This window comes from Acomys minous (genome assembly GCF_964271855.1).
Source record: "Acomys minous genome assembly, chromosome: 1".
NCBI lineage: Eukaryota > Metazoa > Chordata > Mammalia > Rodentia > Muridae > Acomys > Acomys minous.
Window position 1 is genome coordinate 122,106,121 of NC_140483.1, and position 144,179 is coordinate 122,250,299.

The following is a 144,179-nucleotide window of genomic DNA, read 5'->3' on the forward strand; positions in this document are numbered from 1 at the left end:
AGGTTCATAATTCACCAGACTATTTTCAGGCCCTGCGCTGAGGCACTGGTGGGTGGGACTGATACAATGAGAGGTGAGGTCATACCTTGATCTGGCTACTTAGTTATGTATACATCTTACCCATAACCCATTTTTTTCTTGTTTAAACCTGAAAGTTATATCCATAGCCTAAAGATGGTCTTGGACCCATTGGACCCACCTCTTAGATATTCTTCCCAAGTGTTTGCATTAGTTACATGTTATTCTTTGCTTTTCACCATTGCTTCTCTAATTGCTGTACTGGGGCAGATGATCTAATCTAGAATCTTGGTTTCGCCCTCAAACTCTGCTTACAAAGTTAGACCTCTTTCTTTGGTGTCACTGACCTATCATAGGATTTTCATCTTCTCTATGAAAAGACAGTTTGCACGTCTATTCTCCCTTCTCTTTGTAGTGAGGCATTTCTTCTAGAACTTTAAATAGTACTAATTTGTATTAATTTATTTTATAATAGTTTATTAGATTAATATTAATGTTCCTTCTGTCTATTTAAAAAATTTTCATGACATCATGGTATGTCATAAAGCTGTAAAAAGGGTTTTAATTGAATTGTTTTATGTTTTAAACTATGAAAAAAGTAAAAATTGAAGATATGTGGAACAAATTACTTCTTAAGTGTAAGTTCATTATAGCTGTGATGTCTTTAGCAATAAGGTCTTACTGATAAGTTTGAAGGTTAACCAAGAATAATAATAACAATGTACAATATTGGAGAGTCTCTGTAACCTTACTGGTCAGCAACCTCAATAAAGGTAGCTTATTCCTGACACTGGGCATTTTATTTGTTAGCATGTGGTGTCTATCTAGTCGAGGTATTTTTGCTCAATTATAGGGTAACTTCACTTAATTTTTTTTATGTATGTATATATTCATATTTATTTTAAAAAGCTTCTGCATGCTACCGGATGAAAAATGTCATCGTCAACTTCATCTAGCTGTGAATCTTATGTGCTACAATGTCTGTCTGAAAAAGTTCTGCTTACTATTATAATGGTAGCACTAGCATCATTGGAGTAGCCAACCCTTTCAGAGTGATTGGATGTAGAGTCAAATCCACAAAACAGAACCCATATCTAGCACAGTGATTAGGGCCTGGAGCCTGTACCTCAGCATATCAAAGGCTGTTTGGGAGAGGGCACTATATTACTCTGTTAATGGGATATAGTATAACACTCCTAGGAACTCTCATTACATCCGTAGGTTAGTGCACCTTTCAAACCTCATCAAAGAAGCTTCTTTTTGCAGTAGAAAGCAACTAACACAGAGACCCACAACCATTCAAGGTGCAGAGAATAAGTGACTGTGGATTTCTCAGCTAATAATGGGGCATCAGTATCAGCCCTCTTCTTTTCAGGCTTTGGGAGTGTTTTGAGAGAGGGAACAGAAGGAGCATAACAGCCAGAGGGAGTGAATGATTATAAAGAGAACATGCCTTATGGATACAATAGGCAAGTTATACAAATAAACTTATATGTTATGACTCCATGCCAAAGACATATACAAGCTCAGGGCAGACAAAATTTCAGCATGGAGAGAGGAGTTTGCCACAAATCTCCACCCATACTCAAGAAGCTACTGGTAATTGACTGCTGTTGGAAGAGTTAGTTTTCTTTTTGGTAGGTCTAGCACACTCCAATGCATGGCCAGATTACCAAAAGTATAAATAAAAGAATGAAAGCACAAAGTTCAGTGAGTATGGACTGGGAGCACGGGCCTAGGAGGAGATATGGAAGGGAGTTGGGTTGATCAAAATACAATGCACGAAATTCTCAAAAACATAGTAAGAATATTTTAAAATAATTCCTTGGAAAGGAGATATTCTTAAGTCTAAGTTGATAAAAATGATTTTTAAATCTCTTCTAAAGCCAAATACAGAAAGATATTATACAATCAGGCAGACAGCATTCAGGTATGATGAAGAGGGAAAGTGTTCACTTATGAATGCAGTAGCTTCTTATCTGTGAGCTCTGATTGTTCCTGGCAGACCTGTGAAGAAAAGAAAAAGGGACTCTGCTATCAAGACTAGTGTGCCCATTAGATACTGAAGCTTGTGAGCATCAGGGTGTATGACCATGTGAACAAATTCTCAGAAGGACCTATTTTTTTCTTTTTACAGGTTTCTATATGTTAAGACAATGGAGGAAAATTTTCTGTAGAAATTTCAGGATTATTCTACTTTGAGGCTTAGGACCAACTTCAAACTATTGGAATGTTAGTCAATAGCAGAAAGTGTCCCACTTGTGACTTTGCCAGCCCCTTGTTTTGTTTTCAGGCTTGATAGAAAGAGTACAAGTCCTCAATTCTAAAGGCAAGATTCAACATTTTCACTTTTACATGCTTAGATTTCTAAGCTGAAGATTTGCAATTTTAGTCTTATTAAAGCTTGCATTTAAATTATGAAAAAAATGCTTAAGATAGAAAATTTAAAAACCAGCATTTTGAAATTTTTTGAGGGCAATGCAGCTTTACTGTTCATAACCAGTTGAATTAAATGCATCTGGTCCTGTTGCTGGATGAAAACAGATGATGGGAAATGCTCACCACTTGCCTTTGTAAAGATAAAAATCATGTTGGGTGGATTTGTGGGCAGCTCCAACTCAGCATTGTCCCAGTACCTGTCAATTACTAACCAAAGGTCAAATATAATGTTAATCATAATATGGTAGACTTCAGAAGGAAAAGGATGCAGTCCCAAGGAGAGCGGGAGAGCCCAACACATGTGAAGCTTGTTTAGAAGCATCCTGTTGAATAGGTGTCTCTGGAAGGGTCCATTCTGGATTTAGAGTAAATAGAGTCACGAGCACTTTCTGATGCCTTCTGTGTACAGCCTTGTCTACAGGATGAACTAAATGAAAACTGAGTTTATCTTCCATACCCCTTCTTACCTCTTGATAAAATATTTCCTAATATTTAAAAGTAGTGTTATATATCTATATTTCTTAAACCACATTTGGGGAAATTGTGCTTCACTTTGGATTTCACCTCTTTCTGTGACTCGGCCTGCCAGGGTTTGACTAACGCTTGGGAGGAGAATTCTCCTGTATAGAAACAGAACACAAGACACAAAGAAAGAGAGCAAGTCCTTGATCAAGCTCTCACATTTTATTTTTCAGCTAGAAGGTTTTATAAGGCAGGGGGCAGGGAAGCATGTTGCTATGGCAACCCAGCTGCAGGCTATGTCAAGATACTAGGAATTCTAAGCAGGTCACGTTATTTTACTATCTTTATCTAATCTAACTGCTAAACTACAACAGGGTTGCTCCATCTAAATCTTATCTTTAGTCTAACTGTCAAACCATGACAGGGTCAGCTGGTTTCTGGTAAATGACAGACTGCTGGAGAAATAGGAGCCTAAAGATGTAGGCTCTGACAAGATGGCTGAACATTGGCCATATGGCCTACCATCCCCAACATCTTTGTCTTGTACATAGAACTCCACGAGATTTACTATTGGCATTGCTCCTCTGGGAAACCCTTCATATGTCATTCAATACAACTACACACGGAATTGTCAATGTTTCCTATGTCTATACAATCAGGGTGAAAAGAGTCGGTTCTGTGCAGATCTGTTTTTTCCTTATGCTGTTGTATTTGTAGCTGCCATTTGGATTGGGCTTATTATCCCAACATAGATGTCCTCTGAGAGACTCCACTCAGGGGGGATTGGGACAGATGCTGGAACTCACAGTTGGACTCCAGGTGAGACTGATATGGAAGAATAGGGGGATGGAAAGACCCAGAGGGTTCAGGAGTCCCACAAGGAGACATCAAGGCCAGTGGATCTGGACTCAGGGGAGCCTTCACAAACTATGTCACCAACCAATGACAATGATGCATGCAGTAAACCTAGACCCCCTGTTCAGATCTAGCCAATGACAGCTCATTCTTTATGGCTGTGGGGAGAGTGGGGAGTGCCTCTGACATGAAGTCTGGTGCCCAGGATTTGATCATTTCTTTTTGTTGGGGAGGCTGGGCAGCACACAGGGGAAAGAGAAGCAGGTTATCCAGATGAGACCTGATAGGCTGTGGTCATACAGTGGGAGAGGAGGTCCCCTTCTGCCAGAGGTCTAGGGGAGGGGGATAGGACATAAGAAAGAAGGAGGTTGGGAACTGGAAGACACAAGCAAGGCGATAACAATCTGGATGTAACCTGAACAAATTATATAATTTAAAACTTTAAAAATATATACAACTTAAACTTTTTTAAAAGAAAGAAAGAAACTATGAAGGTAGAGCTGATTCTTTGCTTTAGTCTTTATAATATACATGTACCGGAGAGAGATAGACCGTCGACTTGAGGATATTGTCACCTGTGCAGTTGAATTGGTTGGATTTAGTGCAGTAGAGATATGATGCATGGGGCTACTTGAAGGTGCTATAGAAGCTGTAGCATAGGCTCAATGCCAGAAGCTACCTCTGCTCTGCATATGTCCGTCGCATAGCTGTAGAAGGTAATTCACTGGATGCTAGGTGCATAGAGGTCAGTTAAACTCCAGCAGTTGTAGGTAAGGCCTAAAAATAATTTCCCAGACTTACTAATGTAACAGCTCAATCCTTAAACATTATATGAGTAACATCGATTATTTGATTAATGATTATGTATTTATGTTAATTTTGCTTAATGTTTATTATTTAAGTTGCTTTCCTAACGGCGAAGAATTTTATAAGTAGATTGCATGTGGCTTTTACCCAGCGTTACCATTAAATGTTATTTTGATTGCATTTATTAGGCATTACATGAAGCTACGTCCTCATTAAACTTCACTAAAATCAGGTTTAAAATGTATATAGATTAATGGGAAAATTATAATTTACATTAGCTGAATGAATTACAGTTGTTATGGCCAGTTCAGTATAATATAATATCATTTGAAAGAGGTAGGATAAGAGTTTCTATGTTTAAGTACATTACAGTGTAGGTGTTAAGGCAGAGGTGAAAACCCAGGTCTCCACTTTGAGATTTGTGCACTTCTAAGTCAATATTATTGGAAAATAACACCTTGGGGTCAGGAACTATGTTGAGTTCCCATCTCAGGCTGAGCCCTGAACCTACTGTATAGGGAAGTTATGTATACCAGACACTAGAAAGGGTTATCAAGGGAATATCAGGGCGTTTTCCTATTACGTGTGTGCAAACTCATCATTTTCGGTCATAGATGTAATCCCAGCATGATTTCCCATGGACTCTCTGGCTCATCTCTCTGTGCTCCCAAGTGATCAAGTGCTCAAACACCAAGTAATGAGAACAGCCAAATACAGTTAGGAAAAGAAATTTGCTGTGAAGAAATGTGCAAGCGTTGTGCCACAGAGGCCCTTACCAGAGGCATTACCTGGAGTCTCGGAACTGATCATACTGTTATTGGTGTTTGTGTTCCTAAAAAAGTTGACTGGTGATATAAAAAGCAGAATATCTTCTCTCTCTCTCTCTCTCTCTCTCTCTCTCTCTCTCTCTCTCTCTCTCTCTCTTTCATCACAGTAATTCAGATGTAAGTTAATGAACAGCTTCGGTGAGAAGGATGGCAACAAATGTAAGCTGCAGACAACTCTGCTTGCCTGTGACAGATGCTTTGGGTCTGAGGGACCTCAGAGTTAGACTGAGCAGAAAGACTCACAGAGTTACTCTCACCTTCCAGCAACACAACTCAAGAAACCTTCCCTTTCCTATGTTTGATTGGGGATAATATTCATAAGATGGGATAAAAATTAGTTTTCAAAATAGTAAATTTGGGCGTCATAAGTGATCAAATTTTATGAGAGCGTGTCAAGAAATTATTCTGAGCCATTGACAGATATAGATTTCTGGGCCTTACCAATGTCCTTTGCCTTTCGATGTTCAAACTTTTATACAGAGAAAGACTCTGTGTACCTAAGCATATTTGAGTTTTTATGATATGAAAAAGCAAGGCTTGTCATACAACCCATAAGACCTGAAGCCAATTATCCTATTGGAAAATGTGGGAACAACAAAGTGAAATAAGCTACAGGTATGTGTGCTCCTAAAGAAACAAGTCTATCACTGTAGTTCTTCCTAAAAAGGGAACTTTAGGAAGATTAAATACAGCAATTGTGAAAAGAAAGATTTATGGACAAATAAACTAAAATTTTTATAAGGTACAACAACCCATAAGTAAAATGTCAGTAACATGTGAATAAAATGTCATAAACAGTACTACAAAGAATAAGCCAATATTTAGTTGGCAATGATTCTGGAATTTGTTGGGCTAACTAGCTATACTGATTGTGCTGGGTGGGTTTTGTCAGCTTGACACAAACCTAGATATACTTGGAAAGAGAGAACCTTAGATGGAAAAATTCCTCCATGAGATTGGCCAGTGTCAAGAGTGTGGGTTATTTCCTTGAATAATGATTCATGGGGTCATGCCCAGCTCACCGAGAGCAGTGCCATCCATGTGCTGGTGGCCCTGAACAGTATAATAAAGCAGGCTGAACAAGCCATGGGAAGCAAGCCAGTGGACAGAGCTACTTCATGGATGCTGCATCAATTCTTGTTTCCAGGTCCCTACCTTGAATTCCTGCCCTGACTTCCTTGGATGATGAACTGTTTATAAACTATGAGATGAAATAAACTCTTTCTTCCCTAGGTTGCATTTGATAACAATGTTTTGTCCTGGTAGAAAATAAACCCCTAATTATGACTGTAGCCTGGTAGAACTTCCAATATAGGGAGGGGGCACCAGCCCACCCATAAAATCATCCAAGCAAAATGTGTCTTGCCTACAAGAAGTGCAAAGATAAGGATGGAGCAACGATTGAGGGAATGGCTGGCCAATGACTAAATGACTGGCCCAACTTGAGTCCTACCTCATAGGAGAGAGACAGCCTCTGACACTATTAATAATAATCTGATATGCTTGAAGACAGGAGCCTAGCGTAACTGCCTTCTAAGAGGTTTCATCCAGCAGCTTACGGAAACAGATGCAGAGACCCACAGCCAAACAATAGACAGAGCTCAGGGAGCCTTGTGGAAGATCAGGAGGAAAGATTGAGAGAGAGCTGGAGGGTTCAAGGACACCAAGAAAATACCTACAGAGTAAATGAACCTGGGCCCATCGGGGCTTACAGAGAAATCGTCAACCAGAGAGATTACATGAGCCAGTCCTAGACCCCCTACACATGTGTAGCAGATGTGCAGCATGGTCATCATGTGGGTCCCCTAAGAATGGGAGTTGCTTATCTCTGACCCTGTTGTCTAAAGTTGGGCCCTATTCCCCTAGCTGCACTGCCTTGTCTGGCCTCAGTGGGAGAAGGTGCACTTAGTCCTGCTGTGATTTGAGGTACCAGGGTGGGTTGTACCCCTTAGAGGCCTTCCCTTCCCTGAGAAGAAGGAGAGTGGGTCTGGGAGAAAGGGGGTGAGGTGTAAAGGCAGGACTGGGAAGAGAGGAGAGAGTAGCTGGGGTCAGGCTTTCAGTGATTAAATAAAATTTTTTCATTATATTTCTTTTTACATATACATTTATATTATTACACATAAATAGAATAAACTACATATAGTAATAATAACCATGAAACAACCAAAAATTATATAAATGTTACATTCATAGTGTTTTGGCTATTTGTATTTGGCAGTCTTGAAGAAAACATCTTTCCTATCTTGGTGAGTCTACAATTCTGAATATAAATCAGCATCTACCATATCTCATCTTTATCAACTTAAAAAATCTATCTAGACCTAAAAACATCTTAACCCCTAAACCACTAAGCCTGATTGTAAAACTAAGCTACCTGGTCTTCAAACCCAACAGAGACTTGAGAAGGAATAAAACTTAATTACCTGAGTAAACTGGAAGTGCAGGTTAGCAGTTTCCAAAATGAGAAAATGACAAAAACAGTTTGCTGTCTGACTAGTCACCCAAAACTCTCCATAACTTTGGAGCATCATCTGCAGCCTTCTGACCAAATATATCTGACAGACATATTTGTGAGGCAGAAACTATTGAGGACTTACTTACCTTGTCTTGGCAGAGTTTGGCTGTCAACTCTGCCTGCATCCAAGCTTGCCTATTTTTAGGCAGAATTCTGACTGTGGTAGAAAGTAGAACATTTTGCCCCGTGGCTGGTTTGCCACTTTTGAAGCTATCTCCATAAGGAGATTCTTTGATGCTCATCATCTTCTTTGAGGTAGGATGGGTGTTGCTAGGAGTTAATGTATCTTGTCAAGGAATCTTTAAAATAATAAAGATATCTTTAAAGGCCATATTTTGTAGCTCTCTGAGGCCTTTGAAGACCTTATCTAACTATTTTACCTTATGTATCTATAGTATCATATTTATCTGTTAAACCTAGGGTATATATTCTTGTGATGAAAATAGACTAGTAATTGACATGACCATGATTTGATCAACTAACAATTAGCTTGTATTACTTAATTATCCTAAACAGCCTACAATAGTACTTTCAAGGCATTCAAAATAAACCTGATATTATAATTGAGTTGTATGGGTACAATATCTCATATTAGAGTAGAAATAAATGTAATGTATATATAATAATCTCAAGTTTGAATTCTATATCAATGTATTAATATTAAACTTATTTTGCATCAATATACAAAATTCTATACCAATGTTTGTGAGTAACAATTAAGGCCTTAGGTTGAGGAGTAGATTCAATAGTCTACTTTTTGCTCTATCCCTATATATTTCTATAATCCTCCTTCTTTCTTTTGAACCCCTGTATCTGTACCTTCTAAAGAAAGATAGAGGGAAAGAGAGTCTTCCCTGAGTCCAGCCTCATTTTTTTCTCTGAATAAGATCAATAACAACTTATAACCAACTCCCAATGAAAATAAGCATTTGTAGCCCAAGTGAGTAAGCAAAAATCTACCCAACCCCCTTTGGGGGAAATGGGGTGTGTCATTCTCTTAAGGTTTCTTCCAGCTGACTTGGGGGCAAATAATACCTTTGTAGAGGCCCAAATAAAATTGGGGAAAATGGTTAAACAAGCCAGGAATAGAATTTGTGGTCCAGTTTCTAAATTTGAGAAGTTCCAGGCTCAATAGGAGTCCTGTGTGGGACAGTCTGAAATAGTGGAGCAATTGGCATCAGAAGCTTTCCTCAAAGCTGTCCTGGGAGCTGTCCTGTTCTGATGACTAACAGCAACTGAAGCACCTTGGGGATGGAACATGAAGGATGTAGGATGTTAGTGTCCAGCATGCTGAGAGGAATAAATTCTGTCAGGTCTGATCCAGCATCAGTGTCTGGTTCTTTTGTTCTGAAAACATAATTTCACACAAGCAGCATACTGTCCAAGAATTATAAATGTATAAAGCATGTGGGATTCACAGAACAATTAATGTTGGTTCTCTGCTCTTTGTATGAGTAGAAGAAAGACGTCCACACATCTTCATTCATGCCATACAAAGAATGGCATCAAATAAGCCACAGGGATTCTGTGACCAACAAGAAGCCTTGTCTATGCACAGACATTCATGTCTCAGCCAGTCTCAGAGATATTCTCATGTAGTAGGATTAGCAATATAATTACCTGCTTGTTCTGCAATTGTAATTCTTTACATCCTGATTATAGAACCCTCCCTCATCACCTTCTGATCTCACCTCCCTCCCTGATCTCTTTTCCCACCCTCCCCAAGACCTCAGAAAGGAGAACCCTCCTCCCCTAACATCTGACCTCACCCTATCAAGTCTCATCTGTACTACCTGTGTCCTCTTTCTCTGTGGCCTGGCAGGCCCAACATGCCAGGGAATAAGTCCATGGAGTCTAGAGTCTATATCAGAAGGAGATCCTACTCCCCATATTGTGGGACCCACAAGGAGACTGTGCTGAGAAGAGGGTCTAGGTCCACATCATACATGGTCCTTGGTTGGCACGTCAGTCTCTGTATTGTAATGTGGTTATCCTGTATTAAGTGGCTAATGTCCACTTATGAGTGAATATTTAACATGCATGTCTTTCTGGGTCTGGATTACCTCACTCAGGATGATTGTCTCTAGTTCCATCCATTTGCCTGCAATTTTAAGATTTCCTTGTTTTTTTATAGCTGAATAGTATTCCATTGTATAAATGTACCACAGTTTCTTTATCCATTCTTCAGCTGAGGGACATTTACGTTATTTCCAGATTCTGGTTATTATGAGTAAAGTTGCTATGAACATAGTTGAGCAAATGTCCTTGATGTATGGTAGAGCATCTTCAGGGTATATACCCAGGAATGATATAGTTGGGTCTTGAGGTAGAATTATTCCCAATTTCCTGAGATAGTGCCAGATTGATTTCCAAAGTGGTTGTACAAGTTTGAACTCCCACCAGCAATGAAGGAATGTTCCCCTTTCTCCACATCCTTGCCAGCATGCACTATCACTTGAGTTTTTTATCTTAGCCATTCTGATAGGTGTAAGAGGAATCTCAGAGTCCTTTTGATTTGCATTTCCCTGATGACTAAGGATGTTGAGCATTTCTTTAAGTATTTCTCAGCCATTTGATATTCCTCTGTTGAGAATTCTCTGTTTAGCTCTGTACCCCATTATTGATTGGGATATTTGGCTTGGTGGTGTTTAATTTCTTGATTCCTTTGTATATTTTGGATATTAGCCCTTTGTCAGATGTAGGGTTGTTGAATATCTCCCAGTCTTGGGGTTGTCATTTTGTTCTGTTGACTGTTTCTTTTGTCTTACAGGGGCTTTTCAGTTTCACGAAGTCCCCTTTATTAATTGTTGATCTTAGAGCCTGAACTGTTGGTATTCTGTTCAGAAAGTTGTCTCTTGTGCCAATGAGTTCAAGACTCTTCCCCATTTTTTCTTTTAACAGATTTAGAGAGTCCAGTTTTAATTTGAGGTCTTTAATCCACTTGGACTGTAGTTTCATGCAAGGTGATGAATATGGTTCTATTTTCATTTTTCTACATGTAACTATGCAGTTAGGTCAGCACCATTTGTTGAAGATGCTACCTTTTCCCCATTGTATGGATTTGGCTTCTTTGTCAAAAATCAAATGCCCATTGACGTATGGCATTTTCTTTCTGGGTCTTCTATTTGATTCCACTGATCTATCAGCCTATTTCCATGTCAGTACCATGTTGTTTTTTATTACTGCTGTTCTATACTATAGCTTGAGATCCAGGATTGAGATTCCTCCAGAAGATCTTTTATTGTACAGGAATGTTTTAGCTATTCTGGGTTTTTCGTTTTTCCACATGAAGGTGAGAATTGGTCTCTCGAGGGAATTTTGATGAGATTTGCATTGAATCTGTAAATTATTGCCTTTGATAAGATGGCCAGTTTTACTATGTTGAGTCTCCTGATACACAAACATGGGAGATCTTTCCATCTTCTGATGTCTTCTTCACTTTCTTTCTTTAGAAAAATGTTTCTTCACACAAGTCTTTCTCTTGCTTGGTTAGAGTTATACCAAGAAACTTTATATTATTTGTGGCTATTGTGAAGGGTTTAATTTCCCTAACTTCTTTCTCTTCCTGTGTGTTATTTGTATACAGTGGGGCTACTGATTTTTTTTAGTTAATTTTATATCCGTCAACTTTGCTAAAGGTGTTTGTCAGCTGTAGGAGTTCCTTGGTAGAATTTTAGGGTTACTTATGTATACTATCATGTTATCTGCTAATGGTGATGCTTTGACTTCTTCCTTAGCTGTTTGTATCCCCTTGATGTCCTTTAGTTGTCCTATTGCTCTATCTAGGACTTCAAGTACTATATTGAAGAGATATGGAGAGAGGGGACAGCCTTGTCTTTTTCTTGATTTCAGTAAAATTGATTTAATTTTCTCTCCATTTAATTTGGGGTTGGCTATAGGCTTATTGCATATTGCCTTTGTTATGTTTAGGTATGTCCCTTGTAATCCCTACTCTCTCCAAGACTTTAAACATGAATGAGTGTTGAATTTTGTCAAATGCTTTTTTGGCATCTAATGATATGATCATGTGGGTTTTTTTCTTTCAGTTTGCTTTTATGATGGATTACATTGTTAGATTTTCATATATTGTACCACTCTGCATGCCTGGGGTGAAGCCTACTTGGTTAGAATGAATGATGTTTTTGATGTGTTCTTAGATTCAATTTGTGAGTATTTTATTGAGTATTTTTGTGTCAATGTTCATAAGAGAAATTGGTCTGAAAGTCTCTTTCTTTGTAGAGTCTTTCTGTGGTTTAGGTATCAAGGTGACTGTGGCCTCATAAAATGAGTTTGGCAGTACTCCTTCTGCTTTTATTTTGTGGAATAGTTTAAAGAGAATTGGTATTAGCTCTTCTTTGAAGGTCTGGTAGAAGTCTGTGCTGAATCCATCAGGCCTTGGGTTTTTTTTTTGTTTTTTGTTTTAGTTGGGGGACTTTTGATTACTGCCTCAATTTCCTTAGGAGATATAGAACTATTTAGTTAGTTTGCCTGATCTTGATTCAATTTTGGTAGTTGTTATCTATAAAGAAAATTGTACCTTTGATTTAGACTTTTAAATTTTGTGGCATATAGACTTTTGAAGTACAACCTAATGATTCTTTAGATTTCCTCAATGTCTGTCATTATGTCTCCCTTTTCATTTCTGATTTTGTTGATTTGAGTACTCTCCCTTTGCCTTTTCGTTTGTTTGACCAAAGGTTTGTCTATCTTGTTGATTTTCTCAACAAACTAGCTTTTGGTTTTCTTGATTCTTTTGGTTGTTCTCTTTGTTTCTAATTTATTGATTTCAGCCCTGAGTTTGATGATTTCCATCCATCTACTCCTCTTCGATAAGTCTGGTTTTTTTGATCTAGAAATTTCAAGTGTGCTATTAAGTTGCTAGTATGGGACTCTCCAATTCCATTGTAAAGGTTTAGTGCTATGAACTTTCCTCTTAGCACTGTTTTCATTGTGTCCCATAAGTTTGTGTATGTTGTGCTTTCAGTTTCATTAAGTTCTAGGAAGTTTTTAATTTCTTATTTTATTTTGTTCCTTACCCAGATATCATTGAGTAGGGAGTTGTTCAGTTTACATGAGTTTGTAGGCTTACTGTTGTTATTGAGTTCCATCTTTAACCCATGGTGGTCTGATAAGATACAAAGTTTTATTTCAATATTTTTGTATCTGTTCAGGCTTGCATTGTGGCCAAGCATGTGATTGATTTTGGAGAAGGTTTCATGAGGTGCTGAGAAGAAGGTTAATTCTTTTGTGTTTGGGTGAAAAGTTCTGTATATATGAGTTAGGTCCATTTGTTTTATGACATCTATTAGTTTAGTTGTTTTTCCATTTATTTTCCTCTGCGATGATCTATCTATTGGTGAGAGTAGGTTGTTGAAGTGTCCCACTATTAATGTATGGGGTTCGATGTGTGATTTAAGCTTTAATAATGTTTCTTTTATCAATGTGAGTGTGCTTGCCTTTGGGGCACAGATGTTCAGAATTGGTTTGTTTTTCCTTTGATGAGTATGAAGTGTCCTTCCCCATCTCTTTTGATTAGTTTTGGTTGCAAGTCTATTTTATTAGATACTAGAATGACTACTCCGGCTTGTTTCTTTGGTCCATTTGCTTGGAATACCTTTTTCCAGCCCTTTACTCTAAGGAACTGTTTCTCTTTGTTGTTGATATGTGTTTCTTATATGTAGTAGATTGATGGGTACTGTTTTCATATCCAATCTGTTGGCTGGTGACTCTTCACTGGGGAGGTGAGGCCATTAACATACTAATATATGATAGTTATTGGTTCCTATTATTTTGATGTTCTTAGTGAGAGAGAGAGAGAGAGAGAGAGAGAGAGAGAGAGAGAGAGAGAGAGAGAGAGTTTCCTTTCTTTTGTTTTTGTGGATGTGAGGTTATTTGTTTCCTTTGTTTTGCTGTGTAAAGTTACCCTCCTTGGGTTGGAGTTTTCCTTCTGGTATCTTTTCTAGAGCTTGATTGTGGTTAGGTACTGTTTGAGCATGGTATTGCCATAGAATATCTTGTTTTCTCCATCTCTGGTGATTGAAAGTTTTGGTGGGTATAGTAGTCTGCGTTGGCATCTGTGGTCTCTTAGTGTCTGTATGACATCTGTCCAGGCCCTTCTGGTTTTCATAGTCTCCATTATGAAGTCTGGTGTAATTCGGATAGGTTTGCCTTTATATGTGAGTTGGTCTTTTTCCCTTGCAGCTTTTAATATTCTTTCTTAGTTTTGTATGTTTAGTGTTTTCATAATTATATGGTGGGAAGATTTTCTTTTCTGATTCAATCTATTTGGAATTCTGTACATTTCTTTCATATTTACAGGCATTTCTTTCTTTAGGTTAGGGAAGTTTTCTTCCATGATTTTGTTGAAAATATGTTCTGTGTCTTGCAGTTGGGAGTCTTCTTTTTCTTTTATCTCTATGATTCTTAGATTTGGTCTTTTCATAGTATTCTAGATTTCTTGGATATTCTGTGTCAAGAGCTTTTTAAATTTACCATTTTATTTGACTGCTGTATCCATTTCTTTAGTCTTCTATCCCTGAGATTCTTCCATCTCTTGATTTCTGTTGGTGATGCTTGTGTCTGTAATTCCTGTCCTCTTCTCTAGGTTTTTCCACTTCCAAGATAATCTCAGATTGTGTTTTCTTCATAACTTCGACTCCATTTTTAGGTCTTAAAACCCTTTATTCCTTTCCTTCTCCCCTTTTGATTGTAGTTTCTTTAAGTGATTTGTTCAATCCTTTCATCTCTTTCTTTGTGTATTCCTGTTCTATTCTGAGGGATTTATTTTCTTCTTTTAAGACTTCTATCATTTTAACAATTTCATATTTGAAATCCTTCTCTTGTGCGATCAGATGTGATAGTATCTCCAAGGCGTGTTGTGATGATAGGACTGCTGGTTTGTGGTGGTATTAAATGGTCCTGGAGACTGTTCTTGTGCTCTTTTGCTCTTCCCATTGTGATGTTTCTGGTTGGAGCATGTGCCCAATACCTGCTTGGTCCCTGGACCATTTTGTGTGTTTGCTGGGTAACCTGAGGTCAGATCCACTAATGTTCCTGACTGTGGTGTCTGCTAGAATGCACAGATGCTGGTTTTTTGCAGGCCCTGGCTCACTGTGCACCCCAGGGAGTTCAAGAGCTGCCCCTACAGCCAGGCATGTGGCACTAGCTCAGGCACCAGCTGACTGCTGGGACCCTCCAGAGCTTTTTGTGGCTTTTCTGGATGCCCTGAAATCAGATCCATTTTTATTGCTGACTGTGATACCTGCTCAGTGCTAGAACCAATAAATGCTGGTGTTTTGGGGAGCTAAGGGTCACTCTCCAGGCCTGGATATCAGAAGCTACCAGCCAGCCAGCCAGGCCTGTGGCGCTAGCCTCCAGAGGCTGTTTGCCCATTTCTGTGGGGACCTGGGACTTTTCTTTGTTTTTGCTTTGTGGCCAGAAGCTGGACCCAATTGTGTTCCACATGATTTGATCCCCTCTTACCAGTTGGTCACCAGTACTGGTGTTTTGTGGTTCTCAGATCAGTCCTCAGGTTGCTGAATAGTCACTGCTGTCCTGCTGATCAAATGAAGTATGTGTTAGGTGCCGCCATCTTGGATCCTCTCAAATAAAATTATTTTTAAAAAAATTCAGTGCTTCATATATTAGATTAAAAGGAATAGGTACAATATCAGAAAACATGGCTGTCTTTATTATTTTTTTCTGGTTGTAGCTGAATTATACTTTCTGGGATAATCATTAATTATGCTACCTCAGAGTAGTTACTAAATACTATTCTTTTTGGTTCATGTTCTTTAAGCCTCCCAAAAACAAGAAGTAAGAAAAATCCTGTCACTTGGAGTTTTTAGATGTAAGCAGCAGGAAGCAGAACTTAGGTTTTTGTTTTTATTTTTCTTAAGAATAAAGAATTTGTTCCAAGACTATGGGAAAGTTTTAAAGATCAAAGAAGAGTCTGGAAACCAGGCAGCCAGGGGCAGGAGCCAGGCAAGGGGCACAGACATGCAATGACTGGATAGCAGCTTGTCAGTGTTAGCAGGCCGTACTGAAGGACTGAGACACACAAGCATATTCCCTCCCTTCATCTGACACATGATTTATAATAAAAAAAAAAAAGAGAAGTTATTTCACGTGCCTGCCACATGGACAGGGAGAGGACAGAATTCCTTGACTGACAGTGCCACCAAGCTTAATTCAATGGTTCAGAGGGAATGCCTCCCAAAGGAAGCCTGGAATCTATTATCCCCAGAATCAAGAATTAGTAGTTCAGGGCTAAGCAATAACACACATTCCCTGAAAATTATGTGGCACTTTGACATGCAGATAAACAACAGGGACTCTCTCATGACTGTGCAGTCACTCTCTGTGACTTTGCTCTTTTTCCTGCAATTTCTGCTAGGCAGCTTCCATTTGCACAAAGGATGTCAGACTAGCTCTCAAGTGTCAATTTGCCTTTTAGAAGAAGGAAAACGTAGCAGATTCTGAGATGCTGAGATTGGGCTTGAGCCAAAAATACTAAGTGCTGGAAAATTAATATTTGGCAAGTGACCATGAATTCTCCTCTATGCAGCCGTATAGCATATCTTCTTAAAAGAGAGTGTCCTTTCTAATCAACTTGAAAAACAACCCCAACGCAGACACAGACACACACACACACACACACACACACACACACACACACACACGCACGCACGCACCTTCCATGGAGCTTCTGTAAACAACTTTTTATAGAATGTCCTCTTATCCTAATGGAAGCTCGTCCACTGAGTTCCTGAGGTATCACCACTGTCACTGAGATATCTCCAGGAAACTTCATATTAGCAACCCCAATCCACTTCATTCAAATTAAGTGAGAATTATATTTAAGGGAAAAATATATCTTATGGTAAATGATCACTTGCATTCATGACCTAAGACTAAAAGGTGGCTAAAATTTCTAGCTTGTAATAATGGCATTCAGCCTTTAGTAATGCTGAGCATTCTATAGGACTATCTGAACCAACATACTGGGTTCTCAACTGGCCAAAACATCTACCAACTGCTTTTTATGTAAATGCATTAATCACTCATTTATTTATACCATTTATTAGAAACTAATTATTATAGGACATTCAAAACTCACTTAGGGACCTATTCATTTAAAAATCAATTACACAGTTTGTATAATGTACTAATTAGTCTAAATGATTTTAGGCTTTTGGAAAGTATTTGTAATTTACAAAATATATCTCACTAAGTTAACAGAAATGATGTATAAATAATTCAGTAACTTGTATCTTTATTCACATAAGTTCTTGTAACAGCACTCAATATGAATATTAGATATGAGGGCACAGAGGAGGTTGTAACTTATCTTCCTACTTACTTCATTACGAAGTAGTTGGGGGCAATTGGCATACATAGCACATGCTACTGGCTCCAGTTTCTTCACTTAATCTAATCTAGAGGTGCAGAATCATAGCAACACACAGCAGGCCTTGCTCAGACAAACTCAACACAAACAACTGTGCAGACTCGCCTAGGTGCACACAGAATGTGACTACATGCAAACACACCCACAGGAAGCTTATTAAAGGAGGCAGAGTGGTGATGCCCAGACTACCTGAGTGAAGGCCGCTGTATCCATTCTGTGATGCAGCATTCTGTTCCAGTGCCATCTATGTATTCATCTCACCACTGTGCTTTCCCATGGTGAATATAATAGTTCATTCATAACACCATTAGGCTGTGTCTCCTTAAGTATGCAAATACTGAAGAAAAAAACCCAGAACTATATAATGTCAGTCTGCAGTAGTTTTTTGCTATGCCTAATACTTCCTTCTTAAAGACATGTCAAAAACTTAACTATTTCATTTATTTTGGGCACTGTCACTTAGTGTTTCTAGTGGAAGTGGAAGTGAGAAGTTTAAACTTCAGGGCAGGTACGTAGAAAAGTGAGAATGCAAAGTCTCTCACTGAGAAGAACCAACTGCAGACAACGGGGAGGACACTCTCTCCTCCATCCTGAAGACTCAAGAACCAGATAACATTGCAATGCTGCCACACACCCCACCCCAGCTTCTGGAATGAATGCTCATGAGATGTAAACTACAGCCTAATTGTAAGAGAAAATAATACTGGATTTTTTTCAGCATATGATAAAAAAAAACACACGGATATAAAAAACAAATTTCACATTCAGGTCCATGGCATTCCTCACAATTTCCAGATATTCCTGTGAAATTTCTAGAGTCTTGAATATTCTATGTTAGAACAAAGCTACTGTTAAACACTAATTATACCAAAGCTTTGGTGTGTTTTCAATGCTACAGTGAACTCCATTTAGAGAGATTACAGGTCATCAGGAAATAAAACTACCAACAAAATCATACCTAAAGAGCTTCCCAAACAACAAAGTTCATGTCAAAGTTAGTCCCTGCTCTCCACATTAACTGTGAAGAATGTTTTGTCCATTGGGTAGCTCCATATTTGACCACCTTCCCTTGGTGGGGAGGCCTGGTGGCACTCAAAGAAAGAATAAGCAGGCTACCAAGATGAGACTTGATAGCCTATGACCATATAGTGGGGGAGGAGGTCCCCCACGATCATAGACCTAGGAGAGAGGAATAGGGTGAAAGTGGGAGGGAGGGAGGAATGGAAGGATACAAGTGATGGGATGACAATGCAGTTGTAATCTGAATAAATTGATAAAATTAAAATAAAAAATCTTCTCAAGCAAGAACGAAGAATGTTTCCAAAGATGACGTCTTGTCAACCTTATAACTTAGCAGCAAAATTTCATTCTGAAACACTGAAATTATAGGAGGACAAAGCTAGTCTCAGCAGTCAATGCTTATATTCGCGTTTATTTGCTCAGCCTTCAAATCACTGCCATTCATCCCCAGCAGTCTGGGGAGCCGGTTCTGAAATTCAATCAACATTGTTTTGCTCCTTAAGTGGTATTTGTTTTCAGTTTCAATTTGTTTGTTTGTTCTTCCTAAATTTGTAAGACTGATTGTTTCTCTTTTGAGAAAGTGAGTGACCAAAAGGAATGGCAGCAGATTGGATTTGATCTCTCGGTGATATTGTTGGCATGGAAGGTTTGCTTCCTATTCTAGAGTGTGTCTTCTAAAACCTGACACCTCTTCATGAGAACTGCTTATTTCAGTGAGGTTCATTCAGATGAATAACACAGAAAACTTCCAAAGACCAGCGTTATGATTACGAAAATGAGCCAACATGAACGACTTAGTTTGCAAAATGGAGAACTTTAGGATGAAACCTTGCCCTCTGTAGATATAATACCAAGTAGATGGGGCCCGTTCACTCTATGAAACACCATTCTTACCATTTTCAGGCCAAAGGCTGAGAGTATTAGGTAGCGTGCTTGCCAGGCATGCACAAAGCCCTGGGTTTGACTACTAGCACTGCATAAACTGTGCATGGTGCTCGTGTGTGTTCTCAGCATAAAAGAGGAGGAGGCAGGAAGGTCAGAAGACTATCATCCTTGGCTACATAACAAGTTTAAGGCAAGCCTGGACTACATGAGACCCTGATTCAAAATACTACTAATACTACTAAAATTAATAATAATAATAATAGTAATAATAATAATAATAATAATAGTAATAGTAATAGTAATAAATATTTGTGAAAGAGTAGAAAGAAGACACTCTTTAGACAGCTAAATAAATATGGAGTGGGGCCATCAACTCTCTTCTCCATCTATAATGTTTCCATGTTGTATATATTTGAACTAGAATCTTTTTCTTAATGATGTGACTCTCAAAACAGAATTGCAGTGTCCTAGTCCAAAACACTGAAGGCTCAGTGAAGGAGATCCCTGGGAAAGAGATGAAGATAAGAGGCAATAAACACAGGAAAGGAGTGAGGTCAATTCCTCAGCCTGCAGAAAGCGTAGTTGGAGACAGAACAGTCTGACTGCTTTCACTTGTGAGAAGCACCTGTGCTCCTGGGTGCTGAGGTGCTGCCTGAATTTAGTAAAGAAAGCAACAGTTGACTTCTGACAAGTACTATCAATAGGAACTCAGACGCATGGTCTGGGAGCAGAGTGCAGACGGAGACATAGGTGTGATCATGGAGAGCAGCCTTCCCACAGGAGGGACACCAGCTTCACGGCTTTCCAAGTTGCTTCTTATTCAGAACCTTGGATGTTTCTGTTAAAGACTAAGGAAACACATATACAGGGGGAGGTAATCCCCCTCAGGAACAGTCATAGGGGAGGGGAATAAGGGGAAAAGAGGAGGGAGGGTAGAATGGGAGGATACAAGGGATGGGATAACCAGTGAGATGTAACAAGAATAAATTAATAAAGAAAAAAAAAGAAAATAAAGGAGACACATGATAAAAAAAAAAGACTAAGGAAACAGAAGACAATAGAATGATCACTGTGATTTGCAATATTTGCATACATGCTGTTAGCTTTTGTGTTTGTGGGACTACTAATTCCTAAGGGGTTATCTCTGACTTGTTTGCCTGTTCTTGTTTATGCCTGGTTTTATTACGTCTTGTTATGCCATGCTCAGTTGATAGCCATGGGAGCCCTGCTCTTTTCAGAAGGGGAGCAGAGCACCAGCAGATCTTGAGGAGAGGGCAGGTAGAGGAGGACTGCAAGGAAGAGAGGGAAGGTAAACTACAGTCGGGATGTAGTCTATGAAAGAAGAATAAACAAACAGAAGAAAACAAAAACAAATAAACTAACTCGTCAAAGCTTGTAGTAGTTTATTTTGAGGATCAGTCCTGAGTTGTAGAAAGATGTCTGAAATAGTCTTTACCTTCTCTCTCTCTCTCTCTCTCTCTCTCTCTCTCTCTCTCTCTCTCTCTCTTTTTACTATATTTCAGAACTATATTTCTTCACTATTCCACAAAAAATGTCCTCTTGTCAGACTTAACAAATATGAATACAGGATGACTAGTTAAAAGATTTCAGATTTGAAAAAGGAAGTCCTTTATTATATGCATTATTATGTACCTAGCATATACTTAAGTAAATAAATAAATAAATAAATAAATAAACTAATCTGAAGTTCAGAGTTAAACATGTGCCTATTTTTATCTGATCATGCTCTCTGGTCTCTGGTCTATGCTTCTGTGGGTGGTCTGTTTGACAGACATTTTCTGAATGATTTATGCTGGTGAGAATCTTGTGCTTTTTAGGCCCACAGACTTTCAGAGCTGCTGTGACCTCACAGTTCCAGACATGAAGGATTTTGTTTTGGTGACAAATCACAAGACCCAGGACAATAGAAGATTCTGGTGACAGCATGAGTCACTTGCACAGCCCATGGCGACAATGTCATCATTGTTTAGAGTTTAGGTGTCTGCTAACGAAACAGGAAGGAAACTAAAGTTCTATAGTGGGGAGGTGAAACTCTCAGACAAAAATTCTAATGCCGTCAAATACAAGCTATGTGTAGAAAGACAAGCTGTTGAGCCCTGGGTGTTTGCTGTACACACCTAAGTGTGCTTTGTGTGTAGGCTTGAAGTGAACATTGAGTGTCTTTCTTTACCACTCTCCATCTCGTTTTTGGAGACAGGGTCTCTCACCGAACTCATCATTTAAGCTAGACTGGCTCAATAAAAACATCCCGGGGTCCACCTGTCCTCCCCTCCCAGTGCTGGGATCGCAGATGCTTGCTAAGTGCCTGGCTTTTTCATGGGTGCCAGAATTCTTAACTCCAGACCTAATGCATGCACACCAAGCCCATTAGCCAGAGTTGCTCTCTCCAGCTCCAAGCTTTTTCAACTTCTCTGACTTTTTGTTTATTTGTTTCGTTTTTTGTCTTTTACTTTTAAATCGGAGATAATGATAATAATACTTACTATTGGAGGCAGTGGGGGGGGGGGCGGGACTTAAATGAAATAGAACGCCACGTCCTTAGCAAAGCAGAGTAGTTGCTGTTTCTATCGCCACATTTCCTGTTGCTACCTCTAGCCTGTTAACTACCCTGGCAGTGTGTGTATGGCACTGGGGCAGACATTATAAAGCAATTGTTAAAGGGCTCACAGGGTGTTTGGATACAGACCAGCTCTTCAGGAAATAAAGAACAATACAAGCCAGTGTGCCCTAAGTGCCAAGCGAGGGCCACAGATGGATAAGCTGCAGGAGGAGTGTGGGAGAAGGTACATTGGCCACATCCCCATGGGCACATGAGGGTAGAATGGGATGGCCTACCACCTCCCCTGGGAACTTTCCTCTTAATAGACACTTCCAAATGCAGATTACTGATTACTGTTATAACCACCCCAGCTGCTCCTGTTTCTTTCAACTCTACCAGCAGTTGCCTTCGGTCTCCTCGATAGCAAACTCAGTGTGCTCCCTGGAGTCTCCACTTGGCTCCTCCAGGTTGTATCAGAAAGTAAGTTGCTTCCTGTAGCTGCATCTGCGGCTCTGTTAATCATGCACAACTTCTTTTTTTTTTTTTTCAGTACGTATATGAGTTTACCTGTGTGGCTCTCTCCTCTCTGCTCTTGTGGATGCCAGTCCCGAGATTTCTCCTTCTGTTCCTTTTTCAAACTCATTTTTGTATTCACTCTTTAGATCGCTAGTATGAGTAGATTTTGTTTGTTCTTCGTAAATAGTTTGTCCCCTCTAAAGCAACTCCACCCCATGAAGAAACAAAGAACAACAACAAAAACAACAACAAACCAGGATGGTTCTTATTATCTCTCATCATCATAACTATATAGCACCAGGAGGTATAGCCTGTTAACGCTGTATATTGATGAAAATTTAGTAGCCTGTTGCTTCATACCACCAATGAGTTAATAACTTTGATCTGAAGTCACCCTTGCATTGCAACAAACCAGGGGAAGGTTAAACCAATGCAATGTTTTCAACTAATCTAGTTATTTGGTAAACCTCTTTGTCTGACATGTGATATAGCTGTCACTAGTCCCCTGCTTATACTATTTTAAGTAAGTTTTAAGGATTAAGTCACTTAAGGATTGGGAAGCTCTCTGCTTTCCTGTTTTCTTGGTTTTGTTATAATCATATCCATTGACCCGATCTTGGCATCTTGTGAAATAAATATACACAAGGGACCACACAGAAGAACAAAGGAGAGCAAGATGGCGCCTGAGATAGTGGAGATTTACGGTGGCATTTTATAATTTATTAACATAAGAATACAGGGACCTTTTAATATAATATTGATAACCTTAATGTAGGAATCAGGTGTTCAGTTAACAAAGGGGAAGCAAATGCTTCTTAAGCACAAAATATACTTCTCTTTTCTGGGTTTGGAAATGAGCAGAATGTAAACCATAGCCTCCACCCAAGTTTCACGTCATGACAGAGTCTTAACGATGTTACAGTAATAAACTAGTCTATCAAGGGAAGAAACTTGTTTTGTGAAACAAGTAAATCAATAGAACTTAGGGAGATAAATAACTTGGGTTTTAGAAAAAAAAAGTTTAAATCCAACTTGTGGGCTAGAGAGATGACTCAGTGGTAAGAGGACTTGTGCTGGTTGCCAGTTTCTCTTAGGGCAGTTCACAACTGACCGTAACTGCTGCTTTAGGGGACCTGATGTCTCCAGTCTCCAGCAGCATCTGTACTCACATGCACATTACCCCCCACACACAGACAGTCACATAAACATACACTTAAAAACAAGTCTTAAAGACACCCAACAGGCAAAAAAAAGTACAGTTGAGAGCTCTGCCTGCGAAGCAAGTATGACCTGAACATTATAAACAATAAAATAAAAGCCATGTTGATTGTCTGTGTTTTGGAATCAAGGTTAAAAGGTATCCCTCATAAACTGCATCCCTGGGATGCTTTCATTCCAGAAGGTTCTTTGCCAATAGGAATAAAATATACCACAACACACACAAGGCTTTCTCATCCCCAGAGCTTCTTATGATGCGACGAGTAGAGCAGGGTGCACAGTGGTAGGGTGACACAGAGGATTAAGCCCTGTCACTGTTAAGGTCATCAGTTCTTCCATGGAAAGCTAGAATCTTTTTGTTTAATGTTACTGTTGAGAGAATTCACTGGGTTTTGCCTAATACATTTTATAGAGATGGATAAAAAAATCTAATATTTAAATTATCTAACAAAAAATAGTTGGTATAAGTATGATAATGTATCCAGCTTTCAAACAAACAAACAAACAAACAAACAAACAAAAAAGAATTGTTTCCTCATCTGTTCCTATATGATCATCTTGATGTGACCAACAACTAGTACTTATTATCAGATTATAAAATGTCATTGATGAATATAGCTATCTCACCATTATAGCTTGAGTTTTTATGCGCATGAAATAAATAGCAAAATGAAATCTTGGCATTGTGTCTAGATCAGTGGTCCTCTGATTGGGTGGGGGTGTTTATATATGTAAGAAAGACTTAACTGTCTTTTAAGACCAGCATTTGTTAATACTGACTAATGTCTATGTCACAAGGATTAAATATTTTTAGGCTTATTTCTCCCTTTATTCTCAATGTCATTCCCCAAATCGTAAAATAATTAGTTGACATTTCTTCATCTCTTTTTTCCACACAGTGTCTTTGTGTTTGTTGTTGTCCTACCTTGGGCAGGCTCAGGCTGTGGACTATATGCCCTCTGCAAACAGAACGTGCAGCAAACTTGCAGAGGAGTAATGGGAATGCATGTCTCAGGGTGTGTTCTTCCTGACTGTGTCTGCCTGTTACTACTCATCTGTATTAAAACTAAAACCTATTAAACTGAAATTACTTAAAAGTGTGAAAATCTCTTTTACCACTGTTCATCAGTATCATTTGCATTCATATTTAAAATGAGTGTTCATTGCTTAGCAAATACCAATGTTAGCAAAAAAAAAAAAAAAAAAAAAAAAAAGAAGTCAGTTGTTCATCTTGGTGGAGGAAAACCACAGAACGCTCACCGTTTCTGTCCTTCTTTTGGTTTTCAAGTTCTCCAGCTGGCTCAGCACAGCGCTGTCCTTAATCCTGCACTATTTTTAATTTTGATATTTTTGGAAGATTTCATTACATTGACTTATGTTGTATGTAGTGGTGGGAAGTTAGACATACAGATGAGTGGAGTAGAATAGGGAAACGAGCAAATATAAATATGCTCAATATATTAGTAAGTGTGCCAATCTATTCACTGAAGGAAAGCTAATACTTCCATTTAATGGTGCCGGAGCAATCAAACATTATAGACACAAAGGCAACATGCACATATACGTTGTCATAGACATTCACACTCACACCTATGTGTGCCTACAAACACAGACACTCAGACACGGGAGCGCGCGCGCGCGCGCGCACACACACACACACACACACACACACACACACACCCCTAAGCCCAAATCTCATACCTTATAAGAAAGATAACTCAAGATAGAACTAAACATGAGATTAAAAAGATATTAGAAAAAATATAGGCAAGAATCTTGGGCTCTAAGACAAAGGCAAAGAATTACTAAATTTGACAACAAAGACACCTAAAAAAAACCCTGCAAGATTGCTAAATTGCATTTTATCATAATCTATAGCTGTCCACCTGACACAACCTAGAATTACCTGGGGAGCGTATCAGTCAGCGATTACTAAGCCTGGGTTGGGCCTGTAAGGCATGTCTGTGGAGGACTTTCTTAGTTACATTAGCCGACGTAGGCTAATCCAGCCTACGGTGGCAGCTCCACTTCCTGGGCAGTGGATCCAGAAATGTGCAAGAATGGAAAAATCAAGCTGAGTGGGAACAAGTAGGTGGTGTATATGTGCATTCATTTCTCTGTGACCTTGACTCCGGATGCAGAGTGAGCACTGCCTTAAGTTCACTCTCTGACTTCCCCTCAGTGACAGACGACAACCCAGAACTGTGAACTAGTTAAACACTTTGTCTCCTAAGCTTCTTTGTGTCATGACGTTTTATCGCAGCAATAGAGATGAACATTAGACAGATAAACTTTTGCTCTTTTAATGATATTGTGAACATGGAACTACAGAATGGTTAATGTATGTGTGTGTGTGCGCATTTCTGTATTAAGAACTCTTAAAACTCAATAGTAAATGAAAACATGATTAACATATAGTCAAAGATGTTTTTAAAGAGAACATTTGGCTGGTGGCACATGCCTGTTCTACAGAGCTAGTTCCAGGACAGCTAGGGCTCCACAGAGAAACCCTCTCTGGAGGGAAAAAAAACAAAACAAAAAACACAAAAACAGAAACAAACCAAAACACCAAAAACAAACAAACAAACAAACAAAAAAACCAAAAACCAAAACCAAAAAGACATGTGATGGCAGCTGAACACTTAAAAAGATGATAAGTGTCATCAGTGCCATTAGCCACTCAAGACACTTGAGTTAAGGTCACACTAAAACACGATTATAAGTCTATGAGGGAAGCTCAGGTACAGAAGGCCAAAGCGCATGGCCAGAGCGTAGACAGCTGCTACTCACACACCTCTTATGTCTCTGGTGGGATTTCAAGCTGTAAACCAATTTTGTTGTTTCATAAAGTAGAAATTGGGAGCCATCAGGATGGTTCAGTCAGCTCAGTGATTGCCTGAAAGAAGGACGACGGGAGGTGCATCCACGCCATCATGCCCAAAGCCAAATGTGCTCTCGTATCTCCACAAATCCAGCAGTCAAGAGGTGAAGAGAGAGGATGGTATTGCCAAGGCCAGCCTGGGCCATGCAGCCAAACCATGTCTCAAAAGAACAAACAAAACAGCGTAGAAAAGTTTTAGTTCCACCCTGTCCAGAAATTATGCACATGAGCATTTATCCTACAGAAAGGAAAACTGTATTATAAAATTCTGTTCCTGGATGTTTTATAGTTTTTCAGTAAACTGAAAACAACTAAGTCCTTTGATGAGTGAATTAATGAACAATGACAATTCATTCCTGTCACAGAATATTCATTTGCAGTGAAAAATCATTGACTCTTAATATATATGAACAACCTAGTTGCATTTCCAAAGAATTATGCCAAGTTTAAAAGAAAACCCTTAAAAAAAACACCTAAGCTATATACTGTATAATTCTATTTACATCTTTACATAATATTTCTCTCTCTCTCTCTCTCTCTCTCTCTCTCTCTCTGTGTGTGTGTGTGTGTGTGTGTGTGTGTGTGTGTGTTGTATACACAAGCTTGTTTGTGTCCATGTATATGTTTGGAGTCAGAGAAGGGGGCCTGTTCACTAAACCTAGAGCTAAACTGACTGCCAGAAGGCCCCTCTCACCTCTTTCGCCTACACAGTGCTAGGGTTACAGGCATACCTGACCACGTTTGGCTGCTGCAGAGTTGAATTCATATCTACGTGATTTGGCAACAAATACTCTTACCTACTGAGCCATCTCTCCAGACCCTATATAATATTCATAAAATGACTTTATTTAATCCTGGTTACAGAAAGCACTTGGATTAAAGGTGTGTGCTAGGGCTGAGCTAAACCACAAGTATTTATTTATCAAGAACAGGATCAAGCCATACCACAATTAGAAACAGGTTTTTAGGGTTCATAATCTCAGGGTTCAAAATGGGACCAAGTATCTGCAACAGCAGGGAGATTTTTCTTTATTATAACTTCCAACTGCATTTAAAATATGAGTATTTCAAACTTAAGCATTTCCAGAATCCACCAAGCTCTCCTGGACTGCCATAACCATCCTGATGACTAACTAAAAATGGGCTTGTCCTCTATGTACAGGAGGCAATCACCTTCCTAGTCGGTTGTCTCAAGGCCATCCTTGCTTTGGCACAGAATTCAAAAGGATTAGTGCTGTGTTCCCTGGATGCCTCTTCCTGCCAAAGAGGCAGAATTCTTTAAGATTCTCATGGAACTGAGACAGCAAAAGCAATGGCGGAGGATGGAAATCCCAAAACTTCAAGAAGAAATTGAGACTGAAAATGTGAGATTGTGAATTTCTTCTCAGCTTTGTGTGGAAGCTCAAATGCATGGACGTTAGACATCTAGAGGAGTAAAACAAAGCAAGATGTATGCTATTATCTTCTGCCACTCCTTCCCCAGGCTGTGACTCTGGTGAGGAGGAATCTTGAATGCTGACATCTCAGTGTCTGACTCGGCAGTGGTGACTGCACCACTGGCCCACTGAGTTCTGTCTCACCCCTTTGCAGCTCAGCCCTATGCTTGTCCTAGCTTCAAGGAGCTGGGTTCTGCGGCAACGAGGGCCACCTTCACCCACCAGATAATAAAACTCACTCATGCTGCTCAAAATAAAATAAGCAAGGAGCAGATGGCCAAAGGGCGGGCCACTGTGTGTTTAATCTGTCCATGTTTGTGAGGAAGCAATTGTCTTCTTAGCCCCTGAAAACAGAGTAAACACTGCAGCTGCTATTTCCAAGGCACATATGACACTGTTTACATAGGTGAAATGGGGGGTATTCTCACTGGATCCTCGTTGTAGTGAATTCTCTTTCTTTTAACAGGGAATGTACGCTGGTCTGCATCTCCTGTAAGGCACTCAACAAAAGGAGGCTGGCACCAGAGTATGTGAGAAAGTAATATCCCACTGTCCACTCTACTGTGGAGAGTGTTCTGTCCATTGGCTAGATCTGGGTAGGGGTTTAAGGTTTACCGCCTGTATTGTCCTTGGCTGGTGCCTTTGACCATGTCCCCTGGAGGGGGAGACCTGGTGGCACTCAGAGGAAGGACAGCAGGTTACCAAGAAGAGACTTGATACCCTATGAGTATATACAGGGGGAGGTAATCCCCCTCAGGAACAGTCATAGGGGAGGGGAATAAGGGGAAAATGGGAGGGAGGGAAGAATGGGAGGAGACAAGGGATGGGATAACCATTGAGATGTAACAAGAATAAATTAATAAAGGAGAAAAACAAAACAAAAAAAAACAAAACAAAAAAAAAACAAAAGGAGGCTGGATGGCCTGCTCGTTAAACAACTCTGAGCAAAATTATGAAACCAGCTTTGGACACAGTGAACTTCCTGAGGCCTGGGGTGGTCATCTATACTACAAGAGCTGCCAGAGCAAAAGAGCAAGGTCGACAGCTCAGGGTCAGTGCTAAGATGGCCACCACTATGAAAACACAAGGTGGTGAGAGCGTCACGGAGATTTTCCTCCAAGTTGGTTGCCAGGCTGCCGAAAGACCATTTAAAAAATGACTTTTCCTCCTCTGAAAGGGTGCTCTGCCACTGAAAGCTGGAGGGTTGGCTGGAGCCTTCTGCCCGGAATTTATTCTTATTCCAGTTCAGATGGTGGCTGAGTAGGTTTTAATGATGTGTCAATTACGGCCCATTGCTGACTGCCAGAATGGGAGAACAGAGGAGAAACCTTTCCCTGAGCATGCAGTGGAGCCGGGGAGTCAGAATGACGTTTTGAGGGATGAGATGCTAGAAAGCAACCGAAAGCAGCTCACTCTAGCATCCTTTCATTATATTTAATTGCGAGAGCAAGAAACAGACAGCCTACACATCTTGGAAAAGAGTGCACTTAAGTGAACACGCTTGGGAATCATCTAGAAGAAAACCAGCTCCATGTCCAATTCCTTTTCCAGGGTTGGAGGCATGAGTTCCAATGAGGGAAAGATGCCAGGAGGCCACCGGAACATGAAAGCCATTTCTTTTGTGCACCTAGCTGGGTTTCTCCAATGAATAAGGACTGTGGTGAAGGAGCGGGCTTCCTTTTGTCCTCTTCAAACATCTTAACCACTGTTAGTCCTGGCTCAGTGCAGCACATGTGTATGTTTATCCCACAGGAATCTGAGCACACCTCTGACAAATGTCCCACAGTTCTCTCCTGCTCCAATGCACACAAGCCTCTTTTAGTCATCTGTGTTTATTCTATGCCAGTGACACAAAACTTCCTATCAAGTAGAAGCATAAATCTGTGACAAGGGTTTGAAGGACAAGGACCCTCCCTCCATTCCATGATTCTGCAAAAAGCCATGGGACTACGTTTAGGTGACTTTGCTTGAGATTAAGTGGTCTTCAGAGTTCACTGAATTCTGCTGCCTCCTACAGAAGACTGTCGTCAATGAAGCCCTGCTAGTCCTTTTGAAATTTGAATTCTTTTCAAAGTATAGAGTGTTAGTTAGGCTCTTAAGAATGGGTTTATTGCAGATCATGTTACATCATGGTCATTGAAAATGAAATCACCTTCTTGGTAGCCTGCTATCCTTCCTCTGAGTGTCACCAGGTCTCCCCATCCAGAGGACATGGTCAAATATGGGGCACCAGAGTTCCTGTGAAAGTCAGTACCCACTCTCCACTCAACTGTGGAGAATGTCCTGTCTATTGGCTAGATCTGGGTAGGGCTTCGAAGTTTACTGCATGTATTGAGCATATACAGGGGGAGGAGTTCCCCCTCAGCCACAGTCATAGGGGAGGGGAGTAAGAGGAAAATGGGAGGGAGGGAGGAATGGGAGGATACAAGGGATGGGATAACAATTGAGATGTAATATGAATAAATTAATAAAATATATTATAAAAAATGAAATCGCCCCACACGCTAACAGAAGTAACGCTTGGGACTTATCACTCCTGTGGCTCTCACTAAGCTAAGCAAGGTGGGGTTGAAATGGAGGCATCTGGGTAGCACCCCAAGATTCCAAGGACACCATACTCTTATTGAAGTCCGTGCGGGTGCAGGGGTTGGGGTGGAGGTGGTGGCTGTCTTTCCTGGACCCTGTCTCCTCATCCTGTGAGGAGCTGCTCTTGCTCATACTTGTCCGATTAGAGTCTGTTGCTTCACTGATAATAAGCATCCTACCATAGGATTTTCCCCTTTATAAGAATCTTTGAGTCTCACAATGGATCTCTGAGAAAGTGTAGGTGACACCCCTCATTTCAATAGGAGAACGTGCATGCAAGGTTTCTGGCACATTTTTTTTTCCTATTTCAGATGGCTAAGGAGGGAATCATCAAAGCCAAGGGCTCTAACCCAGTCACTGGAGCTGTATGCTTCTAAGAAGGCTCTGGCCCAGTGTGCAGTGCTTATAGTGCCATGAATAAACGGATTGTGGACTTCATGGTACCCGTCAGACAGCCTTCATTTTAAAGAGGCCTACACCCTTTGCACACAATTCTGATACTTAATAAATGGTTTTTAGGCCCTGTTGTCCTCTGTTATCCAGTCTTGTCATATAAGTGTCACTGCATCAGGAAGTAGACAACAAAAGTAACCAGAACTCAGGGCTCTCATCCTTTGGGTTGTTGCAAGAATCTGTTTTAATCCTCAGGGCAGCTCTCTTACACAGGCTTTATTCTTCCTCCGCATAGGCAAAGAATTCGAAGTTTTGAGGTTATGAGGTGCGTTGTCCAAGATGGACTAGCTCTTGTGCAGTGGAGCCAAGAGTCAAATCTAGAGCTTGATTCCGAAGTCCATTTAACAAGATCAGTGGATTGGGAGAGTCACAGTGCTTGGGAAATACACTATTTTGTTTACAGAGAGAACAAAGGCGACTCTAGAGACAGAGGCAAGGCCACGTGGACGGCAGGTGATGCTGGATGCCAAGTCACTGCCCTATGTATACAGTTCTAGAGCTGCTGAATTAGAGTACGTACACACACACACACACACACACACACACACACACACACACACACACACAGAGCTCAAAGTTCATTTATAGCCGCTCTGGGATTTCCCCCTTCAGATGTGTGGCAACACCTCAGAGTGGGTGTTCTCAGAAGGGAATAAAATGTTTCCCGGATGGAAATCAGACAAGCCTGTTTGTATGTATGTTATTTCAAAATGGGTGTTTATTATAAAAGTCTAAATATTGAAAAGAACTTTAAACACATTGAAAATACAGATGAATAAAAGCCACTGTAAAAACTCAATCCAAAACACCTTCCCAAACCTGGCACAGCAAACATTTTGCTATTTGTGCTTCTTTGTTAAATACATATACAGACTTTTTTTTTTTTTAGAAAATAGTTTAAAAATGGTTTTTGTAGCCAATTATTTTCTTCTTAACAATACACTGAGAGTATCTATACATGTTATTAGGCAATAGCACAGAGAGTTAATCTCTATACAGATAGGTGACAGAAGTTTGTTGGGTCTTCTTCACCCGCCCCAGCCCCCAAATCCAGAGCCCTCCATGAGTAAAGCGGTCTGCCGTGAGCTGAAGTATTTAGTAAGCTAATGTGCACTGCCCACAGCAGGGGCCCTGCACAGCTCAGCTGATGAGAAACGAGCTGCCTGAAGCAATCTTTTAATGGCAACTAATTCCCCATGTTTGATTCTCAGCTTAGCCAACTCCTCTGTAGTTCAAGCGTGACAAGGCTTTCGTGGAACCTTCTGATAGCTTTCTGTCTGAGAAGCCAAAGACTGTGTTTAGGGCTCTGGTGACCCTCTGAGATCCTGTCTTGATGATTTCAGACCCATCTTCCTTTGGCTGGGGTCAGTGATCTTATTTATTTATTTATTTTTTTATGTTTAAGGATAAGTGCTGCCTTAACTGGGGCTCTGTCTCACTTTAATTCTGTTTTTGGATATGCTCGTGATGAGAATTATTGGACAACAAATTGTATAAATGTCAATGAAGACTCTTTACAGAAATTGTCTATCTTACTGTTAGTAGTTTCATTTTCTTTCTGTCCCCTCCGAAAGGCTTGGTATCCACTAGTCTTTGAAATTCTTAATGCATCTAAGGTATCTAATGTGTATTAAGCTCCTTCATCATCGGCGTTAAACAAATCCTATTACTCTGTGATTCTATCCTATTACACAGTGATTACTGAACAGAGCTCAACTTAATTGGATATGATCATGTCCTGGTATGAAGAATTATCTGGGAAAGTTGCTATTTTTCATTCCTGCCAGCAGCTCTATCTTATATGTAGTTTTAGAAGTATCTACAGATATTGTTGTTTTAATCATAAAATGTCCCTAACGTGTTCATAGCCACAATAGGTTCAGCAGAAAATATTTTCTAAGACCATTTGGCTGCAAGTTACATAGATAGAGAGACAAGTAAAGAGTGGCTTACTTAGTACTAGTGGCCTGGTCTTCTCTGTAAGTTTATGTGCAAAGTGTGTGTGTGTGTGTGTGTGTGTGTGTGTGTGTGTGTGTGTGTGTGTGTACAGGCTGAAGACTTCTGTGTTATCATAGGTAAACACCTCTTTCTACCTACACTCTCACCTCCCACCTGTTTTACGACCTGGTTTCTAGGAGGCAGAATTGGGGATCTGTTTACATTGTACTAGATTGCCATTTTTAAATTCTGAGACAATCCCACCGATTGGGTAAGAATGGAAATCTCACTACAGTTTGCAAGGGATTGGTCTGCTATTGGAATTATTGTAAGACTCAAGAAAAAAAAGTCAATAGATCATTGGGTGCACTACAGGCTCCCAAACCAAATAATGCATGAATATATTTGTAACTGTGATAGAAACTTGGACAGCTCATATCCAAGCATTTTCCTTCACACAAACATAGAGAGTGAGTCACTCCAGCTCCATAGAAAGACTAAATATCAATGTTTACTGAGAGAAAAATCAGGTCAGATGTGTCTCTGCCTTCATCGTCTCTAGTTATCCACAAAGCAGTTTCTGTGGTACTAGACTCACTGCTGGTGACTCTTTAGAAGATTTAGGTATCCAACCTGAAAACTTTTGCCCTTCCTTAAGAAATTCTATGAGTTTTTTTTCTTTTAAAGAATATACTGAATTCTACGAGCTGTGAAATCATATTCACTGTGTGAAGAGCACTGAAGTCCACCATGCCTTGTTTGGAACCTCACTTCTGTTGCATGTTTTTGTTACAAACTTGGGCAAGTGGGGTGAACTTTTGAAATCTAGTTTTGTAGCCAGTAAAAGTGAGATAATAGTAGCAAGCTTTATATAAAACTGTCACTATGAATGAATCACACAAAGCATTATCTTAGGTCAGTGCTTGAGACATAACACATTGATCATTGACTTTTCTAGTTACTGTATTATTTAGTTACTGTGCTGTTCTATGATTTTACCCACACTTTCACAGTTCAGTAAAATTAGGCATAATTTTTAGGATATAGGGTTTTAGAGATTGAATTAGGTTATTTGGCTTTCCTATCATTATTCTCAGTTAGACGGCAGTTTTCTATAATTGCCACCAGAAATCAGACTGCAGCCTTCCAAACTAGAACAGCTCTTCTATTCAGAAATGTCAGTGTTTCTTTGTTGTTTTTTGTTTTGTTTTCCATTTGATTCTAATAATAGTAAATTGATTCACTCTTGAATCCTGGTGTTTTTGTGGCTTATTAATGACAACAACACCAGGTAAGATAACGATTCAAAAAGTGTCAAAAACTGTTGTAGCAAGGGAAGGTTGGCATTACAAATACTTTAAAGGGCAGGAATAGATGACCCCCATAGTCCATGAAGTTGAAATGTTTCTTCAGAAGCTGTCCTCGGTTTTCCTAACTACACTGACTAACACCACAGTCGACCACATGTAAATTATGGAACCACCATGAGTATCCAACAACATAGGAATGGATTTAGAAACAGTGGTACAATTGAAAAATGTTCAGCCATAAAGAAGAATGAAATCATGTTGTATACAGAGAAGTGGATATAACAGAAGATAGTCACCGTAAGCAAATTAAGCCAGTATCAAACAAACCTAATACAAGCTTTGTCATGTATGGTGTTTTTTTTTTAAAGTAGAGATAGGCAAAATCATGGCTCTATATATAAGTCACGAAAGTAAAAGTGGAGCTATCTAGGGAAACAATGGGGATCAACACAAGGGAGAAAGGGTGAGAGAGGGGGAAGATATGGTGGTCTGCGGGAGGATACGCTCAGCGTAGGATGTATGTGTCTTGGTCACTGTTCTATGGCTATGAAGAGACCCATGACCAAGGCAATTTGTAAAAGAGGGTGTGTTAGGTGGGGGTTTATTTCAGTTTCAGAGGCTGACTCTAAGGCCATCCAAGCAGGAACTGGGTAAGCATGGTGCTTGAGAAGTAGTTGGTAGCTTTCATGTGATACACACCTCGCAGGTGGCTGGAGAGGACACTGGGCCTGGGACGAGATTTTCAATCCTCAAAGCCCACTCTTAAGAAATACCTCCTCCAACAAGGTCACACCTCCTAATCATTCCTAAATAATCCACCACAAATGTGAACCAAATTTCGACTCTATAGGCATGGGGATCATTCTCGTTCAAACCTCCGCAATATGCTTGTATGTAACATTACCATATACAATAAATACACACAGCAAAACCTTTGTAAACTAAAACAATTGAAGTAAAAAATGTTGTTCCTGAATTCCCATTAACTATATTTGAAATGCTCAGGAACCACATATGGCTGGTGACAGGCATGTTGGACAGTTCAGGCGATGGGATATTTCCACCGTCACAGGAAGTTCTACTATACAACATGACTTCATAGAGCGCAGGAGGAAATGATCAGCTTCCAGGTGGACTGTGAGCAATGGACAGATCTCCACCATGCAACAGTATTTTAGACTGCCCAGACTAAGCAACTTGACCACTTCTCACATTTGGAAACCTAAACTGAGTTTTGATCCAACTCAGTGGCTTTGCCAAGTCTAAAGCAAGCCATGGCATTTGGCTAAGATGACTTCAGCTAAGTTGGCTTACATTTCACCCAAAAGCAGAGTCTACATTATTTAAGTCTAAGCCCTACCTAGCATAGGAGTGGCTAAGGCTTGAACAGGTGCACACTAAAAGATGTCTGCCTGGGTTGACCTTGCCCTGTGAAGAACATCAGAAATCTTGATGTGGCAATCACACTTCTAATACAAGATATAATAGTTAGTAGATACATTCACTGTTCATGCAAACAAGATTGTTTCTTTCATTTTGAAGAACTATTTAGTATTGTTAAGTGAAGTATACAAGTCTGCAAATCTAAGAATGTAAGAGTAGCCACATAAGATTTCAGTACCTATATGCTTAGATGTGTTTTAGCTTTAATGGTAAATATAAATAAATAAGTCCTTTTGTTAGCTTCATCAGAGACTGTATTTTTCTCTTAAACTAATGACTGGTGGTATTTCATTAGTGCAAAAATGCAATTCACACATCAACCCACAATTCTAATAGGAATAGCACCAACATAATAGGACAATTATTTTAGTTTTCAAGCCAAGGTGCAATGGATACAAAGCAAATAGTGCATTTGTTTTGTTATCTCTCAGAAGCTCACCTGGCATATGCCAATCAGGTAATTGCTTGTGCAAACGGATCATTAGGTGCACAATTACCTCATTTGAAACCCAAATTCAGGGCTGAGTGGAAGCAGTCCCTGCATGTGCGATTTTGTGAGTGTACTAATCATTATACCCAATGTGGAAAAATTAGCCCTTGAAGTCTCTTCCCACCTATGGTTTTCTGTTGCCTTCACTGATGGTATCCATTAAAATCAAACAAACATGATGTGTTTTCTGGACATAAACAATTACTTACTTTCTGTCATGGAGACTGAGTAAACATATGCATAAAACCAAGTGGTGTATGCAAATGAAAACTTCACCTCATTTAATCCAGGCAGGGTGGTTCCCGTTACCTCAGGCTTTAGCCGACATTTAATTTCATAACTGTTTGCATGGAAATGATGAAGGCTTTCTGAATTTTATTTTATTTTTTTTCCTTTCCAAATACAGTTGACAAAATCTTCCAAGCTGTCTCCTTTATGGCAGAATATTGTCCCTGGCCCATTTATATGCAAATCACTGAAGTGTTACCTTTTACTGACAAGTATTTACATGTTAATTAACTTTGGAAGGATGGTTAGAAATACTAGTTTGCCCTGTTTAACGTGATAAAGAGGATGCTTTCTCCTTTCAAGAAGAGAACAAAGACAGTATCATAAAAGGAAATTATTTAATTACCTCCCCCTAAGAATGAGAAATATGTTTTTGCAACCTTTTCTCTCTGTAGAGAAATTCTCCAGATGTGACCTGAGGCACAAAAGGAGCAGAGAGTGAACAGTCTTCCTTTTAATCTGAATTCCAGGTGAACACATCTGGTGCAGGAATCTAGGTCAGTGATCGTGAAGGGGCTGGAGGTGGAGAAGGGAAGGAAAAACAAGCCGGGGAAATGTGTGTGTTAATTGAAAATATCTGAGAATGAACTGACTCTATGAAAATCTATATGAATGAGTTAGAAATCGTTTCCCGCCCTTTTATTTTATTATACTGAGGGGTGTCCCCAAATTTATTGAATGGGAAGGAACCTGAGATCTGTGATAATGTGATGAAAATATTGAAAGTTAAACAAACAAATAAACAAACAAAAGAGCTTAAGTTGGAATTAAGAAAACACAAGGCTACTTAAACTTAATGAGCAAAACAAATCTGTCTTTTTCTTTTTTTCTTTAAAAAAATTTTTTTTTTAATTTTTTTGGTTTTCTGAGACAGGGTTTCTCTGTGTATCCTTGACTGTCCTGGACTCCACATTGTAGACCAGGCTGGCCTTGAACTCACACTGATCCACTAGCCTCTACCTCCTTGAGGTAGGCATGAACCACTGTGCCTGGCTGCAAAAAGAATCTTTACTGTGACTTGAAGCCTATCAAGTGAGAAGAAGACACAGTAAAGTGTATCTCTTGTTAACCGCTTATAAAGATGCTCATAGAAACAGATGATGTAGTGATGGCCTGCTGTAATTGTACAGTATCACCAACAGCATAAGAATGGATCTCAGGGCTCCACTGAAGCCCATTAAAGGGAAGCTATTTCTTTCTGGACAAAAAAAAAATCTATTTCTAATTCTGATTCTAGGTAGAGACATGGCATTTTGATTTGCTTCAAAAATTAGAATATTATGTACTACTGTCTCATCTCTTAAGAGTTAATCTACCTGGGCCTCTCAAATACCTGGACAAGAGAAGACAGGAAAGCTGATTAACTTGATTCTATGCAAAGTAAATGAAAGGAATAATTATTCCTTTCATGAAATAAAGAACTACCTACACTATATGATATTAGACATAAAAAGACCTCCCAAATTATGCCTGAAATATAGAAAGAATCGACAATTTCAGCAAAGTGACAGGATACAAAAATCAACTTACAAAAATCAGTAGCCTTTCTCTATACCAACAACAAACACACTGAGAAAGAGATCATGGACATGCTCTCATTTACAATAGCCTCAAACACGATAAAATATTTTGGAATAAATGTAAGCAAGGAGGTGAAAGATTTCTACAATGAGTATTTCATATCACTGAAGAAAGGATTTGAGAAATACACTATAAAGTGGAAAGTCATCCTGTGTCATGGATTAGTAAAAATAATATTGTGAAAGTGACTATCTTACAAAAAGTAATTTATAGATTCAATGTAATCCCAGTCAAAATACCTACAACATGCTTAAGAGAAATAGAAAAAAATCTAAAACAATACTGAGCAAAAAGAATAATATTTGAGGAATTGCTCTTCCATATTTCAAGGTATAGTATACATATATACATATATGTGACACAAAAATAATAAAATAGAAGACATGTATGTCTAACTGCAGCCACTATCTTTAAAAATGACATTGGGAAGCTGGATGCCCATGTGCAGAGGAATAAAATTAGGCATACTTATTATCCTGCACAAAAGTTAATTCCAAGTAGACCACAGACCTCAATTTGAAATCTGAAATGCTAAAATTGCTATGAGAAGATATATTCCGTGCCCTACAAGATATAGGTGTAGCAAAGGGCTTTCTGAACAAGCTTCTATTAGCCAAAGAGTTAAAGCCAACAACTGACAAATGGAGCATCATAAAATGTTTCTGTACAACTAAGGAAACAGTCAATCTAATGAAGAGGAAACTCAATGAGTGGAAAAGAATCTTTGCCAGGTACTGATGACAAAAGATTAATACTTAGAAAGCACACACACACAAACAAACAGACAGAGGAGGGGTGGGAAAGAAGAAGAAGAAGAAGAAGAAGAAGAAGAAGAAGAAGAAGAAGAAGAAGAAGGAGAAAAAGAAGAAAAAGAAGAAGAAAAGAAGAAGAAGAAAGAAAGAAAGGAAGGAAGGAAGGAAGGAAGAAAACAAATGACCCAATTAAAAATGAATTGGGGATCTGAGCAGAGCACAGTAAAAATAGCTAAAAAAATATCTTAAAAAGTGTTGATCATCCTTAGCAATCATAGAAGTACAAATTAAAACAATTTTGAGATCTTGTCTCATCCCATTTAGAGTGGTGAAGATCAAAAGAACTGACAACAAATGTTGACAAGGGTATAGGGAAAGGAGGATCCGCATTCACTGTTTGTAGGAATGCATAGTGATGAAGCCAGTCTGGAAATCAGTACGGAGACTACTTAAAAGCTAAAGTTAACCTACCATATGACTCTGCTATACCACTACTTTGCAAATGCCCGTAAATGCTCAGGCATGTTCATCATTGCCCTATTCACAATAGCTAAGAAATGGAAATAACTTAAGTTGCCCTTCAAGGGATGAATGGATAATGTTAATCTGGTACATATGCATAATGACAGCCGTGAAGGAAATGAAATCATGAAATGTGCAGGTAAATGGGTGGATCTAGAAAAGGTTGTATTGGGTGAGGAAAACTCAACTTTGAAAGACAATTACCACATGTTCTCTCTCACCTGAGGTTCTTAGCTCCAAATCTTTAGCTGTGAGTATACGATATGGGGTAACCAAGAACCCAAAAAATGAACCTTGATTTCCCTGGTCATACTCACATTACATTTTATGAACTAATGCATGTACATTTGCCTCATTAATATCAGAATGTCTTGAAATTGTCAGCTGTAAGAAATACTAGTAGTCACTGTTTGGCTGGCCAGTCTACATTATCTTATGTTGATGAGAACAAGAGAAAGAAACAGGTCAGGCAGCTTAAAGATAAGATACACAATTTGTGTCCTTGGCTAGAAGCTAAAAATATTCGTATTTCTATGGGAAGTTTTGTCTTTGCCAGATACCAGAAATGCAGAAAAATGTTTGAGGACACTGACTTGTGATCTGTTGTTTTGTCATCTTCCCTCACTTCTTATACAGCTGCCTGGAAACTAGAGATGAGGGCATGACTAAAATGCCTCTCCTGTGGAGAGACTCTGACCCATGGTAGACCAGCTGGATTGGCTGCTTCTTCTGCCCATGCCTTAACCCGGTTTCTGCTGTAAGTCCTTACAACTCCATTAGACTGCAGCTCAACTGCCATCTTTTCCTGGGGTCTGTTTTTGCTTTCTAGAAACACTGTTGTTGCTTCTCTCCTCTTATGTTCTCCCCCATGAACCTATAATTAACTCCTTCTAAAAACTAACCCTCCCTACCAGCTATGAAAACCATTCTGTGAGTTTATGAGTCAAATGACCTAGGCCACTAGTCTTGGCTGGCTTTAGTGGCAGCTTATTTTCAGGAAACTTACCCCTCTGCTCTAGCTACTGCTCCCTTGAGACAAGATGACCTCCTTCATTCTTAAGGATTCCCACTTTCCCCTTAAAACAAGACAATAAACACTGCGGATCTTACTAGCTCCCCCTCTTTAAAAAAAAAAAGGTTTCAGCCTTGATCTCTAGTGCTACTGTTTCATTAAATCACAACCGCTTATGTCCTCAGTATTATGTAAATAATTTAGTGCAAAATCCCCAGCTACCTACTACGGAGCCAATAGTCTAGGCACTGCCATCAAGTGCCAACTAAAACAAGTAATGGTGAAAATCAGGAAGAAGACTTGTGGGGCTCTCCTTTTCAGAGGAGGAGAGCAGGGAAGTGGGGGAGAGGATGAGAGGGCGGGGTCTGAAGGAGAGAAGCGAGAGGGCATCAATGGGGATATAAAGTGAATAAATAAATAAATAAATAACCAAAACAAACAAACAAACAAATCACCCCCAAACTCAGACAAACAATCAAACAAAAGCCAACAAAAAGAAGACTCGCAATAACATACTAAGAGGAAGGAAAAACTAAAGAGGTCCATAGTGACTTTCACACCTCGTCTTTGGGATAGTGACATGAGCTTGTGTGTTTAGTTAGGAGAGGCAGAGTTGTAGCAGAGACCAACCGGAGTGTATACTTAAACAGTCCTGACCAAGCTGTAGTCTGGTTGATCAGTGTGTAAGTTCTGGTTCTGCAAGATGATCCAAACTTCACACTGACACTTGGCTTAAGAGGATGGACGAGGTGCCTCTAAGGTGATTACTTGTGCTCCAGGGTGCCTTCTAACCCTCACAGGCAGTTACCCTCATGTGAAACGGTGGGCTGTCCTGCAAGTCATTGTTTCTTCTAGAATCCAGGATGATTGCAGGTGTAAGATAAGTGCACATCTTTTTGCTTTCAGGTTTGAAAAGGGATAAGATAGGTCAATAGGCAGACCAACCCTCAGTAGATAGGGTGATTAACATGCTTTTTCAGAGTCAAGCAGAAGTTTGAACAAAGCAAAGAGACAGACACAAATTGAGAGCGGAGATGCCAGGCTTTTATCATGCTTTTAGATACCTTGTGGGCCAAGTGAAAAGCAACCTTTCTTAGCAAGAACAGTGTCAAGTACTCATCATATTGTTAAAAGTCTCCCATCTGGTCTCACCGGGTCTAGCTTGCCATTCTCCATTTCATCTTCCTAACACCAGTCAGATTATTCTACAGAGTCCTTACTTCACTGATAGATCCATTCAGCGTATATTTACAAGAAATGTTCTCTGTTCAGTGTGCGGTGGTGTGTGCTATGTGGTCATGTTCCCTGAAACATTTGATAAGCAAGAGAATTAGTGATCATTTTCATAAAGTAGAGCTGCATTTAAAAAAATGATGCTGCCATCTCTAAGGTTTGCTTCTGAGTCTTTTTAAGCATCTACTTCTACTGAGAATGCAGAAGTGTTAGCAAATTTCTACGTATGTCAGTAATTAAAGTGTACATCTTTCCTCACAGATAACACAGACTTGTGCAACTGACAGAAGAGTCTACAGTCGGCCACTAACAGAGAAGCAGAGGAGCTAAGACTTCCGTGCTACCTTTTCTAAGGTCAGCTTCCTCATCCTCAAACCTGGAAGTGTCGAATAGAGTGACACAGTTAGGTGGGTGTGCAAGAGCAGATGTGAATATTAATGTACAGAAGGAAAGGGGATAAAGACAAGAGATTTGAGAAATTGTGGGGGTGCATGGAGGAGGAGAGGACAAATGAGGAAAGCCCCAAACAGAGAAAAAAAATGATTTCAAAACAGAAATGGAGCCCCAATAGTGATCATGAAAAAATGAAAAATGAGGACTTTATCTCCCTTTCGCCATGTCTAAAGTCAAACTCTGGCGGTAGACATCTTTCTGTAAGCAAAGACAGACAGACAGACATGTCTGCATGGACAGCTGAGCCACCTCTCTACTCCTGATGTGTCAGCTTTGGGAGATTCCTTCTTGTTACAAAGAAACATGGTTGGCTCATATAATTTTACCTACGAATCTAAGCATTGTATGATATGTCTTGTAGAAAGGAAGCAATTTCTGATTGTGGTCCACTCAGCACACTGTTTCTGTCCTGTTGTCTCTTTCTTTCCTTCTCTCCCTGTATCCTCGCCCCTCCTTTCTTCATCCTCTTCCTGCCTCTTCTCCCTCTCCATCATCCTTCTTCTTCTCCTCCCTTCTTTTCCTCTTCCCCTTTGGCATTTTGTTTTGTCTTGAGACAAGAGAAGAACGATTTCAACTACCAGAGCTTGGAAGGATAAAATAGGGCCGTCCCTCTACTTTGTGCCTGTGAGCAGGCCACGAAGCCCATTTCCTAGGAAGTAGCAATCTGTAAGCAAAGGAAATCCAAATTGTTCTGTTGCTTTGCTTTTCATTTTCTTTTTACACCAATATAGCTGTGGCTCAACCCTGGTGGTCTTCCCCACCAGAGGCCATTGGTCAGGAAACGAAGTGCCCACAAGGAGATAGCAGAGCTGTCTTCTCAGGTCTTGGAGAAAGGCAGCATTGGGTAAGGCAGAGGCAGGTCATGAGTAAACAGCAATGGTCATAGCTAGGATTTACTGAGCTTGGATTATAATTTGTGAAAGTGTATTTATAGGTATTTTGACAACAAATACTTAATGTAATGACAGGTGCCAGACCATTTCATAGCTGACGGAAAGAATTCTGAAAACCATATGGCCCTATGGAGAGTACAGAGTGGTAGATACCTAGCTATCCCTGTTCTCTAAATAAACTCTTGCTTTATTAATATAAATAAGAAGCATGACTTGTTACGTTGGGTTGCAATCATTAGTTCCGGTTTTATGAGGCAAAGGCCGCCAATGGGAAGAACAGACTGTAATACTTTCCTTTTAAGCTGGATCCTAAGTACTAATTTAACCCTGTCTCTCACCCCTGGGTTTGTTTAAAGTGAATCTGAGTTTCAGACACCAAGGAGAATAATGTGCTTATCTTCTGCATAGGACCCCAAATCTAAGAGAAGAATGTGTGCGACTCTAGGGACTTGAGAAGGGAGGGATTTCATAATACCCGGTGCTTAGTGAAGTTGCTTTCATAATCCACCCACACATAAAACACACTGGAATCTCCAGCCTGCTCTTCATCTTTACCTGCAAAATTAGATGTGAAACAGAAGAAATTGCTTAACTTTTTTGGGGGGGGGGAGAGAGAATTTAGAGGGTTTTTCTATTATAAAAAAGAGGGGAGGATGCATCTCACTCTATGTCCAGTCAGGAGCTATGACAATTATACAGTGTGGTGGAGGTGCTGTGTGATATGAAATTAATGAACAAATGTCCTAATTTTCAGTAAACATTGTTATTTTGAGGTTTCTATCTCCCAAAGCCTTCTTTTGTTTAAATGTTATCTCCGTTCCTTCGAATACTAGAGTTAATGACTGAAGTGCTCACGTCAGAATTTCCCCTTTTACATAGTCCTTCAAACCCCACAGTTCACAGCCCCCCTTGAAACCCACATAATTACAATAGATGCAAGGCGGGTTATTATCTCCTCTCCACTCTGCTCCCTCCCAGGTGCCCAGCTACTTGAGGAGAGGGGGCTATTCACAGAGGAGCTTCGTTCCCAGCTCAGCTGCCTCATTTGATCCACACAAGACTCCCGTCCAACAAAAGTGGTCTGCTTAATGCAACTAATTTCCATTTTCCCCTCTTTAGTTCATACAGAACTGAGAGGGTGGCAAGACAAAAGAATAAAGTGGAGAATGCCAATTAAAATCATTTCCCCTGATTTTTCATTTTATTCTTCCCCCGTCTTTCTTTTTCCTTTCTTTCTTTGCTGAATTTCTTCTTTCTTCCATCAGATCTGCTGATGCTTTGTTTTGGGTTTTTTCTCTCTCTCTCTCTTTAGTGATCTCATCTCTGAAGGAGGATCAGGAGTTCCGTATTCTGAATGCCTTGGTGGTCAGATAGGCCTGCGAGTTTTCAGGTTTGCTGTTATTCAGAAGTATAAATACACCCCCCCCCCCCCGCCCCGCAAGAGAGTTCTCACCCATCTGAGAACTCCTGGAAGACATGTCTATAAAGAAAAAAGGACAATCAGGTCATGGCGAGGCTGTGTTTACATAATGCCCAGTTATGTAGTGATATATTTTTCATCCCACACAATAATTCTATTTCTGTGGGAATTTTAAAAGGCTGCTACTATGCTATCAAAATCTGTATCTAATAAAGATTCTGTTCACCTTTGCAGTTCACTTCCTGCTCTGTGAGACACCAAAGAAAGCTAGTAAGAAAATGCCTTTAGAAATATATTCGAATAACTTTTGGGGGAAGTTAGTCATTTTGTGTCAAAACCTATTTAGCTACAAGTATATAAAAAAATATAACCAACTGAATTTTTTCTGAAAGACAAGGAGTGGTGTCTCGAACAACTGAAAAGTACAGAGGTAGGTGAGATTACCCATCGGGCTGCGTGTCTCTCAAAAACCATGATCTTCTAGCTCCTCTCTCTTCTGCCCAGGGTCAGAAAATGGCTTTTTCTTAGTCATGTCTGGCAGGAAGGGACAGTGTATTTTGTACCATTTCTTTTGGAGACTTAAGAAATTAAAGAAAATTATTCCATAAGCCTCCAGTAAGTGTATCTGAGGTTTTGATTACTCAACTGATGATGTTCTTTGAAGCGATCACTCACTCAGGAGGATAGGTCCTAAATGCTGATTGGCTGAGCCAAATAAGGTGCACAAATGGATGAGGTGGGTGTCCTTAGAACCAGCACACTGACTGCGCATGTGGGAGACTCTTGAATTATGGGAAACTCTAAGACAAGAGTGAATATATGTTAGGAAGTCTAAAACTGAGCATACCCACTTTAGAACTAAAAAACCAAAAAGGGCAGATAATCCCCAAAACGACATTGTTACACCTTGAAGGAATTTTCCACTTACAGAATGATAACTAGTATATGTATATAAATGTATATATGCACATATAACATATATTGTTTATATAACATAGGTTATACATAGGTTGTTAACATATTTTAGAAAGTGTATAATGGAAAGTGTATAAAATCCTGAACATCTCCGTTCCAATGCACATAGAGAGGCATTTTTCAGTTCTTTGAGTTCGTGCTTGTTCCAGCCTCGAGGCTGTTCAGTGGATCTGGTCCTCTAGAGGAACGCATTCTTCCCAGTCTTCCCTGAGCATATCCCCACATCCTAACAGCCTCCCCTTACCTAACCCTGCCTGAATAATCCAGCACCAGCCATGCATTCCAGTGCAGTCTGCGGCAGTCCCTCTTATTTTCGTCGGCTTCTGCCTTTCCGTCCAGTGAAAGGATCAGCTAGAACCCCTGCCAGATGTTTCTCCTAGAACAGGGCCCTTGATAACTAACAGCCAAAAAGAAGTTAGTGTGCCATGCCCCCACGTCATTTCCATACATGAGACAGATGTGAAGGGAGGACGATGGGGGTGTCAGGATTCAGTAGTGGGCAAGCCCAAATGAGCTGTCTGCGGGTCTTACTGAACACACGCTTCACAGGTTCCCGTTAGCTATCGCTGTTGTCCTACAAAAGGTGAAGAGTTTTGATTACACTGCAGTTCAGCATGTGGGTGTGTGTGCACACGCATTATCACATGCCCCATTATGTTCCAAGAACTCTTTGGGGGCCATTAATAAATAGAAATTTAGGTATAAGTAAAAAACAAAAAGTGAGGGATGTGGAAACAAAAAAAAGATAGCAAATGATGACCATAGATTGAAAGATTATAAGCAGAATATCAATATGTTATACAATACTAGAAACTTTAACAACTTCAGAGACACTTTGGTATCTTTCAATAAAGAGAGCCCTGAAATAATATGCACATGAAATACAAGTGAGACAGTCTACCAATGTTCATCTGCTATATAAAACCTTTACTGTGTGTGTGAGTGTGTGTGTGTGTGGTGTGTGCACATATGTGTGTGTGCTTGTGTGTGTGGTATGTGTTTGTGTGAATATGTCTGTATATGTGTATGTCTCTGTGTTTGTGTGTGGTATGTGTGTTAGTGTGAGTGTATGTGCATGTGTGTGACTTTGTGTATGTGGTTTTATACATGTGTATGCACATGTGTATGTATGAGTGTGCTTGTGCTTGCATCTTTGTGTGTGGTATGTATGTATGAATTTGCCTGTGTGTCTGTCTGTGCGTATGTAGAATGTGTGTCTGTGTGTGTGATGTGTGTGTTTGTATATGTGTAGTTTATGTGGTATATCTAGTATGTGTGTCTGTGTCTCTGGTATGTGTATTTTGCATGTGTGTGTGTGGTATGTGCATGTGTGTGTGTGCCTGTGTGTGTCTGTGAGTATGACTTTATGTGTTTATGTGGTATATGCATGTGTGTATGTGTGTGTCTGTTTGGATGGTATGTGTATGTGAATGTGTCTGTGTGTGTTTATGTGTCAGTGTGTGTGTGTTTGTGTATGTGTGTGTATGTGTCTATGTATGTAGTGAGGGGTTGTATATGGTATGTGTGTATGTGTGTGTGTGTCTGCTTTCTTATACCATGTAGTCTTCTTTCCATCCCAATTTGCAATTTTGAAATGCTTAAGCCGGATGGACAGGTTTCTTATTAGCACAGAGTACCTTTGAGAAAGAAGACCCAATGCTACTGCTATTCATTGGGCAGTCCAGTGTGATAGTTATGGTATCGTCTGCTTTCTTTGCCCATGAACACACACACACACACACACACACACACACACACACACACACACACACACATTTGATCCTCTGCTTTGGTGTTACATCGGAGAAGAAGGTGGATCGCTTTTACCTCTAGTGTGCTGCAAAACAAACAAACAACAAACCTCTTATCCTTGTACAACACAATCCACTTAGAAGACTTAACAGTGGCAAAAGACACAAATGGCGATTTCTTTTCACCTACAAAAACAGATTCAGTTTTGTGGTAGACATCAGCTGGATAACTTAGATTTTAATGTCAATTCCAAGCCTGTCTATCTGATTACATCAGGGTCTGGACGTGGATGACTCAGTCTTCAAGCCTGACTTCTTCCTTCATATGCCATTCCAAAGCCCCAGATGCCTACTGATGCTGTTGACTGCCTGCACGTGAGTATCTACAACTCTCCTGTCAGGTTAGTTAATTTGACAGCATGGATTACCAAACCAATACAACTCACAGAGCTCAGGGAACTCCTTGCATTTATAGGTTTAGTATAAAGTGTATTACAAAGGATCCAACTAAGGATTTGCACAGGGTCTGGTTTAGGAGAAGGGGAGTTCCCATCCCATCTTCAGACTTAACAACCTCCAGTCCTCCAAGTCTTCAGCTGACTAGAAACTCTCTTTTTCCCATCTTAGGGTTTTTACATGATCATCATTGAGTAAAAGTGGTTAAACATGAATAACAATGTATATATGTTATTGGACCATGCTGAGCTAAAGCTTATAGATAAAGTGAGGCTGTGTAGATCTGTGATTGGCTAAATCAGCTGTAATGCTAATATAAGGCTCATGAAGAGGGAACCACCCTGTCCCTGGCCTGCTCCATCTCTTGTCATTTCTCTCTGTAATGCTCCCTTCTACCTGTCAGCTGTAGAACACCATCCTTTCTGAAGTTGAATCTTTCATACCACTCTACAAGGTAGGTCCCAGCATTTCTGTATGACCAGCTCCATACACAAGCTGGAGAGAAATTATAGGTCCTGTGATCTGCTTTGGGAGAGTGAAAGTGTAGGTTCTGTGCTCTGCCTTATGGAGGGTGTTATGAACCAGGTCCACCGACACAACTCAAGTGTGTATCTCATAATGCCGTGCCCAGCTATAAGCAAATCCTCAAACACTGACTGCCACCCGATCAAGTTGAACTAATTGAGTTCTTTCCACGAACGCTGCAGTGCCTACTGTGTGAACAGCAGTGAGTGCTGCTTTCCTAGGGCAGCTGTGACCAATTACCACCAACGTGGTGGCTAGAAACAGAGAAGCGAATTGTTCTATGCTTCTGAAGGCCAGAAACCTAAAATTAAGATGTTGGCAAGTTGTTTACTTCCAGAGGCATTTGAGGAGAAATCCCACCACAGTCAGGAATGTTGCTACAAGCCTGTATCCCAAGCTCCTGGGGAGACGGGGGCAAAGGATTGATTTTAAAGCCAGCATGAGCTGGGCTACACAGCCAGTTTCAGACCTTGCCTCAAACTTTAACCTAGCAACAGTAACAGTAACAAACAGAGTCTCTAGCTTCTTGCTAGTGGCCAGTGGCAACCCTCAGCCACCTCTCACTGCAGACTCCGCACTCTAAGCTCTGTCTCCAGCTGGCCATGTTTCCTTCTCTGTATCTTGTGTCTCCTTTCCTCTCCTTGGATTTAGGGACTACCATGACTTCCTACATTCTAGCCTCCCCCAAATTTAGCCTGAAACGATCTCTCATTTCCAGTAAGTTCACCATCTGAGGTTCTACAGTATGAGTTACTGAGAAAATCCTATACACCCACTACACAGATTAAAATGAGTCAGGGTTACATGGCCAGAGTTTAAGTAATCACAAATTTTCAGCTTGTTCAATACAAAGTTCAGATTGCATTTTAAGACCAGAAATCTGACAGTAAGGTGGACAAAGATCAAGGGGCACTAAGGTGGAGGAGGGTCCAGAGGCAGTAAGGTGAAAGTGGGTGGAGGATGGTAGAGGGGCACCAAGGTGGAGGAGGGTGGAGGAGCACTAAGGTGGAGGAAGATGGAGGAGCACTCAGGTGGAGAAGGGTGGAGGAACATTTAGGTGGAGGAGGGTGGAGGAGCACTGAGGTGGAGGAGAGCGGAGGAGCATTTAGGTGGAGGAGGTGGAGAAGCATTGAGGTGGAGGAGGGTGGAGGAGCACTGGAGTGGAGGAGGGTGGAGGAGCATTGAGGTGGAGGAGGTGGAGGAGCATTGAGGTGGAGGAGGTGGAGGAGCATTGAGGTGGAGGAGGGTGGAGGAGCATTGAGGTAGAGGAGGTGGAGGAGCATTGAGGTGGAGGAGGTGGAGGAGCACTGAGGTGGAGGAGCATTGAGGTGGAGGAGGGTGGAGGAGCATTGAGGTGGAGGAGGTGGAGGAGCACTGAGTTGGAGGAGCATTGAGGTGGAGGAGGGTGGAGGAGCATTGAGGTGGAGGAGCAGCTGGTAAATGAATTTCAACTGGAGCATCATGGCTTTTTCTCATGCTGTGTGTTGTAATTCTAGGTAATGCTTTATCTTAAAAGGAGAATCTGCTTCAGAAATGGGTGTCTAACTTGAGGCCCAGGAGCTCCTTTTGCCCTTACTGCTTATTACATTCATCAAAGGTATGGTTTTCAAGCAAAACAATATATTTTTATTTCAAAATGTAGCATGGAAATAATTTCTTCATTGTTTCCAGTGGTCTGTGCAGATGACTCTGAGAGTTGGTGGGAATCAAGAGGAGAGAAGGCTATGCGCGAATGTGAAAGTCCTGAAGTGCATCCTCCTGAAAAGATGCTTCTCTTTCCATTGCTGTCTCATAACCAGCAGCCTCTAACAGGGCTGACCTATAAGTCATCCCTGTATTGTGTGAATAGAGCAGAGCATTTCCTGAAAGGCTTCTCCTCCCAGAGACGCTTTCACGGGGAATGTTGCCAACTTAGAGCCATGCTCATTCATGGCCATGATGACTAACTAGCAGCCTTCACAGGGTCTTGATGCACTGAGTGCACAGGGAGCATGGGAGTTATTCAAGGAGCTGAAGCAAGTGTGTGTGTGTGTGTGTACGTGTTTGTGTGTGTGTTTGTGTGTATGTTTGTGTTTGTATGTGTGTGTATGTGTTTGTGTGTGTTTGTGCATGTGTATGTGTGCGTACGTGCACATACAGGTGCCCAAGGAGACCAGAGGGGATATTAGACTCTGACTTCCCCCCTTGAGATGGAGCACAGGCATTTTTGAGAAGCCTGATGAGGATGCTGGGACCCAATTTCAGCTCTCTATGTGCTGGAGAGAAGGTGTAGCTCCTCACATCCTGGTTTCTAAGTTCTTCAAATAACCCAAAGTAACCTGTTCAAAAGGCTCTCAAGCCCCAACCCTAAGCTAAGCCAATGCATTTAACTAATACACTTATACATATGAACTTTTACAATTCAAATGACTTCTTCATATGCAGGGAAAACCACCTTGTAAAATTTATTCAGAGCTCAACTGTTTCAGGAATGATAGATGGTTTTAAACAAAGTAGGGCAAACAATAAGAAAATATTCAATCTGTCCCATACTCAGCTTTTTAAAGTAAATATCCAAACCTCTGAAATAATTGTAAAGAAAAAAATAGGGCTGACCACTTGCTCATTAATTTTAGTTAATAAACTTCACCCCAGTCGGTTTGGTGTATTTATCATGAGGTCTTTCCACTGACATCATTCTGAATCAATCCTGACAGGCCGAAACCTTCATCCACGACACCAGCTCACCATCACCAGCAATTAAATAGCAAATCTAAATTCTACATTCTTCAACATTACTTCGATCTTGAGGGTATTCTTAGCAATGTTAGATTCCCATTCTATGATTTTTAATTCATTTTGTCTTCTTCACTTAAATTTGTCTTTTTTGGGAGATGGGATTGGAAAAGAGATTAAAGAGACTTCTTCCATCGAAGTGTGTCTGCACTCAGAATGAATTTAACCATGAGCACTGATGGCTGGTTAGGGGCCACATGATAGAGTGATAACACAGAGATGAAGGCTGCTTTGCTGAGGTGGGTGGGAGGGTTTTTTGTTCTCCGCATATGTAGTTTTGTCAAGTGGCAAAAGACACAGATTCTGGGTAAAATCTTACTCCTTTATGTAGTAGCAGGTGACCTGAGACAAATCATTGGCTCTCAGGTATGGGTATTACGCGGACCATGAGGAAGGCACGCAAACCTTGTAGATGCCAGCTGTGCACAAGTCAGATGAAGGTTCTGTCCTCTTCATCTTAGTTGCCACTCCATTGGTACCTTTCAGCCCTAGGATGACAGCTGTGAAGAACAGCAAAGAGGCACAGTTCCAGCTGGAGGAAAGAGGTTGATGTGAGGGAATCAATAATCATGGTGGGGTTAAGATGATGGGGCGGGGGCGTTGGAGAGTAGAAACAAGAGACAAGCTGAGGCCAGTCATTGAGGGCCTCCTCTGCCCCAGTAAGGACTCTGGATTAGATCTAAATTCCCTGCTTTGCCAAAAAAGTTACACAGTTTAATTTATGGGCCCATTAGCTGCTGCTGGTGGTTTCTCCCTGTAATCCTAGGACTTGGGATACAGAGCCAAGGAGATCAAGAGTTCATCTTCAGTTGCGTACTGAGTTCGAGGCTAGCCTGTCTATATACTGTGAGATGTAGAGGGCAGAGACAGAGTCAGAAAGGACAGTCAGTTGGAATATTGTGGAGTGTGCACAAAATTTAGGGTAAAAGAGTTGGATTTGATAGTCAGTGTGGCCTGAGATAAACTTTCTGAGGCTTACTTTTTTTCCCCCCACCAGAAGCACAGAGGAAAATACTGCCTGTTGTTAAGGTTGTTATAGGGATGACATACATATACAGAAGTGTTTGACTTTCAGATGAACACGGTCTAGGTCTTAAGTTGACCTTAGTGTTACACAGATCTGCTTTTCACTACGTGTTTCCTGTTGTTGTCTGTATCACAGTCTTCTGAAGGTCAAGAGCACAGGATCTGGTTCAGGCCACATTTCCACTGTCAGCGAGAAACTGCAGGGTAGTGGTGCTGAGAGCAGGAACTGCAGGGTAGTGGTGGTGAGAGCAGGAACTGCAGGGTAGTGGTGCTGAGAGCTGGATCCCTGCTCCCAAGTCTAGCTCTGCCTGCTTATGTTCATCGATCCTCGCCACGTACTCTTGTGTGGAGAAGGGCAGTGCAGTTGGCGAACCTGCCTTACAGATGCTTTGAAAGGCTAATAAGTTTGTTTGTATAAAGGTTTGTGGTAAAGCTTGCCTCCTGGTAAGGAAATGGCTGTAAATGATTGTCAACAAGAAAGGTTCTGATTGGGTGCAGATGTTTGCAGTGGACCCAACCACACAATGGGCCCCAGCATGCTATCAGTCCTTTGTGTATAGTGCATACACTCTTACAGAGGTGACAGATACAGAAAGAGAGGGTAATATGACATGGCTGTGTCATAATCACACAGTAAACATGGAAAGAACTACAGATAATAGAAACCTCACGGCACTAGATTTGGGACTGAAGTTGGGCTCCATATTGATCCTTTTCTGTTCAGGCCCAGTGTTTTCCTCTTCTACATCCAGGTTTGCTCCTCCTTGCCAACTTGCCTGGAAGTTAGACAGCATCCTTCTAAGTACTTGTAGCTGAGAAAGGAACCCTGAAGAGGACCGGGGTTGCTTTCCTCTTTTTGTTTTACTTGAACTCTTGCTTCTGGTTTGTGTTCCAGTAAACGTTTATAGTTATAGCCAACTGACTCAGCTTGTCTTAGCTATAAAAAAAAATCCAGCACAAAGAGACCTTAGCAAAGCCTCAAGGAGTAGCAAGAGGGGTCTCAGAGAAAGGATGAAGAGGTTCCACCTTGGGGATGAACATTTTAATTCTGTGTTGAACAGTGAACACATCCCATAAAACCATTTCTTATTAAAAAGTCTACACCATAGCAGGACACGCTCTTGCCTTAGAAGAGTCTGCATAGCTTGAACAAGGTATTCACAGACCATGTTAAAATGCAATATCGTATTATGGCTACAATAAGGCAAAGAATGGGGATACCGTAGGCATTTAAACATTTATGGATATGCATGTAGGAGGGAGTCTACATTGGCATGAAGACTAGAAGTCTAGTACCATGGGTAGGGTGATGTAATATGAGCTTTACTACACCCATCAATTATACCAACCTCTCTGCTCATTTCTCTGATTTTCAAACTGAGAATATTATTAATTTCATAATTTTTTTTACTGAAAACTAAATATTTATACATATAAAAATTAGGACTCAAAATAATGATTTGTTTAAAGTCTTTATTTTCAAAGTTAAAAAGTATGAATCAATAACTGTTTCTACATTTAATTTTAATGGTTCAACCTTCACCCTTACAAATACTTTGTACATAGAACAATTTTTATACATTGCAGAGTAAATGGAAAGAAACTCTCTAGTTGTCACATCTCAGCTCTTTAGTTCCTGGGCACACACAAAACCAGCAAAAAAAAATTTACTAGTGTGCTGCCAGAGTGGTTACATGTAAAGGTGAGAGGGAAGTTGTAGTTGGGTGCACCGAAATGGTGTTTATGTTTATGGATTTTGTTCAAGGGAAATAGATGATAGTTATAATTTTCCTGAACACTACCAAAGTAAAAATGAGATTAAAATTTTGTGATTTATACATTGAATATTCGTTCCCAAAGTGGGATATGACAATGAAGATTTTCCAGTCTTGAGGGCCAGGGCATCCTTCCCAGCAGGGTGATGCCTAGCTTAGTCACATTTAACATCTTACTACCGGATTACCCTGTAGAGGCTGGCTCCCAAACCCTTTAAACAAACAGATGATGCTCTTAAATTTCTGAAGGCCTTTGCCATCTCAGCCCATTGACTTTATAAAGCACTTTCTAATGCAGATCTCCTTGACGTGACACAATTGGCCAACAATCTTTCCCCAGAGGTTTACAGTTCACATTTTATCATCATCTGGTTGTATTTTCCATTTTGTCTTGATTTACCTTGATATGATTTAATTCATGGTTTTCTTTATGCCCTGACTTCTAAAAACATTGATTTAGACTTCATATTTAATAATTTGAAAAACCTTAATGGAAAAACTATTGCAGAAAAGTCAGTATCAACTACCAATTAATATGTATGAAGATACACAAGTATGAACAAAACAAATTCTTAATTTTCCTTAGCCTTTACAAGTTTTAAAAAATTATTCCTGCATCTATCTATCTATCTATCTATCTATCTAATGCTTTTCTTTATATCTCAATTGCAGCCATGCCACCATCCTCCTGTCCTCTCCTTCTCCTCAGAAAAGGTTTAGAAAAAGGGAGGCCTCCCATGGATATCAACCCGCACATCAGTTTGCAGAAGGACTAGTCACAAGGTCTCCAACTTCCTCCCAGTCTTTGGCTATGGGTCTCCTCATCTGTTTCCATCAGTTGCTGCGTGAAGTCTCCTAGATGACAGCCGTGCCAGGCTTCTTTCTGGAAGTAGAACACAGTATCATTAATAATGTCAGGGGTGGGCTCTTTTGTCACGGGTCTTAAGCTGGACCACTCCTTCAATTTTTGCTCCATCTTGTCTCCTGCATATCTTGTTAGCAGGAGAAATTGTGGGCCTAAAGCTTTCTGGCTGGGTTCCATATCCCCCATTGCTAGGACCCAACCAGGGTAACCCTCATAAAGTCCCAGGATCCTCTATTGTCCTAGGTTTCTAGCTCTTCCCAGAGATGCCCCCAACTATTCCAGTTCTCTCTCCCCATACACTCTCCCTCCATCCCTCCACTTGACCCCTTCTCCTCCCCTCTCCCACCCTATTTCTTCCCTTCATCCACCTCATGTCCACTCTATTTTCCTCTCTCGGTGAGATTCAAGCATTCCTCCTTAGGACCTGCTTGTTCCTTAGCTTCCCTGGGTCTCTGGCTTCTAGCATAGTTATCCTGTCTATGAATGAGAAAGTTATAAAAGATTTTTGATGTCATGGTCTTATCGAAACTGTTTTATACAAGTGAAAATCAATATGGGCTAAATATTTTAAGCATGATGACTGCCTAAAAGTGATTAGAGGGAATGAAAGAAGTAGTCACATATTTGATTAAAATGATCAGAGTAAATGAGACAGGAAGTGCTGGAGGAATAACAAGTGGAGGCAGAGATGTCATAGAATGAAACTGGGATAATAAGGATTGACTTGGCGATGGAGAGATACCTCAACACTTAAGAGCTTCTAGTTTTTTGTAATGCTAGTTTCTAGATATCTGACGCTTTATTCCGGTCTCTGTAGGTGCCAGGCATGAAAGGATGAGCTGAAGGATATATGGGAAAAGATAGACCAAATATGGAAAGAAGAAGATCAGGGAGAAGGCTAGCTGACTCAAATCAAGACAGTAAGAAGCTGGCATCTTTACAGGTTAGAACATGAACCTATGTACTCAGAGTCTCAAATATTAAAAGTTTGCCCGGCAAAAACACATAACATAATTATAGGTGAGGCTAAAATGACCCCAAAAGTAGACTAGCATGTCAGAGCAAGATGCTGGGGAAAGCCCATCTTTCTGCCATCCTTTCATACTTCTCCATGGTCCTTGGCTCTGTTTCCATGGGAATCACTGGCAAGTCATCTACACACTAATGTGCCCAGGACCGCACACTACAGCCCTGCTGGAGAGGTGAAAATCTAAGGACAGACACTGGCGCCCCTCCCTTCAGATGTCAGATTATCATTTATTCTTTTTGTTTGCAAAATTAATGTGCTTAGCAGGGCTTCAGGAATCTTGGCTTAAAGATGACTTCCAAAGAAAAGATTTAAAAGCTTTCCACTCTACAACAAAGAAATCCATCTAGCAACAAAGGAATCTGCCAGGTGGAATCCCAAGCAGGTGGAGTATCCCACAAGAATCCAAGAGATTCTTTATTTCTTTAAAAAATGAGAGGTTTTAAAGACAGTTTTCTCATCCCAGTGGAATAAGCACATGGTAAGAAAGATAATGGAGAAGACCTGGCTCTCAGTTTCCTTTCCTCTCAAATAGGAATCAGTTAACCTCTTGTATAGGTAATTTTTTTTTGCCTCTTCCAGCCTTTGTTTCATGTCTTTCTATTAATTGAAATATAGCTACAGGACCAAGGAACAGGAAATTGGACAGCTACCTTTTGCCAACTGAATTCGCCAAACTAAATATATTAATCATTAAAAAAAACCCAACTTGTTTACTAATTTATTGGTAATGGAGGGAAACTGAGGTAGCAGGTGAACCTCAGTGCCTCTTATCACATCAAAAGCCATAAAAGGAGGTAAGATTTAGTAAATCCATAAAGAGGGAGGCAGGGATTAATATAAAGATGGGGGAGAAAATTCCATGACAGAAATTAGTCTCCTTAGTTATAAGATGTAAACGTGCTATCAGGAGCATAGATGGCCATGTTCGTGTCTTTCTATTGTATCAGAACTTAGTAAGCAATAATAAACCCCCAGGATTCATACATTTCGCAAGGCCTCATTGGCAGCACTTGAGTGGTAACTGCAAATCTCCTGAAAGCTGGCTGAGGCAAGCACAGCATCTTTTGCTGCAAGCAAAGTTACACACATTATACATATCACAGTATGATCTCTAGGCTACTTATTCTTCTCTGAAACCTCTTGAGTTGGGCTGTCATAATTGACACTGCTCTCAGCTGTCATCTCTCCTTCTAGTATGGCCCATTAAGCACCAGTTAAAGCATCCAACTTCTTCCCTAACCCAAAGTTCCAAAGTCCACATTTCCATCAACAAGAAGCCCAGTCCCTGGTACCAACTTCCGCCTTAGTCAATGTTCTTTTGTTATAAAGTGACACCATGACCACAGTAACTTTTATAAAGGAAAACGTTTAATTAGGGCTGGATTATAGGTTCAGAGGCTTAGTCCATTGACATCACGGTGGCATGTAGGCAGGCATCGTACTGGAGAGTACTTGTCTCAAGTAGCTTGAGAGTTCTACAACCAGATCCATAGGCAGCAGGAAGAGACAGACACTGGGCCTGGCTTGGGCTACTGACACCCCAGAACCCATCCCCAGTGGCACATGTCCCTCAACAAGGGCATACCTCCTAATATTTCTCAGGTAGTGACACTCCTTAATAACAAAACATTCAAATATATGAGTCTATGGGGGCCATTTCTACTCAAATGGCCACAGTGACCCTGGCAGGTACACAGATTGATCTTTCTCAAAGCAACACATTCTAAATAGTTACCATAGATAGTATTAGTTACAGAACAGTGTAAGTCATAAATACACATGCTTACTAACACAACACATTGACTAGCGTCATAGGTAGGCAGATTACAGCAAAACAGGGGAAACTCTGTTACAGGTTTCAGACCGTGCCTGGTGGTATTAGGTTTTAGACTGGTGAAAGCTAGGGCTATCCCAAGAATGAATTATATGGCTTTGAATGAATTATATGATAATCACAAGAGTGATTATCAATGACAGAAAGAGATGTGGGCAGTGGATCACTTCTAAAAGAACTAAAAATAGCCAAAGGTGTTAGACTTTTATCTGTAGTACTTCAAATATCAATAATCCTCAAGTTCAGTCATGTGGAATTTGTCGAAATTTTAGCACGGCACAGTCCTCCCTCCTTCTCTTTCTTTTCTCCACAGTCTTGGGACTTGAGCTCACAGCTTCCATTTTTTTCCCCCTTCTTAAAATTTTGTTCCATAGTTTTCCTCCAGTTTCTTTCTGAATTTGCTTTTAAACTATGTTATCTATGAGACCAAGAACCTGTAAATTATGAGGCTTTGTGGTCCCCAGAAACAAGAAACCTTCAACTTCAGCTGCTTCGACCTCTGCGACACTGAGATGTGACTGAAGTGACAGAACAAACATTAACTATTTATACACGAGGGGCCACTCTGGTCCATATCAGCCACACAGCCTGAGAAGAAAGGGAAGGTGTGAATCGCCCAGTCTTGAATCAGGTGAGTTAATATGGGAGTGAGCTTTGCATTCAGTGCTGGCCAGCATCATGGACATCTCTGAGAGATGCTTATGAGGCAGACATATAGCCTACCTGAGGCCCACATGATCAGATTTGCTTAACTAATTAATTTAATAATTAGGTTATAATTTCATAATAATGAATTTTATAATGGTCTTTCACATAGTGGGCAAGCACTCTATCTACTGCCTCACTCCAGGACCAGAATCTATGTTTTGTTTGTTTGTTTGTTCTTGTTTTCCAAATGTGTGCATGTTCAAATCAGGAAGAACTGGCATGGAGGAAAGCATCCTTTAAATTCGGGTCAAGCCCATTTTTGCACTTCTTAGACACCTCTGTGATGACTTATCTCACCTTTTTGAATTTTTGTATGCTTACCATGCTGTGTGAGTAACAATGAAGTACTGCAGATGATGGAGAAGAAAGATGCCCTCAGACTCAAGGCTGAGTAATAGTAATAGTACCTCAACAGTAATCAACAGCAATAGTTCTTCTCATGGGTACCTCAAAGAACTAGAGATGGAGATGGAGATGGCTCTAGTTTCTCTGAGCACACATAAAGCTAGGAGCACCAAAATAGGAAATGTATCTGGATCTAGCCATATCTCCACTTTTCTGTGCATCTGAAACAAAAGGCTGCATTCTCTAAGCTATGTGGTTGAAAGCTAACTGACTATGAAATATCAAGGTCTGAACAAAAGAAAACAAGAAAATGGTTAACAGTCTGTGAAGAGAATACTTGTGAAATTTCTGGTAATCCTACAGGAATTACTCTTTAGCAACAAGCAACATGATTGGCTGGGGCCTTGAACCCCTCTGACTTAGTCAGAGAAGCTTGAGAGAAAAATCACAGGACCCCCTTCTGGGCCCTCAGTGTCTTCATCTTTGAAATGTAAGACTAATATTTAGTTCATAGAATTATTTAAGAGTATTGTAAAAACCGTAAGTATTCCTTCTTCCTTCTCAGTTAGACTTAAATAGACATTTGCTTGGCATGCTAAAAAAAAACTGTTTCATTGGGTTCTTATACCTCTACTTCCCTTCCAAGCCTGTTCTACTTTAATCTCTTCCAATCCCAACACTAAGCTGGAGAGAAGAGGGTTAGAAGGGAAAGGGAAGGAAAGGGGGCCTAGACCTCTATAGCTACTTCATGTTTAATAGGGGCATTGGGTTCCTTGGGGCAAGTCCAATCTTTGTTGTCAGAATATCCACCAGTCCAGAAAACCAGCAGTCTTACTTGATCATGATGGATGGTAGTTTTGATGTATTCTTGGATTTGGTTTATGAGTATTTTGTTGAGTGTTTGCATTAATGTTCATAAGGGAAATTGGTCTGAAATTCTTTTTTTTCTTGGGTCTTTGTGTGGCTTTGGAATCAGAGTGACTATGGCCCCTTAGAATGAGTTTGGAAATGTTCCTTCTGTTTCTATTTTGTGGAATAGTTTGAGGTGTATTGATATCAGCTCTTCTTTGAAAGTCTGGTAGAATTTTGCACTGAAACCATCTGGCCCTAGGCTTTTTTTGGATGGGAGACTTTTAATGACTGCTTCTATTTCCTTTGGGGTTATAGGTCTATTTAAATTGCTTACCTGCTCTTGATTTAACTTTGATAAGTGGAATCTATCTAGAAACGTGTCCATTTCATTTAGAGTTTGTGCTTTTGGAGTATAGGCTTTTGAAGTAAAACCTAAAGATTCTTTGGATTCCTCATTTCTGATGTTTTGATTTGGATTATTGTCTCTCTGTCTTTTAGTTATTTGGCTAAGAGTTTGTCTATCTTGTTGATTTTCTCAAAGAACCAGCTCTTGGTTTCATTGCTCTTTTGTATTGTTCTCTTTGTTTCTAATTTATTGATTTCAGTCCCAAGTTGGATTAGTTCCTGTCATCTACTTCTCTTCCTTGTGTTTGCTTCTTCTTCTTCTTCTTTTTTCTAAAGCTTTCAGGTGAGCTGTTGCCAGCTTTTTGATCACTTCCCCCTGGCAAGGCTGCTTTGCCAAGAAACTGTGGTACATTTACACAATAGAATACTACTCAGCTACTAAAAAACAAGGAAATCTTGAAATTTGCAGGCAAATGGATAGAAATAGAAAAGAGCATCCTGAGGGAGGTAACCCAAACCCAGAGACACACATGGAACATACTCACTTATAAGTGGATATTATCCCAACATAGATATTATCTGAAAGACTCCACTCAGTAGGGGATAGGGACAGATGCTGGGACTTGCTGCTGACTTTGGGCAGAAATCTGAGAGCAGTATGGAAAAATGGCGGGGAAGGGGGACTAGAAGGACCCAAAGGGTTCAGGAGTCCAACAAGGAGAGCATCAAGGCCAGTGGATCTGGACCAAGGAGCATGTGCAAACTGTTGCACCAACCAAGGACAATACATCTGGAGAACATAGACCCCTGTTTAGATCTAGCCAATGGATAGCCCATTATCCAAGGTTTTAGAGGGAGCAGGAACTGCCTCTGACATGAACTCTGGTGTCACCAATTTGACACTTCCCCTTGGTAGGGAGGCCTGGTGGGCACACAGAGGAAGGGGAAGCAGGCTATCTGGATGAGACCTGATAGGCTGTGATCATATGGTGGTGGAGGATGTCTCCTTCCGTCAGAGGTCTAGGGGAGGAGAATAGGGTAGAAGAGCGAGTGAGGGAGGGAAGATGGGAACAGGAAGATGCAAGTGACTGGATAAGAATCTGGATGTAATCTGAATAAATTATAATAAATTAAAATAAAAAATGTGGTCAGTCCTGGTACAACTTGAAAGCTGGGTGGTGGTGGTAATGCTGATACGTCCCTTTTCTGAGGAATTGGAGAAGAGGGATAGGGTGGATGGAGGGAGGGTGGAACCTAGAGATGGAGGGAGGGGCATAGGATTGTGATGTAAAATAAATGAATAAATAAAAGTTTAAAACGTTCACACCTCTGCTAGTGCACAAGGCAAATCATGATCACCTGCTGCAAAACAACCTCCAATCCCACACCTGGGATTTAAGAAAACAAAACAACAACAACAAAAAACAACAAACAAAAGCTTCTCACATTAACTTCTAAAGAAAGCAAAACTCTCACTACAGACATTAGGAGGATGGTAGTGACTGGAGGCCTATCTGGTCACAGGGCTTCCTTATAGCAGGAAATGACCACAGGCAATGTCAACATGACCCTCTGAGAGAGCTGGCTGTGGCTTTCTGACATGCCAGCAGTAACAGACTGACACCATCGTTGGCATCTATTATGGATGCAATGTCCTGAGACATTATGATAAAGCCATATAAGAACAGAAATGGAATATAGCCTTATTTCCAGAAACCCCAAGCTCCTTGTTTGAAGTAACTACTCTTTGTCCTTATTCGTGAACAATTTCCCTTCCATTAAAGTTAGCACATAAAGCTAACAGAGTGAGTCACAAGAAGCCCTCCCTCAGTTCCTGATTGTGGACATCTGCCCTAAAGTACGCTGGGTCTCACTTCTTTTTCTGAATGTGACAAGAGCTTGGAAACGAGGATTATGGTCTCAGTCTGGTCTATTTTTAAGCCCTCCCCAGCTTCCTCCAGCTTCCACCCATTTGACAAGGATTTATTAATAGCCAGTTATCATCTGGGCACTTGGAAAGGTATTTGAAGTTACAAATGAATGCGACACACTCCTATTAAGGAGCTCACTGTCTTGAGATGTGTGTGTGTATGTGTGTGTGTGTGTGTGTATGATCTAGCACCCATAATGAAAGAACACATCAGCACACCAGGCATCACGCTAAGCAGAGTGTTGTCCTTCTTGCTTCTTGTGAAAACTGAGGCTTGGAAAAGCAAGGCATTCAGATAGAAAATGGCAGATATAAAACCCTGTAAACCCTGGTACCCTAAGTTATATAACAAGCAATATGTAAGAATTAGCTGTTTGTATCAAGGTAGAAGTGCAGAAGGCAGAACTAGATCGCTCCACTGGAGACATCCCTGCCCTGGGGCTCCCTGCTTTGCATCTTTTTCTAAAAAATTAATCCTTCCACTGCGTGCTGTTTCTCTTGTACAGATGCCTCCCAGCTGGATCTGGGACTGGGATGTCACCTGCAGAATGCTGAGGCTCACTCTCCTTCCATCTCCAGGAGAAAAACAAACAAAAATTCCATGCTTGAATTTCACACACCTTTTAACTCTCTAGCAGCCATTTGGTCTCTACTGTTTCTGTTTTGTGGACGAATTTAGTTTGTGTGTTATTTCCCCTTAAATGTTAAGGACATGCATCTTCACGAAAAGAACAAAGGGAGAAAAACAACTTGTAAATTATCACTAGAAAAGCCCCTGCTACAAGCAATAAGTTTGCTGACAGATGGCAGAATCAGTTGAAAAGTGAATACCATATTTACTAAGTTTACCCCACTTAGGAAGCCAAAAAGTGTTATCTAATTCTATCCCCTGTGTATGTGTGTGTTTTGGAATAAACAGATGCCTAATGAGGAATGTGTCTAGTGTAGTCTTAGAGAAACCTGGATAAACCCAGGTTCTCATGCAGGGTTTGATTTTGACAAATATCAATGTTCAAATTTGTATCTATTGTAAATAAAGTTGTCAGAATGAAAACAGCATCAAAATGCTGTCAAAGCAACATTATTTAAAAAATAAAATAAAACACCCTGGATCATTATACTACGTAAATTTCTGCCTAAAATTTTTTCTCTATTATTTAAATAGTTTATAGTAACTTCAAGATACAAAAAAGGACATGTGCCCTGTCACTGTTGGGAAATCTGGATGTGTGTGCAGCTAGTGTGGCTAGTTAGGATGCGGTCATGCTCTGACACACATGGAGGCTGTTAACCAAGACGTGCACTTATTTATATTGTGCCTAATAAGTGACATCCTTGACTGACTTACTCTAAAAGCCACAGTTTTCTGACAGAAGGAAGTCCTGGGGCTGTGTAGCCAGGTAAAGATGGTACATCATCTAGTTTTGGCCAAAGAGAATCAACAGTCTGCCATACCATGTTCCCAACAGGTTCCTGAATGGAGTCAGACACCAGCTGAGTGTGTTTAAGCAGGACTTTTAGAACGTGGGCTGATTGGATGCTAGTTATTGTCACTGGGGGTCTCTTCAAGGTAAACATTGAGATTAGCCACAGGATCAGCAAGGGAGATCATGGGACCACCATGGCATGTACCATAGGGCTATTACAGTATGTATCACAGGTTCAGCATGGGCTGTATTACAGGTTCAGCATGGGCTGTATCAGAGGGTCAGTCTGGAATGTATCAAAGGGTCAACATGGGATGTATCACAGGGTCAACATGGGATGTATCACAGGGTCAGCCTGGGCTGTATCAGAGGGTCAGCATGGGCTGTATCAGAGGGTCAGCATGGGCTGTATCAGAGGGTCAGCATGGGCTGTATCAGAGGGGCAGCATGGGCTGTATTAGAGGGTCAGCATGGGCTGTATCAGAGGGTCAGCATGGGCTGTATCAGAGGGTCAGCATGGGCAGTATCAGAGGGGCAGCATGGGCTGTATCAGAGGGGCAGCATGGGCTGTATCAGAGGGGCAGCATGGGCTGTATCTGAGGGGCATCATGGGCTGTATCAGAGGGGCAGCATGGGCTGTATCAGAGGGGCAGCATGGGCTGTATCAGAGGGGCAGCATGGGCTGTATCAGAGGGGCAGCATGGGCTGTAGTAGGGATCAGTGGGGCTTATATCACAGAGCAGCATTAGCTTTCTCTTGCCTCACTAACTGACTAGCACACATGGAAGTAAAAGCCAAGGTAGTTTGTACTATCTTCTCTCTCCCTTACTTTCCTTTGTTCCTCCATTTGTCTGCTCTCCTCCACCCTTGTTTTTCCCTATTTCTTTTCTTTTAAAGCATGGAAATATTGTTGTCAACCAGCTAATGAATTTGAGACAAAATAAACTTCAAATTGAGAAGTCTCACTAAAATTTAATACGCCATAATGATAAAAAGATTCAATAGCTGTGAATGTGCATACCTCTAATAACACTTGAAATGTTAGGAGGTCATGGAAAGGACAAACGAAAAAGTCCAGGGCCAAAATCTGAGATTTAAATATTCCACAGTAATTGACAGAACAGGGAGATGTCAGAGCAGAAAGACACAGACCATCAACTGAATTGAACTGTCGTTTAGAGCTTACTACTCTTAGCTGCACAGAGGCCATGTATAACTCAGAGTTTTAGTGTTTTCATAATTAATGGGCTAAACCCATGTCTCTGCATCTAGCTGCTATTTATGGTGCCCTATCCAGACTGCCTTCATCAGGACTGTCCAACTGCTGCTATCTCTCATGTCCCTTTAAGAGGGCGGCTATTGGCTGATGGGCACCACTGGTTCCTGTAGAAGCCATCTTACTTTCAGCACACAAAGATTGCCAGCACCCGAGGCTTCCCATGGCTGGGGACTTATTGTTGTGAGAGATAACATGTCAGCTACCTCCTTGTGTCAGGGCAGGATAAGCTCTGCAGTAGAAGCTGTGCTGCAGAACTTTAAAAGGCTATGGCTGGAGCTAGACAGATGGAAAAGAAGACAGGAGGAAAGGAGAGAAAGAAAGGAAGGAAAGAGAGGAAAGAAGTGCCAGGCTTTCTCTTGCCCCTATACCTGCAGGGCTAGGGGCATGCCTATGTTAGGTTTTTCCATTTCAGCTCTCACAGGAGAAGCCCTGAGACACACTTGAGCCTCTAGACTTCAGTCTTGGGTTCTTAAATGTCTGCATTGCTAAAGGCAGGGAATGGATGGTCTTTGTCAAGAAGATGATGCATCCTTAGAAAACCAGGAAATTCTCCATGTCTCTGATCTCCAGCCCTAAAGCCCCTTAAGACCCAAGGGAGCAGCTGGGTCTGGCTGCTTTCCTGGAGTAGCAGGTGCTAATCCAGCGAAGCCTCTTAGGAGCACATAACTTTCCAGTGGGAGCTGGTGTCACTTTTTTTTCCTCTCTAAAAATCAAAAGGTTCCAACTCATGTCAATTCTTGTTATTCCTCTAAGTGGGTTTGATCAGGATTCAGAAGTTCTTCTTTTCCCTTCACGCCCCTCCTCTTCCCTTCCCTCCCCCTTGCCCCTCCTCTCCCTCCCTTCTTTCTTTCTAGGAATTTGCTGAGCTGAGCTGAGCTGTGCTACTTAGCAAGTTATTTAACCTTTTTGAACACAAATTTAGAAATTTCAAAGTACTTCACAGAATTCTCCCAAGGCATCAATGAAATTAGGAAATGATCCAGCAATTGTGTTTTATGGTTCCTAGAAAGCTTAATTTGCTTGCTTTCCCTTTCTTTTTTCTTTCTTTCTTTCTTTCTTTCTTTCTTTCTTTCTATCTTTCAAGTACTGGGTAGTACAAAATAAGTGTTATCAAACACTTTGCACACATGTCCTAATGAGCTGCTATGTTGTGTTTGAAATGAGTGCTGTGTGTTTTTCCTTGTTATTTATGCTTTCTCTCCTTCTAGAAGACCAATGTGAGCACCTTTATTGGGGAGAAGCCTGGAAAAGCCAGACTTTAGCAGATACTCAAGCTTGCTTGCTTCCATTTATCTTTCTGATTATGAAAAAAAATGACTTTTAACATGGAATTTCAAAAACTTCGAGTATACAAATGTGTGACTTACATCAGAGAGCAGTTAGCACAATTTTTGGAGTCTCTTTCTCAGCTATTCAACTCTGCCATGCATACAAAGCAACCCCCAAAGGATACAGCAGCATGATCAGGGTTGTATCTATCCTAAGAAAAGCAGACAGCAAGTCAGATATCCCAAGACTACACATTAACCAACCTGTGTGATTCAGTGGAGTAATATACTCATCCTATCATTGTATCACAGACAGACACACAGACGCACAGACGCATGCATACACACATGCACAGATCCATGTGTGCACGTTATTTCCATTATTTACCTTATATATGTGTGTGTGTGTGTGTGCATATGTGTATATACATATATGTGTATATATATAATTTCTCATTTTCCTTATACTTACTAGTATAGCAGAATAATTACACAGAAAAGGAATACATATATATTATTCTCACATATATACATATATTATTATTCTCACATATATACATATACTATTCTCATACGTACATATGTATATATTAAGATAATAAATACGTAACACTAGACATATGTGTGTGTGAGAATAATAAAAAGCTGACTACTACAACACAGTTTGGCTTTAGTTACTTTTCAAGACTTATTTTTGTTTGTGTATGTGTATTTGTGCCTGTGTGAATGTCCGTCACATGTTTGTGCAGGTACCTGACAAAGGCACAAGAGGGCCTCAGTGCCCCTAGACCTGAAGATACAGATGGTTGTGAGAAACGCAAAGTGGATGCTGAGGACCCCACTCAGGTCTTTTGCTAGAGCAGCAAGTGCTCTTAACTGATTAATATCTCTCTACGCATAAATTAAGTCATATTAAATTATTTTTTATTTTATTGATGATTATTTTTAATTTTCAAATTAGGAATAGTGGAACATACATGTAATTTCAGAACTCAGGAGTCTGAGGTAGAGGTGTTGAGGGTGGAGAACATTCTGGGATACATAATGTCTTAATTTTTTTAAACTTTCTTTTTTATTAAATTTTTTTATTTTTGACATGTACATTTATATTATTACACATACATGCAATAAACTACCTATAGCAAAAAGAACCATGACAGAATTAGGAATTATATAAATATTGTATTCTTAGTGTTTTGGCAATTTGTGTTTGGTAGCCTTGAAGAAAACATCTTTCCTATCTTGGTGCGTCTAAAATTCTGAATGTAAATCAATCTCCATCACATCTTGTCATTATCAACTTAAAGCAGCTATCTAGACTTAAGAACATCTTAACCCCTAAACAACTAAGCTTCATTGTAAAACTAAGCTACCAGGTCTTCAACTTGAGAAGGAATAAAATTGATTACTTAGTATGCCAGGGGTGCAGGTTAGTAGCTTTCCAAATTAGAAGATGACAGAGACAGTTTGCCACCTGAATACTCACCCAAAACTCTCTATAACATTAGAGCATCATCTTCAGCCTTCTGGCCCAGTATATCTGACAGACATATTTGTGAGGCAGGAGGAACAACGAATGTGCACAAGAAAACTCATCTGAATTCACCCATTGCTCATCTCTTCATTTATTTCATCTTTCTCAAATAAAACAAACAAAAATAATAATTCAAGAAGTACCCTTTCAGAATAAGGATATTCATTTACACAAACACAAAACTATCAAATCAGCAATGACAGATTCCTGCTATTTAGTACAACTGCTCCACCCGCCCCCCAATATGTTCTGAGGACCTTTCCTTCACACCTGAACTAAAATCTACTAGAAATCACATAAAATATGTATTCCTCATTTTTCCCCTTCACCTAATATAGCTTCCTGGCCTCTTTGCCTTCACTTATTTATTTTTTCATGATGCTTGTGACTTAAATTAATCTAGATTAGGTGTAAGATGTCTTCAGATCCAGACTGGCCTAATAGAATCATTCTTATGTCAAAGGCACATATTTTGGCAATACTACAAAAGAAAAGCTTCTCAGTGTGATTTTCCCTCATCAGAAGGCAGCAGAAGGCATCAATGTCAGTGTGTTAGGAGTCTTCAGTGTTACGACTCCGAACCAGAGTTACCTGTGGTTGGGACAGCATCTCCCATGTCTCTTGTTGCAACTGAGTATTTTATTCTATGGTGTGACGTTTTAAAATTTCATAAGTATTGGCAAGATGGCTCATTGGGTAAAGGGTCTTGCTACAGAGTGTGATAGTCTGTTCAAGCCCTGAGGCTCACATGGTGAGGAAGAGAGCTCACTCCTGGAGGCTTCCTTCTGACTGCCATATGGACGCTATGACATGTGTACTTCCCCCAAATAAATGAATTAATGTACAAACTAAACTAATTAAAATCACATGACTAATAATTTGCCCTCAATGTTCATTCTTATTATTTGAACAAAACAATGATTATTCTGATTTTTTTATTCTTCTACATTTGTTAGTTGTCATCATTATTTAAACAAAAACTTTAAGTCTACCATTTTTTGGTGGAATATGGCAGCCAGATTGGCCATTTTTTCCAGTATTGTATAATCAACTCTTTTTGTATTCTTTTTGATGCTCAATTTGTTAGCATCTGGGGCAGTAGGAGCCCATACACTGAGCTTAGTGTCTTTAGTAAATGTCACTGACACTGAGTTCCTCATGTTAGCCAACATGTTATGCCATCACGTTAGGATAAGGTATGCCCATTGCTGTTGGGGAATGAAGTTTTTAGTTTATTTCAGCAAATGGTTCAGATATATGTCTTTAAAAATATCAAGGTTATATGAGTTTCTTCAATTGACCAGCAGGGATAATTTTCCCCATTCCATCATATATATTATTTTTCACATAGTGAGAATCTTGAATTCCAATATATAATTATATTTACTCATAATTTCTATATATTTTATCTAGTTTTATATATTTTTACATACCTTACATATATTACCTAGTCTAATTGAGTGTGTGTGTGTGTGTGTGTGTGTGTGTGTGTGTGTGTGTGTGTGTGTGAAAAATAAACTAAACATCTGAGTCCTGTGCTTTGCCCCTTTCCCCCAGATGTTTTGAGATATGGAAATAAACAAATAGGAAAACTCAGGAACAAAGGCCTAAGAACCACAGGAACCTAGGTCTTGGGGATGCAATGAATTCTCTGTGTGCTAAACGTACCTGGAAAGGGTAGACACTATGACCGGCAAAGGTACCCTGCAAGTTCCTACCCAAGCTAAGGCAAAGCCCTTCTTTTTAGTGGTCACAGCATAAGTAGACACAAAGTTTGTTCCCAAGTCTAATAACTTGCAAACTTCTAGAACTACTGTATAATCCAGGGAGAGAAAAAAGTTTCAAATCTGTGATTGAACTTTCTATTTCTCAAGACAAAGAGAAGATGATGTTGATTGACAGAGAATATTCCATTGTCTCTACTGTTGTAAAATGAATGCATACATTTTCCACAAGCATGTATTCAATGCATGCATGTGCTTGCACATAGATGCATGCTCACTGAAATAGTATAGCATCCTAAATATTTCCAGAATAACATTTTTTTTCTATGACTTACTTTTCTTGCCAAAACACATTGGACATATTGCGTATGTTTTGGACACCTGCAGAGCATTTTGCGACATGGATTTGTGTTCTTGTTGTCTACCAAATAGTATTATTGGAGTAAGATTAAGACATGAAATTGCATTACACAGAGTTTTTAAAAGCAATGTTTGCAATTGATCATGGTTAAGAAAGTTTTAGCTCTAAGAAACTTCATTTGTGTTTTTCCTGGAGAGAAAAAAATATGCAATATTCTTTATATTTTTTCACCATGGACAGATGGTGAATGAACACCTCATGAGGAGAAGAGGTGACCCCAGTTGCTTCTACAGTGATGGGAAAGACAGCAAGGCAAGGGGCAGACATCCCCAGGGCCACAGGCTTTTCTTTTCCTCCTTACTCATCTCTTTCAAACTGCTAACAAATTGCTTTATTGAATTCCACTGTGTCACTTTATAATATAATAAAGTCATTCCTTTTCACCTCCACATTGAAAAAAGTATCTTAGCATATGAAAAAAAGATTTTCTCAGTTCATTTGAGGTTGAGAGTAATTGGTAAGAAAATAGTTCAGAAATCTGTCACATCATAGTAACAACAAACGGAAAGAGAGTATTTAAATTGACTTCTCAATGTGAAACGGCAAAGGAAATCTTCCAGTGAGCATATTTTTTAACGTGAGCTGCAAGAAGCACACCAGCAAGAAGTTGGGGAAAAGGCTGATGTGATTTCTCCCACCCTGTGACAAATATGGGCTAGATCTGTAGTGCTTTGCATGATGCCAGACTTAAATTGTCAGTTGATTAAACAATAATATTAAGAACATTCAGCATTGCCAAAGGGAATGGCTTTGTCCATTTTTACTTCTTATTTAGCATATTGTGGAACCAGCTAACCCAACAGCCTCCAAGCTAAAACTTCTAAGCCACACAATTTGCATAATTTCTCAAAAAAAAAAAAAAAAAAGGATTTTCCAAAATTGAAGAGAGTAGAAGATGTACACAAATGTGACAAATCTCATGCCCATGTGTCCTCAAATAGCTCTCATGTCAAACCGAGAAGGTTAAAACAAAAACAAAAACAGACAACAGCAACAACTGACAAATGCTGTTACTAGTCAGAGTAGAATGACGGCCTCGTGGGGAGGGTAATTGTTGTCTTTAGTTGGGTACCCATCAGTGATTATACCTGGCTCCAACAGACAGTCCCATACCTGAGGACTCAGAGGTGCTCCGGGCAATCTCTGCAGGTTACAAAGTAAAGCGAAAACCCTACCATTGGCATGGTCATGGCATGCTGGGAGGGGAGGACATTAGCAGAAGTGGAAGGGAGGAAGGAGAGTGCTGCAGGTGAGAGGAACTAGAATATATTGTATACATGTATAAACATGTCAAAGAACAAACTTAATACAAAGTTTTTTTTTTTAGTTGAAATCAGAGGACTTGAAATTTGGTTCTAGTTGGTTACTAAGTGTTGGAAAGTCACTTTGAGAATGGTTGTCTATAGAAGATGGCTTGTGTGGGGTTACTGGACTAAACTGCCCAGATCCTAACAAGCATTGTCCTGCTGCTCCTGACAGCCAGCTTTGCATGTTTAAATCAGGGTAACATTATCTAGCATTCCCTGACTTTATCTTCTATTACATATACTTAAGATATTATTGATTGAATATCTGGCAGGTTTATTTGCGTGGTATGGCTAATAAAATAACAATATTCATATCCCTGTTTAATAATATTTTTGAAGTTTTCTTTTTTTTTTTTCATACAAGACTTTCACTTGCTTGGTTAGAGTTACACCAAGATACTTTATATTTGGGGCTATTGTGAAGAATGTTGTTTCCCTACTTTCTTTCTCAGCCTGTTTGTTATTTGTATACAGTAGGGCTCTTGATGTTTTTGAAGTAATCTTGTATCCAGCCACTTTGCTGAAGGTGTTTATCAGCTGTATGATTTCTCTGTCAGAATTTTGGGGATCATTTATATATACTATCATATCATCAGCAAATAGTGATACTTTGACTTCTTCCTTTCCGATGTGGATCCTTTTGTTCTCCTTTTGTTGTCTTATTGTTCTAGCTAGAATTTCAAGTACTACATTGAAGAGCTATGGAAAGAATGGGCAACCTTGTCTAGAAATGGTCATCCTGAGTGAGGTAACCCAGACCCAGAAAGACATGGGTGATGTAAACTCACTTATAAGTGGATATTAGGACAATGTAGATGTCCTCTGAGAGACTCCACCTAGTTGGCAATAAGGACAGATGCTGGGACTTGCTGCTGGACTCTGGGTGGAGCATTGAACGTTGTATGGAAAAATGAGATGGAAGGATTCAGAGGGGTCAGGAGCCCCATAAGGAGACCATTAAGGCTAGCAGCTGTGGACCCATGGGGGCCTGCACAAACTGTTGCACCAACCAAGGACAATGCACGCAGTAAACCTAGAACTCCTCTTCACATCTAGCCAATGGACAGATCACTGTCCATGGTTGTCAGGGGAGCAGGGAGTGCCTCTGACATAAACTCTTGTGTCCCACTCTGATTTGATCACTTCCCCTTGGGGAGGAGGCCCAGTGGCCCACAGAGGAAAGGGAAGCCAGTTGTCTGGATGAGACCTGTGGCCGTGTGGTAGGGGAGGAGGTCCCCTCTGTCAGATGTCTAGGGGACAGGAAGAGGGTGAAAGAGGGAGGGAGGATGGGGATGGGGAGATACAAATGATGGGTAACATTCAGGATACAATCTGAATAAATTATAATAAATTAAAAATTTAAAAATGTATTTTGGGCTCATAATATAATTACATCATTTTCTATTCTCTTTCCTCCCTCCAAACCCACCATGCACTCCCCTTGTTCTTTTTCAAATTATTGGTTTCTCTTTTAATTAAGTGTTATATGAATAAAGTATATATTCTTAAGTAAAACCTGCTCAGTCTGTATAATGTTACTTGTATGTACGTTTTTAGGCCCGATCATTTGGCATTAGATATCCATTCAGTGTGCTCTTCCCTCTGGTAGACTATTTCTCCCACTCTGAGCATTTCTTAGTTGCCTGTAGTTCTTTGTCGAGGGTTGAGGACTCTTGGGTTTTCCCTGTTTAAGTTAGCTGGTGTCATCTGTGTTCAAGTCCAAGTTCAATGTCCTACAAGCATGTAAGTTTAATCTTGAAACTCTGAATACTGACTTTTTTTTTCATCAGAAGGTTTTGTTCAATGCATACTAGAACAAGTAATATGCACTGAGGACCTGCAATGCTAGCAAGTTTGAAAGAAAGAATTTGGAAATCAGCCATGCCTAAGTCTTAATTTGATTATCCCATTGCTTAGCTGGGACCCTGAAGTGATTCTATAACCTTCATCTGGCAGAATGAAGTTTGTTGGAAAAACCTCAGGTGTTTGAAGATGAAGCAACCTAACCATGTTTTGGTAGCGCTAGTTTTTGGTGCAAGTATATTTAATATTTTCTTTACGAATCTGGGTTAATAGGAAATATGTTTAGCAGAAAGTTACTTATAATAAAACAAATAATGCGTTTATCCTTATAAATGACCCAAAACAATGACAGAAAAGGTCTTTAGTTCACTGCTGGGTATACTTTGTGAATTTTTCTGTAGCAGCAACAGGAAAAATCAGTTGGATTTGGGATTACTTACACTATATAAAATACATTGATTTATTTTCTGCATGTGTATGTGTGCTATATGCATATGTGCATAGATGCACGTGCATGTGCATGCTGGTGAGTGTGGAGGTCAGAGGTCAATCTTGGGTTTTTTCCTCTACCTCTTCCCGCCTCATTCTCTCAGACAGGGTTTCTCACTGGACCTGGAACTCACTGATTGGTGAGAGCTGTTGAGCTACTGGGATCTGCCTAGCCTCTGCCCCATAATGTTGAGGTTAGAGGAACCTGAAGTCACACCCAGCTTTGCTTGTGTGTGATGGGCATCTGAACTCAGGCTGTTATGCTTGTGCCACAAAACATTTTACCCATGGAGCTGTCTCTCCAAACGTCTCCCTAGCAGTTCAGGTTTGAAACTGAAATTGGATTTCGTATGAAATTCTTGTGAGTAACTATTTCCAGTGGCTTCTGTTTTCTTTAGAAGAAAGTATGGATTTTGAGGATATCTGGGTTCTGTTTCATTCCTTCGCATGCCTTCATTCCTTACTACGTCTCGGATGTCCGTACCTTTCTCTTCACTTTGTGTTACTCACTGCGCAGATGCTCCTTCAGTTGCACATGGCGATCTTCTTGCATATTCAGCCTCAGCTCACCCTTACCTCAAATGAGAAGCCCTCCTTTCCTGCACTTTCTGCAAGACCTCTCTTCTATTTAAACCATCTTCTTCATTTTCTTAACACAAATTGTAGCTCTCAGCAATGGTTCTACTTATTTGTCTATACCTTTGTTTAGTTCTGTCTTCTGTCTGGCTGACACATGTCCTATTTGAAGGTGAATGCCAAGAACACAGAAACCATGATTTTCATGTCTACGGCTTGGATTACTATTATGTGAAGCTGTGCGAAATGACGGATACCCAGTGATTAATAGCTGATTAATGGGATAAACAAGCCATATTAAAAAAATTACTCTCATACTCTCTTCCTTTTCCCCCTCATTAAGGTACCTATAGCGAAAGCCTCAAGACTTGGGAGATGCAATACATCTATTATATTAACCTTCTAGGAAATCTTTTTTTTATTTTTCTCCCTTTAGGTTGGGAGAGATGATTCATGTTGTACTACTTACTTTAGTGTTACTGTGACCAAGTGTCAAGAATCACTTAAGGGGATACATTTTATTTTGACTCAGGGTTTCAGCCCACCTTGGTGGAGGCATCATGGCTAAGCAGTTCAGTACAGGAGGAGGGCAGTAGGTATGGCAGAGGCTGTTTATTTTGTGGCAGACCGGGAGGCAGAGGGAGCAACAGAACTCTGGCGCCTAGTGATCTGTTGCTGCTAATTAGGTCTCTTCTCCTAAAGGATTCAGATGCTTCTAAGACAGTGCTACCTGTCCAAAATGTTAAGCCTGTGGGGGACATTTCACATTCAATCCAAGAAGATATTGTTAGTCTTATTATGACTGTTCAAAACTCACTGTGCTTATCAAAGTGTCTTCTGCTACATTTTGAAGCCAAGGAATTAGAAAATGTTCTGGAGCATATCCAGCAGTTTTAGACAATCTCCTAGGTCCTCTCCATGTTCTGGGTCTTTGGAGAGAGAGGACGGGTAGGTTTCCACTAAGTTCACTTTTTCTACCAGACCATCACCAAGATCCAAACACCTCTGCTGAGTAGCAAACTGCACAACCCATCCCCTGTGTCTGTAAGACACAGGAGATTAAGATCAAGACCTACAGAAGAATCCCATGTGGAATGAAAATGCCACATAAAATCGGAAGAGACATCACAGCAGTTGGCCCACATCTTGAAATCTCGTCAACTCTGAAATGCTGGTAATTATTGCATTATTTTCAGCTAAGCTGGGCCTTTCTCATCACCTCTTTTTTTTCAGCCTTGATCCCTGAGAACAGACATCTTGTTGCTTTTTTTTTCCTCCTCTTAAATGAGGTGCAATAATCACATATAGTTCCATGACCTTGTGGCTTTAAGGAGAAACTTGCTTGTTCAGCTAGCCTTTGCTATAAATTCCCAACGATCCACCTTGGCAAGTTCTGATTCACTAAACTGTACTCTACCATACATTGCCAGAGGCAGATTAAAGACTGCATTTCAATCTGACCACATGGGTACAATCTTCATTTTCCTTGTGGAGATGTGTATTTGTGAGGTCTGTATGTGATTCTCAGAAACACTAGGTTGTACCAGAAACTATTCTAGATTGTCAGACACAGCCTCATAGGACTATATCCTTTATGGCTTTGTGCCCAGAGACAGAGTAAGTTGTGATGGAACATGGGAGCTTTCCTATAGCCCACCATTTCAACTGATGATAGTTTGGGATCTTCTCTCACTTTTTTTTTGCACAAAATCCCTCTCTAGTGTCTTGGTTCGGGGAAGCAAGAAGTCCCAGCATGGGGGCAAAGCCTTTGCCATTGCTTATCCCTGCATCTCCTGGTTGTGTTTCGCCTCACCAGCATCTATTCTCCTCTATTATTCAAACTAGCTGTCTTTCACATCCTCAGACACAAAAAGAGGATCTCCCTCTCTACTGGGACTGTTCTTGTGTCAGACCCAGCTAGTCTCTTCTCTTGCATGGTTAACTTTTTTTCCTGAAGTGAGATCTGATTATACTGTTATGACATAGCTCATGGCCACGTCATCAGCAAACTCCACACCCTCAGCCTGATTTAACCAGTTCCCTTACCCTGCATGGCCCACTATGAATCTAACAGATTCACTTACACTCTACTGAAGTTTAAATTTGTTAATAAACTTTAGCAGATTTGTGTCCCCTACTGGATGAACAACAGCACAGTGATACCTCTGCATTAAACACAAGGCAGAGCTGCTACATCAACAGCTGTTGAACACATTGATTAGCGCAGCCCTTCCTCTTGTTGAGTTACTAGGAGTGAGTTAACACATAGGCACATTCACACTCATTAATAAAATATATATCTGTTTTGGTATATTTTCTTATCATAATTTAAAAATACTAATTTTAAGGCTTTGTTAATTTTTACTTCTATATTTCATATAACCATTTAAATGTCTCTTTCTCTTGAAAGAGAAATGAGAAGAAATTAAAACATTTGGTCCTCATAGGATAGGGTTATTTAATGGAAAGTAAAACTCATGGTTCAGTGACAGTGTTGTACATTCATGCAATGTACAGTCCATCGAGTGCACACTATTTTAATTTCAGGCATATTCACAATCAATACTGATCACCACACTCTAGTCAATTGTTCAGTGATCCATGCCGATCATGATGACAGCTGAAACTCATCGTTTGGGTATGCCTTACACGGGCTTTGTACCTTTGGGAAACCTTATTTTGTAGTAAGACAAGGCTTAGGGCAATTTGTGAAGTAATTGTCAGTTTTCACACGAGCCCTCAGATGATCTTCCTTCCCATGGGGCTCCCCTAGTCTGAGTGCTGTCTCATATATTCACCTATCCATAGCCAAACTTACTTTCAGAAGATTGGAAGTTACATACATTATAAAAATCATTACATCATTATATAGAAACTGGAATCTTAAGTACCGTCTCAACATGTTGAACGAGTGGAAGATTGGGCTTTGTTATATGAACTTCTCCAGGGCAGCTGGGAGCAGAAGTCTACTCACCCTACATCGGGCATCAACCACAGATGGAAGAATCAGTTCCAATGAACACAAACTGGAGAAGAACTGATTTAGTCTGGCTTACTTACAGAAGAATGAATGACCCCCAAATAGCTGTGTCACTGAAAAGCACTACCCTCAACATAGAGGAAAACTTCACCATAACTCTAGAAATGAAGTCCTCAAACTTCTACTCTCTAAGTGTTCTAGATAGCACCTCCTAAATCCACGTGTAGCTATCACATAATTAAATACAGCTGGAGGCACAAGAATTAAGTGGTTAAATTTTGGGAGATGGCCTAAGCACCCTCTCTACTGTCACTCCTATGAGGGGTAGTCAGTAGGACTGATCTTGTTGAGCATGAGATACAGGCAATTGCTGTTGCTCATATTAAAGTGATAATGACTATTACATTAAACGACACTATTCTACAACAGACTTCTTAGACCACACCATGGGTTCTAAATAAACATACTGAGGGCTGCCATAAAAATTCATTTCCTCTAAGAATGGGAACCCTTCAATAGAAACTCTACATTCATATTTGATCAATGCTTCCATCCTTTAAAAAATTTTAAGAATTTCAAGCAGATCAATCTTTTTTCCCCTAAAGATAATTGGTTAATTTATGGTGTGCATTATCAAATGGCTAGCCAATGTTGTTTTCAGCTCGAACTTAAAGAAAAAAAGCAAAAACAAAAAACTTAAGTAAAATCATATGACTTTACATTTGCTGTATATAAGTTAGTGACCATAAACTGAAGTAATCTTTAAGAGTTGATCATACTCAGTATGGAGTGAACTTTGGTGTAAGTCATGTCATACGATATAGCCTGATAAAGAGTAGATACATTTTCTATCATGCTACTTTTCCTCCTCGTAGCACACACATGCATGCACACACATACATACATACATGCACACAGGTGTGCACATGCACACGAGGCAGGTACACACACTGCCATGGGCTTCCTCTTGCCATGTCACAATTCAGGGAAGAACATAATTAGATGGATAAAGTCAATAAGAAATAAATGGAGTTTCTATCCTACTTTGTCATAGAAACTAGAAGCTTTCAAAACGCCGAGAAGCAGAGAAAATTTTATTGAGAAAATAATATTTATATTTTTATTCACCCTGTGAAATATCCATTAGAGCTCCTTCCCTTTAAACACATGTTTTCCCACTTGGGAAAGAACAGCTTACAAAAGTACAATGCTAGATATGAAGAAATACAATATGCTCATCTTGTGAACATAACAATGGTAGCTCAAAGAGGAGATGACGAGCTCACAGGATGAGATGAGGAGACTGAGGAGTATCTCAGTGCTGCTTTACCATTAACATGTGAAAATAACTGCAGGGGTTTTCACCTTTTATTGTGCGTCTCAGGTTTTTGATAGATGGTCTATTGTAGTCCAAGTTGTAGGCAAGGCTAGCCTTGAACACTCTGTCTTCCTGCATCTGCCATCCCCATCAAGTTATGATATTATAAATGTGTCACCATATCCAGAAATTATTTTTTAATTAAAACAATAGCAAATAACTTTATCTTCTTCTAAAGCACCACCATTTTTTTCCTTCTGTGTATATGACTAGCCCACATTGACAGTCATTTCTATACTCAATGTAGATTTAATTTTATACTTTTCTTTATCACGTTTGTGAGTCATCTTTCTTCATGGATTTCTGACTCAAGCTGTGTATTTAAGACTTGTACAGGACACAGTGGCTCATGTTTTCAATGTCAGCCATAGAGCTAAAGACCACGATGCGTGTCAGCTATGCCTTGGCTACAGACTGAGTCCTTGCCCCCAAAATCAAGTCAAACCAAACAAATGGACAACAGGATATTCTAAGCATATCTCTTTGTGAGCTAACTATACTATTTGCTGTATCTATCAATTTTAATTTTAATAAATATACATTGTCTTAACTACTGTGGCTTTATAAAAAGTCTTGAAAACTAATAATAGGCTATTACTAATTTTAAATCTTAATTACAAAATTTAAAATTATTTTAACTTTTAAGGTTTTCACTGCAATTACTTTAAATATCTATATGTATGTATTTATGTATATATACTTTGTATTTTCTATCCAGAGATATGACATATATCTTAATTTAAGTAGATCTTTTAAATTTTCTTTAAATATAATTAATTTTGTAGACCCCTACATAAATGTTCTTTATAAGTTGGTAGGCATTATTTTTCAGTTCTACATCTGCCTAAAATATCAAAAATAACACACAAAATTAAAACTTATTTTTCTTCAAATTCATTATATTATTTAATATTTATTTTTTATTTCTTTTTCTTGCTGTGTTCTAATTTACATAATTATTTCCATTAGTCTGTTAATTTATGTCACTCTTCAGCTCTATTCAACTGTATTTTCAACTATTTATTGCAGTTCCAATTTCTGCTTTTATGAGTCCAATTTATAGAATTTTTTTTTAAATTGGCACAGTCTTTAAGAAATGTTGTTTTAGGCTCTACCATTTTATACTATCTTCCATTTTCAATGTTAAGACAATGGGAGAGAAGCTCACCGTGGACCTCTCTGTGGACTTCATGTCCTTATGCTGTTCTGTCTTCCTTGACTGTGAGCTCAGTGCCTTAGGTGCAGAAACACTTGGATTCTGATGCTGTGTTCCCTGTAGAACACCATCCAGAAAGTCTGCATCGAGATCACAACGATCTATGAAACCAGCTGCGCTCCCAGCTCATCGTCCATTGTCCAGGCAAGATTTCTGCTATTCTCTCATTCACTGAGTTCATTTTTTTTTTCATTCTCTCTTCTGTTTTGAATACAGCCACTCAGTATTGAATTTCTATCTTGCTATCTCATTCCATTCATATGATCTTTTAACGATGGACAAAACTAATAACGCCTTTATGAGAATTAGTGAAGAGAGGAAATGGCTAAATTTTGCCTCCACAGCCACACCCACATGCACACACCCCTCCCACATGCATAAGTACACACATACACATGCTGTTGTACACATCTAAACACTCATATATACACATATAAGTCTCTACATGGGGGGGGGGCAGCCATAGTGCTTCTAGATCTTGTGAGGGTCCTTGAAGCAGGCATGAACAGGAGCAGTGCAAAGTCAATTCTCAAGTCAGACGTCTGATGCAAGCTGATGGGCAGTGTTCTTAGTAGCTGCTAGCAGGCAGGCATCCAAGCATACAAGGAAGCATATAAACAGGCATCAATAGAACACAGACCTCCTTTCTTTATTTGGGTTTTTAAAGAAAGTAAAGTCAGTTACTTCACATGTTAGCTGCATAAAATTCTACAGAATTTTAAGCCCATCTAAATTTCAGGAAATAGAAGCAAGTCCCATGTCTATGCCTTACTAACCCCAAAAGCAAGCGCATCATTTTATTTCTTGTTAACTTCAATGTTTGAACTCTTCAGCCAGTTTTGTTTTTGGTTGAAGGGCACAGCTTTTGCAGTCTCCTTTCAACTAGACATTAGTAACTCTTAGGCTATTTCTTTGTATAGGTGTACTAGACATCACCTAACCTTCGGTTAATTTTTCAAGCTCAGCTTGATGCCTGGCTGGGCATCTTTTTAAAAAATATTTTATTAATTTATTCTTGTTACATCTCAATGGTTATCCCATCCCTTGTATCCTCCCATTCCTCCCTCCCTCCCATTTTCCCCTTACTCCCCTCCCCTATGACTGTGACTGAGGGGGACCTCCTCTCCCTGTATATGCTCATAGGGTATCAAGTCTCTTCTTGGTGACCTGCTGTCCTTTCTCTGAGTGCCACCAGGTCTCCCCATCCAGGGGACATGGTCAAATATGAGGCACCAGAGTTCATGTGAAGAGTTCGTGTGAAAGTCAGTCCCCACTCTCCACTCAACTGTGGAGAATGTCCTGCCCATTGGCTAGATCTGGGTAGGGGTTCGAAGTTTACTGCATGTATTGTCCTTGGCTGGCTGGGTAGCCATCTTTTAGAGAATCCTTGAGCATAGCAAAATGTAGCTGCATCTTTACGTGCTTCAGCTGTAAGAATCCCAATCTTTTCTTCTTTAGTATGACAATTCCAAGGTCTGCTATTTATGGCAGCTCATCTTTCCATAAAAGTCAAATCATTAACCCCAGCTGCTTTGCTCACCATTCCACTCTCGGTTTATGCCTTCCTCAGAATCCACCCGAGTCTTTTCTTTAAAGTTCCAAGTCATAGGTGGTTTTACCTTTTGCTTAGTCAAAGGTTCAGCCCTGGAAATTTCTTTCCTCAATGTCTCATACTTTTCATATAGCGATGGTTTATGATTATAAACCATTTAAAAATTTAGTAAGGAACGATCTTGCATTTTCCTCATCAGAGACATTTTTATCCTTAAGCATGCATTGCTGACCAGGTATTATTACTTCAATTTGGCAAAATTTCCAGCTTTCCATGGTCAGTGATATTTGGAGAACCGAAAACAAGGGAAGAGGAGTCCATCAAGATAAGGAGAGAGGAGAACAGAGTGAAAGAAACTGGCTGCATTGCAGCAACTGATGAGCTCAGGGGTCAGGAGGTATTGGATCTTTGCCAGGCGATTCAACTTCTGTCCATACAGGTTCCTTTGGAGGAGACCTCAAGCTCAGAATCTTGTCAAGCGAGTTGTGCAGTCTCCACTCCTGAGTACCATGGCATGCCGCTCTCGGCACACACACACACACACACAAACACACACACACACACACACACACACACATTTGATAAGTAATCCATTTATAGTGTCCTGTGTTCTTTTTCTTTTTTATTTTATTTTATTTATTGTATTAATTTATTCAATTTACATCTCAATTGTTATCCCCTTGCTTGTCTTCTCCTGCTCCTCCCTTCCTTGCTCTTTCACCCTACTCCCCTCCCTTAGAATCTGGGCCCATGGGGTTCTGATCAAACTACTGCACCAACCAAGGACAACATATGCAGTAAATATTGAACCCCTACTCAGCTTTAGCCAAGGGACAGGACATTCTCCACAGTTGTGTGGAGAGTGGGGACTGACTCTGACATGAACTCTGTTGCTCCATATTTGACCACTTCCCCTTGGTGGGGAGGCCTGGTGGCACTCAGAGAAAGAATAGGAAGGCTACCAAGATGAGACTTGATAGGCTGTGACCATATGGTGGGGGAGGAGGTCCTTTTTCTTCTAATACACATTCCTCTTCTTTCTTTTCTTTCTTTCATTCTTTTTTTTTCCAAGACAGAGTTTCTCTGTGTAGTCTTGGCTGTCCTGAACTCACTTTATAGACCAGGCTGGCCTCAAACTCACAGAGATCCACCTGCCTTTGCTCCCTGAGTGCTGGGATTATGGGATTACAGGCACGAGTCCTCAGATTATGCTATCACAGGCGTGCACCATTGTGACAGACCTAATACACATTCTTAATTTAGAGGAAAGGAGACAGAGACACAGAGAGAGGGGGAGTTATCAGTATGATCTGCAAATCATAACTTCAAAAACAGTTGCCTGGATGGAGTTTCCCCTCCCAAGAAAAGTGAATCTCAGTCTAAATCCGGCCACTAACATCAAATGCTGCCAGCTGCAGTCAAAGCAGAGTCTCATATTTGTACTTCTCACAAATCCTATTTTTTTTCCTGCTTCCAAGCCTGGGATAATTAAATTTTCAACTGCCGGAGTCAGACACCCTGGGTTGGAATCCAGACTGTGCTTTCTACAAGACACCATGGTCGATATACTGACTTCACCCCTCTCATTGACAACTTGGGAGTAATGATCTTACCTAAATGAAGGGTTATTGCCAGGATTTGAGACATATGCAAGGTCAATGTTAATAAAGAAACATTATTCACCCTCTACTTATCTTGGTTTCACTGTAGTTTCTCCGTAGACTATTAGCACTGTGTATTTAGTCTCATATTTCCATTTTCCTACTCTCACTTCCCTTTCTACCATTCTCTAGTCCAAAGTAGAAGGTGGCAAAGTGCCCAACCGCTTTTATGATCTCAGAGAGTGCTCTCACAAATTGAATAGAAGCAATAGCTTGATCAAATGAGAGGGAAGAACCTTCTACACCACCTTGCTCAACGTTCTGTAGTAGACTGTACTTTTAAATAAAATATATTTGATGAGATTGGTAAGAACAGTCTGCGCATGCCATATAGAGAAGTAGCATCTGAAAGTGTTACAAATGGCTGCCTGCAGGTACTTGGGCAGGCTGATAGGTGTGTTGTTATGGCCCGATGGCTCTGGGATTGATCTGTCTGGGGCAATGGATACTGAGGAAAGAGAGACACGGCTGGGATTGGGTGGACCGTGAGCTCTTGTGGAGAAGCTCCATCATCCCGGGGACTCAACAGATTTACTATATACAGCGGAAAAAGGTGTTGACTCAGCTCATTTTAGTAGTGGCTCAGGGAAGGGGAACAATCTCAGGATGCAGCCATCTGAAAGGAAGAGGCCGTGTTTGGTACTTTCTACACACACTATCCACATCAGCACGGAGAACAATAGAAAGCCTTGTCATCTCCATGGATGGGAGGCACTCGGGTACTGAACAAGTTGTGCTCATGCCATGAAGGCTCATTTAGACATGGCTACACTCACTCTCCGTGAAATCTGTCACTTGCCGCCTGCTTGACCTTCAGGTTTCAATGTGTTTGTTGTGTTAGTTCTGAAGCTTCATGAGTAAATACAAAGAAATGTTAAAAGGAGATAATCCCAATCTCCAAACTGTTTTCTTTTTGTCATAACACATGTACACACACACAATACTGGTAGATTCTTCCAAAGCATTTGGAGAATTGATCTAGAGCTGTGACTTGAGAATAGATAGGAAAGGACACCCTACAGATGCTTTTTCTATTCTTGGAATAGTATAACTTCTATCTCGTTCAGCAATGGAAAGTGGCCACAAGTCAGGGGAGAAAAGATCCTCATGTGTGTTTGTGCTAAGCAGAGGAGTACATATCCTATTTTATTCAAAGTACCATCTCCAGGTCACAGAGAGTGGTAATTAGCACTTTGTTAGTGACACCTCTGTAAGTGCATTACAGATTGTTGTGCTGGGTACAAAGCTTATTGGGTAAGTGTCTTTACGAAAGGAGAAGACATTAGTCTTTTAAAGATCAATAGGGTAATAAATTGTGTTTTGTTCCTTACCTGAATCTAATGTTTACCTTTAGGATAAACGTTGAGCCTGCTCATTGGTTTTCTGGTGTTCCTTACTTGCAGTTCCATGAGACATTTACTATCTTCATGGACTGTAAGTCGGCTTCACTGATGGATGATGGATGAATGAGTAGAGAACACATAAACCTGAAAGACGATTCAAAGAGGTGATGAGGGGCAGGTGTACTGTAGACAAGACTTTGCTGGCACTCATTAAGCAGCACGTGAACCCCTCAGTGGTCACTGAAGAGAAGCATAATGCCCAATTTGTGAAGAAGCCATTCTTAATTCTCTCCAAGATGCCCTTGCAAGAATTCTCTCTCTCTCTCTCTCTCTCTCTCTCTCTCTCTCTCTCTCTCTCTCTCTCTCTCTCTCTCTCTCTCTCTCTCACACACACACACACACACACACATTGTCAGTCATTTATGCAAAGCTAGGTTTCTGATTACAAATTACTTCAGAACAAATACAGATGTTTTCATTGATAACAAGGTATTCATTTTCTACTCCATCCATCTCTCTTGAGTCCCAAATGTGAATTTAGCTTAAGCTAGTGAAAGAGCCATGCTAGACCCACCCACCAGCCTTCTCCTCCTCCTCCTCCTCCTCCTCCTTATTCTCCTTCTCCTTAGTTTTTATTTTTGCCTCTCTTTATCAAAATTGCTCCTATTGAGGCAACGGCCTTTTAATATTGTCAAAGATCCTAATTCAGCCAAGGGAATGAGAATATAAAAAGATAAAAGTATACTGTAGTGTCCCTTAATTTCTCCTCACTACTGGAAAATAAAAGACTACTAGAAATAAGACAAATATTTGTTAGTCTTCCTTGCTCACATTGGTATGGCTGTGGAAGAAGCCATCTCCTCCTTCCTCCTATTGAAGAAGATTCTGTCCAATGCTGGTTGTTAGTGCAGGAAAACATCAACAAAATCTTTGTAATGATGAGTTTAATATTTCCCCTTCCATGTGGGATCAGTAGCTTCCCCAGAGAAGAGTGTATCATAGAGGTATGGAAATGATTTAACAAATATGCTGTGTTTACTATGTGCCAGGCGGTCTGTTAGCACCATTAATCTGACTGTGGCTGTTCAGAAGGAATGAGCAATTCAAGGTCAGACAGGAAGCCAAATTGCTCAATGATTCTAATTTCTTCTCTAACAGTGGAAAGAATATATTGCTTTCAGTAACCTCCCACACTATTGAGTATGTCGATGCACGAATGTAGATAAAATGTATGTGCTTTGCATGGGCTGCGTTCACATGCCTTATAATACCTACATAAATATGCCCAGCCTGGCTTTTGTTAATTGCTATTTAGAGTGATGGTGATTAAAGTAAATACAGGAGTACAAGCAGGAATGCTTTAAAATAAGAGCATAACCATTACTAATTCATTTTATATTTATTGTGGTATTAGTCCTAATGAACCTTCTTGATATTAATGTTCGTGTTTTAAGTACTCAGATTGAAATTTTCACTCTGAGTCAGTATTAATTAAATTAATGGTTATTATTACCTGTGTAATGAGCCTGGAAGGGATATTATTTTGTTATTTATAAAATCAATAGCAATGCTTCAGTAGTGAAAACTTGTCCTTACTCTTTTGCGTTGATTATCGGTGCTTCCCTAATTAATGTGTGCTTATCCGGCAGTAACAGTGCAATGATAGTGTTTTGTAGATTACAAGCTCATGACCGATACCATATACACAAGTGGCCTTCCGTACTCACAAATTAGAAGGTACCCCTGAATTGAATGTAAATTCTTAGATTTTTTGTAGCTTTCTTAAACTGTAACCCATGTGGGAAATGAGAAATACGAGGGCGTAAAATATGCAAATTGCTGTCTTCATTTACAAAAGAATCAAGTAGGTGATAGGTAAGAATGTACAATAAGAAAGTGAAAAGTAGCCAAGTGTAATGGCCTACACCTGTAAGCCCAGCACTCGGGAGGCAGAGGCAGGAGGATCTCTGTGGGTTCGAGGCCAGCCTGGTCTACAAAGTGAGTCCAGGACAGCCAAGGCAACACAGAGAAACCCTGGCTCGAAAAATAAAACAGAAACAAAACAAATATTGATGGAACACTTGTTAGTGTCCAAAGAGTTTTCATAACCATTTATCTATGCTAATTACTGGCAACGTCATTCTGAATAAGAAACAATTTTTTTAGTTAGCTGCAGTAAAAATATTTAGAAAGTGGGCAGGATGGTACATGCCTTGTAATTCTGGCAGTCAGCAGACAGACTGCCAGAAGTTCAAGGGAAGCCTGGGTTACATAAGGAGAGATTGTCTCAAAGAGAAAAATTGGGAAGAAGAAAACAAAAAGAGAAAGAAGAAACAACAAACAGATAGAAACAAAGAAACAAACCAAAAAAAAAAAAAAACAAACAAACAAAAAGGAAGGTAGGAAAAACAGGAAGGAAGACAAACAAACAAAGCAATAGTAACAAAAAAATAATTTAGAAATTTTGGTTGAAGGCTAGCATTACTACTCTTCATAATGTGACTTCACAGTGTTGACTTTTTTCTTTGTTTATTGCATGACTTCACAATACTCTAAAGGTAAGTATTGACATTTATTTGTTTGTTTGATGCAGAGTTTCCTGTATACAAAGCTGACCTCAAACTTACTGCGCAGCTACGGTTAACTTTCCACTTCAGATCCTTCTGCCTCCGCCTCCCATGTGTTACTCAGTTTTAAGTTACAAGTAGAACATTATGATAGGCAGATTTGGGCTCAGGGGTCCCGCTCAAACTAAGGCACCAGCCAAGGACAATTCAGGCGGTAAACCTTAAACCCCTACCCAAATCTAGACAATGGACAGAAGACTTTCCACAGTAGAGTGGAGAGTGGGATATTACGTTCTCACATACGCTGGTGCTTCACCTTTGACCATGTCCCCTGGAGGGGGAGACCTGGTGGCACTCAGAGGAAGGACAGCAGGTTACCAAGAAGAGACTTGATACCCTATGAACATATACAGGGGGAGGTAATCCCCCTCAGGAACAGTCATAGGGGAGGGGAATAAGGGGAAAATGGGAAGGAGGGAAGAATGGGAGGATACAAGGGATGGGATAACCATTGAGATGTAACAAGAATAAATTAATAAAGGAGAAAAAAAATTTTTTAAAAAAGTTACTCAGTTTTATTCCTAAAAGAATAATAACAAATGCACCTACCTCAATAATTAGGAAGCACCTTACTTAGCAGTTGGCTCAGCCCAAGCTCCCTGCTTGTGTTAACTCCTTTAGTTATTACAAACAGCTGGTGATGAGACATGAGGCTGGGATAGACCACGGGCCTGCTGAAAATCAAGGAGACATGTAGGTAATGTGGAGGGCACACGGCTAAAGCGTACAGGAGTGAGCACCAGTAGGGGTGAAGCGGAGAACGTCCACTTGCACATTGCTCATATGTGAGCGGTAGCCATAGGAGAGCAAATACTGCGCTCCATTCGGTTTTCGTTGATGTAAGAGTAAACGAAAGGAAAATACGCCCTGTAAACTCAAAAAAGCTCAGGAAAAATAAAATCCCGGAACATGAAGAAACATGACCACACAATCTGCATCTTGTGAAGAATCGGAAGCAAACTTTCCAAATGGTGACTCCATTCTGAGAAATAAACTACCCAACGCAGGACTAGCTTTGTATCTCATTTTAAATAGCTGAGTTACCTTGTGGTTCTATTTTGTTCATGAACTTAAATGAAATATTGAAAACAAAGCATAATAATTCTTTAAATGATTCCTCTCATATAGTTTTGCATTAAATAGAATTAAGATGTCTGGAAAAATTTATAAGATATACACTTTTAATGGCTTGTTTGGAATAAAAATTATAATGTATTGGTTCTGTATCCCTGTGGAACATATATATGTATATATATGTGTGTATATATGTCAGAAATATTACTGTAAAATACTAGAGATTATATTGTAGTTAATGTGAAATGCCTCATGAGATCTTTAATACCTAGAATGTGATTATTTTTGCTACAGAATGAAAAGTAGGTTTTATAATGATTTAATAACATAGGAGAAACATTTACTCTCATTGCATTTTCATTAAAACATGAATTAAAATTTTAACATATTTTGAAAAATTAATCTTAATGCATCAAGATTGTTAAATAATATACTAATACATGAGCCAAATAAATACCCAGCTAATTTATGGTTTCAAAAGTTCTAATGCATAATGACCTACAGTATAATTTAAATCATGGTATAAATTCTAATATTTTAATAATTAAACAAAGAAAAAAGTAAAAGTGGGAAACAGCAAATAGATAGAAAATTGGTGAAATGCAGATTAGGATTTAATCAGTAAAATTCTATTTACTTAGGGTTGAACTGAGCGTTCGCCAGATCTCCTGAAGTCAACCACCATGTGTGTTTGAAATACAGCCTAGGATACACGTGATTTATTGCTCACTTCTAACATAACAATAAAAATCCCCTGTGAGGACCCTCACTCTTCCTGCTTTTTTTCTTTTCTTATTTATTCTCTCATACGTATCATCTGCTGACCTTTTGTTCTTGAAAAAAATGAGCTTAGTCCTCTCTCTCTCACACACACCCATAAGATGAGAGTGGTCGCTAGTTGTTTTATTTTGGTAGTAAAGGAAATGACATTAAGAGCTGCTCAGTCATGATGTGGGAGATTCACACGGTGGGTTTATAGAATTAAAGACCCGTTTCAGAGTTTTGTAATAAAAATTAGACATGTAATTTAATTTGCATATTTTTTCTCACCCATTCTTCATCATGCCCTTACTGGTTAGAATAGTACGTGAAAGATTCCCTGGGATCCCAGGCCAGAAGTTGCTGTGAAACTCATTTTCCAGAATGGGGGAAACAATTTCTGGAGTGTAGTGAATCCTAAAGCTAGCTTGGTTGTTCCTGTGTCTGTGTACATTTTATATACTGATGACATTTACAAATTTTCAAAGCCAGTCTTTTATGTATGTAAAGGAAAAAAATTTATGTAAAGGAAAAATGAAAAGACCAAAGCGAAAGCGAAGGCTTTCTTCAGGTGTTAGAGACAACTGGCAGTGTTGGGCATACCTTGCAGGTCAGTCTGAAAGGCTAGAGTGGTTCTGGCTTTGCTGTCTGCCCTGAACTGTTAAACACTTTCTCCTGAAACCAACACTGCATTCTTCTTTTGATCCTACCACCTCTCCTTTGAATCAAAATGTAGCCAAGACAGAGCCTAACGACCATGTAATCAGAATAGCTATGGTTATTTAAAAATAATTGCTTCTCAGGGATATCTGATTCAGTAATTATCTGCTGTAAGTTTGAGATCAGATATTTGTTTCTTGGGCTGAGTGGGTGTCTGATATTTTAGAAGCGTGGATATTGCCGCTGATAAACAAAATGTGGCCTGATAGGGTTACGTGGAGGGGCACACAGCACGTTCACAGCCTCCTGCAGGAGAAGTGCTACTCACTCACAGTAGCAAAGTCCATGGGGCTCTGTGGCAGCCTTTGTGCTACACCTGTCTGTGTACAGAGTCGACTGAGGGATAAACAACACAAAAGTGTAAATGGATCTGCAAATTAAATTTACTGTAGGCTCTCCATAAGCCTGGCTTCATGTCTTTTTACTAAATTTCATATTTTATTTTCCCATTCTACGTTTCAAATGTATAATACTATTTCTTTTTATTCTGTCTGCCCCTCTCATCTATCTGTATGTATATCTATCTATCTATCTACCTATCTATCTATCTACCTATCTATCTTTCTTCTATTTGTCTACGACCTACCTATCTCAGCTATTTTGCTGTTGCTGTGATAAAATATCATGACCAGAGCAACTTAAGGATGTAAATCTACTTTTACTTATGGCATCAGAGAGTTAGAATTTATAATGGTGAGAACAGCATAGAATCAGGCCAACCACTGTCACCAACGGGGGACAAAAATGTTCTCTCTCTCTCTCTCCCTCCCTCCCTCTCTCTCTCTCTCTCTCTCTCTCTCTCTCTCTCTCTTTCTCCCTACCTAATTCCCCCCTCACCCTTTCATTTTAAGTAATTTAGAGTACGTTAAGAAGCCCAGTGGAGGTAGCACAAGCTGTTAACCTCAGAAATCGGGACTAGAAGGCATAACATTAGAGGTTGAGACAACAGGCTATGTTCACTGCCCAAGGTGGAGCAGGTATTCACAATGGTGGGTGGGCTTCCACATTGCTACCCTGTAGATATAACATTTGCATGTAGCCAGGTGGATTCAGATTTACAATCTACCCTTTGCAGTCCACTGCTCAACTCTTTCTGCAGCACAACATGTACACTGGAGTTTGTTTGTATTTCATCAACACTCACCTGGACTTGAAAGACACTGCACTATCTGGTGTGGCCTCTGTGTTATAAGTAGATGAATGCCTTTATCAAGACTTAGCAACTGCTGTAACACACATATAGTATGTAAAGACTTTCTTTTGTATGAATTCAATAGTTTTATTATATGATAGACAATATAGTATTTTTGGTTAGTGAATTATTCATTATCTCTTCTCACCAAATACATGACAAACTGGAGAGAACTAGCATGCACAATGCACGTCAGTGCATCCACAGGCCAAATGCATTGGCTACTGTTTTATAAATCTAATAAATCTTTATAAGACTGAACATAAATATTTATAAGTCTGATTATAGGATAGTGATGACCTTGCTTGAGCATTGAGATCCCTCAGGTGCTCTATTGGTGGACCCAAAGATTCGCTTCCTGCTAGCCATCCAAATTTAAATAGTCTTTCTGCCAGCTTCCTGCTGGTCCACAAGCTAGCAACACTGCAGCCCCTCCCCCTAACATTTCATCAGCTGCCTGGAGCTGGTTAATTCTCTATTGCATCCTCATTGACCACCAGGGATAAAGCAATATCACCTACTTAATCTAATCTCTGACATAAGTTTCAATTAAAAAAAAAAAAAGGAGGGCAGCACAAAAGCAATGCGCACCCTCCCTCAACACCAGAAACTGAACCTGATGGTCAGCGACTGATTGGAATCCAGAAAGAAATATGTTTAGTTACAGAGCTAACTGATTTTTCTAGTTCTAAACTTGTTACTCTTGATATGCTGAGCCCTCTGAACACTTTATCCTTCAAATAGAAACATGCAGCTCAGTAGATATCAGAAAAGGAAGGGTTTCCCCTCCCTGGTCATCTCTGGTGTTGGCATAAACAGATTAAAGAATACTATGTGCTCTAGGGTGCTCAGAGGCAGCTAGACATGGTACTTGCTTTTCTTTTCATCCGTTCTATGATTATAACTCAGAAAAGACAATGCACTTCAAGTCTTGTAGGTAGCATTAGGCAGCTAGAATAGGGAGGGATGTGTAGACTGGACACTACATTCGTCGTTCCCTCCTCACTGAGGAGGACTCTTCACTGTAGGCACTTGTAGGCTACTGCTGAGCCATCAGCCATTTGTCTCTTCAGTAAATTCCCATGCCTTTGCTGACAGGAAGCCTTTGGCCCTTTCTTTAAGTGAGATCACACCAGGCCTGGCCACGTAGGGCAATTAATTCTTTCACTGTTTGCAATTCATTTGGTTAGACACAAGTGGATCCTCTTGGCAAAAGCCTCCTCTTTCTGGCCGTAATTCTAGAATCACTGGGAATGAAGCACAGTTTAGCACAGGCAGCGAAGGTGACAGCAAGTGAGCCTGAAGCTACGCTCAGCCTTTCTGAGAATGCTGAATTCTTTTAGAGCACTGAGCCAACATCGTTGGCAGTTTGGAGAGGACAGACTAGTCTACCCGGGCCATGTTATGCCAGCAATCTCACCTGGCTTGGACTTGTCAAGTTCTTTAATTAGCCGATGTCATTTATTTCAGGATCATGTTAAGAATTGTATGCTTAAACAAAATAGTTCTGCTTTGATGCACCATCTTTTTGAGCCCCCGCACCATGTCCTCCTTGATTCCTGCTCTGGCACAACCATAGCCATAACAACCGTAACCTTCTTTTGCCTTCTCCAAGATGGGAAGGCTCCTAGGCATGAAAGGGTCTCTATTTTTGGATCCTGCTGTGGGATTTTCCATTCTTGCACGGTGTTATTGGGGTTAATACTTGCGTTTCCTTTTATAATAACAATGATGGGGAAATAATATTCAATGCTTTGATCTTCTCATATTTGAAAACTAAGGATCAAAGAGTGGCTCTCCCTATCTTGGTCCACAGATCATTATCAATGGGCATGGGGGGATGGGGGGGGGAAGAAACCACAAAATGAAACCTGAGACTGGGACTGGGAACCTCTGAGCACTGGAGTGGACATTAGGAAGATGGACAAAGACAAGCAGCATATACTTAAGTGATATCCACTGCATTAAGAGTGGCTTAGCCATGATACCAATTGGCCACACAGTGCCTTAACTGCCTTTAGCCTAAATAAACAGGAATCTTAGGAGAATTCCTGAAGTTGGACAATTAACACCCACACACAGACTACTAGAACCTCGGGCAAACAAACATGGATTGTGAAAGCCTCTCTCCTATAGGGGGGTGACAGAGGAGCAGTTCTGCTTTCAGTAGCATGGCAAGAAGAGAGACTTTGAAAGAGAAAAGGAAGAGTAGTCCAGCTGACATGCATGGGTTCCCTTCTCACAGGGAATGACACGTTCCTGTGCCAGTGAGTGCAGCCAGAGGGCCAAGAAAAGGGAGGATAATTCTCTTTCCTCTGTGTCACCCAGCATTTATCCTGTGCTAAACAAGACCCTTGCTGAGTCAGGGGTTGGGGCGTGACTAGAGACAAGCCCTGTAGGGCTCGTTCTGGAAACCCAAGGAAAGTACCACAGGACTGTGGTCTGCAGAATACTGCTAACTACAGTGAAAATTTCAAAATCAGAGTTGAGGTGAGCCACATAGAGGCAGTCAAGACCTCCTCATACTTATAATAGGGACAACATATAGACACCAGCTTGGAGGCCTAGGCAATCATTCCAACACACAGGAAAGCAAACATTGTGCATTCTGTCTTCATCACAGTTAATATATATATACAAATTAAATTATCTATCTATCTATCTATCTATCTATCTATGTATCTATCTATCTATGTATCTATCTATCTATCTGTGAGAATTCAATACACAGAGCCTTTGGGCTGCTTGAATTTAAGGGCTTTCATCAGCTCCTGATTATTAGTGAAATCTGAGGGACTTTTCACTTACAAGTCCCAGGGCACAACCCCCAACCCCCCGCCCCCCACCAAGTCTGTGAAGACAATGCCAGTTCATTTACCTCTCCGCTATCACATTAAAATGCGTGACACAATTCTTTAATTACCACCTCAATCTAATTCTCTAAGAAGTTGGTCCTAATTGCATTGTTGATATGCACGGATGCAAATAAGATGTTGGCTGTTTCCCTTGTAGCAAGTGACTGCTTTTAATAAGTACCTATTCTCTTGTTAAAGAGGATGGGGTGTTGTCACTGTACCCATGAAAGCGGTGTCTCCAACACAGATGATGTTGGTTAAACTCAGAAATCAAAGACTACATGTTTCCCCACTCCCAACGTACACCCATATACAGCAAAGAAGTGTCCACAACCAAGGCAGTGAACAGCCTAAAATACCCTCTAGACAGGCACAAGGGAGGTGTGAATTGGACATTTGTGCAGGGATTCTTGCCAGAAGGTTTGCAAAATAAACAACACCCCCCAGCTGCTTTGCTTGCTTTGCTTTTTGTAAAAAAGAACTTAAGGTTTCACAAACACAGGTGCGAGAATGAAGAAAGGGAAGGAGGAGAAAAAAAAGAAGGATGCAGAGAGAAAACTGGCCTTCACTGAGAGCATGGTGCGATTTTCTAGGATGGGGAGTAGCTGCCTTGACGTGTCAGAGAGTGGCATCTGTCTCCCTCTCGGCAGCTGCCCCTGCTCTGCAGAGTGCAATGGAGCTTTGCAGGGTCTAGACCTGTGTTGGAAACTGGGGTAGAGGTTGCTTAGTGGAGGGGTTTGAAGACTGCCTAGAGTGCATTTGTATGGGGGCAGGAGTCACCCAAACAGACGATCCATAATTTGTATAATTACTTCTTCAAAGCACATCTATATTCCCTAGAGAGTTGCTGTCCTCGTTTGCTTTCTGTTGCTGTGGTGAAACATCTTGACTAAAAGCAACTCAGGGAGGGACTGGGTTAGTTGGTTTACTCTTCATGCCATAGACCATCACTGAGGGAAGTCAAGGCAGGGACGGAAGCAGGGGCCATGGGGGAATGCTCCCCTTGGCTCCCTCAGCCTGCCTTCATACATAGCCCCAGGCCTCCTACCCAGGAGTGGCACTGCTCACGGTATGATGGCCCCTCCACCACCAACCAAGAAAATGCCCCATAGCCTTGCCTACAGACCAGTCTGATGGAGGCAATTCCTCAACAGAGATTTCCTTGTTTCAAGTTGACAAGAAAAGCCAATCAGCAGGAAAAACAAAACAAACAAACAAAACAAAACACCAAAAAAAAAATCCCAAAAAAGAGGGTAAACATTTCTACATAGGAGTTTATATCACTATATGCACGCGGATGCATCTTTATGTACTTAATACCGCATTTCATTTGAAACATTGGTCATCTGCAAAATCATTTTGTTCTAGAGACAGGATACACATATACTTTTGTCACAAAAATTTGCAGATCTTCCACTTTCTCTGCTGTTCTGCCGGCTTGGAATATTATTTAAGTGGTTGGGTAATGGGAGTGGCCCAAGGGGTCTTGCTTTTGTAAACTTGGGATCAGCTGTGGCTTCAGCGGCCATCTTTACTAGCCGGCCTCTCCTCTGGCGTCTGCTGGACGCAGCCATGCTTGATTTTACTTCCAAGTTTTTTTTTTATTCGTCTCATGAGCAACTTGAGGATTAATGTGACAACTGTTGGAAATAAATCATCTGCTCCTCAAAACTTTAAAAATCAGGATTGCGAAATTGACATCTAATAAGTGTGGTATTTGTTCATCCTGAAGAGTGGCTTCCATACCTCAATGGCAGAGTGTCCTAAGGACTGAGTGACACAGTCAGCCGTCAGTATTCCTGCTGGTTCTACACCACAGATTTCATACTCATTGGATTTATTTATTTATTTAAGTTTTTTTTTTTCAAGAGAGAGTTTCTTTGTGTAGCGTTGGCAATCCTGGACTTACTTTGTAGACCAGGCTGCCCTCAAACTCACAGCGATCCATCAAATTGCATTTATAAACAACAGGAGAGTTTTTTTTTCCATATCATTACCTCTTAAACAATCTCATTTCACTTTTTGCATAGCATCTAAACTATGTGTGATCTGCAAGCAATGTACAGGTGATCTGAAGTGTGCTGGAGGACATGTGTGGGTGTACACAAGTACATCCTACACCACTCATACAAAGGAGTCCATGGACCTGGGTTTCCTGAGGGGTTCTGGAAACAGCACTCCCAGGATTGCTAGGGCTAGCCTCCTGGTCCCTTCTCTAGTGTGCTGTTGGCAAATATTTGCATCTTGTACTTTTGTCAGCTGATCACCCACATTCCTCCATCTGTAATAGATCCTCATCTGTGCTCTTATGCAGAGGCATTCACCTCATGATTCTACATAAGGTGCGAGGCTCCTAGTTAAATCTAAAACTCAGAAGAATAGCAAATGACATGGTAATGTAAATATGCCTCAAGTATTTCAGAGGGCATACTTTATACTAAGATACCATTGCTCATCTGAATTCAAATGTAATTGGATACCATATTTTGAGGCACTGAAACTGGCAGCTCAGAGAGGGAAACTGATGTAGGGGTCTCACTTTATAACTCAGGTAGCCTTTGAGCCCGCTTCAGCCTGGGCTAGCCTCAGCTCACAGTGATCCTCCCACCTCCACTTCCCTAGTTCTAGGATTACAAGTATGTACCATGATGCCCAGCCTTGAATATAGCAAATCTCACTCTCTCCTATACTCAGTTCTCATGGCAAACACATTGTTCATACTATCACACAGCTTTAAGGGCAAGCTATAACCTCGATATTATCAATTAAGTTAAATATTTTCCCAGCCTATGTTGCATATGTTTAATACAGGATATACTTGAAAGATAATTTGTATCACCCTGCAGTATGTACACTAAAAATGTACCAATAAAAGTTTGGAAAGAAAGACATAAAAAACTTGTAAAACATTGCAAAACTAAAAAAGAAATACAATTTCTGAAAAATAAATATTCTGTGCAAAGCTTGTCGCAAACCATGCCATAATTGCTCCTGTGGTGACTACCCTGACTCAGGTAGTGTCTCACAGTTCATCCACCTGTTGCTGCTTCTTCGTTTCTTGCACACCACGCTCTCAGAGTGCAGTCTGTACTGACAAGCTTGTGTTTCTCAAGCGCTCCTGTTAAGTCTGATTTTGTCAATCCTCCTTTGAAGGACTACAGTGTGCCTTGTCTCCCCCATGCCGGAGCATCCAGTGTTGAAATCTGCATGTCTTAACTAGTCTTTGTTTAGACAAGTGCCTCTTGGAGCTTTGCCCTGGGCCTTTCACTGCAGCAGGACTTGGTTACAGAGCTTCCTGTCCCCTGTGCCAGCTGCCACAATCATACAAGTTTTAAAGTTCCCTCTAAGCCTTCTTCTACCTAAACCTAAACCGTTTATCTTTCAATGTCTATGTTTCTACACTAATGTGTCCTTATTAACACAAGCACAACAACCTAAATGGAACGTCAATGAACCTGGGATATACATTGTTCCATGCAGGAAAGAACAGATTTTAAAAAGTAATTGTAGTAGCCCAGTTCCTGCAACAAGGCAAAAGGAGAGTTTCGTTAAGCCAACATCAAAAATTCATTTAAAATTTGTCAGTGTGTCTTCTGAATCTTTTGAAATGCTATTATGCCAACTATCCCAATGGTTACTCCTTGACTGTTTACAACAGAACTCCTTCAAAATACTCAAGAAACCATTTTCTAGATGTTTGTTTGACTTCTTTCCAAGCTCCCTTCTTATCTCATTTGCAGACAGCTCTGCACTGTTTCTAGAATGAATCAAGCAAAAGAGATTCTGGACTTTTTTTTTCTGTCATTCATTACTTCAATTCTACCTAATAATGCCTTAGATATTAATCTGACAATTATGGAGAGGTGTTTCTTAGGGCTACCATTGCTGTGAAGAGGCACCATGACTGTAGCAACTCCTATAAAGGAAACATTTGACGGTGGCTGGTTTACAGCTTCAGAAGTTTACTCCATTATAGTCATGGGGAGAAGCATGTTGGCATGCAGGCAGACATCCCAATTGTATCCCATTTCCCCCTCTCCTCCCAGTCCCAACCTCCTTCCTTCTTTCCCCTATTCCCTCTCCCTTCCCTTTCAAAGAAGAGGAGGCTTTCCACCAACCCACCCCAGCAAATCAAGTCACATCAGGACTGAGTACATCTTTTTCCTTGGTGACCTGGCAAGGCAGCCTCCCTAGGGGGAAGTGATTGAAAAGCATATAACAGAGCCCTTGTCAGAGACAGGTCCTGATCCCCTTTCTAGGGGACGCACATGAAGACCAAGGTGCCCATAAGTTATATATGTGTAGGGGGCCTCAGACCAGTCCATGCATGGTCCTGTGTTGTTGCCTCAGGCTATACGAGAACCCCTGGGCCCAGGTTAGTTGCCTCTGTAGGTATTCTTGTGGAGTTCCTGTCTCCTCCAGGTCCTTCTATCTTCCTTCCCCCTACTTTTCCGCAAGGCTTCCTGTGCTCCAATTAATGTTTGTCTTTGAGTCTCAGCATCTGTTTTGATCCATTGCTGGGTGAAATTTTTGCCAAAAATCAACCCTGCCTGCAAGATGTGCAGAGATAAAGATAGAGCAGAGATTGAGGGAATATCCAGCCAATACCTGGCCTTACCTGAGACACACACCAAGGGAAAGTACCAACCCCTCACATTATTAATGACATTCTGCTATGCTTGCAGACAGGAGCCTAGCATAGCTGTCCTCTGCCAGGCTCCACTCAGCAATGGAGATCTGCAGGTTGCAGTAAGAGAACCCTGTGCCACGGAGCCTGGCATTAAGCATCTGATATCTCAAAGCCTGCCCCTCAACACTTCCTCCAACAAGGTCACATCTACTCCAACAAGGCTACATCTCCTAGTAGCACCACACCCCATGGGCCTTTCAAATCACCACAGCTCTTCTTTGAAATTAAACAAGGAAAAAAAAATAATGTGAATATTAGCACACTATATTCTTTTTTTAAACAGATCACAATATTTCAACCTAAAAAAAGACTTTCTTATTTTCTTTAGTGAATGACCCCAACAACTGGTCTTGGATGATTATGAAAGCATACTTATCATGTTTTAAGTGGTTTCTCAAGACTCCATCAAAGAGCTTAGAAGCAATTCTGAGGAAAAAGGATCCATTACAAGCTCTTCTAATGCTTTACTAGAAACATTAAATGTGATGATGTCAGGAAAATAAATTTATCACTATAATCCAAGCAGGCAAAGGGTGCTCACTTGTATGTAGCAGCATTCTTAATAATTACTAATGTGATTGCATGCATCTAGCATTTTCAAAGAGGGGCCCCTGAGTTGTCAGGAAAGGAGAGTTAGTGAGAAAATTTGAAGAAAGATGAAACTGAAATAATACTTTTTAACAGTCAAAGCACAGTATTCTGGGAGGTCGGATCAAGCTGCTAAAGTGACATTAACACATAAGAAGAGCAGGATATGCACATTGAAGACAAAAAATACTCAGGAGGATACTGACATGAGGACATGACAGTGAGTATGGTGTCTGAGCCAAGCAGTTATCAGGAGCCATGAAAAAGATATTATATATCTATTCCTACAGATGGAATAATAAGCTAAGGCCATCCACTTGAGTACTCCAAAATGTTTATACTTTTCTTATTCCTTCTCTTTCTCCTCCTCCTTTTTTCCATTTTCTTCTTTGTGAAGCATAAATGGTAAATGTTTCTTGTGACAGTTATATTATAGCTTTTTAAACGGCAAAATCCTAGTCGTATTAAAACAGAGTTCACATACAAAGCAAGTGAGAGGAAATTCCTGTTTATCATATCAAGGCAAACAATAAATGCACTAGTGATTAAGATGTGAACAGAATTATTAGAGTTTTTAATTGTCACTAATTCAATGAGGTTCTCTTCCTTGAACACCCTTGTTACTTATTCTCAACCCATTCACAAGTTCCAAGCAGGTTCCTTTTTAAAAAATTCCCTTGTAGGATTTCTTTTATCATCTGTAACATTTACCATCTCTTCCTTAAAATTCTCAGTTATGTAGAAATAACTGCTAGATTTTTTTTTTGAAATGAGCCCATGTTAATAATTTTAGAAGGTGATGTCCTCTTCAGAGCCAGCAGAGCCGGAGGGGAATCTACAGTGATATGGCCACACTGAAGAGAAGCAGAACAAAGAGGAGAAAGAACAGCGCAACATAGCTCAGGGTGCCTGCTCACAGAGGTAAAGGTTGGGTCACCTTGGAAAGAGGCACAATTCAGAGACTTCCACAATGACAGAAATTCGGGAGAGCTTTAGTTTAGGGACAGAAATAACGTATTTGTGTAAAGAGTACCCCTTGCCGCTCCAAAATGAAAATTACAGTTATTTGCAAGAATAAGTCCAGATCTAGGGTAAAGAGGGTTGTCCCTCCCACAAATAATGCTTTAACTGGTTTTCAGAGGTCCAGACAAGGTCTGTCTTTGTTGTGCGAGTGCTTGAGGAGTCGCTGTCTCCTCTGGGAAGCTTCACCTGAATTCTGTGTGTAGATGTTCTCCCTACTGCAATTCGAAACGATATCTGTATGTGTGAAAGCATCTGCTCAAAAATGAAGTCCCTGACCACCGTGGTCACTCACAGAAGACTTGTTTGTGGGCAGATTCTTCAGATGCCATGAATCCCAAATCAAAGAGTCCTTGCCATGTCCAGAAAAACCAAAGCTGCGGGTCCATAGGCTGCTGTTGTAACTGGAATTTCTCTTACCTTTCAGTTTATTCAGTGAATAAAACCATGCCGCAATTGCATCACATTTTACTTCAATAGAACACCCTATGAAATTACCAAAGCAGAAAATCCTTAGTTAGTTTCTCCCTTATGTGTATTATAAACTGCAAGGTAAAGGAGATGATGTAGTGTGGGCTTTGGAATCACAGCATCTAAAATGGACAAGGCTCTATGGGTTATTAGTTAATTTTGAAGCTACGTTTCCACCTGACCTGCCTTATGGCTTAGAGGCTTCCTCGTGACTTATCTTACATATGCTCTGCTCTGACTCATTTTGGGACTATTTCTGGTGTTTTCTTTGAATAGCTAAGTAGGCTTCTCAGACCCTAAACTTTTCCTTTGCTTCAAGGTATTGGAGGCCATTTTTTCCGCAGGGCTAATTGGATACTTGTGAAATAGGACAGTGAAAGCACTATAGAGTTCAGAATCCTGTACTTGGATCTATGTGGTAGATTAACATTAAACCATGTGCCATGTTATATGGTGTGTGTGTGTGTGTGTGTGTGTGTGTGTGTGAGAGAGAGAGAGAGAGAGAGAGAGAGAGAGAGAGAGAGAGAGAGAGAGAGAGAGAGAGAGAGAGAGAGAGTGATCTTTTGGCTAGTTGGAAATGCCTCATCCCTCATCATATTTCCCAGCAAGGCAGATGAATACTTTTGCTGCTATGTTCTTTGCTCTTGTAATAGATGAAACAAATCTTTCAGTTTTGTTACCCTTTATTTTTAAAAATAAGAATGGGGTTTATATAGGATGGAATATTCGCATAGCAACAAGAGTGCAGAAAAACAAGCAGGTGTTAATAAATTTCAAAGAAACATTAATCTGTTTCTGCAAATATGGCCTGCTGTTCATTTAAATGGAATGACACTCTATAAATGTACCTCTCAGTCATGCGCTGAGCTATCAAAATGTAATATATAACACCTCTGATGATCAAAGTGAAGGTAAGTTTAGAAATCCAATTTGCCTTTCTCTGCATTTAAACACTTTATTTAACTTTTGCATTCAAGTCCCCATTTTAATCAAGCTTCAATTTTATTTACCCACATTCCGTGTTGTAATGCAATTATAGGGACGGCGCAAAATTGTCTTTGACTGTTGGCAATTGCCAAAAATAAAGTTCTATCCTAAAGCAAATATACAAAAAATGAGAAAAAAATGTTTACTGCCTGTCAGGCTTGGAATTGAAAGTAATGTGAAAAGAATGGAGATGTGGTTGTATTGTTGTTTAAATCCATGTGAAAGGAGTAAAATGTCAAGTGAGCCAGGCCCCTAGGTCCTGCCAAGAGCTAGGTCCCCTAGTCATCGTAACACCTGTAGGTAAACCCTGGGGTGGATGGTAAGAACCAAGGCTGGAACCTGTCATCTGCAGGGATGGGAAGAAACAACAAAGGAAGGAATCCGAGGCAGGCTGTATCTGACTCAGTCTGGCTGAGGGACAGACCAGGAAGATGTCTGTGATGATGGGAGCAGACAGATGCTGAGATGCTTATTTTCTGCCAGAGACCTTCTGTTGTATTTTATTTCTCACTGTGTGCCTATATGGTTTCAATAAACAATGGCATAGAAACAATGAAATAACAGCCTGCTTCAAACTACTTGGGATTGACTTCATTACAGTCATGTTAACTTCTAAATTTTAATGGACAGATAATGAATGAAGTGGGACTTTCACAGTCTTTATTGTCATCTATTATCGTGTCATTTGGCTTCAGCACTTTAAATATGTTGCTCTGCTCTTAAATATGCCCACGTGGCCTTACCTCATTCCCTGAAGTCCTGTTTAAGCACTAGTGTACGAGCTGAATTTGATTTTGACTGGAAGATTTTCTAGAGGAAGTTTGGACTGTCTGAGAATCCTCAGTGTTACTTGACGTGGGGACTGCTCCCTCTTGAAGCTTTCCTGGCATCCGGCTCTAATGAGAATTCCTGATTGACAACACTTCTTACTTAACTATGGATACCTTGCTGGTTTCTACTCTTTCCGTTTTCTCTTCACAGCTGCTCTGGGGACCTCCCTCCACTCCTGTGGCTATTTTAATTTTTATGGATTAAGATATTTCTCTTACAGAATCCACTTGTTGAAGTACTAGCTCTCAGGACCTCCGATGTAGCATATTTGTAGGCAGAGTCTTTATAGAGGCAATGAAATTATATTGTTACTTATGTCTGTATGAAACAAGACCATTTAGGCGAGGCATTTGCGGAGAAGGAATATAAAGACACAAGGCAGCTATCTAAGAGCCAAGGAGAAGGGCTGGGAATATATCCTCCGCTTGTGGTACTCATGTGGAGGCAACCCAAAGGAATACTTGATTTCAGACTCTTGACCTCCAAAATTATGAGAAACTAATTTTTTTTTGTTGGTTAAGCAATTCAAATAATGATCTCAAAGCAGAGCAGTCCCAGCAAACCAATGTATCTGTGCCTTCCAAATTATGCTAATGGAGACACACCTAATGCTCTCTTCTGAGCTGTATATCCTCATGGCCAATGGCCTGACATCTCTACCAGAATACTCTACAGATAAAAGTATTTTACTGTAGTGAATGCCAACTTTTTTTATTTTCAAACTTTCCCTAGTATTTCTAAGAGAGAGAAATATTAGATGACTCATGACCATGTCTTCAGTTCATCTAGGTCTTAACGCTTCTCATTTCTTCTTACATTTTCCATCTTCCCTGTTTCAGACAAGGTCTCACCTCCTGACTGATTTTGAAATGGATTTCTAACCTGTTTCCCCATTACCATCTCGCCTTCTTAACTGCAGTCAGAGTAAAGTCCTAAAAAGTGAAATGATGACCAAGTTATTCTTGTACTTAGAAAAATAGCTCACTTTCCAGTGACCTAAAGATCAAATCTGTTTGCATAATATATTAGACCTCTTAGGATCTGGCTCTCTTCTCCCTCAGTTTTATTTTTGATCTTACTTTCTGTTGTGTTCTAGACTCTGCTGTTAAGAAATAAGGAGTTGTTTGTATACAGGAGGGCTACTGATGTTTTTGAGTTAATATGTATCCAGCAACTTTGCCGAAGGTGTTTATCAACTGTAGGAGTTCCCGGGTAGAAGCTTAGGGGTCACGTGTGTATACTGTCATCTCTTCTGAGAATATGGATACTTTTACTTTTCCCTTCCCAATCTGTATCCCCTTGTTCTCCTTTAGTTGTCTTATTGCTCTAGCTAGAACTTCAAGTACCACATTGAAGATACACTCTCTGATTTTAGTGAAATTGCTTTGAGTTTCTCTCCATTTAATTTGATGTTGGCCATCAGTTTCCTGTATATTGCCTTTTATTATGCTTAGGTATGGGCCTTGTATGTCTGATCTCTCCAAGACTTTATCATGAAGGGGTGTTGCAGAGGACAGAAACTCCAGAAGAAGGACCAACAGATACAACTAATCTGGGTGGGACTCGGGGTAGGCTTTCAACAACTGAAGCACCAACCAAGGGTCATGCATGGTCTGGACCTAGGGCCCCTTCCCTATGGCAGCTTGGTCTTCATGTGGGTCTCCTAGTAAGGGGAGCAGGGGCTGTCTCTGACATGGGCTCTGTTGCATGCTTTTTGATTGTTTCCCCCTGGGGAGGCTGCCTTACCAGGCCCCCGAGGTAGAGGATGTATTCAGTCCTGATGTGACTTGGTTGTCTGAGGTGGGTTGGTGGGAGGGGATCCCCTTTTCTGAGGGGTAGGGGAGAGAGAAGGGGGTAGATGGAGGTGGCTCAGGACTGGGAGGAGGGGGGAGAGGAGACTACAATTATGATGTAAAGTGAATAGATTAATTAAAAAACAGAACTACAGAGTCCCACATGGCACCATACTGGCTAATATATTTATAACCAGATGAATTCAATGTGAGGATTGTGTTATGAAGAGAAGGCAGAGGAAGAAATGCTGTGGTGAGTACAAAATGCCATAATTATTTATGTAATAGGCAATGGCTCCACAGAGCCGCTTTAGAGATTCATGCATTTGTTCTGTTGGTTGTCAGGCTAGGATCTGTGTGCTTGGTTAAGAGCATAGCCATTCTGATTTAGAGTCAGAATCCCTTAGAAACAGAGTCCGTAGTTCATACTTTCCCAGTTTAAAGATCCCAAAATACCTGAAGATGTCTTTAAACTTATGGGGTTGCATTGTTTTTTGTTTGTTTGTTTGTTTGTTTTTGTTTTTGTTTTTTGTAAGAAGACCCAGAGTACAGAAAAACATACTGTAAGATCATAGCAAGCAAGCTGTCCGAGTCAGCCTACACATTCTTCTCTGGGGTTAGGTCATATAATAACCATATATTTGTTTTAATAAGGACTTTTATTTGTTGCAAAGGCATTGCAGATAACCTGTTTTGCCGAGGAATGGGTCAGGCCTCTCCTATTGTTGGTGAGGCTCACGGTGAGGTTCTTATAAGTGTGTGAACCACCAGAAATTTCAGCAAAGAAATGCAGAATAAGGTGCTTCTCCCCATAAATATTAATATTAAGGCCTTTTCTGTCTGAAAAATTATTCTTGAGTGTGATGAGCAATGGTAAATCAGTTTACAAGTGATTAGTTTTGTTTGAATGACAGGTACTTCTGAAATGTTAGTACTTGGTTCAAGAAGATCTTTGAGAATCCTGGGTTTTTGAGCATCTACTCCCAGGAGCTATAGTCTCAGTCTCCAGCTTTGAGAACTAATTGCATAGCATGTGATAAAAATACTGTTAGTGACCCTAGCTGTCTGCTTGCATTGCCTCTTGCTGTGTTTCCAAAACACGCCCATAAACGGAGGTCTTCCGTGAACGTTCAGTTTGTACTAGCAATTTATATTTTTCTTATTCACCCTCTGAATTGCTTAATTTGGAAATAATCCTCAGGATTGAAAGCTTATCTCCGCAGCGTGCTATGGGGGTGCTGACCCTAGAAGTTGTCCAGCACAGCTCTGTATGTCAGTTTGTCCCATATTGAGTTACCCATGGCCTCCTGAAATAGACAGCAGAGCAAGATTTAATTTTGTCCCAGGCCTATATGGAAAAGAAAGGGTGTACAGCTAGCAGGCTCAACATAGGCTTGAAGGGTGAATACAAAGGCAATCTAGACATCCCTTATTCTGGGTCAACAGGTGTCTCTTTAAGTGTTCAGATATATACCTCAAATTCACAAAGAAGTAGACCTCATCTTCAAGGTCAACCTAATCTCACAGTTCTTATCAGAGAACTGGCTGCACATGGGGCTATCTTGTTCTGCTGCCAATCACAGGGCAGCACGTCACGTTATAGAACAGGTACACAACGCCCTTGGCAGTTGTGTGTTAAATAGTCTGTAATAAAATATGTTGTGGCTTTTTTTTTGTTCACAACTGTGAACTGCTGAGCCTTTGTGAACATCATTTAGCAAACAAAAGGTAACTTAGTAACTTTTAATAAACTCCTTCAGCTACATGGAGGGCCCAGAGTAACATTCTTCCTAATGAATACTCTCCCACTGTCCAGGAGAAGCAATTTATTGTAGAGGAGAACAGAAAATAATGACTTACATGGCAGAAGAAATGTCAAGTAAGCCCAAAGGGTTCTGGGAACAAACTGAAATTTGGAGCTTGCTAAAGTAAAGCTGCAAATACAAAGTAGGTCACAATCTCAACTGAGACTGTGTTGGGCGGCCCTGGCTAGGAATTAGTTCCATGGGATAAAAATGAAGAGGGAAGATTTCACAAGAAACTGCAAACTCTGTTATTCCATAACTGTGATTACAAAGCTGGTATTGGATGGGGTTTCACGTAAATAGAGCCAGGGGTTGGTGGTGGCTAGAGATCACTTTGGTGAGTCATTTGCTTCCTAGATTTGTTTTTATTGTGCCATATTTTAAGACTATTTTCAGATGTCTGACTTCTCCAGTTCTCTGCCTTTCTTGTTCAGTTTGATTGTGCTTCAGGATCCACTGTATGTGTGACTCTCCACTCTTTGCTCTGCTCGTGAGGACAGGAGTGTGTGCATTCCCATCCCTGGGCATTTTTATTTTCATGACTCTCTTTGCAATCGGAGCTAATGTCCACCTGGGACAGAAGTGAGCGGCAATCTCGGGCTGCTCAAAAGTCACAGTGGCTCATAATCTACTTCTAATGCTCAGTGTTTGATGCAGTTTCCAAGGAAAGCTGTGACACAGGGGCATTAATCTACCTCATGACAGCATGGGGTTTTAATGTGTTGTCTGCATCCGCAGAAAGAGCCTCCTATGGAGGTGGTGAAAGGAGTTATGGTGAAATCAATATCTTCATTTTGCCGGGGCACTGGCAATTTGTAGCAATGATACAGGGGATCGCTGCACAGGGAAAGCTTGTTGGGCAGAAGCTCATGTACAGTACACATACTTCTGAAAGTACACACAAAAGCCTGGCTCAGGAAGGAACAGATAACCCAAACAAAAAGAGGATAGGTGACATGGAGCTATTATTATTTTATTGGATATGTGTGGACAGTCTACTGTAAAACAAGGCTTCTCTCTGGAGCAATGAAAAGGTCATTATAATTCTGTTTCTGGGACATAAACTTAATTCCATAAAATGTATAAAATAATCAGTTTAAAATATACAGGCCATACATTTGAAATATCGAAATCAAAACCATGATTCCTGATAGGTGACTATAAGCATAGACCAACCTAAGAAATCAAGCAGTAATACATCAATGATCAAGATGAAGTTAAAGAGATTAGAGGAAGAAAGTAAGTCTGCCGTCTGCTGTCAAGTTATTATGCAATGGGGATGTGTGGAGTCCCAAGTAGGCTAACCATTTCAAGCCTTTCTTAATCATCAGCTTTAGATTTGATGTCAATAGCAGTGCTAATTGAAAATAAAATTTAATGGCTAGCCATTGATTTGTTAGTTTCTTTTTAAAGCAAGCCATAATTATTTTTTTATTCTTGAGATATTATTGTTTTGCTTAACCCATTTTTGTTGTATTCAGTAATGTTACATAATTACATATTCCTACCCATCTATTTGAAAAGTTTCAAATAAATTGGTTAATGGAAAGAATGTGGTGTTAAAGGTGTTTGTTCATTGTTTTGTTATTTTCCTCATGTCCATCGGGTGAAGTATATTTACAGAATATAATATTGTTACTCATAGAAATTGTTTCTCTTTTCTCCATAGTCATAAAAATAAAATGAGAGTGACCTCCATCCTTTCTCTGAATTTTATTGTTTTTTTTTCTGACAATGTCAAAGAACTTAAAATATAAAGCCCTTAGACTGGGTATTTATTTGGTTCTCTTTTCCTGAGCCTTTTCACTCTGTCTCTCAGATACGGTGGCTATTTCTAAAGTAGGGCAGAGAAGGGATGCATTTGAGATGCACATATTAAAAAAATACAGTCTGTTTCCAAAATCCTGTTCTGTGGAGACTAGTCTCCAAAGAGTTCCATATCAAATAAGTTTGGAAAATACGGGAAAACATCTCCTATAGACTTATAGCACTCTCCAGAATAAAGCTTTGGTAAAACCTGCAGAAAAGAAATTGCTTTAACCAAGCCTAATGTTTCTAAAACTTATTTCACAATGAAACTCATCTTAATGAATTAATGAAATTATTATTAATGACCTGCTTATTTCTGGGAAAAATTATTCCTTACCAGTTGACCAGACAGATATCCTGCACATAACCTTTTTTTAAACACACACACACACACACACACACACACACACACACACACACACACACACATATATGCAAATGTATGTATATATATTCATTTCTATGTAACAACCTTTAAAGATTAGGGTAGAAGCAACAATTGGAACCCTTTATCCCTCACCTGCCTTAATGGCTTCATCCATTTTCATTATCTCCTCCATTATTTCATAAAATTGCTGTGAAAAATAACCAACTAAAAGGTCATTTGGCTTGTCAAATTAAGTGCTATATGAATGTAAAAATAATAGCAACCATTAATTGAGCACTCCCTATGTCAGCCAGTGAATCACCGGCACACACATTTAACATGAGCTTTCCTTGTTCTGCCAGCAGAGGAAGGAATTGCTGTCTTCACTTTCAAGTGAAGTAAGAAAACATTCTGAGAGAGGCCATGAGTCATGCCCAAACTCACCTGCCACCACAGGGTAACAGCATCTCATCTCTCTTTTGTCTCCCATGCTCCTGCCGTTTTCACTATATCATGCTGCCTCCCTAAGTAATGTGAATTCAGCTAGTCCCAGCAAGATAATAAAATATAAAGTGATAAGAATAACGATGCCAATAATGGTAATTAATAACAATCAGAATGATATTAAAACTCTACATATTGTCATTGTGTGAAATTTATAGCACTGCAGTGTTTTAGCGGGAGAGAGCCCACTCTCTCTTTTTTTTTCCAACCCCCATATCCAATTAATCACTAGCTCTCATTGATTTTTTTAAAAAAAATTCAATATCTCTACAATTCATTTATGGTCACTAACTATTGCTCTGACCTGCTCTGTTTTTTTGTTTTGTTTTGTTTGTTTGTTTGTTTTTTGTTTTTTTATAGCAATCTATGCCTAATTGGCACCCTTGTGGTCCCTCAACTAACTTTACGCATTGAAACCACATGACCTCTCTAAGATTCAAATCTGATTGAGGCTATTATTTTCCTATCTCCAGGACTTCTCAGTGATGGGTGGTTAAAGTCTGAATAGATATATTTCTAGACTATCTCATCCTTTAGCCCTCATTACCAGTCTAGCTTTAAATGTCACCTTTGTTTTCCTCACAAAAAAAAAAAAACGCTATAGATTTCACTAACTTCATTGGTGGTAGAGTGCACTTTTATTTCACAGCTTTACACTTGTGAGATTAAGATGTGTGTTAACAGCCAGTGGTTCATCGTGCTCAAGAAGCAGCATATGTAAAATGAAAGGACACATTGGCAGTGACAACTCCATGGATGGAGCGAGGGCTCTAGATCCACTTACCCACCTCACCACACTCTATTTGGCGTTATGTTCGTGGTTCTTCCATCTTTGCCTAGGGTTCTATCCCATGATTACTGTGGGCACAATGTAAACCAATATGTACTCAATCCAGCTGGGACACCTATGGCAAATCAAAGAATGATTCCATCCAAGTCTAGTGTAGGGACAGACAAAGCCGATGAGTCAAGTCCTAGGTCAATGTGTGTTGTGGACATGAGCTGGCCATGCCCAGGCCCCCTAGAGTCTCAGCCTCATAGAGGAATGGCAAGGCTGTCCTTCTTGGGTAAAGCTCAGAGACATAGCAAAGCCTTCTTCTCTTCCAAGTGCAGATTTGACAGTGTGTGTGGAAAACGGCCACCACTGCTTTCTCTCATTGGATACTTACAGCTGGAAGACTGCTCTCCTACAGAGATTCCATCTACCAAGATTAGTTGAGCCTGTCTCCTTGACCCAGCTGTGCACCATCAACCCTTCCTTCTTGTTTATCCACATGTAATAAACCCACTTCCTTGTTCAGATGTGAGCAATGACTCCCCCTCCCCAAGTCTTGAGTCCCGAGTCCCCCTTCAAGTTTATATAATAAACACACTAATCTGCCAGTGTGCTGTAGTTTCTCCAGAAGAGAACTTGAGCCACCACTTCAGAGCGTCCTGTCTGTGTCTCTGTGGGTCTGTCTTTTCTTCATTTCCTGGGAGCTGTGTATGAACGCAGCTGTCTAACTTGGTGAACCAATGGGTTTATTGGGGTAAGCACTTGGATCGGGGATTTGGGAAGTCATCTGAGATCCTCCAAGCCTGGATAAAAGCCAGCACTCTGCTTTCCTAGCATTTCTTCATTATGCTTTTAAAGAACACTCATTTTTTTTAAAAAAATATCTTTTCTTTCACTGTTTTCCTCATATGTGAACCAGAATTACCCTCCCTTAAAATATGAAGACTACTTAGTGGCTTATTTCTAAGTTGAAAGTCATAGAAGTCTTGATGTATTATTTTCAAGATTAAATCATAAAAGGTGTTGTACTTTTCACTTTGTTTCAACTTGCTTGTTCTAGGAAAGGTCCTCCTGTGGCTTGAAGAAGTTCTTAGGAAGTTCTGCTGACAGAAGTAGCGTGTCTAGATGGCAGCTATGTGAGGTGCCATCTGGGAGACAACTCGCTAATTCCTGCTTTTAGAGCCTTGGCCATTATCTTGCTGGCTGTGTCTTCAGAGACTCTGAGCTCCAAATCACCCAAGCCACTCAAAGTTCTGGCCCACAGAAATGATGAAATGGACAAACTGTGTTGTTTGTAGCTACTGCAGTGTTGGTTTTTTGTTTTTGTTTTGTTTTGTTTTTGTTTGTTTGTTTTTTGTTTTTTTGACACAGGGTTTCTCTGTGTAGCCTTGGCTGTCCTGGACTCGCATTGTAGACCAGGTTGGCCTCGAACTCACAGGGATCCACCTGCCTCTGCCTCCAGAGTAAACTGCTGGGATTAAAGGTGCACCACCAAGCCCCCCAGTTTTGATGCCTTCTAACACAGCAGTAGATACCTAGTGTGAGAAGTGAAACAAATTGTTGCCTTTCTCTTCTGTGCTTCCAGTTTGGGTGGAAGATTCTGGGAAGCTAAGCCTTGTCCACTCTGGCTTATGTAATTTTTCCAGCGTTCTTGCATGGCACCTCCCAAAGTTGTGAAATGATGCCAGTGGAGAATCATTCTTCCTCATTTAGTACTTTGGTTTAGACAGCAAGTGACCTTCATTATAAGGAAATATTTGTAAGGCGATTTCAATGAGATGTTCCTTCATGTTATAACGAAGGAAGTAACAGACTCTTAAAATGCTGACAATTTGTATTTCCTGCAATAGCAAAACACCACTGAAACTAGTCTTGGGCCTGCTTCAAAACCCTCTGTGCTTTCACAATGCATTTAGAGTAAAATAAAACTCTCTTCTTAAGTTTTAAGACCAGGGTTTCTTAAAACATTTTTACTCACAACTTCTTTTGCATGAGAAATGTTTATAAGACTCCAGATATACAGGTATATCCAAATCAACTATTTACTGATAATAAATCATAAAGAAATTTACCTCAAAATAATTTTTAATATACATGTCATTTTACCAGTTGCTAAAGACTAAAGAAAACTTGCATACAAATGCTATGTGTGTATTTGTTTACTTTTACATAGAGAATTAAATCTCAGTGGAATATTTGATAGTGTAGGACACAGAACATCCTCAGTGTTTTCCAGAGTTTTGATAAACAGTTTGACTTTAAAATCGTTAGTGTTTAGAACCACTTCAAATAAATATATAGTACAAAATGACAGAAGTAGGCTTAGGGCCACTTCCAAAATTACTATAAATTCTGTCTTGATCACAAGCAAAAATTTATTTATGTTACTTTTTAAATGAAACTCAATTAAACAAGTAAAATGGGAAATTTTAAAATCAAACATTCTGACATAGGAAAATCCAGTTATATAGTTATTTGGTGCCTTGATATTGAGGGATATCTGGAAAGTTCTAAAAGCCTTTGTTTTCCATAATTAAACATTATGTTAACAAAAGAACAGAAAACTTTGTATGTATTGTAAAACCATCACAATTCATTATACACAGTAATTCCAAATTGCAGATGAGGTGTTTCAGGCATTCATTGACTTTCTTTTTTTAGTTCTTTGTATATTCTAGACATTAATCCTCACTTAGATACACCCAATTGGCCAAGATGTTTCTCTCACTGTGTTGTCTTCCTCTTCACTCTATTAAGTTTTCTTTGCCCTACAAAAGTGTTATTGTTTCATAGTGTCATAGCTGTCAACTGTTGACCTTATTTTGTGAGCAGCTGGTGTCCAGGCAGGAAGTCTTTGCAGATGCATATGTCTTGAGAAGCCTTTCTGAGGGTTTTCCTACAGCATTTTCACACTTTTGGGTCTTATATTAAAGCCCTTGATCCATCTGGTGATTATTTTCGTGCAGGGTAAATGATGAGAATCTGGCTTTCTTTTTCTATATGGAGAGACCAAGTTTTCCTAGCACCATTTCTTCAAAAGGCTTTTTCTCAGAACCTATTGTGGCATCTTCGTGAAAAATGAGGTGGCTGTAATTACATTGGTTTTACTTGGCCTTCTGCTCTATTTCATTGATCTCGGTGGCCCAGCTGGTAATGGCACTCTTCGACCCGTCAATGTGTCTCTCGTTTACATACATGGAAACCTCAGGCATCATGTCTGTGATTTTATTATGCCAGAACAGCCACCTGTCCTAAGCTCAGCTGCTCAGAGCCTTCTAACCAAAAGACTGCGCTTCAGACCATGTGGACTTTTGGATAACAAACACATATACATGGAGACTATGGGATGTTGTCATAACTCCACATGCTACTACAAAGAAAGGGGGAGAGAAAGAGAGACAGAGAGAGAGACAGAGAGAGAGAGAGAGAGAGAGAGAGAGAGAGAGAGAGAGAGAGAGAGAGAGAGAGAGAGAGATTGAGCTAGCTATAGTTCCGGTTAAAGAAAAGAGGTTGAGTTGAAACTTTGAACACATGGTGCTCATTTCATACACATGTGCAGCATCTGCTTTGTCAGACTGTGGAGATTAACATCAGCGTGACGACGTAAGGTTTGCCAAAAGAAGCAATATATGAAGGAAGCTGATTACTACAATCCTGGCAGTAGCCTAATAGTAACTGATGAAAATTTGGAAGGTTTAAGGACTCTACACCTGGTCAGCGTGAAACTTTCTGCAATGGCTTATTCAAATGTGGGCCACTGGGGCTGGTTTTCCTGGCTCTAACCTGCTGGGCCGTGAGTCACATGACCTGGACAGTACTTTCATATGGTAATATACAGAGCCATTGCTCTTCTGTCTGCAAGGCTCTTACTGTTCTTATTTAAATGAATTCCATCTGCTTAGAAAGAATTGTTCTTTCAGAACCTCACAGTATCTGCTCTCCTAATCAGACAAAAAGATTTTTTTTTCAGTAAAATAAAATGTTCACCCATGCTAATTTATCCAGTCATCTTTGGCAAGGCTTACAAAGGTCTGGGCTGACTCCTGAGTACTGTAATAACTTTTAAGCAGATTTTTTTTTGCTACAGCATTTCAATACTCACTATGTCATTTAATTTCTATATTCCCAATTCTATATATAACTTATTTCTCTATGTTAATCTACATGGTTGGCTAATACCCATGTTCTATTGTGACAATAATTGAAAACCTTTAACTATACATGTGTGTATTTGGGGCACTGTTGTCAAAAATCCTATGGCTGTCATGGCTGTAGTTCTGTGGACTTCTATCTGAATCCGCTATACTATTCCATGGGTCTACATGTTTGCTTTTGTGCCAGTGCCATGGTCTGTCTATCTGATAATAATACCCTTCAACCTCTAAATGTGCATTTCATTTACATATCTGAAAATGACAGAAGTCACATTTGTACTTCGGTGCTGTACAGCTAATAAAATTCATCTGTCAGGGATTTTTATAATTCTATGTTTAAATCTAGAGATGGATACACACGCGGCAGCACAAGAGACTATCTGGAATCAAGTCTTGCTTAAAAGATCTGTGAGTTACCCTAAGAACAAGTACAAAACTGCTATTTATAATTTGTGGATCAACGTAAACAGTCGTATGTTTTTATAAGCCTGCATGTACAACTACTTTCTTGGTTTCTTAGGGTCCTAGAAAAAGACAGTATTCTTGAGAGTGGGAAGTCTAAGATCAAAATAGCAGTAGATTCAAAGTCTAGAAAGAGCTCACTTTGTTTCCCAGATGACGCCTTCTTGTGTCACCCACACATACTAGAAGCTTAAAAGGGCCAACAAACTCCTTCAGACTTCCTTTATAAGGGGCTCTGATCTCCTTCACAAGAACTACATCCTAATGACCTTGTCATACACAAAAGGACTCCTCTAGCACCATTGTACCAGGAGCTAAATTTCCAAGTATGAATTTAGAGATGACAGGAATGCTTAACCCATAGAACAGACCGTTTTATAAGCAATCTACAAAGTCTGGGATTCCATTATTTGTAAATTATATTATAGTGATAGTTGCCATTACCTTTAAGGACTAATTTTTAGGATGCTCTTCTTAGATAAAAAAGATGTTTGCAAAAAAAAAATTGTTTACATAAATGGGTAAGCTTAGCCTAACTTACCATTGCCCAAATAAATTAAATATGCACTACATCATGAGTTTATATAAAGTATGAATTATATGATTCTATATAATGAGTAATAGTATACTATTAAATTTGCATTATTTTGTCTGCTCCTCTGAAGAATACAGTTAAGGATTAACAAGCCATATTCATTGCTATATATAAAAGTGCTAAGCTACTTTACATTTTTCTTAAAGTACATATATCTATAGAAAGTCATATTTTTTAAATGATACCATTGATTAGCTGGGTTACAGGCAACTAGCTCAGTTTAAGTAGAAAACCAAAACCAAAAAACCCTGCATCATGTTTAGTTAGTTGTTTTCCATAATAGTCTAGATGTATTCTAACACTTTGCATGTAATAACTCTTTTGAAAGCCACTCTTGAGCAGATAAGTAAAATGAAGAAATGAACAAATATATTTAGATTTTACTAAATATTTTCAGGTAAGCAGGTTAAAACACTGAAAATTTTAGGCCTCGCAGAATCAATGAGATTAATAAGTCTGGTACTGAGTCAACTACATGACATTCAACAAAGATTTATAAATATTTCTCTTCAAGCAGCTGGCTTTGTATTCATTCATGTTAATTGGCTTGAAAACAAAAGGCTACTTCCACGAAGAATGTTAGAGAGTTCCATGAGAAAGCGTGAAGTTCCAGAACTTTTGGAAATTAGGGGTCTGGAGATGTGGCTTAGTCAGTAAAGTGCTTGCTATGCAAGTATGACACCCTGTGTTGAGACATCCACCACCTAGGTCAAAAGCCCTGTGTGGCAAAATATGACTTTAATCCAGGAAAAAGAGACAGGTGGATCCCTGGAATTTGCTGGTAGGCCAGTCTAGCTCAATCAGAGAGCTTTATGCTCAGTGAAAAATTCTGTCATAAAAAATAAGGTGAGGGGGATGATCAAGGAAGCCACTTGATGTCTGATATTGGCCTCTGCTCTCTACATGTGCATATACAAACATGAACACCAACAGACAGACAGACAGACAGACAGACAGACAGACAGACACACACACACACACACACACACACACACACACACAGTCAGTTTTGGAAATTAGAGAAAAACCTTATGGCCATTTAGTGTCCCTGGGTTTCTGCTGCCACAAGAAGTCCTTGTTCTGTGCTGACTGAATTAATGAGCAGACCATTTGTTGCCCACATTGGAGTTCCATGTTGTTGCCTCTCTTGGAAGTTCATGGGGCTGAGCTTCACACAAAATTACACTGTTTTCTGTAGCTGGCTTTGCAAGGTCTGGCTCCCTTTTCTCCCTGGGAGCATCAGCATTTGTGAATATGTTTAAGGAAAATCTTTGTTCCCTACAGCAGCCCAACCTAACGTCATTCATAGGCAAGATTTAGTGACATTGTGTCACCATAGGCATTAGCTGCAACAAATGATGATCTGTATGCTCAGTCTATTCATTATAGCCTCTTTTTTCATTCACTGTATCTTTGCTCAGGCTGATAACATCTTGAAGGATGGCATAAGCACCAGTCTCTATTCCTGCAACAACAACAACAACAACAACAAAAAAAAGGTAGAAGGTTCCAGAGCTTTACTTTTGAAATTTCAAGTTTTTATTTGACATTTGGAAAAAATGATCTGTTTGTTCAAGGTCAGGTTGGATTCCGTGGGTCATTTCAAGTGTTCACAAAAAACAGCCTGTGAATTTCCATTTAGGTCTCTCCAGAAGATGACCCAAGTGTCTTCAGTGCAGGTTCCTTGGGGATTTTGCTTTTGTAGCTCTCCGAGAGCACTTATCTGCTGGCACTGAGATAACGGATCTTCTCAATTCCATGCTGCCTTTCTAAGGCAGCTAATGAAATCAGAGCTGCTGTGTTTCATCTGCCCTTCTAAAGTGTCACACAAGATAAGATATCAGGGTTTCCCCCAAAGCAAACCAAAAGCAAACACAAAGAAACACTGAAGGCTGAGAAGTCAACACAGGACAGGGTAACCTGGGCCTGTAGCTTACCTGTTAATTAACCAGAGCCACGATCTGATCATATGTCATGAACAAGAGCAGGAAGCAAATGAATTCTAGTCACTTCACATTAGCTCACTCAACAGGCCAGCGGCAAGTTAATTCCTAAGCATTTAGCTCAGTCAATTGGCACTCAAAGGAGGAGAGGCAGAAACAAACGGGGGCAATCTTGGTGAGATTGTTAACCTGACCCAAGCTCCTAAGAGTAAATTAAAAAGGTTCCATCTTTTCTCCATTTTTTTTAGTATTGTGTGTATATACATTTCTGACTGGAAGCTTGGTGCTGTATTGCGTTCTAGCCCCACTGTGTACTGTCATCAGCCACCTCCACTTACTTGGGTAATCTGTTTAGCTTTTTGCACCTTGGTTCTACGCTTGTAAATTGAGACTACAACAGGAGCAACCTTCACAAGGACTGAAAGTTCCAAGCATCTAAAGCCCTCAGTGAGTGGAGAAGGACACGGGTTAGCATAACTATGTCTGCACTTTCACGCTCCACACACTGGACAACAGACACTTAGCGTGTGTGTCCCTCTGCTGAGTCCCTGCCTTCGGTCAGCTGGGAGAGTTCTAGATTTTCATGGGTTAATGTCATCAACTGATCAGACGGCATCTATGTTCTCTGTTACGCTGAAATTAAATATTTGTTATGTTTGCCAGCCCCCCCCCCGTCCATTTTTTACATAATTGATATTGGTATTTTACCCTCTTGATAAGGAAAAAAAAAAGTTGATCCTTGCATTTCTGCACTTCCGTAATTCCTCTGAGAGCCGTGCCTCTGATTTCCCTTCTGTGAAGTGCCATCTGTGTGCCAGGGATCTTTTGTTGGCTCCTTCTGTGATTTCACTGTGACTCTTTATATTATTACAACCAGGATGGCCTCCCCCCAACACCCCCTTTCCTAATAAGGAACAGAGTCAACGTGACTGGGATTGCTTTGAACGCTGGCATTTCTTCTGAATACAGTTCTAACTAGATTTGTATTTTTATGCTGTGGGTGGAAATGCCAGATAAGAAGAAACAGATGAAGCCAGATGAAAGGGTAAGACGGCAGGAGGAGGTCAGTTATTTGGACTTCCTTAGGTGGGACATTTGTTGCAGAAATAACAACCAGCTCTTTAAAAATAAATACATTGGAGTTCAGTACCATTAACAATAGATAAAGGAAGGGGGCAAGTAGCTATGTGGCGTTAATCTCACCCCTCACAAATAATGGCACCGGTGACATTTGACCATGTGACAGATGAGTGAGTGGAGAGCCTTGGGACTGTGATAGTGACAGTTTTCTTTTTCTGCCCTTGTAAATTATTCAGCACTGGCACAGCACTGGGAAAACACAAACTCGAGAAAGAGTGAGGGAGAAAAGGAATTCTGTTGCAAATGAGAATGGCGGCTGACAAGTCCATTAAAAAACAACAAACCAACATTCAAGCTGCATCTGCTGCCTTCAAAACGTCCTTCAGAGCTTCGGTTCGCTACCCTTTTTTTTTTTAGACACGCAAGAAGGTAGCAGAGAGGAGAGGACAGTTCCTGCTGAAAGCATCCCAGATTGGCCTCTTTTCTCAGTGCGTCTGTGTCATTTTCAAAGATAGAATGGTACTTTTCCTAAGGTCACATGTGGTATTAAAGCCTGAAGTCCCAGCCACACATTTCCATTGCAGTAATTGTATTCTGCCGGCCTACATGCACCTTGCTGTTTTGGGGTAGTGTATCTCTTAGATATTGAAGCTGCCAGCCCAGTAGAGGTGGCTTTCCAGAATGTGGTAAAATTTCATAGGCAAGTTATAAAAATGTCATGGCACACTTTTTTTTTTAAATACAGAATATATTGTATTTCAATGAACTTTATCATTTCGGTTTTTCTCCACTTAGAAGGGAAATGGGGGAAAGACTTCCATCACAATATCCCAGCTGAAGTGGGGGCCTCTAGGAGGTCTCTTGAAGGGAGTGGTAAAAGGGGGTTCTGATAGCTGAGCGGACCAGTTGCCCCTCCCTAACCTTCTCTCCCACAAACATCTGCTGTGCAGCTGGAAGGCAGAGAAATTGATGTTTTACATTGGTTGTCCAGCAAGGGGGGCTAGAAACTGCAGTTGCACTTCTGCTAGAGCCAAGTTCCCCACTGGTACATACTACTAATGGAAAAAAAAAATCATTGGTAACATCTTGCCTCTCTGTAATAGATTTTATGTGACATTTTCAAAATATTTTACATTAATGTGTGTCGCTTCCTCTGGTAAGGTATAATAAGAGAGCCCTTCATCTCCATTTTCCGAAAGGAGCGAATGGCACAACAGCAGGCTCGGTAAGGAATAAATCTGCAGCAGCAACATGCATGGCCCCCAGATGTTCTACCCTCTGCCCCTCCTCGGTGTAGCTCTAACATTCCTTGTCCTCTGTTTCTTCTCTATGAAGTTTGACCTGCATGAAGCCTGTCCTACCAGGAAGAAACGTTAGAGGGTGGAAAGAGTTTTCCGTGGCTTCCTCTACTCATTTGCTGTGATGCCACACGGCTAACCTTCTATCCTTACTGCCTATCTCTCATTGGAGGCTCCTGTGAGTTTCCTGCATCTCTGTAAGCTGAACCCCTTCAATTTGGTATACCGTGGGTCTGCAGTGGAAAGCTCATCTGGTTTCTGCCTTTTGAGTTGTATTTTGCAGTATCTACTTCCATCCCCCCCCCCCCAATTCACCTATATACCCCTTCAGCCACCCTGATTCGCCCATCTTCAGGTCAAAGAGCTGCCATGCTAACTCTGATTGTCACTCTTACCATTACCTACTTCCAAAGCAGGTTAGGCAGGAAGACGTAAAGGCACTTCTGTTAAAGTACATCTATGAGAAGGCGGGCTGCCAGACCAAAGCACCAAGAGCAGGAGCTGCTGCACGGCAGAACCTTAAGGCAAAAGTCTGTGACAACAAGCGGGCTTCTTCAAGTTGATGTAAAAAAAAAAAATTAACTCTGCTCTGCCTACTTCCAATCAAGCTGACACTGTGATTTCTTTCTGTTCAATCTGCATGTCTCTTTGGAATCTATGGTGAACCAGAAAGAAAGATGAAAATTGTAGGAGCATTGAGTGTGCTCCTGTAGAATATCTTGTAGGACTTGAGTCATCACTTACTTCAAGGCATACGTTTAGTTCGTCAAAGGATTATGGCTCTGTTCATAATCAAATGCTCCATCTCATTAGCAGGATGTTTCCCCCTATGTGTCGAACACACAGCCAGTTGTATAGGCCACAATTTAAATTAGGCACATCTTATAAGAAGTTTAGCCTTTGCATTTTGTTGCATATGGAAGGAACATGATGGAAAGACTATAAGGGGAATGCTATCATAATCTTTATTCAAAGCATAGTGGTTCTGTGTCACTCCTTGGTACTTGTATGGGATTCAGAGGGTACCCGCAGTTCCAGGGTTTGACAGAGCGGAGTCAGACATAAGTGTACCTTGTGATTTCCACAGTAGATATTATATCTTATAATTCATCTACTCTCAAAGATGAAGGGAATCCAATTCTATATTATTTAGCCCACCTCAGGATGCAGTGAGTGTAGAATGTCTTTAGCAATAATGAATGCATGACTCTTTGGTTCCCTGGGCCTCTGGTCTCTCCATAAGATCAGTAGGTTTCCCTCTATAAATGCAAATCTTTGAGTGTCTTCTACAAATTCTCTCTGGGAAGTAGAAATCCTAGCAGGTCTTTCCTGTTGGCCTTTACACATCAGACTGAAACTATCTCATGAAGCCTGTCAAGATTTGTGTCAGAGCAGCCTTCCATGTGGGCATCACTTGCATATTCCAAGGGCCAGTTAGTCTGGATCTCTTCATAAACTTTGGAAATATATTTTTGAAACTTGGAAGTGCTATTATTTAGGAAGATATAGAATATTTAATTACTGATGTACATGTATATGCTTAATGATATGCCCAATTATAGAGGTAAGCTACCATGTAAATAGAAATAGTCAGAATGTCAAGTTTGCTGAGGCCTATTTTACACTCTTTTCTATTTTGCCCAGATGTACACAGATGAGGCACTTAGTTCACAGAGGATAAAACTGATATACTCTTTCCCAATGAAAACACAAGGAAATCCGTTACATAACGTTATTATAAGGCAAAAACAGAAGGTGTGATCTTTTTATTTGACAGGCTTCACAGCAACTCTGGCATTTAACTTCAGAATTTGATGAAATGCATGTGAAAATTTGAATTAACTGAATTTAAAAATAGTCCTTAAGTCTAAAAGCATAACTAGCAGTTTCCTGAATACAATGACAAGTCTGTAGAGTTGAAATAACAACCAGCTCAACTAAGAGCCTTCACTTGTACTTATGCAGAGTCTGCAAACCACAGAGCGACTTCGGTCTCTAGAGAGAGAGCCACAAGGGGGCTTTCCTGCTAAAGTATTCCTCAAACTAACTTTAGAAAATATGCCATCCTCATGAATTGTAAATGCAAGAAGAATAGCTTCACTGGGAAACAGTCCCACAATGCACTTCATTTTTTACATTTAGATTACACCTGTGTGTTGGGAAAGGGTTTCAAGGTGACTCATGAAAATGGTGAGAAATGCAGATTCAAGGTCTTGTTGGAACTTCAGAAATGAACCCCATGGAAGAGCTAAAAAGGCAACATTTCTGAACAGGTTCAAGTTTTTTTCTGTGAATCTTTTGTTTTGATGAAATTGGAGGATCTGAGTTCGATTTTGAAGCTGAACGGATGGCATCATTCATCAGAGCTAGTGCTCAGGAGATGACAATCAAAGTGGGAATGGAAACTGATTCTGATCCCTTATGAGTTATAGAATAGAAGTAACGAATGAAGGCAAGAGAGAGAGGAGGGAGAGAGAGAAAACACTTATTAATTCAAGACATGCTTCCTGAACCAGTTTTCAGCACTATATAGTATCCTAATGTATCCAAAGTTACTCTTAAAATTTAGCATACAGATGTGGTGGGGTCATAATGAATGCCCAGGAACAGTGGAACATTCTGACTTACATTCGTATCTTTTATATTGTATAGATTTTGAAACTTAACTAAGCCGTCTGGTTACAGAGTCTGAGAGCGTAGTGATCTCAGACCTTTTTAGAGAAAGCAGAGCGCCTAAGAAAAGATGAGAGGTCAAAGATCTAGATTCCGTGCAGACTTGGCTGAGATGTCAAAGAAGAAGTAGAACAAAGTCGGCTACAGATAAGTCTTGTCTTCTGAAGTCTCTGGGATATATGTCTACCTACTGTCAGGAAGAAAAATGTAGGAATCGTCACATCAAACAGTAACTGCCCATCATGCCATAGTTAGTATTTGCCATGATATATACCTTTCTGCTTCTCTAACAAACCGGCTGGGCATCCTTCCCCTCACTGTATCAATATGTGCTCTTAATTATAGTCTCATTAAGAAGCAAAACTGATGATTTTTTCCTCTGGAAAACTTTCATGGACCTCTAAGTTCATGTCTTAGATGTCTTTCTTCATTTGGAAGTGTGCCAATAGGAAAAGCTGGGTTCACAATTATATACAGGACATCTTTTGTTGAGTTACATTTTCTTTACTCCAAAACTAGGTCTCAAGTCAGTCTCTATAATGTCACTCTCCTTGTAACAATATGCCAGCTGAACCCTTCTGATCTTGACCTTTTCATGTGAATGTTTAGGAAGTCTAACTTTACTCTGGTTTTCCAGCTCCCCCTCATCACATTGTTGACTAAGCTAGTGTTGATGATGGTCAAGTGGTTCGCTTCAATGGAGTGGCTCATGGTTTTGAGACTGCCTAGTAACTTTTTGTTCAGTAATCTTTGCCCTTGTAGTGGGGGAAGGCCTTCAGTCTTCAAGTCACAGCAGTTTTAGTTAAAATCTGAAATTTGACTTATCTACTTTCTTATTTGATGAGTTTTAGCTGGTTCAAAATGATATATCATATTTTTAACTTTTTAAATAAACCACAGAAAACCTGCTTTGCACATGCATTAGTTTTTTTTTCTGTTGCTGTGATAAAACATCATGACCAATTATATCCCATGGAAGAAAGGGTTTATTTTGGCTCATGACTCCAGACGGATGAGTCCATTACAGTTAGGGAAGCATAGCAGCAAGCAGAGGGCATGACAGCAGGAACAGGAAGCTGCAAGCTCATGTTTTCAAATGGAAACATGAAACATAGAGAATGAGCAAGAAGTGGGTGTAAGATTATAAACATTCAAAGTCTTCCCTCAGTGACATACTTCCTCTAGCAAGGGTGCACCCCAACAGTGCCTCTCCTCCAAACAGTGATGCCTACTGTGGACCAACTGACTACTCACATGCCATTTCCAGCCCCTATTTTGTATGTGTGACCCAATACTACTAGCATACTCAATCTCTGGCTGAGACAGTTGGATTAACTTTGGGAATATGATCAATTTAGCCCAGTAAGAGAAATGCTGGTAATTTTGCTTATTCCTGGAGGGTTGGATGAGGGTATTCTCTCTTTCACTGAGAAAATGCAGGAAACTGTGGGTATGATACCCCTTTGCCTTAAATGATGTAAGAAACAGGCTTGAGAATAGAGACAGCACAGAGGAAAGCAAGACAAATTGCAGGTGACAGAGTTCCCCTGTACAAATCATGTCTGAGCTGCATTCTACTTTTCTTTGCAGTTAGATTCCCTAAAAAAAAATCATTTCTTAACATTCCAATATGAGCCAAGTTTTCAGATGTCTATCTAAAGAATATTCCCTTCTTTAGGCTTGTTTCCTCATAGCTGTGGATAGTGTGACAGTGACTTCTAATCGTTATGCTATTCATGGACTTCCTATTCTGGAAGTCTGGAAATGCAGTCAGAGGCTGGCCACAAACATTCCAAGATAGATTTTCCCAGAGACAAAATGTCCAGACAGTCTGAGAGTAAAACTACACAGCAAATCTCTTTTCCTTCATGTACTGAAAATCCATAGCTGTTCCTTATCCTGCTTCCTACTGCCCTTAGATGTTAGCTCTGGAATACTGGACAAGGAGTGGCAGGCAACAGAAGACGTGGCTCTGCTTTCCTCATTAGGCCAATAAAAGTTTCTCCAGGCAGAGCTCTCTATAGCTTACAATTAAATCCTCAACGTTGAGGATTGCTACCTAGTGAAGGGCAGGTCCTTAGGAGATGTCAGATGATCATGCAAGTAGAAAGAGTTGTTCCCAAAAAATGCAGCTCAAGTTCTTCCTCTCTCATTTAGACACCGCATTACCCTACTATCAGCGGTGCCCAGGACCTGTGTGGCTTTTCTGTGATATGCTCACGCTCAAAAAGACAATCACAAGCATGTCCATGGGAGCCAGAATAGAAAGAATCCAACGAAGCCTCAGATGCACAGACATGAACTTTCTCATCCTCCCTTGTTCAGGGGCTCCCTGGGTGGAAGGCATTGTATCTCAGTCTCTCAAGCACTAGACTAGTGGCCAAATATCAGAGACATGGCCTGCAGCTAAATGATGTGTAACTGTCTATTCTCTCTCTCTCTGACAATGGGGTGTAAAGGTTTCTTTCCTTCAAGGTCTTGGACTGCTTTCAGATATAGAGCACTTGTTCCAAATCTAGCCAACTGCAAGCCACAGGGTTTAGCATAAGGGAGAAGATGGAAATTGCTTATGTTTATAGAGCAGAGACTCACAAGGCTCCTGCAAGGGGGATTACTGGGCAGCCAGAAGATGTGTGAGATGAAGTGCAGAAAGGCTTGTAGCTGGGATGCAGCCTCCAGCTGGAGCTGTGGCTGGCTCCTTCATGATCAAGCTCTCATGCAGTTCATCCATTAACTTTGTCAAACTAATCAGTATTCACCCTGGGCTAGCCACACTGATAGCGAGGCAGAACTAATTAGCAAACAATCTCCTGACATCCCAAAGACCAGAGACCCCGTAGGGCGGATCTGCTCCTCCTTACCCTGGCCACTCGTTCTCATTTGGAGAGTTATTTTTAAGTAAAGAAGAACAGAGGCCAGAGCATGTGCAGCTGAGAGATGTACCCTGTCTGGATCTCAGCCCAGAACGCCTGGGGTTGAGTCCAGGTGTTCAACAAGGAGCTTGGTTTGCAGGGAGGTCAGATGGAACGCAGGACTGGCTGGGGGTTGTTCAATAAGGCATGTGGTGCCTTTTTTGTGGTGTCCTTTTCTGCAATGGGAGGTCAAGTTAAATGAAAGCAAAGTCCCCCTCTCTCTGTTCTCTCTCCTCCTCTGATGTCCTGGCAGCTCGATTCCAACTGGGGAAAACTTTAGGTGATTAGCAACAACCTAAACAATGGCGCCCATCCAGCAACAACCTAAACAATGGCGCCCATCCAAGTCACAATGAAACCCTAGGGAATCTTCAAACTGTGCATCATTTCCTGGATTTGAGTAGTTCCTTCATATGGGGTGTGTTTGTGTGTGGGGGGGGGGGGAAGGGGGGGAACAAAAGGAACCACAGCAGTCCTGCTGCTAATAACTTAGAGATATCCTCCTTGAGAACAGCAGGCAACTGTGGAGGCTTTCAGCAGAGCACATCACCCTGAGACAAGCAAGAGGAAGAGGATTGTTTGGGAAGGTGAAGAGGTTGTCTTAGCACACTGTAACCACTGCTGTGAGTTTTTCCTTGGCGTGCAGTTCCAAGCCAACTACCTGCTTGGCGGTAGAAAGAGGGCTCCAGGTAGCTCAGTTGGATACCATGTTGCTTGCAGTGGGATTTGACATGCTCATAAGAAAAAAAAAATCAGGCATGACTTTAAGATACAGTATGATGTAAAAATTAGAGGTGAGGGCTTATGTAAGTTTTATTTTACGAATAGTTCCAGGCTTTGGGGTAGAGCACTTGTTTTATAAGCTCAGGTCCCTGGGCTTGACTCGCAGGACCTAAGCGGGGAGGAAAAGAAAAATCTCATGGCATGGATCATGTGAATACACTGTTTCCTCATAGGAACAAATAAAAAAAATGAGTTAACTATAAAAGAAAGTGGATAAGAGTTAGCCAGGTATGGTGTCATATGCCTGTAAATTCAGCACTTGGTAGGATAATGGGTTTGAGCTTGAGAAAAATCTAGTGAGTCCCTATGTTAGATTTAAAAAAAAAAAAGGATGAGAATCAATGGAGCATCACTGACCTTGAATTGAACCATCCAAACCACTTGGCTTCTCCGCAGAAAACCAGTTATAAAATGCCCTTTCAGGGATCGTTATAGTGCAGATGTCTCCAGCCTCTTTGTGCCTTGCTTCAGTTCTTCTGTGAGGTCCTGATCTACTTCATCAGGTGCAGCCTCCATCTCTGATCTGCTCTCACTGGCCTCCTGATGTTAAGCATACTCAGTCGTCTATGTCCTCGGCAGCTGGCTTTATTTGGAGCTCTCATCTCACTTTCACATTACCGCCTTTTCTCTCCAACTGTCAAATGAGCAATTCTACCTAAATATTCCGTATCATCTGAAATGCTACATGCTATAAAACAATACTGCTCTTATCATTTCCTTTCTGATATTTTTCTCATTTCTATTAATACTTCCATAATATTCTCAAGTACTCAGCCTCAAAACAAACAAAAATCAAAACTAGTAAAAACTTAGATTTAGTCATCTTCATTCCTCGTTGTCAGGCATCTTTTGCTATCAGTTCTTTGTATCTTTTTTTTTCTGCTGCTTTTGCACCACAAGCCCACAATTCACCTGACATTTGAGTTATTAAGCAGAACCACACACTGTTTCCAATCCTCTATGTAAAACCTGGGCAAATGGCAATAGTTTCAAGTGAGTCACTCAAGGAGCTGCTAAGCGATGTCTCCCAGGATTTATGGGAAATTAACGAAGTTTAGATTTTGGTCCCTTCAGGAAACAACTCAACCTTACCTTAACTCTGAACATTTGAAGACTTTTGGGTGCTCCAGACTGCATCGAAAGATCTCAGCTTTCAAGTTGCGCATACATAATTAATTCAAGCATTTCTGGAGCCTTATATCTTACCCTTGTTTTCCAGCATTCTCACTCTGTGATTTGGGGCAGGACATCTTGGGAATACATCTCTGTGACACCACTTCAAATCCTCCTTGGAAGGAGAAGACAATAAATGTTTCATCAGTCAGTCAGTCACCCAGCTTTTATGCTTCCTCTTGGCTTTCTTGCTTCCGCCAAAAAGACAAGATCTTACAGGGAGGGCACGTGACTGGGTGTGTTTTGCCCTCTGCTCTGACACAGTCTGCTGGCCTTCAGGGCACAGCTTAAGGCCCATCTGTTCAATCAGGCTTTTGTCTGATTGACGTGGGAGAATGGTCCAGGTGAGGGTCCCTTAGATTATTATCTCCATCTCTTTGTACAAGCAACTGGAGGCCTCTGGTGTCCCAAGCCTCCTCCAGGTGACCTAAATGAACAAATGCGTAAACAATGCTTTCTCTAGCAATTATATCCATTCCAAAAACCCCCTCCTTAAATCCTTTGTGGAACAAGGCAGCATATAAACATATACATAAATAATAAATTCAGTGTGTTTCAAGTGGTAGCTTGGAAAACCATCCTACTGCTCTGGCAGGAAGCCTTTCTTTTGTATTTAAATGACCATTTGTTTTTTCTTAATTCGACTTGAAAGGTGGGAATAAATGGCTTTTTCCAAGACGAGTGTTTTCTGCTTAACTATTTGAAGTTTTTATTGTTCAAACACATGCAAAGTTGACTGTGCCTCCCCCATTATCTTGTGATACTTAAAGGGCACAAGCCACTTTGATCTGTAAATATTTCAGCACATGTATATCTAAAAGATAAAGGTATTTAAAAGAATATCATGAATACGGCATTTTATATGCTGCTTTAAATTTAATAACAATTGCTCATCTTCTTTTTGTTTGTTTGTTTTTTTTTTTATTTAGGGTTTTTTTTGTTTTTTTTCCTCCTTTATTAATTTATTCTTGTTACATCTCAATGGTTATCCCATCCCTTGTATCCTCCCATTCTTCCCTCCCTCCCAATTTCCCCTTATTCCCCTCCCCTATGACTGTGACTGAGGGGGATTACCTCCCCCTGTATATGATCATAGGTTATCAAGTCTCTTCTTGGTAACCTGCTGTCCTTCCTCTGATTGCCACCAGGTCTCCCCGTCCAGGGGACATGGTCAAAGGTGAGGCACCAGAGTATGTGAGAAAGTAATATCCCACTCTCCACTCTACTGTGGAGAGTGTTCTGTCCATTGGCTAGATTTGGGTAGGGGCTTAAGGTTTACCGCCTGTATTGTCCTTGGCTGGTGCCTTAGTTTGAGCGGGACCCCTGAGCCCAAATCTGCCTATCATAATGTTCTACTTGTAGGCTTCTAGGACCCTCTGGATCCTTCTACTTTGCCATTCTCCCATGATTCTCTCATCTAGAGTCCCACTAGAATGTCCTCTCCTCTGTTGCAGTTTCCTGGTAAGTGAAGGCTTTCGTGGGACATGCCCATTGGGCTAATATGCAGATATAAGTGAGTATATACCATTTGAGTCTTTCTGCTTCTGGGTTAACTCACTCATTATGATCATTTCTAGCTCAATCCATTTATCCACAAATTTCGAGAATTCCTTGTTTTGAATAGCTGAATAGTATTCCATAGTGTATATGTACCACAGTTTCTTTATCCATTCTTCTATTGAGGGACACTTAGGCTGTTTCCATGTTCTGGCTATTATGAATAAGGCTGCTATGAACATGGTTGAGCAAATTTTCTTGCTGTGTGCTGGAGCATCTTCTGGGTATATTCCAAGGAGTGGAATAGCTGGGTCTTGAGGAAGCCCTATTCCCATTTTTCTGAGATAGCACCAGATAGATTTCCAAAGTGGTTGTACTAGTTTGCAATCCCACCAGCAATGAAGGAGTGTTCCTTTCCCCACATCCTCGCCAGCATGTGGTGTCGCTTGAATTTTTGATCTCTTCTTAAGATGCATAAGCACATTCAAATGTCCTTCAGAGTTGTACATACTGTAAGGAGTTAACAGCTCTGAAGCCCCTTTACTTGTTAATGTCCTTCTCCTTCTTTCGCCCAAGCCTTGCATTTTTCCTCCTTCCAGCCTTCCAGCTGCTGCTTTTCTCACACTCTGAATTTGTCTGATGACTATATGGTACTGGTTAACTACTTACCCTTCTCCTGGCTTTCCTGTAAGCTACTGGAGGCATTTTATGAATTCCAATTTGATGTCTTAAGCAAGAACATTTGGTAGATGATACTGTAGGTTTCCCTATTTATTTCTATAAAGAAATATAGTATTCAACTCTCCTCATTATTAATCATTAATAGACCTGCTGAGATTAATCAAAAGAAATGACAAGATCTTTATTCTCATTTTTGCAGAGAAAGAGTGTGGTCCACACTCACCCATGCAGCAGATATTTCCAGACAATAAATCCCAAAGCTCTGTACTTGAAGATGCCTGAGAAGTTTAAGAATTCTCCCATTAGCCATGTACAGTTAAGCATTTAATGTCCCTCAGAGAGATATACGAGAGACTACCACGAGCGAGCCATGAGTTGGTAACAATATGCATTTTAGTGTATAGTGAGAGTAAAGTACAGCCGTGATAATAGTCAAGAGACTTACAGACGCTATGTTGAGTAGTGAATGCAAAATAGGAGAAGGAACGTGGTTAGGCAACTGTCCCTCAGGAAGTGCGTTCTGAATTAGGTTTGAGGAATCAAGGGGTTTAGCCAGCATAAAGGAGGAAAGAGACGGGTAGGTACATAAAATGACCCAGTCCAAGACCAATGGGAGAGGAACACTGTTGGGTTCTACACACAGAGTACTTCAGCAGAATTTATTCCATTAACGCTGTTACCTCATTAACTCGGTACCTGAATAAGCACCTTATCAAAAGGGAAACAGTAGGTATCTGTGGTGACTGTAGCTGTCCGAATCAACTGGCTTTGTGCCAGCGTCAGATGCTTTGGAGGATGGGGCGAGAAGTCCCCTCATTTAGGGTTGTGGATCTCAAACTTGGTAAACCTGATTAAAGAACAGACACCCAGGCTCTCAGACTAAGAGGCCGGTGCCTAGCAGTGGCCCAGGAACGTGTACCTTTAACAACCATTCTAAGCTAGTGCTACAGGGTAGTCCAGAAAGCTGTGTCTTGAGAAACTGTATTGAGAGAGCACTGAATAGCAGACTTTGTGCACTGGCAGATTTCTAATTCTGCCTTGTTATTAGTGACGATATTCACAGGTAGGGGCCATGCTAAGCATCCACATGCTTTGTCACATAGAGTTCTCCTTCTATTGCCTACTGTGATAGACGTTATTTTTATTCCCATTTCAGATATGAGGCCACTGAGGTTTGAATGAACTAGCTTCACAGAGGAGCAATATAAATGAAAATTTAAATCTCTATGTATTTTATTCTAGAAAACATGCTCTTAACTCTAACTCTACTTTGACCTTGAAATACACACTCATTTGTCCATATTCACATCTTCCTACCTCCAACCTTCACACACCTCTGTGCCCTGCTTTACATTAGTGTTCTAGCTTTGTTGGCGCCACAGATGTATAGCCAGCTTTGGCAAAGAGTCATGTGTTACTGAATTGTTTTGCACATTAAAATATTAAGAGTATTGTCTTACTGATATAGTAATTCTTAAGTAAAGGTATAAGATGAAAGAATTTCGGAGTCTATTCTTCACTCACAGGAGAGGTGTATGTCTCAGAATGCACCAAAGTTTACTTATTTTCTCGAAGATAAAAAGACTGCTTTATCTTTAACTTGCACCAGCAAAAATACCTTGATTTCTGTAGGACTCAGTCAACAGCCTCAAGTAGAATGTTTCCAAAGACATGGTTTCTCACACATGGTTTTAGTTAAAGACACAGAGTTAAGGCTGAAAATTCTAACTATTTCAGGAAATGAGATACAATTTTTTATTTTCTTGGTATTTGTAAAATACTTTATGGTGTCCTAACACATGTCCATTTACACACACACACACACACACACACACACAATTAAGTTCCTCTGAAATTTGTAGTACACTTTCTGTGGATAGAAACTATCAGGGGAGAAAGAAATTTGAACTTCAGCAAACATTACAGTTATTAAATAAAATTTAATAAGATTTTGATGTAATGTCAAAATTGGGGCAGTTAGGGTGGAGGGCTGGATCAGGCATGACCCATAACTGTTTTTAAAATATACCTCTAATGAGCGTGTCTAACGGTAGAAAAGGTTGTAGAAGCTGACTGCGTCATCTGGCTTTAATGAAATAACCTCAGATTTACTTAAAACAAATCAGTAATTCATGTATTTGTTCTGCATATTTTGTGTCTAGTGAAATGAATAGGTGTGTATAGAGGGACAGTCAACTATTTCAAAGGGTCAGCTGGATTTCCTTTTTATGGAAAATAAGAAGAGGCCACTGGGTTGCCTGATTCTGGCATCTGCATGCAAAAACATACACTTTAACTACAAAACAGCATGTTCTGAGGCTGTGTTTTCTCCGGGTAGTAGTAGCAGGAACACAGTGTTCATTTAAATTAAACCAGTTCCTTGGATAATAACAAAGTAATTAAAGAAACCACCAAGGAAAAAGAGCCAATTTATTTGAATCCTGCTCATAAAACTACATCAAGAGCCTGAAGGTAGAAAATAATGTGGATAAGATGGCAGACGGATGATTTTTTAAAATTCGGCGTGGGATGCATGTTGATAATAATTCAAATGAGCATCTCTCATCTGAAAGTAATACAAGATGCAAAAATCTTCATCTTTCTTAAGAGAAATGAGGTCTTATTAAAATATACAGATTAGAAATTGCCACTTATCCCCCAGTCCACAACGTCCAGCAATTCCTTACGATCGGAATAGTTGGATTTATTCATTTATTCCTGTCGCAGTACACAGCCCTTTTTAGGTTAATGCTTTCAAGGCCCAGGAATTCATAGTGATGCATCTTCTGTAATATTTCCTGAATCACAAAGAGACAAGTTTCTTATTTTTTTGTCAGTAACAAACTTCAAAATGGAGTTTAAAATGTTTGTCATGTTTCTATGTAACTGTTAGCACTCAAAGTTATTTTAAAGGAAAAACACAGTTAAAATACGTCTTGCTTCTTCCTATTCTGTCAGTACACTGCCAGAACAAAAATGTCCCAATTGCTCTTTGTGTATCTTAGCAAAAGGATTGCTTCTCTCTTCAAAAGACTGTTCTTTGCCATCACCAATTCTTCTCTCTGTTCACATACCAGAGCTACTCCCACTGGCTGTCCCTTAGACTAGAACAGTCAAGGAACTGAAGAAAATTGGTCATACATCAAGCTTTGCACACTTGAGTATAGCAACACTGTCTATGAAGAACAGCTAATAGAAAAATTAAAATCTTAGTAAGCACCAACCTTAGAGGGAGAGAGAAGACAAAAATACAAGGAAAATGTCAGTTTATTCATGAATATAAACATATATATATACGTGCCAGTTTATTTATGAATATAAACATATATATTCATAATATATATATGCGCGTCATGGGCAGTTCAACAGGAAGAAGGAAGTACACTACCATGTCACACAGACATATAGGGAGAAGGGGAGGAGAAATGCAAGGCAGGATAGATTAAATTCATTTTTTTCTTTTTCTTTTACATTTTTGAGATAGAGTCTCACTACATAGCAAAGGCTGACCTCTGACCACTGTCCTGTTGTCCTGTCTTATCCTCAAAAGTGATGGGTTTATGGGTTTGCAACATCATGCCCTCAGCACTTAACTGATATCAAGCCTTCAAGAAAAATACAGTCACCAAGAAGCCTTTTGAGAGATTAAAGATCTATGCCTTATCTATAAAAATGTCCTCCAGGTAGCCATAGAGTTGTTTTGTGGAAGCATGGATAGTCGATAGACATTTATTCTTAGAAAGAGTCCTCAGTTGATATAAAATTCAGCAGGATCTATTATGGCTATCTAATTCTTTTCCAATATCTTTGTGGCTATTTTATCAAAAGGAAATTTTGTATAAGCAAAATGAAAGAATAAGAAGCAACACACACACACACATACAACCTACCAACAACAAGGAGTTCTTTTGTGTTGGCCAACTACTCTTGGCCATGAATCCCACACTGGAGTGTGGTTGACATATATAATCAGTGTCACTCCATTGAACACACACACACACACACACATACACACACACACACACACATGAACACACACACACACACACACACACACACACACACACACAACCTACCAACAACATGGAGTTCTTTTGTGTTGGCCAACTACTCTTGGCCATGAATCCCACACTGGAGTGTGGTTGACATATATAATCAGTGTCACTCCATTGAACACACACACACACACACACACACACACACACACACACACACTTACACACACAAGTGCACAGTGACAGAGACATATACACAGAGAGGGAATACAAAGTTGGGTGGGTGGAGAGGTCTGGGGGAGATCTGGGAGGAGTTGGTGGAGGGGACAATATGACAAAAATGTTTTGTTATGGAAAAAACGTTTTGAAATGGGAAAAATAAAACAAAGAAAATCAACAACTCCTCAAAAAGAAGTTTTGTGTGAGAGATCTTGCTCCTGTCCTGTAAGTGATGTTTCTTTTTGTCTGTCTGTTTTAGACTTGTTTTTGCAAGGAAGACTTTGCAAAGTCATTCTTATAGTCATTTCTAGTTTGGAAGCTTGGGACTGTTTTGTTTCTCTGAACCCTGGGTCTGCATCTGCATCCATTTTGGGTCATTACTTTCCCCTAATTTTTTTTTTATTGCTCCTAAAGAAAAAAAAAAAAAACCAAAAAACCCTAAGCAATCTTCTGTGTTCTAGAAGAATCTGGTTATACAATCATTGTATTTAACCACCCTGGTGTCAGAGGGAATGGTGTGCAGAAACAATATTTTTCTACAGACACTAACAAATTATCACAAACATCATGGCTTAAAACAACACACTTTTTTTTTAAAAAAGGCACACACTTTATTTTTAGATTTATTTATTATTATGTATACAGTGCTCTATTTGCATGTACACCTGCAGGCCAGAAGAGGGCATCAGATCACATTATAGATGGTTGTGAACCACCATGTGGTTGCTGGGAATTGAACTCAGGACCTCTGGAAGAGCAGCCAGTGCTCTTAACCGCTGAGCCACCTCTCCAGCCCCAAAACAACACACTTTTGTTACAAGTAGTCTTGAAGATAAGAGGATTCTAACTGCTCAGCTCAAGGGGTCGGGGGCTGAGCCTCTCTGGTGGGTCATAGGACTAGCTGCGTGTTTGTCAATGACTGAAGGTTGCTTTTTACTCTTTAGCTTGTGGATCTTCTCTATTCTGTAAATCCTGCAAGATAGCACTTCCAATTTCCCCCGGAGGGCTGTCTCTGTGCCTTTCCCAGTCCTCCACCCTACCCCTGATTTATTTTGGAAAAACATCTCACTACATAACCTTAGCAGGACTGAACCCATTCTGGCTAGGTTGAGATCAGCTTGCCTTTGTCTCCCCCAGTGTAGGAATTAAAGGTCTGTGCCACCATGCCTGGCTACCATTTTTTATTTATAAGAATTTTTGTGACTAAGTGGGCTTACCCTGGTTATCTGGGATAATCACATTTCAGAATCCTTAATGACATTTATAAAGTGCCCATTATGATGGGAGGTAGTATGTTCACAGCTCCCATGGCCTACAGCATGACTGTCTGTTTGCTGGAAAGACCCTGCAGTCCTTTTTTCCAATTACTGTAACTGCTACTTCTATATGATGGCAACGGAGGAGTTAGATGTAGTAACTCCTGCTTGAGTTTGTGATATTTACCTGTCTTCATATGCAAGCATTATCAACATTTCACTCACTCATTCAGTAAGCCACTCTCCTGCAACTTAACCCTTTAGTCAACCACACTGGCTTTCTTCTTAACAGCATGAGAAAAATCAATGAAGAAAATTCCCCACGGCAATTCTGTGATAACCTAGAGATTAACTTGTTGCTCAAGGGTTTCAAAAGCTTCCGTGGGGTACCTCTGTCTGGCACATCTGTTTCTAGGAAAAAACAAAAACAACCAATCAAGCACACACACACACACACACACACACACACACACACACACACACATGCACGCGCACACACACACACACAAAACAAAACAAGAGATGAAGCAATTTGAGCAGAGACATTAAAAAAAAAATTCTTGACATGTGAAAATAAAGGAAAATCAGTAAGTCAGTAAGTGTGTTAACAGATCAGCAGTCTTCACTTTTTAGTCTTCACATCCAGTATGTGAATTTGGGAAACTAAGGCAGCTCACCTAGTTGTTTGGGGTTGAGGACTTGGAATGTCCTGGAAAAGGAATCTGGGAAATGACCCCTCATCCTAACATGACCCTCAGTAGCCTAGGCACCTGCTGTGGTTGTGATGGCTTTGTATCACGTTGCTTTTACTTTAAATATTGACTGAACAGTTTCATTTAAATGAAAAGGGCAAAGGAAATAAATCAGAAAGAGAAAGAGAAAAAGAGGAGAGGACAGGAGAGAGAGAGAGAGAGAGAGAGAGAGAGAGAGAGAGAGAGAGAGAGAGAGAGAGAGAGCGAGCCTTTCTATCATGTTGCCACTACCTTGGGCTGCATGGTGCTTTAAGAGTTAGGATGCTCTGTAGTATAATTTCAATATCTGAATTAATTTGAATAGGAAGAAGAGTTAAACATGGATTGTTCACAGATTATTTCAGAAGGCAAGACCTTATTATTACTAGCCCACATGTCACTAGCTGCCGAGTGACACTGTGAATCACATTTCATGGAAATAAAAGGAAAGTGCCTTTGTTAGGAATTCATTCGTACACTCCTGGGAAATTAGGAAACACAACAGATGCAAATCAGCCTTTAATCCAAGTCCCAGTGTGGACAGTACAGAGCAGAGAGGTGGCAGGAGTCAGGGGAGAAAGAATACTGTACTGTGCCCAAAACAGAAGTGCGGATCCTGTTTCTTCAGCCAGGTTGGACCATTTTCGTAATGCGTTCTCCTTTGTTATTCCATCTCTACATTATTGCGCACATTTTCCATTTCTAATTTTCTTCTAGACAGAAATCACAGGGCTTACAGAAGAGACTTATTTCTAAGATGTTCCCCTGGGATTCTCCTGCTACTAGAGACAGGATTCCTGCAGTGCAAAGACACTTGGCAGAAAGCAGAAGAAGTATTAGTGGACCCTCCTACCAGTCTCTCTGACTACCGCTCATCTAGAGTCACGTAAGTGCTGCCAGACTAAGTAGCTTTTTGGACTTGGGTCTGGAAGTCATCGTCCTTTTCCTGAGTACCTTGGGAAGCCTTGGCGTGCCCCCTCTCAAGGCATCTCTCTGTACAAACATGTTTCTGCGTGAGCATTTCAGGGGCAAGGTGCGGCGCCAATGGTGATGCTTTACTGCCTCCATTGAGCTGCTGGCTAGAAAGAAAGTCTCTGGTGCTCTTCTGTTAGCCTAATCATAGTATAACTCAGCTTGGATGCGAAATTAGCAGCAGAATCATATTTTACTTTTAGCTTTTAATTGGCAACAGTCGCGTGGCTTTTATTAAACTGTTTCAATCAAGTCTTCCCAGCATCATACATTCTGCTTATCATTGGGCCCACCTGCAGTCAGCTCTCTTCCCCGGCCTCTTATCAGCAAAGCCAATTACTTTCTCATGTGCTTGCTTTGTGGTTTTGCTTATAGACTTCACCACACCTCCACAACTAAACCCACAGGGCATTAGGTAAATTCTATTCCTGATCCTCCCTTCCGTCTCACTTGGGTTACTTTACCTTAAGGTAGGATGGCAATTCTGTTTTTGCCTTTCTTTCTACAAGGCAGTGTGATCACAGCCTCGCTGCTTTAAAGCACTCCTCTGGTTTTCAGACTCTAGGGCTTGTTTTCCCTCCTCTTTCTTCACTGCCACTTCCGCTCACCTGTTTTCTTCTTCTCCTTTGTTAGATTTTTCAAAGTCATTTTTAACTTGCAATAAGGAATGACTTTTTCTTTTTAAAAAAAAATTGCAGTATTTCCCTCCAAATTGCTGTTCTGTGTCAACTCTGTCCTTTCAGATTGAGGGACTTTTCTAAAAACAGGTTATACAAAGTAATGAGAAATAGCAGGTGACTCAGCACGAAGTGAGGTGAGGTTGGGCCTCTCTGAGAGAATAATAATAGTACTTCATATCCTGTTTCAGTCTGTTTCCTCATCTTTCACCTGGGAACACGCTACCTGTCTGCACTGGTGTGAGAGTTGCCTGAGCCCCTAGGTAGAAAGACCTGTGTGCATTCTCTGAATCAGCTTTACTTTCCGAGCCTGGTAGGCTGTGTTTTGCTGCTGGCGGTGGTTTTCTTTTGGAGTGCCTTTCTTAGCAATCAAGTCACATTGAACCAAGAAACTTCAGAGGAATAGAAACATAAATAAGATAATATGTAGCTTTAAAAAGTTGTTATCTGACTAATAATATGAGAAGAGTTAAAGTCCAAACCAGATTTTGAAGAAACGCAACCCTACAAACCAGGAGATTAATTGACATAAGCCTCAAATTTGTTGTAGATGAAAATAATATTACCTCCCATGAAAAAAAATAGATAACTAATTATTCATCCCTAGTTTCTCTTTCCTCTTTACCTGCGCTATACCCCTCAAGAAATCATGTAATTAGTATCAATAATAATAACACTAATATAACACATATAAGAAAGACATTCTGAGGCAAGAAAGTAGCACAGGAAATCATGGTGGTGTCTATGTAATATTCATACTAAATTTAATAACTACTTAAATATTTATAAATTATCTTGCATTTTTATTTGCAAAATGCTTTGCAACCAGTTTTTATTAATTATTGGATACCACTTATCCCTTGGCACTCTAGTTTCCAGATGCAGCTGTACTGATTTTCTTTTATTACTCTTAAAGAAACATTTAGCTTTTCAAGCACTTGCTAATCTCTCATATCTTCCGTATTAGGCCACATGGAAAACAGAGAAGTCACCAGGGCTAGAACTTATTGTTGCAGCATCTGACCAGCTACCATGATGTTGGCGTCAGGAAAGCAAAGGGGCTTCTCCCAGGTCATGGTAGTGATGAGCTCTGCAGAAGGAAGTCATGGTCAGTTTGATTGCTGTGATTTTTAATCCTGGACATAGGAAAATCCAAAAACTGTGATCCATTAAAACTGGATTTGGTGGCTGAATTGAAGCAAGATTCTAGAATTTTCCCCTGGGTTGGCATAAGTAAGTCCTGAACTGAGGCAGTGGTGCACAGAACCGCTGGGATCTAGGCTTCACTGAAAACTGGGAACATGTTTATGCTAAATGTATTTTTCAAAATAGGTCAGTTTGCTTTAGAAGAGCCTGGCTCATAACTTTTCCTCTACTGCCCCTGTCCTCAAGTGTCTTTATCTTGTCTCTACAGATGTATATAGTACAACAGGACTACGTTTCACATCCATCTCCCAAAGCATCCTCACTAAAAGCAGAGAGGCCACATGACACAGTACATCTCCTTCCCAGATAGATAAATGGTGTCTAGTTGTTATTCTCTTTCTGCACTGAGATGCCATGAGCAACGAAACTTACAGAAGAGAGAGTTTATTGTGGACAGTTTCAGAAGGTGAGTCCATGCCCAGCATGCTGACCGGCATGGCAGCAGGCAGGTAGGCTTGGTGCTGGAGCAGTATCTGAGAGCTCATCTGTTAAGCCTATAAGCACCAGGCAGAGAAAAGAGCCTCCTGGAATGGCATGGACTTTTGAAAACTCAAAGACCAGTGACATACTTCCTCCTCCACAACCACACCTCCTAATGCTCCACCAATTTCAGAGGAAGCTGTATTTGAGTCTATAGTGCCATTCTGTTTCAAAACAACACAAATAGTGAATCAGAGTAGTTGTAACATAGCACCTGCTCTTGTGTAAAACTTTAGTGGATGTTTATTGACAGAATAAAAGTAAATGTATGTCGATATATTTGTCATTATTTTCAAGTATTATTTTTTATATTATGCTACACTAACCAAGAAAACAATGACAAAAATATCAAAGTAACCTTTATTTTAAAAAAATTAAAAGATTTATTTATTTTATTTTTTGTTTTTGTTTTTCTGCTTTTTTGTTTTTGTTTTGTTTGTTTGCTTGTTTGTTTTTTTGAGACAGGCTTTCTCTGTGTAGCCTTCGCTGTCTTGGACTCGCTTTGTTGTAGACCAATCTAGCTTCAAACTCACAGTGATCCTCCTGCCTCTGTGGCTTGGCCATTCTATTTTATGTACACACCTGCTTTGCCTGTATGTATGTATATGTAATACATGCTTGCCTGATGCCTGCAGACATCCTAAGAGGGAATCAATCTCCTTGAACTGGAGAGTATGGCTATTGTGAGCTGTAATGCATGTTCTTGGAACGAAGTAAGTACTTTGTAAATCTTGAGAGCAGTACTTGCTCTTAACATGTGAGTCATTTTTCTATATCCTAAAGTTACTTTTTATACAGCAGAGTTGAATCAGAAAGCCATCAGAAACTGGCTTTGATTTGCATTTAACATGTCTGAAGGATAGCATGATGAGGATTTTGTTCATACATTCATTTTTTTTGATAGGCTAGTGTTCTTTTATTTAGTTTTTAAGTTAATTAATTAATTTATTCACTTTATATCCGAATCATAGTCCCTCCCTCCTCTCCTCCTGGTCCTTCTCTCCCTCCCTCCCTCTTCCCCATAGCTCCTCCCCTCCCCACAGAAAAAGAGAGCCCCCCACCTACCCATCCCAGCACATCAAGTCATACCAGGACTGAGAGCAGCCAATGTTTTCTTAGAGGTCCAGAGACAATGGAAAGATATGTATGGTAAATATGTCCAAAATTTTTATTTCATCAGACTGTAAAACATCTCTCTAGTTCAAGGCTCTAAATGCAGAAATAGTCTGGGTTCAGTGTTTCTGTAATTTACTGTGATGGGTCCAGGCTCTAGACTTTAAGACCAAATTGATAGGAAAAACCAGTGGCACTGAGCATCCTTTGGCCACTGGGCCAAGGATGCCGTGGTAAGAATCACTGCCCCTGGCCTGCTATCTAACCACTTCACTGCCACTTTTATGCAGGCTAGTCCTTCTTAGTGGTAGTTTAAATGCAAAGCACTCAGGGAATTTGCCAGGATGCAAATTTTTAGGGCCCTTTCTTTGGAGCTTGGCCTTAGTAATTTTTGAGCAAAGTCTCTCAGATGGTCATAATTCTGGTGGTTTGAGGAACACAGCTTGAGAAGTAAATTACTGAATCTACTTCAAACAGTGCCAGTGCTTTGGGCATTAGAAAACTGAATGGCATGAAACGTAACTCAAAGACAACTGCTTCTAGCATCTAAGAACTGTTCCATGCCTATAACCCAGGATAGACAAAAATTTTCTGTCATAAAATGTGGATAGAAAATCCACTGCTCAGAGTTCTTACGGAGCCAGGACATACACTGGTATTTCAAGTAAATGGACCATCAGGCACTTTATAGACACATAGTTTTAAAAAGTTTTTCTTAAAACGTTCTGTTATGCCAGCCTGAACAGTAACAGCCCACGCCATGTATTATCTAAATATATTTTGGAATTTGATTTTCTTAATCGAGGCTTTCCATGGCCTTCATTCTCTTTGGAAGTTAAGGTTAACCAGGTTTAGACTGATGGTTGTCAACCCTGCCTTCCACCAGTACACGCTGTGACGACTGAATAGGTGAAGATTACTTGGGTTTCTTCTTATTTCTCACAATGGAATGTGGTGAATAAATGTTACCTAAATATTTAAGAAGGATAAACTAAGAAATGTAATTTTAATGATAGGAATGATTCTTGAGTCTCATGAAATGGCCGTGGGTAGCTTTCTGGGCACAAGTGATTTGCTTTTAGATTGTACTGAACCAACAAAAACTGTGGTCTTTTCTAGGATGATTGTGTTTTTATTTTTATTAGTTTGACTACTTTTTGATAAATGTCTATGCTTTTAAACTTAGTACAGTGGGGTCCAACAGCAGAAGTTTGCTTCCAATCTGTGCCCATCTTTCTTCTGTGGCTCTCTTTGAAATTGTGACCATTGTTTGATATACTTCTCTGTGGTGAGCACTGATGTAGAGATGCTGGTGTTGAGTCATCACTTCTGTCTGCATGGTTCCCTGTTTCCCTGAGTATCTTTGCATCTGTCAATCACTTGTGGCTGGAGCTGTACTTTCTGTCCCTTCTGCATGAAGGTTCTCTATTTGTTCCTTCTGTCACAGCGTGGCCATAGGTAGAGACCACACATTATCCAAAGCTGTTTTGTGAGAAGTCATTTATTGGGACCTTCATCTCAAACTCATAGACTTTAAAACCACCTCAAATAGCATTTCTAGTTAAACAGATTATCCCTCTAAAATGTTGGGGGAAATCATGAGTACCTCAAACTAAACATAAATACCAAATAACCCCCAGACTAATCTTTGTAAATGTTCAGTAAAAAATTTTTTCTAAGACCAATATCCTTGAGATACATCACAAAATATTTCACCTTTGGAGAGTCACAATAAACACTTACCCGCTCTAAAGAACAATAAGCAAAGAAACCTATTCAGCATTACTTAATGTAGCTTTTCTAAGGCATGCTTGAATAGGAACATAGAATACCATATCTTGGAATGAATGGTCTGCAAAGTGTGTTTGGGGGAAATCTGGTTGGATTTTAACATTATAGATCAGTGAGTGGAGAATTATGATTCTGAAAAGCTTCAAAGAGGATATAATTATCTCAGAAATAAACTTTAAAAGGATTGGAAATAGAAAAGCACTTCATTTAGATGGGCTTTCTGTGGTTTCCTTAAATATTTGAGTTATTAAAAAACTAATAATGAATACAAAAGAACTTGATATAGAAATGATTATAAAGGTCAGATTCATACATCAGAATGAAGACAAATGCAATTATATTTCCAAAATCTATTAATGGCTCAATTAGTTCATAGATCAGATAATCATATACTGTTCACCAATGGGGATTGTGTGTGTTGAGAGAGAGAGAATGAGAGAGAGAGAGAGAGAGAGAGAGAGATGTCACATTGTTTTAATATAAGAAGGTATAATAAAGTAGAGTGCACTTTTTGTTTCCACATTGTTTTGTAAAATGTTTTGATTTGGGAATGAATAGTAGTTCCGGACTCTCCAATTTTTTTTTGCCATCCCCACTTATTTATTTATTTACTTACTTATTTATTTGTGTTGATGACGGTGTGTCTACACAGCCTAGTGTTTAAGTGGTGGTCTGAGGACAAGGTCAAAGAGTCAGTTCTCTCCTTCCACCATGTGGGCCCTTAGATCAGGCTTGGTGTAAAAGATCCTTAACTGCTTAGCCATTTTTACTTTCAACTAACATTATCTCTGACAGTTTACGTGCTCATTCTAGTGAGGAAACTGTTCACTAAGAAAAGAATAATTATGAGAAAATTACCTGCTTTGAATTATCATAATTAAAGAAAATTGTCAACTAAAGCAGAGCTTATCTTTAAAAAAAAAATGCCTGCTGTGGAGACGTGCACACCACTCTACTCACAAAGTGGGTGACTTTCCTTGCTTTGGTGGCATTTATACTAAAGTGGGTCAGTGTTTGTAGTTTTGTTGCCCCTTCGTACAACAGGAGAAGCAAAGGAGTCAGGACGTGTGCCATCCATCCCATCATAGCCAGAACATCCCTGTACCATGTCCATCATGGTGACTCCTCCGTGTAAACTGCACACATAGGCCGGACTTGATGCAGGCAACATTAGAATAAGCCCATGGAGGGATCCATTTTGGCTGAGTGTGTGATTGGCGGTCACATTCAACTTCTCCCTGTTAGCTTCAAAGCTCTTGGCTTCTTCTGCCTGTCACTCAGGGCAATGGTGAGCTGCTGTCAGAAGCACAGCTATAATTGGGAAAAAGCACTTGTTAAACACAGAAGTTTGGGGGAGGTGAGAATTCATACCCAGCCGAGCAAGTCTGGGAAGTTTTCCAATCCTCCTATGCTGAGCTAAGGCACAAAAGCAAATTGAATTTTATTACTTAGGTGACATCAAGCCATGTTTATACATGGGACTCATTGAAAAATGTCCTTAAGACACTCGCTGCGTTGACTCTTCTTTGTTCTTCAAGATGGCTTTAATGCCCGCACTCATTTTGAAATCCCTGTTCTTTACATTCCTGACTTTGTCACGGAAAAGCATAGCAAAGTGACAAGCTCGCATTATTAAGTGAAAAACATTTGTGATATAAATATTCTACAACCATCTGGAAAAAGAAGTGCAAAATTAGCAAGTGTAGCTGAACCGACCACTGTGAGTGTCGTTAGCTCCTGGAATGGGTGAGCCTGGACTCTCGGGCTGGAAGGCTTATGTTTTCCCTGCTAAGAAGAGGTCATTGTGAACTTGGGAGGCTGGGATTTACCGTTGAATGTCAGCCACGGGTTCTCCACTGTTGCTGGTACCCGGCAATAAATTCATTGGTTGTAAGAAAAACAAATGCCTTTGGGAGCACACTTTTTTTCTTTTTTTTTCTGGCTATCTGGAAAGTTTAATCAAAAGACTCTTATGTAAAGTATTTTTATTTCTCTCAGACAAAAATCTTGGTGAAAATTTATATCAAGGAAAACTCACTTATTTTCGAAATGTTCTGCTTTAGGATTTTCTGGAGCGCTCAGATGGACGTTATTCTTTTTTTCCCTGTTCCATTAAACAGCCACCTGTTCTTTTTCTTTCATAGTGACTCCTTTAATCCCTTTTTGGGTAAATAATTGGGACTTTATGCTTACTATTATATTTAACACAGGCCTGTTTTTCCCTTGTATTATATATTTTAGTATTTTTAAAAATTATTTTTGCATATATATATAGTGTATGTATTTGTGTGTTTTGTGTGTGTGTGTGTGTGTGTGTGTGTGAGAGAGAGAGAGAGAGAGAGAGAGAGAGAGAGAGAGAGAGAGAGAGAGAGAGAGAGAGAGAAAGGGGCTCAGAGGGCCACTTTTGGAAGTCCGTTTTCTTCTTCCACTATATTACTTCTGGGGATTGAGCTTGGTCCATCAGTTTTGTAGAAAGTCCATACATTTTGGTATTTTTCTATTCTCCTCCTTTTTTACCACCTTACAGTCTTAGAGCTTTCACCTCAGTATACTATAGTCAACTCTATTTTTGTTTTCTTTCTATCACTAATTCCTTCCAACTTCTCCTGAACTGACACTATCTGATATCCATCTTACTGAATTGCTTTGCCCCTTAGATATCCATCAAATGTGTTTTTTGAATGCTGATAATAAATTAAACAGTGTTTAGAGATAATTCCTGATAAAAGCTTTCTTAGTGAGATAAGAAAACTATCTATGAATAATTAAAGAGTATCAATTAGGCACTAAACTATAGTGGAGATTCCATTATATAACCTCAATTTGTGCTGTGCCCAACATCCTTTTCTAGCAAAGTTGTTCAAACCTGATTCTCTGTCAATAATACACTGTTCTTCATGTCCTAGGCCATATTAACTAGGTCTACAATAGATTGGGCAAGAGCCAAAGGCTTCAGAATGAGATGAAACATATGTGGAATGTTAGTGGCCTATGAAGTAGCTTGGTATTAGCCCTACTCCTAAGAACATTCTATATTTAGGATGGCATGTGTGGCTTTACTTTTCCTGGGGAAACAATCTCACTTCATCTCAGATGGCACAGCACTGACAGACTAAAGCAGCAAAGTCATGCGAACGTGTGACCAACCTAATGAGTTGGTCTGGGTTACACACAGGAGCATGATAATGTAAGTGTATGCATCATGGGAAAGGTCGCCTCAGCATGGATGATGGTCCAGGAAAGCTACATCACTGAATCCCTGTGCAATTGCTGAGCAGCTGTTCTATCAGTGCGCCACCCCCCCCCATCAGTAGTTTATGTTAGCACCTATATAACTTCTGTGAGGAGAATCCTTAATCTCGTGCTTCCTACCAGTTTCATGAACTTCCTCATCAGAGGAAATAACTACAAACCAGTATGGCACAAACCATCTTCAATTCTGGAAATTCAGGTACAGAGTACGCAGAAATGCTATAGCAGCAACAATCGCAGCCAGGGCGAGGAGTTTAGTTTTAGACTATGCTGATGCTGGTTGAGTTTACAGACATTGGGTGGATGTGAGTTAATCTCTGGAGTTTAGAGACAGCCTAAAAATAGGTTCTAAGCAATGTTGAAATAAATGTCTCTGCGTCATTCCTTTCCCTGCCTGTGTGGAAGCCCTTAACTCCTGTGCCGGGGGGACTTTGGAGGTCAGAATCTAGAGCAGTAATCTGGACACAGAGAAAAGCTTTCCTGAATGGGATAACTGCTTTGTGAAGAGAGACAACAGCTTGCTTCTTTCCTTTTCTTACTCTCCATGTTGGGGGATGTTAGAAGCACGACTTCTCTAAGTCAAGAAGCATGCGCTGACCAGACCCATATCTGCTAGCACAATTATTTGGAATTTGCCAGTCTTTGAAATTATTAGAAATGCACGTTTTCTGTTTAAGCTGCCCAATCTATGGTGGTGTAGTACAGCATCCTAAACTGCTGTAGGCCTCTACAAAGCAAGATGTTGGACCCAGATGCCAAGTTTGGATGTTTGAAGAACTGAAGAGAAGGAGCCAGCTCCATTTATTTGTCTGTAAATATAGAGGTGAAAGCAACATTCATTTCTTGGCACCAGGTGCAGGTAAAATATAAGTCAAACCAGAGACTTATGCATTATGAGTTCAAATTGTATATTAGCAGCAAGATTAAATACCTTACAAGATTTGTCAAACTAAAATTGTTTCTAGACAATGATAGTGTAGAATTTCCTGGAAAATAA